A 144179-nucleotide genomic window follows, 5' to 3' on the forward strand; every position below is an offset into this window, starting at 1 on the left:
ACACTCTGGTAGGAATCTTCCCTGTCATGTAATGAAACAGTATAGTGGAATGATATCATCTAATTTAACAAAACCAAACTATACACACATAATATTCTCAACTAATTACCCCTTGTTTTCACGATTGGTCTGCCATGTATTAACTTTCCACGTGATGAACAATAACAAAGGATGGCGCCATCTGTCACCATATTATTCAAGCTATTAGTCATACATATATCCAACGTGGCTTGTAGACTTGCCCAGATGACATTCGGAATCAGGTCGTTAGCAGGTAAATATTCTTAACAGTTTGTTGTATTTCAGTGAAAAGGTCTTACTCACTCTGTCAAAGACATATATTGTTGGCTGGCCAATATTCTGCAACAATACACTAATGGAGCTGTATTTGGAATACAGAACCATGATATCGCGTGATTATACAATTGTACTGATTGTACTTGGAAGTACATGTTGTGTTATACATCATTCATGTATTAAAATAGAATTTACTTTCACATTGTATGGGTGTACGGGAATATTAACAATCATAGAGTGCTAGCTAAACTGTATATAGTTAATGAGGGATATGCAGTTGACTTGTATGTAGTTGATGAGGGATATGCAGTTGACGTGTATGTTCTTGATGAGGGATATGCAGTTGACGTGTATGTAGTTGATGAGGGATATGCAGTTGACGTGTATGTTCTTGATGAGGGATATGCAGTTGACGTGTATGTAGTTGATGAGAGATATGCAGTTGACGTGTATGTTCTTGATGAGGATATGCATATGCAGTGGACGTGTATGTTCTTGATGAGGGATATGCAGTTCACGTGTATGTAGTTGATGGGAGCTATGCACTTGACGTGTATGTTCTTGAGGGGAAATATGCAGTGGACGTGTATGTTCTTGATGAGGGATATGCGGTTGACGTGTATGTAGTTGATGATTGAGAAGGAGTTGACGTGTATGTAGTTGATGAGGGATATGCAGTTGACGTGTATGTTCTTGATGAGGGATATGCAGTTGACGTGTATGTAGTTGATGAGGGATATGCAGTTGACGTGTATGTAGTTGATGAGGGATATGCAGTTGACGTGTATGTTCTTGATGAGGGATATGCAGTTGACGTGTATGTAGTTGATGAGGGATATGCAGTTGACGTGTATGTTCTTGATGAGGGATATGCAGTTGACGTGTATGTAGTTGATGAGGGGAATGCAGCTGACGTGTATGTAGTTGATGTGGGCTGTGCAGGTGACGTGTATGTAGCTGATGAGGGATCTGCAGTTGACGTGTGTGTTCTTGATGAGGAATATGCAGTTGACGTGTATGTTCTTGATGAGGGATATGCAGTTGACGTGTATGTTCTTGATGAGAGATATGCAGTTGACGTGTATGTAGTTGATGAGGGATATGCAGTTGACGTGTATGTAGTTGATGAGGGATATGCAGTTGACGTGTATGTTCTTGATGAGGGCTATGCAGTTGACGTGTATGTTCTTGATGAGGGATATGCAGTTGACGTGTATGTTCTTGATGAGGGCTATGCAGTTGACGTCTATGTTCTTGATGAGGGCTATGCAGTTGACGTGTATGTTCTTGATGAGGGCTATGCAGTTGACGTGTATGTTCTTGATGAGGGCTATGCAGTTGACGTGTATGTTCTTGATGAGGGCTATGCAGTTGACGTGTATGTAGTTGATGAGGGCTATGCAGTTAACGTGTATGTAGTTGATGAGGGCTATGCAGTTGACGGGTATTTTCGTCATGAGGGATGTAAATGGGAGTCCACAGAATAACGTTGTAACAACGAAATTATAGCGTAGTGGCAATATTGTGACAACGTGCAATTGTAAGCTGTGGAAACTGTCGACCTGGCGAGTGTAATTAGAGGCAAAACGTTTATTTCTCCGACGGTAAAAACGCTGTCTTCCATCTCGCCGGTGAAGTAGAAATCGCGATTCATCACTGAAACAGACTCGCCTCCAGCCTCTAAGGTTCCAGTTCTGGACTCTACGACACCACCGCAAGCGATTGTGCTGTTGGAAGTCTCTCAAAACAAGGGCGACAACTCGACTTCATGGTGGAATCCGCACTTCACGCTATGGATTCCTGACAGTTTGGGCGGAAATTCTTCTTAAACCAGGGATGCGTTGGGCAGTCTCCACGGTTGTGGCAAAACGATGTAGCGGTCCTGGGTTACGGTGGTAACTACTGGACGACCGCTTCTAGGGCGATCTTGGGCGGAATTGGTCTGCAATATACGATCCCAAAGACGAGATATGGTGCTCAGATGAACGTTGAAATGTCGGGCAACTGAGAATGCGACTCCCCAGCTTCAAGGCGGCCTATGGCGATGTTTCGATTGGCGGCACTCAGTCTTGCCATGATGATTTCCTCTTTTCCAGGCAAATCAGAATGACAAAATTAAACTCAACGTTGGCTTTTTATAGTGACCGATGCCGCATGCTTTTCCGCTTACTTGCACGTGCATTTTGCTTTGCATGTTTTCTTGGTGACGTTTAGGCGAATATTTCTTCAAACGCTTCTAAAACAAGGGGAAAAGTTAAAATTGCCGCGTTTTGGCGCTGAAGCTGTTTACAATCACACACAGATGACGTTTTGGAAAGAAATAGTATATTTGGATTGTTTTGCCGCAGCTACATGAGTCCAATATTCTCATAATCACCTTTTCGTTTCTTTTGAAGAGTGCATATAACGGCGTCTGTAAATAATCGAGTCTGGAACAGACAATCCAGTGATTGACATCATGAGCATAGGCTTACACAATTGGGATGCGATGACATATATCAACCAAGTCAGCCCGAGTCTGACCACCCGATCCCGTTAGTCACCTCTTACGACAAGAATCTTCACGGACGTTAAGCACATGGAGGGACGATAGGTCTGAAATTAGTATTTGGGCGTACTTTTCAACATTTCGACTAGGCTTTCAAAAGCTTGTGAAGTTGCTAGCGATATCTTGAAGGAATTCCTTGACAGATTGAAAACACTTGACTGGCACAAAATTCTCTAAAGAGAAATTTCATTGTTTGCGACAACGTTTTAGTGTTGTTGTCGACCCTGGTCAAAAGTTACATGTGTTTGTGATATGTTTATTTATGGGAAAAACAGCTCAATCTGAACGTGCCTGCCTGTGATGCTGGGTAAGTGGGACGCATGAGCATGCCTTTGATGTCGGGGACTAGCATTAGAGACAGGGTTACGCCTCCAGTAGAAACGTTCCGCAGGTCATTTCTGATTGCTGTGGCCGTCAAGAAGTGATAACATCTTACTGCAGTCAGAAACATCATGATTTCTGCTGTTTGCTGGAACGCTGTCGACCACCTGTTTTGTCGTTGAGTAGCTTATTCTAATCAGAAAGTGAAACTAAAGACGTTTGTGTGACAAAGTAACATCAGTAGGAAGATGAAAAATAATTATACGATGTATGTTAGTTTGACGCATGATATTAGTATCTAGTGAATCGACTGAGTTGTCAATGTATCCAATCTTGTGTATCGGTGATTATGAGATTTTCATTCGCGGCTGCGTCAACACACAAACGTAACAGAACACTCGGCAAATACTTGTCGGTCACATCCAGGTTCGGTAGCTATTCGCCAAGACCCCACCACAAAGCGACCTCATCATCGTATTCTAGTTGGCTTAGATCGATGCTCGTGCTGTTCATCACTGGATTGTCTGGTCCAGACTCGACCAGGGCCGTAGCTTCCATTATACAAAAAAGCCCTGGCTTACACATGACTTTGGAAATGAAAGGTGGGCACGCTCTCAAAACAATCTAAATATACAGCTTTGCAACCGATCGGGCTTACACGAAAAAAATGACTTGCTACTTGCCTGACGTTTAACTCCAACTGATTAAAAGACAAAAACAATTATGTTTGTCTACGTATAACTCTGCTAACGATGGGGTATCAAACCAACGCTACATGAATGTACAACCACAGAACTTGTTTTGCCAAGACTTTGACATCAACCATTCGGCCCGTGCTGCATAAATGTGCTATTTAAGCATAAGCTTCAAACAATCTAGGTCGCATGCTGGTATGCAGACATGTGAAATTGCACACAAGCGTCTGGAATATCCTGACTGTTTGTGAGTGTAACATCTGGATGTGACTTGTTAAAGACTTTGTAATCTAACATTATTAATTTATTAACAATTATACAGATAAGAGATTATTTTACCAGCATTTGTTTCACAACGAGTTTAGCAAGCGAGTGTCAGAGTTCCATATTTCTCGAGCACGAATGAGTGTGACACTCACTGTCATTTCTAACAGAGTTAATTATCTTTGTGAGATCTCATTGAGAACTGAGTAAATTATTCACGACCACCGTCTTCGAAGAGCGTAACTGTAAAATGACGTCGACAGTCTTCAGCTACGACGGCGTTCGAGTGCGACATCATTCAAACTTTACGTCACGATAACAATTGAATGACGTCAACATTTGGGGACATTGTGGGCGAGCTGGCTAAGGCGCCAGGCTAGTGATCCAGCGAGCTTGAGGTGACGGGATCGAGCCCACCTGTGACCGGGTGTAAAAACCTTGGAGTCAACTCTGCGTGCAGACTCTCTCAGTATTGCCACAACCCCTAGTGTGCAGTACACTGTCCTGTGCACTTAAAAGAACCCACGAATCCGTTGGTATATGACCAGATGGTGGCCACATGAATACGTGCAAACACCTAGTTGCGGGTACAGCAACGTGCAGTAAACTTGGACAAAATACTGTGACTATGTGTCCCAGTCCACCCAGCTGTGAATGGGAACCTCGTAAGGATGGGAAAGCCACATTAACTCAGTGAGCCTAGTGGCTGCAAGAGTTGTATGGTCCCCAGGGTGTTGAGATTGATAATACATTGTGCCGTTTGAGACTGACATCCAATGATCGAGGGAAAAACAATGCACCTTTCAGCAGGTGATCTGGATATTGGCGCTATATAAGTATATATAAAAAATAAATATAATAAATACTAAATATAATAAATATACAGAGGAATGCATTGACCACGACCGCCATCATAGAAAATCATCATTGTCAATATAGAATGTAGGTGTGATGTATGATTCAGATAGAGTTATGTGCCCCTGGTGTGTAGACAGCATGTGAGACGAGGAGCAGACAAAACTTTAATATTTTGTCTACAAAGGCTTTCTGAAGACACATCTTCATGTGAGGAACTATACATTAGTGTATTCATTATATCTGGATCGAAAATGGTGAATATCGATTTGTACCGAGCTCGTATCGGAACTTTCACCCAACTGTGGGTACCCGGCAGACTAGCGAGAGACTGTGAGTACACGCCATTCAAGGTCGGGACCGATATGAACTTCAGGCTTTTTGATTTGTGCTCTATTGTTCACACTTCACCTACAAGCTTCGTTCTGTATTTTGCATCTGTATGAAAAAATGAATTTTGAACAATATATACCAAACGAAAATATATTTCTTTGTGTATCATGTGACGTCACAAGCTTCGTACGTCAGACATTATTATTTTTCTGAGGCGACGTGTCACCAGCCAGGGTCATCACTCAGATACTCATGTGTTCGAATTATATTGAAACTAACCCGGGTCCACTGATGTTTTAATGAATGAACTACGCGAGGTAAAATCAGAAATCTCTTCACTAAAATCCGAAGTGCAATCTATAAATTCGACATGTGGACAACTTGAAAACGCAGTCAAGGAAATACGGTCTGATATCAACAAAATGAAGCAAAACCAGGACTTGATATATTCTGACATCGATGCTGTGAATGATAAGGTAGATGAAATGAGCGAAAAATTATCTAAGTTTGATGAAGAGTTGGATAGACAATAATCGATCAGTCGTCGTGATAATGTAATTATTTACGGTATCCCCGAGTCAGAAGGTGAGAAATATATGGCCTGTAAACAAACCATGCTGTCAATTTTCAACGAACATGTGACGTTTAAGACCTAGCAGTCCACCGACGTCATACGTGCCCACCGTCTAGGGGCGCGACGCGTTAACGCTACAAAACCACGCCCTGTGATGCAAAGTTGCAGGTCTCGGATGACAAGGTCAGACCGCTAAAAGCACGTAACGATCTCAAAGAAGCTGGATATGGGATCTCGAGCGACCCAACTACGCGGCAACGCCGACAACTACAGGAACTGCAAGGAACCGGAAAATACGGATTCTTCAAGAACGGCCAACTGGTAACCAAACAACGCACGGATAATGACGCACCTGCGCAACGTGGAACAGCAAGAAAGCGAACCGTGGCAAGCATTAGACACGACAGACGTGAACGTGAAACGTTCAGTTAGGACACTGGCCGAAGCCCGGATAGTTTACTACTGGGAACAGCCGAAGTTAGCACCGCCGAAACTAAAGTACACGTGAACAGTGTGGAGGAACAATCTTTTTCTGTCTTATGTTGGAATGTCAACGGGCTGTTGAGTAAAATCAGTGACTTTAACTTCATTTAATACCTTCGACAATATAAGGTAATATGTCTTGTTGAAACATTTGTCGTGTCTATCCCGAATAATTGGTTAGTAAACTATGACATTTTTTACAGTCCATTAAAGTATCCGACTACGGTCGTCTATGTGGTGGTGTATGTGTATGCATACACCAGTCCTACAGTAAATTCTGTATACTGATCCCATCCACACAAGATAATTTATTATGATTACACTTGTCAAAAGAATTGTTTAAGTTGGATAGTCATGTGAATTTGATATGTACGTATATTCCACCATCTGGGTCTTCTTACTACGGTGGTTCCAATATTAAGTGTAGCTTAGAATATTAAGAAGAATTAATTTCAGACAATTCACCAATTATTCAGGACTCTCACACTATAATTTGTGGCGACATGAATTCTAGAACCGGAGAAATGAATAACCCAAAAGTTCAAGAAAATGATGATGAAAATGATAATAATCATCTACCCTGGCCAGAGGAAGACGATACCATAGTTAATGATTGTAAATCTCGTGATAAAGTTATCAATAAGTTTGGACAGTACCTGATTGATTTTTGCTACGCGTTTGGCCTATTTCTTGTAAATGGGGGAGTAAATGGGGATAGCGAAGGGGAATTTACCTACTGTGGTCATCAAGGCACAAGTGTAAATGATTACTTCATTTGTTCACCAAATTTCTTCAAGCATATTGATAAGTTCAGTGTAGGAGACATGTTGAATTCTGACCATTTTCCATTGGAGTTAACATGTAAATTGTTGACGAAAAGATCATTTGGAATGATTCTGATCTCTTTCTGAAACATATATTCACAATTTACAGGAACGGCTGTTGACCTATGGCGAGAGTTTAAGCGAGACAATCGAAGTGAACGTGAATCTTGCTATTGATGACTTTGTAAATATTATAATAGACTCCGCGGATTGTATGAAAAAAATTATATTTAAATTGAACTACCTGGAAACGTCAGTCAACAAATCCACAATGCATAAATGCAAAACGAGCAGCGCGCAGAGCCCTAAGGCAGTTTAGAACTAAGCACACTGATTATCACCGCGCAATTTATTGTAGACAGAGGAATGCATATAAGACTTAATTGTTGCAGAAAATATATATCTGATCTCGCTAAAGTACGACTAGATAATCTTTGTAAATCAAAATCTCCTTCAAAATTTTGGAAACAAAAACGATCGCTAGAGAATCGGGAAAAGATAACTTCTCTTATTTCTAAATCTGAATGGCTCGGACACTTCAAAAATCTATTTGCAAATACTGAGATATTCAACAACAATGCCACTACAATTGAAGATGATACCATATACTCCGATTACGACGATAGCGTTGATGAACAAGTGTTAATAACAGAAACGGAAATAAGGGAAGCTATAAGACATTTAAAGAGGGGGAAGGCAGCTGGACCTGATAATGTTATTATAGAAATGTTAAAATCGCAAAATGAAACTATGCCTTTTCTCATAAAATGCTTCCATTATCTTTTTAACAGCGGCACTTTTCCCGCTAGCTGGTCACGTTCTATCATTATTCCACTGCATAAAAGGGAGACCCTAGTAACCCAGATAATTACAGGGGAATATCTCTGATGGGATACAGTGGTGGATTACAAAGACAACTTAACATTCTAGATAATTACACAAAGGAATGGAAACTCTCAGTAAATCTCGACAAAACCAATGTAGTTATTTTTCGGAGGGGCGGTAAAATTTCTCAAAAAGATAAATGGTTTCTTGGTAATCAACTTGTGAAAACAGTTGATTGTTACACGTATCTCGGTGTTCGTTTTTATCATACCTTCAATATGAAAAGAAGTGTTTATGATCTCTCCCTACGCGCTAGAAGAAAGCTCTTTTCCAGTTAACACCGATTATTTACAAGACTGGAATGTTAACACCAGGTCTATTTTTAAACTTTTGATGCCCGATTGCAAATACAACCATTTGTATTATATGGTTCAGAAATATGGGGACTTCAACGTCGACTGTCAGTGTTAGCGAGCAGACGGCACAGGAATCCAGGTGCAGAATGTCACGCGAACATTAAAGTGTATTTGTTGTTCATTAAAGGTTTGGGTATGTCTGGTTATTGAAGGTTTCTGAAGTTCAACACACGTTTGTTGTTATTTTTCAAACGTAAGCTAAGGTTTGTAGACAACAATACGTGCTTTAACATTAAAAAAACTTACTTGGAACTTGATGACTTAAAACGCAGTCAGTTGAGTGATCAGAAGAAAATTGTGTCTCCGAGCGTGTGACGTAACGTATTACTACGCGCATATCTGTGACGTCATAGATATCTGTGCACATTCCACGAAGTTTAGTTTTATGATTTGTCGCAATTGAAATCGCATTTCTTTTTAACTTATAAACTTAGAATGATATTGTATGACAAATAGGTTATCACACGAGTGTCTTTTGGGATGGTTAATGCCCTGCATTAGGAATAAACACTACGTATTTAGTTCGTCAAGGCTCACCAAGGCTTCGCTAAATCAGGGAGACTATATAACGGGGTGTTGAAGATTATCCCTGGCTAAATACAATGTTTATTCCTTATGCAGGATATTAACAATCCCAAACCACTCTCGTGTGATAACCTATATATATTTACGAAAACAACAATACACGACAGTATGATAATCCCCTTCGCGTCAAAAATACACTAATGTAAGTATTTCCTGAGTGCCGTGTACACATGCCGATAGACACAAGGAAAACAACTATACCTCTCAGGTGATTTTCATATTTACTTAAGTTGAAGTTTATGATACTGACATGAACTGTTTCGATCCTTAGTAAGCTGTCAAAGAGTGTAGTATTATCCACATGCCTTTTTCAAAATTCAATCTCGATATATACAGAACTGCAAAAGAAACGTCACACCGACACTCTAATTAACCATCAAAATGGAGGATTGAGTTCAAACTTGACAATCATGGTTAAAACATTTTCGGTGATCACATTTAGAGTTCACACAGCCAAAATCACCAAAAATGGTACCATTAAGATACCCCAAAGTCAGTATCGTGTGTGGCCATCGATGATGGCGTTGCATTGTCTGTACATGGAATGAATCAACCTGTTGATGAAGGCCATAGGCACTTGGGTCCATACTCTGCAAAATGCCTGACCGAGTCCAGCCGCAGTTGTCGGTCTTGGTTGGAGGTCATTCAGTCTTCTTTCAATCTCGTCCCAAAGGTGTTCTATTGGACTTGAATCCGAGCTGATTGCAGGAAATTGTAGGATTTGGATGCCATGTTGTCTTAGGAAGTCCAATGTTGCTCTAGCAGTGTGGGCACGCACGTTGTCTTGCTTGAAGATGTGATTTCTATGACGTCCAAAATATGGTACAACGTGGAGTTTTATGACTTGGTCAATATAGCGAGCAGATGTTATGTCATTTCCTCATCCTGGACCGAGATTCTGGAACACCACAGTGCCAGCTCTCTGGTTCAGACCGATTGCACCCCACACCATGATGCTTGGACCACCCCACCAGTCTCTTTACAAAATACCCTCCTAGGAAAACAGTGCCCCACGCCTTCGCCATATTCTCACTCTGCCATCGGCAGCCGAAACACAATATCGGCTTTCATCAGAAATAGCACAGATCTCCATTGTCGATAACGCTAATTTCGATACTGAGTTGACCATTGCAGTCGGTTTGGGCGGTGACGAGCGGTGAGGACAGGACCACGATATGGTCTGTGACAAAAGAGGTTTCTTTCGCGCAAACATCGACGCACTGTATCGGCATTAATGGGTCTGTTGTGAGTCCCAATGGTCTGGCGTGCTGTTTCTGTCGCTCTGGGGAAGCGATCCTGCAGATGCTTGCGCAACCACAGGGGTTCGAATCAGTGTTTGGACAATAATTTTTAAAATCAAAATCGAAAATCGTGTTTGCGCACAATCTGTGGGTCTTGACGTCGTCTTGTTACTGAAGGGTGCTGGGTGCTGTTAGTGGCCTGATACCGCTCCTGCAGTCGGTAGATTGTCTAACATGAACACTGAAATGATTGGCTAACCTCCGTGCAGTCTGATCAACTTGCAATCGTCCCAAGGCATGGTTTCTCTGATCTCTCTTAAGTCGTGGCATGGCGATTGTGTCAAAACAAGAATGATTTCAGGCGAATTAAGGACTGGTTTTCATTGTTAGGATTGTAAATATATGAGCGTGCATTTTCATTTTCGTGAATGTCATGCGGAACCTTTTACCACGTTTGTCTTTTTATGTGCGTTTGGACGATATGTTTCTTCATCAGAAAACACACTTATGTTGGTAATAACTGTCAATTTGGATTGAAAACATGTTAACAAAACGGTACAATCATAATAAAACACCACCTTGTAAGAGCAAAATTTTGCATTTGGTTTTGAAAGGTGACGTTTCTTTTGAGTTCAGTATATATCGAAGTGACATTCCTTCGCGTAATATACCCCTGTTTGAAGGTGCGTTTATCTTCATTGATTTAGTCAAACATCCTACACGAAGGAAAATAGTTCTGAAAATATAGACAGACAGGCAGATTTTACTTCAGTATAAGGCCACTGGCCAAAAATACATTTATACACATGAAATAGGTGCATGCTTTAATTATGATTAATTTGTAATAAGGATTGTAACGTTAGAAGAAAATAACACAATTTCTGCGAAGTATTTTTTTCCAGTATATTGTAGCAGAGCTTTTAGAATAACATATGTTATATTGGGGATTACACTTTCTCAGTAAAGTACAGATTCTTTAGTACTTTTGTTGGCCGTGGGAGCCGTGCCAATTTACACTGATCAGAGGGGTGCACAAATTCCGTGGTCTAGACTACCAGTTGTCCGACTTCCATTTTTTGTGGAAGTTTCGGTGGCTGAGCGGGTTAGACGGCTGACTCTGTGTGCTGGCGATTAGGTGCCAGATTCTGAGAGTGTGGGCTCTATTCCCGGATTGGACTCAACACAACAAAAGCACTAGTATCTGTACTTTACTGGGAAAGTGTAATTCCGAATATAACATATGTTAATTTGACCACTTTCTAAATGAGATTGTGCATTCAGAGCCTTTAGTATGTTCATCGTTGGATTGTAAACAGAATGGTTCTGAAAAAAAGGCCCCGTGTATCCCCGATCATTCTGTCTGACACCGCTGCACCTTACTAAATTAACAAGCAACAGCTTACACACTGTTGTACAACACTGCCTCTTAACAAAGTACGGTGTACAACCTTTCACAAAAGGGGCGGTGGGGTAGCCTTGTGGTTAAAGCTTTCGCTCATCACGCCGAAAACCCGGGTTTCTTTTTCCAGTGGTTGATGTTGGTGTGTAGAATCTTGGTTTGTTGCCAGGAAATGTGGTGGTCGGGATTTTTGATGAGGTGTTCCGAAAGGGCAGATTTCATGTCAGATTTTTCTACAGCGGTCTTGTGTTCTTTTATCCTGGTGGCTATGGGGCGTGATGTCTCTCCTATGTATTTGTCTCCGTAGTTGCATGCTATTTCGTACACACATTCCCCCCATGGGTACAATGTGTAAAGCCCATTTCTCGACGTGATATTGCTAGAATATTGCTAAAAGCGGCGTAAAACCAAACTCACTCACTCACCTTTCACAAAATGGCGACTTTCTCTGTGGTGATTCAGGGATTTACATTTATAATCAGGTCATATTTGTGAACAGAATTAATCCTGCAATCTGCCTACTGTTATTGTAATAATGTTCACTGGAGCCGAGATACTGTTGATTTGCAGACTCATACTGGACCAACCGAGCGTGATTGTGTGTGAGTCACTGTATCTCGTGGATGTATATTTATCATTCTGTGGAATATAATACTATTAGGAACAATGTTTGATCGGCGTCGCTTTGAATTCAGAAGAGTTCACCATCTTTACAGTCTCCTGCAAAGCTGTTATAAGGTAAACCTGCATCCCTAAATCATCAGAAAATTTATGTTTTCGATTATTCTCACGAGTGCTTTAAGGTTGGGAGAACAAGGGTGACATCATGTTACGAGTTACAAGTAGATCAATAGAGAGATGTGAGCAATGGCTACAGAACGTCCCGTGTTAGAAGGTGAGGTGAGGAGAGGTGAATTTGGGTTAATGAAGCCAATGTTAACACCATGATAGGAAGCCAATTAGATAGGATTAATGTACAAAGATAACAATGTAAGGCTGAAACCAAGAGATTGTAGGACAATAGAATATACACTGGGAAGGTAAATGCCTTGGTCTTGGTTAATGGCTGGCTTCTTTCTCTGGATCTCAATGCTTTCTTCTTCCAGTGGTTGATGTTGGTGTGTAGAATCTTGGTTTATTGCCAGGAAATGTGGTGGTCGGGATGTTGATGAGGTGTTCCGAAAGGGCAGATTTCATGTCAGATGTTTATACAGATGGCTTATGTTCTTTATCCTGGTGACTATGGGCGTGATGTCTCTGCTATGTATTTGTCTCCGTAGTTGCATGCTATTTCGTACACACATCCTCTAGGGTTTGGGGTGGGTTCAGTGGGACCCCTATCCCACTAATTAGCATGTATCATGTTCTTTAGTGCTCTGTCTGAGGTGAAGGTGACGTCTATTTTGGCTGTTTTGGTGAGTAGTCTGCTGATCTGGTGACTTATGGGACCTAGGTATGGGATACTGACGAGGATTGGTGATGGGTCTGGTTTGGACTTGGACTCAGGGTCTTTTTGCTGGGAGGCCAGGGTTTTGCGTATGGTCTTCTCTACTAACTGTTTAGGGTATCCGTTGAGGGCAATGAAAGTGTGCTTGAGGTGATGGATTTCTTGGCTGAGGCTATGGCTCGTCGGGTGAGGGTGGCAATGATGGCTTGTTTGATCTGAGGGTGGCAATGGTGGCTTGTTTGATCTGAGGGTGGCAATGATGGCTTGTTTGATCTGAGGGTGGCAATGATGGCTTGTTTGATCTGAGGGTGGCAATGATGGCTTGTTTGATCTGAGGGTCGTGATTTGACAGGTAGAGAATGTACTAAATGTAATGGATTTCTACCATAGTGCTCAACGGCGCTGAAATCACAATCTGATTATTATTACCCCGAATATCCCTAGCTGCATGTGAGGCGCTAGAAGGTTAATAGTCATATGACTTATCCCACCGGGTACCCATTTTCTGCCTTGTGAACAGAGGCAATTTCACCAAACTCAAGTGCCTAAGGTGAGACCACATGCATTACATGTATAATATGGTCTGAATCTTGTGGCACTGACTGGATTATTGATCGTCCTGTGTTTCAGACTCGCTGATGTGAACATGGAGATGTCGACGTGGAGGAAGTTGGGGTTGACGGGGCTGCTGGTGTACACTGCGGCACTCGAGGTACGTGAGTAAATGTGGGATTTTACGCCAATTTCAGCAATAATCAAGCAACATTACGGCGGGGGACACAGGAATTGGTTTCTCACATTGAACCCAAGAGGGGAATCAAACCCGGCCCTTCGTGACGAGGTAACGATTTGACCACTATGCTACCCCATCTCTCCCTTAAGGTTTATTCCTCGTGTTGGAATTCCAGGTGAGAGCAGGTGCCCGGCAACCCCTTGGTGACAACCAACTGGAACTCTGTGGTCCAGGTGTATTGATCTACTCAGACTTGTTTTGTGTGGGAGCTACGTTGGCTGAGTGGGTTAGATCGCTGACATTGTGTGCTGGCGATCACGTCCCTGCCTCTGAGAGTGTGGTTTCGAATCCCGGATCGGATCGACCTTACGAAAGTGCGAGAATCTGTACTTGACAGAGAAAGTGTAATCCAAAGTATAGCATATGTCACATATGACCACTGTCAAAACGCATTTGTTATAGAATAAACTTTGCTTGTAATAAGAGGCGACTAACGGGATCAGACTTGATGACTTGGTTCACATCGCATCCCAGTTGCGTAGATCGATGCGCATGCTATTTTGTCTCGATTATTTAAAGACCGCCGCCATATAGCTGGAATATTGCAGAGTGCGGCGTTAAAAAACAAACCAAACCAAATCATATAAACGTACACTTTGTTAAATACATACATCGTGCATGTTGTATCGATTATACTCTTTGTCTGAGTAATGTTAATCAGACGCACATGGATTGAGTTGATTATATTTCCACGCTCTGTACACGTGGATCCAGTTTTTGTGGAAGCATGTCATGGCGTCCATCATGCCGTGGTCGTGAGTGTCACCCACACTGTGAATTGTATGATGCTGGCAAGAGCTAGGAATCTGGTGCTCCAAAGGACAGAAGCACTGTGCCAAAACCCTGGTGACCACAGCTTTGCTGAGGCGGGAGTGACAAAAGAAGAAGGATTATTATTTTAACGACAATCGTCGTCTATTTGAGCTTCTGGGCAGTGGGTAGCCTGGTGGTTAAAGCGTTCGCTCGTCACGCCGAAGGCCCGGGTTCGATTCCCACATGGGTACAATGTGTGAAGCCCATTTCTGGTGTCCCCGTCGTAACATTGCCGGAATATTGCTAAAAATGGCATAAGACCAGACTCACTCACTCTTTCATTGTGAAAAGAATACTGTTATGAATTTTCCATGAACGTACAATTGTCTATGAATATATGTAAGGTCATGACACAGAGACGGATGGATGGTTTTACGTGAATTAGGATATTGAAACAGTGAAGAACACCAGATGTTGCACATGCAATTTAAATATACTCAATTCATGTACACTCATCCATGTAGTGTATGTAGTACATACTATGTACATGAGGTGTTTTTAGATTAAACCATTTGTTATATGTAGTTTATGCGTAACAGCACCGCTCCAGCTTTACGACAACCGGTAAAGTCTCGCGAGGCTCTACTTTCGGTACTAAGCTGGTTCCCGGCTCTCATTGCGCGCGCTAGCTTGCATAAGTACCAGCTATATGGCAGCGGTCTGTAAATAATCCAGTCTGGACCAGATAATCCAGTGATCAACAGCATGAGTATCGATCAACGCAACTGGGATACGATGACATGTGTGAACCACGCCAGCGAGCCTTACCACCCGAACCCGTTAGTCGCCTCTTAGGGCAAGCATGGGTTACTGAAGTGCAATTCTAACCCGGATCTTCGCGGGTTCACAGTGTAACAGGTTCACATGATAACGTTGCTATGGTTACCTTGGTCATGGAACCCTCCCGTCGAACTGCCAGGAGAGGTTATATAGTGCACTAGAAGAAGGTTTAATTTACATTATTGCCATGCTTTTAAATGCGTATTTGTCGTTAAACACAATATTCCTTCAATGCAATTGCAGTCTTTATTTTATCGTGTCTGCAACAAGACGCACAGTTATGAGTGAGTGAGTTTAACGCCGGATTTAGCAATATTCCAGCAATATCACGGCGGGGGACACCAGAAATGAGCTTCACACAATGTACCCATGTGGGGATTCGAACCCGGGTCTTTGGCGTGACGAGCGAACGCTTCAACCACTAGGCTACCCCACCGACCCCACAGTTATGAAAATCATGAACATCTGTCAACTCATGCGATCCTTACGTGCATGAATTAGTTGATCATTTCTAACAAACATAATGTGCTGAAGAGTTAGTGAGTGAGTGAGTGAGTGAGTGAGTGAGTGAGTGGGCGAGCGAGCTAGCTTTTACGCCGCTTTTAGGAATATTCCAGCAATATCACGGCGGGGAACACCAGAAATTGGCTTCACACATTGTACCCATATGGGGAATCGAACCCGGGTCTTCAGCGTGAGTCATTAGGGTACCCCACTGCCCCTTTTACATTGTAAAGACAGAAGTGAGAAATATGCCCCCTGAAACTAGTCAGATTTGATAAGCGGTTATGTCACCATACAGGTTGTACACGTCAGTAGCTGATGAGACTAATGTCCTGGTGCCAGTCTCACGGTTATGTCACCATACAGGTTGTACACGTCAGTACCTGATGAGACTAATGTCCTGGTGCCAGTCTCACGGTTATGTCACCATACAGGTTGTACACACCAGTAGCTGATGAGACTAATGTCCTGGTGCCAGTCTCACGGTTATGTCACCATACAGGTTGTACACGTCAGTAGCTGATGAGACTAATGTCCTGGTGCCAGTCTCACGGTTATGTCACCATACAGGTTGTACACACCAGTAGCTGATGAGACTAATGTCCTGGTGCCAGTCTCACGGTTATGTCACCATACAGGTTGTACACGTCAGTACCTGATGAGACTAATGTCCTGGTGCCAGTCTCACGGTTATGTCACCATACAGGTTGTACACACCAGTAGCTGATGAGACTAATGTCCTGGTGCCAGTCTCACGGTTATATCGCCATACAGGTTGTACACACCAGTAGCTGATGAGACTAATGTCCTGGTGCCAGTCTCACGGTTATATCACCATACAGGTTGTACACACCAGTAGCTGATGAGACTAATGTCCTGGTGCCAGTCTCACGGTTATATCACCATACAGGTTGTACACGTCAGTAGCTGATGAGACTAATGTCCTGGTGCCAGTCTCACGGTTATGTCACCATACAGGTTGTACACGTCAGTAGCTGATGAGACTAATGTCCTGGTGCCAGTCTCACGGTTATATCACCATACAGGTTGTACACGTCAGTAGCTGATGAGACTAATGTCCTGGTGCCAGTCTCACGGTTATATCACCATACAGGTTGTACACGTCAGTAGCTGATGAGACTAATGTCCTGGTGCCAGTCTCACGGTTATGTCACCATACAGGTTGTACACGTCAGTAGCTGATGAGACTAATGTCCTGGTGCCAGTCTCACGGTTATATCACCATACAGGTTGTACACGTCAGTAGCTGATGAGACTAATGTCCTGGTGCCAGTCTCACGGTTATATCACCATACAGGTTGTACACGGTTATAATCACCATACAGGTTGTACACACCAGTAGCTGATGAGACTAATGTCCTGGTGCCAGTCTCACGGTTATATCACCATACAGGTTGTACACACCAGTAGCTGATGAGACTAATGTCCTGGTGCCAGTCTCACGGTTATATCACCCATACAGGTTGTACACGTCAGTAGCTGATGAGACTAATGTCCTGGTGCCAGTCTCACGGTTATATCACCATACAGGTTGTACACGTCAGTAGCTGATGAGACTAATGTCCTGGTGCCAGTCTCACGGTTATGTCACCATACAGGTTGTACACGTCAGTAGCTGATGAGACTAATGTCCTGGTGCCAGTCTCACGGTTATATCACCATACAGGTTGTACACGTCAGTAGCTGATGAGACTAATGTCCTGGTGCCAGTCTCACGGTTATATCACCATACAGGTTGTACACGTCCAGTAGCTGATGAGACTAATGTCCTGGTGCCAGTCTCACGGTTATGTCACCATACAGGTTGTACACGTCAGTAGCTGATGAGACTAATGTCCTGGTGCCAGTCTCACGGTTATATCACCATACAGGTTGTACACGTCAGTAGCTGATGAGACTAATGTCCTGGTGCCAGTCTCACGGTTATATCACCATACAGGTTGTACACGTCAGTAGCTGATGAGACTAATGTCCTGGTGCCAGTCTCACGGTTATGTCACCATACAGGTTGTACACACCAGTAGCTGATGAGACTAATGTCCTGGTGCCAGTCTCACGGTTATATCACCATACAGGTTGTACACGTCAGTAGCTGATGAGACTAATGTCCTGGTGCCAGTCTCACGGTTATATCGCCATACAGGTTGTACACGTCAGTAGCTGATGAGACTAATGTCCTGGTGCCAGTCTCACGGTTATATCACCATACAGGTTGTACACGTCAGTAGCTGATGAGACTAATGTCCTGGTGCCAGTCTCACGGTTATGTCACCATACAGGTTGTACACGTCAGTAGCTGATGAGACTAATGTCCTGGTGCCAGTCTCACGGTTATATCGCCATACAGGTTGTACACGTCCAGTAGCTGATGAGACTAATGTCCTGGTGCCAGTCTCACGGTTATATCGCCATACAGGTTGTACACGTCAGTAGCTGATGAGACTAATGTGGTGCCTGGTGCCAGTGTACACGTCACGGTTGTCCTGGTGCCTTATATCAGGTTGTACACGTCAGTAGCTGATGAGACTAATGTCCTGGTGCCAGTCTCACGGTTATATCACCATACAGGTTGTACACGTCAGTAGCTGATGAGACTAATGTCCTGGTGCCAGTCTCACGGTTATATCACCATACAGGTTGTACATCAATTCAGTAGCGTCAGTAGCTGATGAGACTAATGTCCTGGTGCCAGTCTCACGGTTATGTCACCATACAGGTTGTACACACCAGTAGCTGATGAGACTAATGTCCTGGTGCCAGTCTCACGGTTATATCACCATACAGGTTGTACACGTCAGTAGCTGATGAGACTAATGTCCTGGTGCCAGTCTCACGGTTATGTCGCCATACAGGTTGTACACGTCAGTAGCTGATGAGACTAATGTCCTGATGCCAGTCTCACGGTTATATCACCATACAGGTTGTACACGTCAGTAGCTGATGAGACTAATGTCCTGGTGCCAGTCTCACGGTTATATCACCATACAGGTTGTACACGTCAGTAGCTGATGAGACTAATGTCCTGGTGCCAGTCTCACGGTTATATCACCATACAGGTTGTACACGTCAGTAGCTGATGAGACTAATGTCCTGGTGCCAGTCTCACGGTTATATCACCATACAGGTTGTACACACCAGTAGCTGATGAGACTAATGTCCTGGTGCCAGTCTCACGGTTATATCACCATACAGGTTGTACACGTCAGTAGCTGATGAGACTAATGTCCTGGTGCCAGTCTCACGGTTATATCGCCATACAGGTTGTACACGTCAGTAGCTGATGAGACTAATGTCCTGGTGCCAGTCTCACGGTTATATCGCCATACAGGTTGTACACGTCAGTAGCTGATGAGACTAATGTCCTGGTGCCAGTCTCACGGTTATATCACCATACAGGTTGTACACGTCAGTAGCTGATGAGACTAATGTCCTGGTGCCAGTCTCACGGTTATGTCACCATACAGGTTGTACACGTCAGTAGCTGATGAGACTAATGTCCTGGTGCCAGTCTCACGGTTATATCGCCATACAGGTTGTACACGTCAGTAGCTGATGAGACTAATGTCCTGGTGCCAGTCTCACGGTTATATCGCCATACAGGTTGTACACGTCAGTAGCTGATGAGACTAATGTCCTGGTGCCAGTCTCACGGTTATATCACCATACAGGTTGTACACGTCAGTAGCTGATGAGACTAATGTCCTGGTGCCAGTCTCACGGTTATGTCACCATACAGGTTGTACACGTCAGTAGCTGATGAGACTAATGTCCTGGTGCCAGTCTCACGGTTATATCACCATACAGGTTGTACACGTCAGTAGCTGATGAGACTAATGTCCTGGTGCCAGTCTCACGGTTATATCACCATACAGGTTGTACACGTCAGTAGCTGATGAGACTAATGTCCTGGTGCCAGTCTCACGGTTATATCACCATACAGGTTGTACACACCAGTAGCTGATGAGACTAATGTCCTGGTGCCAGTCTCACGGTTATATCACCATACAGGTTGTACACGTCAGTAGCTGATGAGACTAATGTCCTGGTGCCAGTCTCACGGTTATATCACCATACAGGTTGTACACACCAGTAGCTGATGAGACTAATGTCCTGGTGCCAGTCTCACGGTTATGTCACCATACAGGTTGTACACGTCAGTAGCTGATGAGACTAATGTCCTGGTGCCAGTCTCACGGTTATATCACCATACAGGTTGTACACGTCAGTAGCTGATGAGACTAATGTCCTGGTGCCAGTCTCACGGTTATGTCACCATACAGGTTGTACACACCAGTAGCTGATGAGACTAATGTCCTGGTGCCAGTCTCACGGTTATATCACCATACAGGTTGTACACGTCCAGTAGCTGATGAGACTAATGTCCTGGTGCCAGTCTCACGGTTATATCACCATACAGGTTGTACACACCAGTAGCTGATGAGACTAATGTCCTGGTGCCAGTCTCACGGTTATATCGCCATACAGGTTGTACACGTCAGTAGCTGATGAGACTAATGTCCTGGTGCCAGTCTCACGGTTATATCACCATACAGGTTGTACACGTCAGTAGCCGATGAGACTAATGTCCTGGTGCCAGTCTCACGGTTATATCACCATACAGGTTGTACAATCGTCAGTAGCTGATGAGACTAATGTCCTGGTGCCAGTCTCACGGTTATATCACCATACAGGTTGTACACGTCAGTAGCTGATGAGACTAATGTCCTGGTGCCAGTCTCACGGTTATATCGCCATACAGGTTGTACACGTCAGTAGCTGATGAGACTAATGTCCTGGTGCCAGTCTCACGGTTATATCACCATACAGGTTGTACACACCAGTAGCTGCCTAATGTCCTGGTGCCAGTCGGGTTATCACCATACAGGTCACCATACAGGTTGTACACACCAGTAGCTGATGAGACTAATGTCCTGGCCAGTCCAGGTTATATCACCATACACGCTGTTATGTCCTGGTGCATCTCAGGTTGTACACCACAGGTTGTACACTGATGATGAGACTAATGTCCTGGTGCCAGTCTCACGGTTATATCACCATACAGGTTGTACACGTCAGTAGCTGATGAGACTAATGTCCTGGTGCCAGTCTCACGGTTATATCACCATACAGGTTGTACACGTCAGTAGCTGATGAGACTAATGTCCTGGTGCCAGTCTCACGGTTATATCACCATACAGGTTGTACACGTCAGTAGCTGATGAGACTAATGTCCTGGTGCCAGTCTCACGGTTATATCACCATACAGGTTGTACACGTCAGTAGCTGATGAGACTAATGTCCTGGTGCCAGTCTCACGGTTATATCGCCATACAGGTTGTACACGTCAGTAGCTGATGAGACTAATGTCCTGGTGCCAGTCTCACGGTTATATCACCATACAGGTTGTACACACCAGTAGCTGATGAGACTAATGTCCTGGTGCCAGTCTCACGGTTATATCACCATACAGGTTGTACACGTCAGTAGCTGATGAGACTAATGTCCTGGTGCCAGTCTCACGGTTATATCACCATACAGGTTGTACACGTCAGTAGCTGATGAGACTAATGTCCTGGTGCCAGTCTCACGGTTATGTCACCATACAGGTTGTACACGTCAGTAGCTGATGAGACTAATGTCCTGGTGCCAGTCTCACGGTTATATCACCATACAGGTTGTACACACCAGTAGCTGATGAGACTAATGTCCTGGTGCCAGTCTCACGGTTATGTCACCATACAGGTTGTACACGTCAGTAGCTGATGAGACTAATGTCCTGGTGCCAGTCTCACGGTTATGTCACCATACAGGTTGTACACGTCAGTAGCTGATGAGACTAATGTCCTGGTGCCAGTCTCACGGTTATATCACCATACAGGTTGTACACGTCAGTAGCTGATGAGACTAATGTCCTGGTGCCAGTCTCACGGTTATATCACCATACAGGTTGTACACACCAGTAGCTGATGAGACTAATGTCCTGGTGCCAGTCTCACGGTTATATCACCATACAGGTTGTACACGCCAGTAGCTGATGAGACTAATGTCCTGGTGCCAGTCTCACGGTTATGTCACCATACAGGTTGTACACGTCAGTAGCTGATGAGACTAATGTCCTGGTGCCAGTCTCACGGTTATATCGCCATACAGGTTGTACACGTCAGTACCAGTAGCTGATGAGACTAATGTCCTGGTGCCAGTCTCACGGTTATATCGCCATACAGGTTGTACACACCAGTAGCTGATGAGACTAATGTCCTGGTGCCAGTCTCACGGTTATATCGCCATACAGGTTGTACACACCAGTAGCTGATGAGACTAATGTCCTGGTGCCAGTCTCACGGTTATATCACCATACAGGTTGTACACGTCAGTAGCTGATGAGACTAATGTCCTGGTGCCAGTCTCACGGTTATATCACCATACAGGTTGTACACGTCAGTAGCTGATGAGACTAATGTCCTGGTGCCAGTCTCACGGTTATATCACCATACAGGTTGTACACGTCAGTAGCTGATGAGACTAATGTCCTGGTGCCAGTCTCACGGTTATATCACCATACAGGTTGTACACGTCAGTAGCTGATGAGACTAATGTCCTGGTGCCAGTCTCACGGTTATATCACCATACAGGTTGTACACGTCAGTAGCTGATGAGACTAATGTCCTGGTGCCAGTCTCACGGTTATGTCACCATACAGGTTGTACACGTCAGTACCTGATGAGACTAATGTCCTGGTGCCAGTCTCACGGTTATATCACCATACAGGTTGTACACACCCAGTAGCTGATGAGACTAATGTCCTGGTGCCAGTCTCACGGTTATATCACCATACAGGTTGTACACGTCAGTAGCTGATGAGACTAATGTCCTGGTGCCAGTCTCACGGTTATATCACCATACAGGTTGTACACGTCAGTAGCTGATGAGACTAATGTCCTGGTGCCAGTCTCACGGTTATATCACCATACAGGTTGTACACGTCAGTAGCTGATGAGACTAATGTCCTGGTGCCAGTCTCACGGTTATATCGCCATACAGGTTGTACACGTCAGTAGCTGATGAGACTAATGTCCTGGTGCCAGTCTCACGGTTATGTCACCATACAGGTTGTACACGTCCAGTAGCTGATGAGACTAATGTCCTGGTGCCAGTCTCACGGTTATATCGCCATACAGGTTGTACACGTCAGTAGCTGATGAGACTAATGTCCTGGTGCCAGTCTCACGGTTATATCACCATACAGGTTGTACACGTCAGTAGCTGATGAGACTAATGTCCTGGTGCCAGTCTCACGGTTATATCACCATACAGGTTGTACACGTCAGTAGCTGATGAGACTAATGTCCTGGTGCCAGTCTCACGGTTATATCACCATACAGGTTGTACACGTCAGTAGCTGATGAGACTAATGTCCTGGTGCCAGTCTCACGGTTATATCACCATACAGGTTGTACACGTCAGTAGCTGATGAGACTAATGTCCTGGTGCCAGTCTCACGGTTATATCACCATACAGGTTGTACACGTCAGTAGCTGATGAGACTAATGTCCTGGTGCCAGTCTCACGGTTATGTCACCATACAGGTTGTACACGTCAGTAGCTGATGAGACTAATGTCCTGGTGCCAGTCTCACGGTTATATCACCATACAGGTTGTACACGTCAGTAGCTGATGAGACTAATGTCCTGGTGCCAGTCTCACGGTTATATCACCATACAGGTTGTACACGTCAGTAGCTGATGAGACTAATGTCCTGGTGCCAGTCTCACGGTTATATCACCATACAGGTTGTACACGTCAGTAGCTGATGAGACTAATGTCCTGGTGCCAGTCTCACGGTTATATCACCATACAGGTTGTACACGTCAGTAGCTGATGAGACTAATGTCCTGGTGCCAGTCTCACGGTTATATCGCCATACAGGTTGTACACGTCAGTAGCTGATGAGACTAATGTCCTGGTGCCAGTCTCACGGTTATGTCACCATACAGGTTGTACACGTCAGTAGCTGATGAGACTAATGTCCTGGTGCCAGTCTCACGGTTATATCGCCATACAGGTTGTACACGTCAGTAGCTGATGAGACTAATGTCCTGGTGCCAGTCTCACGGTTATATCACCATACAGGTTGTACACGTCAGTAGCGATGAGACTAATGTCCTGGTGCCAGTCTCACGGTTATATCACCATACAGGTTGTACACGTCAGTAGCTGATGAGACTAATGTCCTGGTGCCAGTCTCACGGTTATATCGCCATACAGGTTGTACACGTCAGTAGCTGATGAGACTAATGTCCTGGTGCCAGTCTCACGGTTATATCACCATACAGGTTGTACACGTCAGTAGCTGATGAGACTAATGTCCTGGTGCCAGTCTCACGGTTATATCACCATACAGGTTGTACACGTCAGTAGCTGATGAGACTAATGTCCTGGTGCCAGTCTCACGGTTATATCGCCATACAGGTTGTACACACCAGTAGCTGATGAGACTAATGTCCTGGTGCCAGTCTCACGGTTATATCACCATACAGGTTGTACACGTCAGTAGCTGATGAGACTAATGTCCTGGTGCCAGTCTCACGGTTATATCACCATACAGGTTGTACACGTCAGTAGCTGATGAGACTAATGTCCTGGTGCCAGTCTCACGGTTATATCGCCATACAGGTTGTACACACCAGTAGCTGATGAGACTAATGTCCTGGTGCCAGTCTCACGGTTATATCACCATACAGGTTGTACACGTCAGTAGCTGATGAGACTAATGTCCTGGTGCCAGTCTCACGGTTATATCGCCATACAGGTTGTACACGTCAGTAGCTGATGAGACTAATGTCCTGGTGCCAGTCTCACGGTTATATCACCATACAGGTTGTACACGTCAGTAGCTGATGAGACTAATGTCCTGGTGCCAGTCTCACGGTTATATCACCATACAGGCTGTACACGTCAGTAGCTGATGAGACTAATGTCCTGGTGCCAGTCTCACGGTTATATCACCATACAGGTTGTACACGTCAGTAGCTGATGAGACTAATGTCCTGGTGCCAGTCTCACGGTTATATCGCCATACAGGTTGTACACGTCAGTAGCTGATGAGACTAATGTCCTGGTGCCAGTCTCACGGTTATATCACCATACAGGTTGTACACGTCAGTAGCTGATGAGACTAATGTCCTGGTGCCAGTCTCACGGTTATATCGCCATACAGGTTGTACACACCAGTAGCTGATGAGACTAATGTCCTGGTGCCAGTCTCACGGTTATATCACCATACAGGCTGTACACGCCAGTAGCTGATGAGACTAATGTCCTGGTGCCAGTCTCACGGTTATATCACCATAGAGGCTATACACGTCAGTAGCTGATGAGACTAATGTTCCCCCAAGACACTGAGATACCAGGTCTTTTGGTATTCATGACCCACTTGTGTTATTCCGGAACAAGCCAAGTAGCGACTTCTCTGGACGGATTTCACACTGGTGTTTGAACATCAGAACTACTTCAAACAAGAACAATCACTCTATTTCTGTTTAACACCAACAGTAATAAACATGACAGAAGCACTCGACAGCTGCTGCTTATTAAATTTTAACCTGTTTTAAACAATAATGATGGTGATTTGTTAAAAACATATTCTACGTAGTTATTACCAGCTGTTCACTGTATTTTTCCAAATGTATATTATTAAATAGGCTAAAGAATCACAAATAGGTTTTTTCTTCTTCCTGAAATAAGCAATTCAAATAAACATTTTATTTCACCTGTCCCAAAACAGATGTACAAAAATGACTGTAAAATATCTACAACTGTCTTATCTATGGTGCGAACCTGCTTACCGGCATGCCAAGGTTATATAATTTTATTACCTACGAGGGCGAAAATATCGGGTTCATATTTTACATACGATGCCCTAGGGCAAAATATCACTTTGTCATGTTGGCGTGACGTCATGAACAATGCTATGACGTCACGTTTCTTCTATGACTCGTGCCTAAATATCGGTATATCCCTTGCTCTCGCTCGGGAAATACCAACATTTAGGCACTCGTGTCGTAAACATAGTATGACATGGGCAGTCATATAATATCCTCTCTATATATACGCTCTCCGACATTTTTAGGTGATGTCATAATGGAAGCTGATCAGATGAACAGGACGTAGTCCTATTTTTAGCGGAACCTTCGTTTCAAAACTATTTGATAATGCATATGCGTCACGTTTTATGTACTTGATAGAGTGAGTGAGTGAATATGGTTTTACTCCGCTTATAGCCATATTCCAGCAATATCACGGCGGCGGAGTCCAGAAATGGGCTTCACACATTGTACCCATGTAGGGAATCGAACCCGGGCCTTCGGCGTGACGAGCCAACGCTTTAACCACAAGGCTACCCCACCGCCCCGTAATTGATATAAATTCGCAAAACGTGCTTATGACATCGCTGTTATTGGTTCTAAGAAGATATTCATTGCGTGTGGGTTTTTGCAGGGGAGTTTCACAGGCGTGCTCGGACCGACATTGCCAGCGCTGGAATGTCTCTTCAGTTCCAACCTAAAATCAATCTCGATCATTTTCTTCGTGTTTGGCATGATGAATGCCCTGGGTTCAGTGTTGGGCTGTTTCTTGTTGTCGAGGTTGGAGCTCCATCTTGTGATGTCAGCAGCGACGACAATAGCCCTTGTGTCACAGTGCGTCTTCCCCTTCCTGTACGATGTATACTCAGCCATTGTCATGTCCGCCATTACCGCCCTATGCATAGGGGTACTCTTTAACAGTAAGTACTTGGATTGACATTACATGAACACATGACAAATCAGATATACAGGGGTACTCTTTAACAGTAAGTACCTGGATTGACATTACATGAACTCATGACAAATCAGATATACAGGGATCCTAACAGTAAGTACCTGGACTCATTACATGAACTCAGTAAATCAGATATACAGGATCCTCTTTAACAGTAAGTACCTGGACTGACATTACATGAACAAATCAGATATACAGGGATCCTCTTTAACAGTAAGTACTTGGACTGACATTACATGAACTCATGACAAATCAGGTGTACAGGGATCCTCTTTAACAGTAAGTACTTGGATTGACATTACATGAACTCATGACAAATCAGATATACAGGGATCCTCTTTAACAGTAAGTACTTGGACTGACATTACATGAACTCATGACAAATCAGATATACAGGGATCCTCTTTAACAGTAAGTACTTGGACTGACATTACATGAACACATGACAAATCAGATATACAGGGATCCTCTTTAACAGTAAGTACCTGGACTGACATTACATGAACACATGACAAATCAGGTGTACAGGGATCCTCTTTAACAGTAAGTACTCGGTCTGAAATTACATGAACTCATGACAAATCAGATATACAGGGGTCCTCTTTACCAGTAAGTACTCGGTCTGAAATTACATGAACTCATGACAAATCAGATATACAGGGATCCTCTTTAACAGTAAGTACTTGGGCTGACATTACATGAACTCATGACAAATCAGATATACAGGGGTCCTCTTTAACAGTTAGTACTTGGATTGACATTACATGAACACATGACAAATCAGATATACAGGGGTCCTCTTTAACAGTAAGTACTCGGTCTGAAATTACATGAACTCATGACAAATCAGATATACAGGGATCCTCTTTAACAGTAAGTACTTGGACTGACATTACATGAACACATGACAAATCAGATATACAGGGGTCCTCTTTAACAGTAAGTACTTGGTCTGACATTACATGAACTCATGACAAATCAGATATACAGGGATCCTCTTTAACAGTAAGTACCTGGACTGACATTACCTGAACACATGACAAATCAGATATACAGGGATCCTCTTTACCAGTAAGTACTCGGACTGACATTACCTGAACTCATGACAAATCAGATATACAGGGATCCTCTTTAACAGTAAGTACTTGGATTGACATTACATGAACACATGACAAATCAGATATACAGGGATCACCAGTAAGTACCTGGATTGACATTACAACACATGATCAGGTATACAGGGGTACTCTTTAACAGTAAGTACCTGGATTGACATTACATGAACTCATGACAAATCAGATACATGTATACAGGGGTCTGACAAGCAGGGTTTTCTGACACGGATCTCCACGGGTTATATGATTATATAGACAGCAGGGAGGCATAGATATTATTTCATAACTGCAAGGCATCAATCCAACACGGACCTTTTACGATTGCTTGAACACAAAGTAAAATTACAATTCTGCAACATACAGCATTATTGGCCATGTTTTGCGTGTGATCCTTATTATGCAATATCAAACCATCACAAAAACTAAGTGTATATTTTACTCCCAGGGTTCTGTTACTTGAACATGTTTTCTATGACCTTAACAGATGTTATCTGGTGACGATCCACCTTTGTCTAAAATCATAAATTGGTGTGTGATAGGAGCGAAATATTCTTAAGCACGACGATAAACCCCATTTCACCTCACCTCATCGTTTAGTTTTACGCCACACTCACAATACCCCAGCTATATGGCGGCGGTCTGTAAATAATCAAGTCTGGACCAGACAATCCATGAGAATCAATCTATTGGTATACGATGGCATGTGTCAACCAAGTCAGCGAGCCTGACCACCCGGTCCCGTTAGTCACTTCGTACGACAAGTATGGCTTACTGAAGATCAATTCTAACCCGGATCTTTACGGGTCTAATAGCAATTGCTCTAATGTTCCCCACACGTCAGTGAATAACTGTGAATAACCAATATAAACTAATAACCTACTAAAGTCTATCATCATTCACATGCAACTGTTTACAGGTGCTTGTCATCATAACTTTAAATATCTCCCATGTGTTTGCAGGTCGTATTTTCCGAGCTGATGACCTATGGCCACAACAACCGTTCGCTGTCCATCTGGTCATCGCAGGGTTTGCTCTGGGCCCGATCGTAGCGTCCTTGGTGGCTTCACCCTTCCTGAGCGACCAGGAACTACAACCCAATATGACCTCCCTCAACACAGAAAACGCGTCGCTGTGTCCCAAGAACACCTTTCGTGTTCAATACGTATACATTATCCTGGCGTGTTCTGGAATCCCCTTGTCTGTCACCATGATGGTCCTCTTCGCCTACTTCCGCGAGAGAGCTCCCTGTTATTCCTACATATTTGAGTCGAGCGCTACGGGCGACCGCTCCACCAATCGGCGAGGATACACTCTGTTTCTTGTGTTCTTTTACCTACTGTGTATGCCAGCTGGGGAATATTCGTAACCTATGGCAACCTGCTATCGACGTACGGAGTGAACAGCAAGATGGAGATCAGCCCCAGCTACATGGCGTTGATAACAGCACTGTTCTGGGGAGCCTTTGTGACCGGGCGGATTCTCATGACAATAATCTCCATCTTCGTTCGTCAGATCTGGATTATAATAGTCTGCTATATTGGCTTGTTTTCAGCATCAATACTGCTTATTGTTCTCGGACGAGAAAGTGAGGTTTGTCTCGCAGTTGTCACGGCCTTCTTTGGATTTTTCTGTGCACCTTTCTCCGCTGTGAGCTTCTCGTGGACCAGGGAACATGTGAGGTTGACGGGATTTGTAATAGCACTAGGAAGTGTTGGGGAATACACAGGGGCCATGGTGGGCCCCTACGTGGGTGGTGTGCTTATGGGGACGTACGGTTCGGATGCCTTTCTGTACGTTGTGCTGGGTATTGTGACCTACCAGTTTTCTATATTTTGCTGCTTCTACGTCATAAGTAAATACATCCTGGAGAAAAGGGTAGATGAACGAATGCAGCTGCTTCAATTAAGTTCAAATGACTCATTGAGTGAGTGAGTTTAGTTTTACGCCGCTTTTAGCAATATTCCAGCAATATCACGACGGGGGACACCAGAAATGGGCTTCACACTTTGTACCCATGTTGGGAATCCAACCCGAGTCTTCGGCGTGACGAGCGTATGCCTTAACCACTTGGCTACCCCAATGCCCACTCAAATGACTCAAGTTCTATTTCAGATTAGTACCAGTCATTAGCCTATCATTGACGTGCCTTTGCATGTGTTTGTGACTGGTGCCACTGGCGGGGCAGGATACGTTATGCTGTTCACATATCACTGTTCGTAAAGCACATGCTCATTATACATACTTGTACTCAACTAGTAATTTGCGTCCCCGTGAGGGGTGGCGGGGTAGTCTAGTGGTTAAAGTGTTGGCTCGTCACGCCGAAGACCCGGGTTCGATTCCCCACATGGGTACAATGTGTGAAGACCATTTCTGGTGTCTTATGCCGTGATATTGCTGGAATATTGCTAAAAGCGGCGTAAAAGCATACTCACTCACTCAATTTCCTCCCCGTAAACTTATTTAGATCTAACGTGCTGGGCAAAGAGGGTATACACCAAGTATGAAAGCTTATGAAATGTTACTTAATCTCGATAACCTTGGCTATGAGACACGGGCTTCAAAAATTCGCTAACTTTCCAATCCTCAATATAGCCTTAATATTCCAGCCTTTGGTGTTTGCATTTGACATTTTTCAGGAACTATCGACCATGCTCTTTCCACTAGGATGTCAAAGAGCGCCAAGCCCTCAGATGTTTTGTTTGGTGCTTACTGCATCACTCAACAACTGACGATGGTCTAGTTGACGACAGTCTAGATGACGACAGTCTAGATGACGAGGGTCTAGTTCACGACAGTCTAGATGACGATGGTCTAGTTGACGACAGTCTAGATGACGAGGGTCTAGTTCACGACAGTCTAGATGACGACGGTCTAGTTGACGACGGTCTAGATGACAGTGGTCTAGTTGACGACAGTCTAGATGACGATGGTCTAGTTGACGACAGTCTAGATGACGATGGTCTAGTTGACGACAGTCTAGATGACGAGGGTCTAGTTGACGACAGTCTAGATGACGATGGTCTAGTTGACGACAGTCTAGATGACGACGGTCTAGTTGACGACGGTCTAGATGACAGTGGTCTAGTTGACGACAGTCTAGATGACAATGGTCTAGATGACGATGGTCTAGATGACGACAGTCTAGTTGACGACGGTCTAGATGACAGTGGTCTAGTTGACGAAGGTCTAGATGACAATGGTCTAGTTGACGAAGGTCTAGATGACAATGGTCTGGTTGACGACGGTCGAGATGACAGTGGTCTAGCTCACGACGGTCTAGATGACAATGGTCTGGTTCACGACAGTTTAGATGACAATGGTCTAGATGACGACGGTCTAGTTGACGACGGTCTAGATGACAGTGGTCTAGTTGACGACGGTCTATATGACAGTGGTCTAGTTGACGACGGTCGAGTTGACGACAGTCTAGTTGATGACAGTCTAGATGACAATGGTCTGGTTGATGATGGTCTAGATTACAATGGTCTGGTTGATGATGGTCTAGATGACAATGGTCTGGTTGATGATGGTCTAGATGACAATGGTCTGGTTGATGATGGTCTAGATGACAATGGTCTGGTTGATGATGGACTAGATGACAATGGTCTAGTTGATGATGGTCTAGATGACAATGGTCTGGTTGACGATGGTCTAGATGACAATGGTCTAGTTGACGGTCTAGATGACAATGGTCTGGTTGATGATGGTCTAGATGACAATGGTCTGGTTGACGGTCTAGATGACAATGGTCTAGTTGACGACTGTCTAGATGACGTCGGTCTAGTCGTACAGCTGTAATACTGCTGAAACAAATATCTGCTCATGCTATAGTCACAATTGTACAATCGACTGCTTATTTCTTATCAATGTGGAAAGAGTTGGACTACTAGACCCATTTACACCTTGCCCACCATGAAGGTTTGCTAAGTTTCTAAACTTAGGTACGAGGTAGATTAACATTTAGTCACTGATATGAACATCTGTCATATATTAGAGATAAAAACTGTTCCTAAATTATATTCATAAAGTATAATAAAAATCAGACCAGAAAAAAAATGTCTAAACTTTTATAAAGTAGTAAAGCTGCCACACGCTTTAATATAATCAAGAATGACACTCTGAACTTCATGGCGAACAATCTTCCCTGGGCACAAGAGTCCAGCCAATGCAATGTCAATATAGAGAGCTGTAAGAGATTCCACCATCGCCGTACGTTGATTACATATGTTTGGCAATGCAGTAAATGATGCACCACATTATCCAGCTGATTACACACTGAACAATTCACAGAAATATCTTTATTAATAATACTAAGATATACACCAAGACCACAATGACCAAGACGAAGTCTAGTTAAAAGAACTCCTCCTTCCCGATTGTTTCGAGATGCATGTGATTTCGACAGAAAAGGTTCAATGCCATACAGAAGGCGTCCTTTTAAGGATGATGCCCATCTCTGTTGCTATTTTGTTAGCTGGAGAAGGTAATATAGTCTCATCCTGTTCTGATACATCAACATCTAAAGCAGCTATTACCAATTTATCAGCTTTTTCATTTCCAAGAAGTCCAACATGAACAGGTATCCATGAGAATTCAACATCTAAAAGATCATCAGTTAAATCATTAAAAAGGACGAGTAAAATGGTGATTAAGTCCTGCCTCGCTGAGGGAAAAAACCTGCCCGAATTGCTTGTAAATCGCTGAAAATGACCCCTACAGGTCTTAAAAAATTAATACAACGTAATGCTTCAATGATTGCTGCATGTGCAGCAGAAAATACTGACAAGTGATCGGAAATGTCTCTGTTTTCATTAGCAATGAAGATACCGGCACCAACACGACCGGACACTGGGCACTCAGACTCATCAGTATGAATCTGCATAGCATTGATCCACTGTAAACTTCGCATGTTTCTCGGCTATGGCTTCAACGCGAGATGCTGCCTCAGATTTATTTACCTGTTCCAGTATGTCAAAATAAACCTATGGAAGTTCCAAGAACCATGCTGGCTTCTTAAGCGCAACATAAATATCATCTATGGCAATATCACGTGCAGCATGATGGAAGCAGTTCTCTGAGAACGCATTCTCTAAGGCCCCATACCTTTCCAAGGTTCTAGAAAATATTCAACGCATTCTTCCAACACATTTGACGCATTTTTTAACTCCAAAAGATTACAATTTTAACATATGTATAACTCTAACCAGTTCACGTCTGAGATTTAAAGGCATTTCACCCGGTTCATCTTGTAAAGTCTGAGCAGAGGTTGTTCTGAACGCTCCAAGACATATTCGAAGGGCTTATTACTGGACAACATCTAGTCTTGCTTTTTGTGTGGCACAGCCGAAATCAAGTTGGGGTCTAATGAGGGCACGATATAACAGTAATAAACACTTCCTGTCTGCACCCCATTTGGTACTGGAAATACTTCTCAGAAGGTTCAGGACTTTATTGCACTTCGGAATCAGATAGTCTATGTGAGGTTTCGAGATAAGCCTCTTATCAAACCATAGTCCCCAAAATTTGACTTTATCCATGTGTGGATCTCTGTCTGATCTCCTGGAGAAACATGCATCTGCTGTTTCCAAGACAGTGCGTTGTAGGCCAAGCAATGCTTGGTATTGTGACGAAATACGAACTGCTAAACAATCTCGACGAATTGCGGAACGAAGATGGCGCAAATCAAGGCTTGATGTTCATAGAGAACTCTGCAAGCTGGAGCGCAACATTGTCAAGAATATTATTCGTTCTGCTAAGAAAATGTTTCACGATGAAACTATCTTGTCTGATCTATGCAACCCCAAGCCTCTGTGGTCTCACATGTTGGGACGAGAGAAAGACTATACACTTCCTGATGCTGAAAGGGATGCCGCATTGGCTGATGAGTTCAACATTTGTTTTTAACAGACAGGGTATCATCTGTCGTGAGAAGCTTTACACCGACTACTGACACTCAATTAACCAACGAGCAAGTCCCTGTATGTCCTGAGTTCAGTGAATTTCAACCTTTGACAGATGAACAGGTCCTACATTTGATCAATGACTCTAAGCCCACCACATGTGAACTGGACCCTTTTCCTTGTAGTGGATGTCTTCCTACCATAACCGGGATCATCAACACCAGTCTGGCAAGCGGGTCTGTACCACAGTCTTTTAAGAAAGCATCTGTCACATCCAACTTGGACAAACACATAATGAAACACTATCGACCTGTTTCTAATAATCTTTTTTTGGTCAAAGATACTCGAAAAGGCAGTGAACAAGCAAATTTTGCATCACTTAGAAGAACACAATATCATGGCCAAGTTCCAGTCCGCATATAGGAAAGCCCATAGAACTGAGACTGCTCTCCTCAGAGCACTTAATGACCTCCAACAGGCTGTGGATGCTGGACAAGTTGCTGTGTTAGTTCTCCTGGACCTCTCGTGAGCTTTCGATACGGTTGACCATGGTAAGCTGATGCAAAGGCTGCAGATTGACTATGGAATCAGTGTCAAGGTTTTGTCATGGTTTCTTTCCTGTGTATCAGGGCGGCAATAAACGTGTGTGATCAAGAACTCACACTCCTCTATAGTCTCTGGGGACTACGGTGTCCCTCAAGGTTCTGTTTTGGGACCTCTGTTATTACCATGTACACCAAGTAGTTGGAGGAGGTAATCCAGAGCCACAATGCCCTACAGCATCTATATGCAGATGACACTCAGATGACCGATAGCTTCAAGTTGAACACCAACTCTCCACTGATGAACATGGAGAACTGCTGTGCATCTGTCAAGGCTTGGATGAACACCAATCTCCTCAAACTAAATGAGGGCAAGACAGAGGTGATGTTAGTCGGCCCAGCCTCCCGCCATTGGCAGTATCCGCCACCTTCTGACTGAGGATTCTACAGCAGCACTTTTTCGATCTCTGATACTTTCCCACATTGATTACTGTAACAGCCGCCTGCTCCATATCTCACAGCAACTCATTAATCGACTCCAGAGAATTCAGAATACTGCAGCACGCATTGTCACAAAAAACCCTAAATTTGCAGTATTACTCCTGTCCCGAAACGCCTACACTGGTTACCAATCCGAGCGAGAGTTGACTTCAAGATACTGACTCTAACATACCAGTGTTCACAGAACAGCTCCAGTGTACTTCCAGGAACTCCTCAGGCGGTACATCCCCGGTAGACCACTTCGCTCCAGTCACAGAGACCTTCTGCATGTTTCTCGTTGGCAGCTGAAATCATATGGTTTCCGTTCTTTCCAGGTGGCAGCGGTCAAGAAACGGAACGAATTGCCCAACCATCTGCGAACATCTCCAACTCTGACTCTATTTAGATCTCACCTCAAAACTCACCTTTTCTCAGTATCATATGACTGCAACTAGGACTCTCTGTATAGGCTATGAGCATGCCTTCGGCGTGGAATTTGGAATTTACTTATACTTATTATGTTTTACTGATTAAAGATAGTATGCAGCAGAGAGGGTTCGGGTGATCCTGGCACAGTCAGGCTGGTAAGGCTCATCATCAACTCAGGGCCCTTGCCCCATCTACACGCAGCCCAGACAGCGAATGGAACTTCTCCCAGGAAACGCTGCCTAGTCGAACCCACCAAGAACTTTCCATTATTATTATTATTATTATTATTATTATCCACAGACCTGAACTCACTCACTCCCTTGGTCATAGTGCCACGGCAGGTGGGATGTGGGTGGTATTGTTTGAGGGGGAGTGGGACCCAAAGTAGAGTATATGAGCAACGCATTAACGGCTGTTATGACTATAATCATTATGAATGAATGAATGAATGAATGAATGAATGAGATTATATGTACGATATATATGTACCCCTTGTGTTCAGATATGTTGATGTAATGACAGGATCATGTGCTTCGTGAAATGGATATAAAAACATCAAACAACCAATCATTTTGCTCTGAAAGAAAAAGAAAATAAAACTCACACAAAAATATGATGCTCGTTCAATAATTCAAAAGCAATGCATATATTTGGTTTCGTGTTTCTACTAGACGACATATGGTTAGATTGGCTCTTACTTGCCCAATATTGCAACAGGGAGAGACGGTGGGGTAGCCTAATGGTTGAAGCGCCCGCTCATCACGCTGAAGACCCGGGTTCGATTCACCACATGGGTACAATGTGTGATACCCATTTCTGGTGTCCCCCGTCGTGATATTGCTGGGATATTGCTAAAAGCGGCGTAAAACCATACTCAATTGAACACGGCTTTTTCTAATGTTGACATGACTGGGACACTCCAATCGTACTTGATAGTGGGCAGGTCCAAGATCAGTAAGAATCGAGAACACCCTTAAACATAGTGCGAAATAATGCTTAATGATTCAAAATATGTTTCTCATGAGTAATTGGTATGAACATTGAAGCACTCTTTGACTAAAGCCAGTAATATACTCATGGAAACAAATAAGGGAACGCATGAAAGTACAAGTGTTCCTTTATTCTTTTGAAGGTTTCTTCACAAGGTATGTGTTGCCCTGTGAGTGAAATTCTGGAAATAAATATACGCTTATACTTTCAGGCGTTCCCTTATTTGTTTTTATGAGGCTAAAAACAAACTACGTACATCATCGTCCTAGTTATCTCTCATACATGTTTCAATTATGTTGGAACTGATCATGTAATTGGCTATTTGCAGCGCGGCTATTATCTATTAACACTTATATGAGTTCACAGCCAAAGATTAACTAGTGAGTAAGTGAGTTTAGTTTTTACGCAGCACTCAGCAATATTCCAGCTATACGGCGGCGGTCTGTAAATAATCGAGTCTGGACCAGACAATCTAGTGATCAACAGCATGAACATCGATTTGCGCAATTGGCAACAAATGACAAGTGTCAACCAAGTCAGCGAGCCTGACCACCCGATCCCGTTGGTCGCCTCTCACGACAAGCATGGGTTACTGAAGATCAATTCTAACCTGGATCTTCACGGGTCCAAAGATTAACTAACCTATTTCCTGTTAATAAAGATATTTCTGACAAAACGGAAATTCATTTATTTATGGGTACGCTGAATTGTAAGTAATCTGATATAACCGACAATATATAAGTATCGTAAATGTCCAACAGCTGGCATATTAGTAAAGAAATCAGACCCCACAGAAGATATCTTTTATCAGCACAGTCCATTAGCCTACCTTTGCTGGCACAACTGCTTTCAAGCCCTCGAAAGCACTCGAGAACAAGCTGAACGTGGCCGAAATAAGATAACCTTAGTCCGGTTGTATCCCAAAACTTCCACATCCCAAAACTTCCACATACCAAAACTACCACACATTGTTGAAAAAACAACTCCTCATCAGCCCTTTTTAGGTAATAGGATAGCCCAGGAAGTGCACTGAACTGAAACAACAGATAATGATACATCACCTGACTTCGAGTAGAGGTTTTAGTACAGAAGAGAGTAGTTCGTTAATAAATCTGAAATATACATAATATAAATTCGGCATATTTCATGTGGGCAAAAAACGTAAAAAGAAATCTACCTTGGAATGTTGTTGATTACGTTCATAGTATTCTGAATATACTAAACATAAATTATGCGAGCCTAACGTATATTGAATGTACATGTATATTAAAAAATGTAGTTTTACAAAATAACATGGCTAATGAGTTTTGAAATTTTATATTTAGTGCTTAAAAGAGACCAACAAGCCAAATAATTCCTTTCAATTCTGATCTGCAACTATAAAGTAATATGTAGCAAAAAAATCAAACTGAGAATGTGAATTGTATTATGCTTACTTGAAGCTGTACTACCAAACATACTTGCACTACCAAATACAGGCATAAACACATTTAATATTTAAATAAGGAAATTGATAAATGTTATGGTATGGGCACTGGCATTGATGGTTATAGTAGTGAAACAATAATGGTAGTGACATTTTTAATAGTAGCCAGTTTTATATGTTTACTTTAAAAGATGATTTAATGAAATTTGTCAGGCAGGTATTTCAGAATGTTTAAAGAATATGTAATAGGCAAAAGACTGCATGTTACGGCAGTGACACTGTAGCAGTATATAATGTCACCACCGTAACGGTCCTATCACAGCCGTGTTCTTCTACGCTAGACTGTCAAATGTGAAATCTTGGACAATATAGGACATAAATTCTATATAAATGTTCTACATAGACTGTTATATGTAACTGGAAGAGATAGTATTTTGTTAATAACCCTGCCTTAATAACATATATAATCTATCACTAAGGGATTGTTTGTATTCATTACTGATTAATGGATTAAACCATTACAGACTGAGGTAATCAGTATGCTAAAGTGTGTGCAGTCAACCAGAAATGTTGTTGTTATAAGCTGTGGAAGTTTTGGGATGTGGAAGTTTTGGGATGTGGAAGTTTTGGGGGGATACCCTTTAGTCTGGTCCTACATCCCCATCAATAGTGATCTATGAAAACACCCACCCTGCGGCAGCCCTTGACCGTGGAGGAACAGTGCAGTATCTCAATTCTTGCATCAGCTATACTTTGATTCTGTATCGTTGATGGATATTTTGTCGTCGTCAATTTCTGCTTCCTGTTGAAGAACATGCTACCAGTTCCATCCGATAGTGTCTATTTGTCTCAGTTGCAGCTTTGAGCATGTCAGTTCATTAAGAATACTGTGGATGAAATGGTGTACAATATGTCTATTGTTATTCCATGCCTGTCGACATGTTTGGAGTTATTCTGAGCCATGATACACTTACCTCCTTAATGACAACTGAGTTTGTTTTGTTTTTTAAAAAATGTTTGTTCTATTTTTTAAAATTGAACTCCAGTCATGTTTAAATAGATATTGTAGATTTCAATTCATGCAGAAGTTAAAACATCATTGAGATACAATAGGTGGCAGATCGACCAGAATTTAAGAAATAGTCGATTCTTGAACTTATCATATCAGAATATTTTGTCAGTTCATAATATGTTTAAGCTTCTGTTGTAAAAACTGAAAGGTTGTCATCTGTTTAGAAACAGTTTATGGTTAGAGACGATACTTTTGAAATGGATGAGAATCACGTTGATTGGATCATTATTTGAATGGCCGAATCCGAACAAAATTTAGTGAACTTTAACTTTACATCCAGATTATTGTTAAGCCGGTTTTCAAGATTTTGCCAGATAGGAGTAACCTTGCTACAATCATAAAATGGGTGTGTTGTGCACTCTAAAGAACCAGAACAAAAGCTGTACAAGTCATGATCAATGTTCTGCATCTTAAAAAGTCTGTTATCTGTTGGTAAAAGGTGGTGCAGGAGTTTGTATTGAAACCATTGCAGATTGGTGTCTTTGGAACAACGGAACGGGATATGGTTATATTGTTGGTTAGGTGTTGGTGTTACTGGCAGAGCATGTTCACAAAGCCATGTGGCACGTGGCGTGACGTGGCGTGGCGTCACTTAATCATCCCTTGATGATGAACATGTTACTACAGAGCCATCACTACATATTAACCACACTGACAGTGAGGAGTGAGTGAGTTTAGTTTTACGTCGCTTTCAGCAATATTCCAGCAATATCACGGCGGGGGACACCAGAAATGGGTGTTGATGCAAGAACTACAAATACGAAAAACTCGCACCATTTAACAAAGTTTATTCACTGGAGCATATTCGTCATGTTCATTTATTCACGTTGTGGCATTTGGTTGTACTGGTGACAATTTGGCAATATAACCTTGACGACATTGAAGTCCACATGTCAAGGGACGGTTAGAAACTGTCGGCACAATACTACACAAATCCATGAATTGGTAACATTAAAGCTGGTCTTCAGAAACTAAAAAAGAAACAAAAAATAGCTTACTAAATATGCTTTGACAAACAATACCATAAAACAGTTTCTGAAACAAGTTACTTACAGCAGCATAACTTTAAGGCATAATTACTGCTGTGTTAGTAGTTACATTGGCTGAATAATAATTCAAATGAAACATGAATTGAGAATAGAATTATTTCTGCAATGAAATGCAAACATTACTTTAGAATTCAAATTCCTATTCAATAACCATAAGCATGATAAAATACTATACTCAAAATAAGTCATTACTCAAACACCTTCAGAATTGACAGATAACCTCAAATACATGAAATAAACTTACATTTGTGTTCCAACACTCTTGTCATTCACACCAGAGACCATCTCTGTTAACACATCTGTACACCTTGAGGCCTTCCACTGTTATGCCATGTGGCTGGATTGCATGAACTGCACATGCTTTGGGTCACATGACCACACACTGCCTTGGCTCCCCTCTAGACTTACTGCTAGGCTCTTATTAAATACTGATTACATGGAAAGACCACTGAAATTACTTCTTGCTTTTTGGTAACTTGTTAGAATATAATTGAAATATAATTTAAATGACAGAAAACTACCTTTGGAAAAGAAAATTATAAAAACAATTTGCAATTAGCATTGAAAACAAAATCTGCATTCACAATGGGCTTTACACATTGTACCCATGTGGGGAATCGAACCCAGGTTTTCGGCGTGACGAACCAACGCTTTAACCACTAGGCTACCCCACCGCCCCTGACAGTGAGGAAGGAATTCAAGGAATGGCAGCGCTCTCTGACTGGTTTCCCTGTCAAACCCGAACTGATTAGCTATGGATAATATGTATCGACTGTTGTGTGCGTGCAAGAAGTTCGCGTAAATGTGCAACATCTGGCGTATTAGTTAAACACCGTATCCCACACAAGACTAAACCGCATGCATAATGTTTAACAGCACAATAAATTAGCGTACACTTACTTAAACAAGCCCATATACACTTAACAAGCTGAAGGTGAACTGAGGCAACCGTGATCTGGTCCTACATCACCATCACTAGTAGTTGATGCTCTTCACTGGAAAACTACATCCGTCGCTACTGCAGCCTTGTCCGTAGAGGAACAGAGCAGTGAGTATCTCAATTCATGCATCTTTTGAATTTACAAAAACGTAACAGAAATCAAATTCTCCATCATTAATGGATATTTTACCATCTGCTTCCTGCTGCGGAATATGACACAAGCTCCAGCTTAAACCGGCTATTTGCCTCAGTTGCTTAAATAGCTGCGAGTATGTGCTGTTCATAGACAATACCGGGAAGAAATGGTGTATCTACTGTTATATGTTCAGTGTTACTCCAAGCTATGATACCCCTTCCTCATTGGCACGAGCGGTGAAGAATTAGAATTGATCTTTAGTAATCAATGCTTGTGGTAAGAGGCGACTAACGGGATCCGGGGGGGCAGACTCGCTGACTTGGTTGACCACATGTCATCGTATCCCAGTTGTGTAGATTGATGCTCATGTTGTTGATCACTGGATTGTCTGGTCTAGACTCGATGATTTACAGACCGCCGCCATATGACTGGAATATTGCTGAGTGCGGCGTGAAGCTAAATCTCACTCACTCAAGCTCTACACATTGACACAATTATACCGACCTACTTGTGTTTACGCGTTGCTGGTGTTGCCAGCAGAGCATGCTGACTGAGTTAGTGAACACCTGGTGTCATCATTGATTTACAGTGATCACTGTGTTGTCCGTTGAGTACCATCGTAACTGTTTAGATATATTTTCTCATGTTGGAGTTTCAAGATATAATTAGTAGCGTAATTCTATATTACAGGGACAGATACACAGAGTGTTAATCTGACGTTGGTCTGCTCATTTTGAGAGGTTTCAAGTCAATACAAAGCAAAGATAAATCAAAGACTAAATAGGAAGCTCAGCAACATACAATTGTCTATATATTTCCCATTTGATGATGACGCATGTTACTACTGAGCCGTCACTACATATCCAATACACTGACAGTGATACTGCCAAGCTCAGTGTTCCTAGGAATGCCGATCAAGGTCACAACAATGTTGCTGGGTGGAAGTGGTCAGTGTTTGCAAGGTCGCCAACAGCACGTAAACAGCACTTTGTGGTTTGTTTTTCAGGAACTACCCCTGAAATCTTTCTGAAGTGTTTCGCCGAGTTCATTATTGAATCTCATACAAATTATCTCCTGTCACTGCCATGTTCTAGTTCGACGATGTTTGGAGAACACTTTAAAGTTAGAAAGGCATTTGTTTCCACAACAACAGAGCACCTCCTGCAACAGATGAAAAAGATGTTCCTTCAAATGCAACAGATTCCACATCGCATTAATTCACCAATACCCGTGGTTTATGTTTTTTCTGGAACCGGGTCTGCATGGACTGGGATGTGCAAGCATTTGATTGAAAATAACCACACCTTCAAAGCTGCCATAGAAGACATTGCTGTCTCTTTGAGGAGGTATGTTCCTTGGTCTCTGACAAAGAGATTTGCAGAGAGTTATGACGTTGGGGATTTGATCTTTGATCCTGTTTCCATATTTGCATGCGAGGTGGCACTGGCGCGGCTCTGGCAAGAGCTGGGAGTAGAACCGTCTGCAGTCGTAGGTCAGTCTCTTGGAGAGGTGGCAGCTGCTCATATAGCTGGGATACTTCCTCTTGACGAGGCAGTGAAGGTTGTCTTTCACCGGTCCAAGATACTGTCCCAAACTGAAGAAGGAAAGATGATACTGGTGCGTAACCTGGAAACAACGAAAGTGGAGGCAATGTGTTCAAAGTATAAGGGTAAATTGAATGTAAGTTTGTTCCACAGTCCAGTATCGTGTTCGGTCTCTGGAGATAGGAAGGCTGTTGATGCACTTGCAAATGAAATATCTCTGCATCAATCAGAAATTAAGATAATTGCTCTTGACCGTTCCCGCGCTTACCACAGTCATCATATGGAGGTAGGCCAGCAGCAACTCGTTCAAGAACTGAACCATCTGAAAACAGAAGACCCTTCAGTCAGGATGATTTCTACACTGTCACCAGATTATACCTCACAGGACATCAGGTCAACCAAATACTGGGGTCAACACTTACGACAACCTGTTCAGTATTGTGAAGCGATACGAACAGCTGTGAGCAAACAAAATGCTATCTTACTTGAGATAGCACCGAGGCCAATACTGAGGGCCCATTTGAAAGACATTTTCTTTGATCGGCCTTCAGTCCCTCTGTGTCTGTCGTCTATGTCTTACCCAGGGACGAACGAAGACTTGCTTGAGTCCGCCGCAGTTCTGTATGAGCACAATATAAACATAAAGTGGGAGGCTCTGATTATGGAAAACACGTCATCGCCTGAATGACGGAAACAAATGGATGATGGTCTAATATGTTAATATTACACAGAAGATGATGAACGTCATATGCCAGTTTCTTCGTATGAAAAGCAGGAGTTTCGGCAAGATTTGAGGAAATAAACATCTGAATTCTTTTTGTTCAAAGAACGTGATTCGAATGTTTTATATGTGGGTTTACTTCACCCACATCTTTGACTGACTGATTAGGGGTGACTATTGAGGGGGAAACAACTATAGCGATACCGATAGTCTATTGCGACCAACTATTGCAATAGTTTTAGTTTTCTCTCTTGAATTGTCTCATTTGAAGTCATTTCCCAAATAAAAACAACTTGAAGTAGTTTCAGTCTCTTTTAATAACTCACAAGAAACTTGAAACACAAATCAAGTAAACACTTAAAACATAAACTCAAAGAAGCTGCAAATCTGCACCAATAAAAAACAACAAAACAACATAACTATTGAAAATAAATAACCATCCCAATACCCATTTGGATTGAACATTTTTATTGAAAACTGAAAGTATCTAGGAATTGCACATCTGATACGGTAACTTATGTACATTGTAAGTCCTCAGAACACAACAATGAGATATCACAATAATAAAGTGTCCAGATCAAAGTCAAAGAATATTTTCAAAAGTTACAGATACCAAAGCTTAACCATGTTTCAACATATATTGTCAAACTATGACTATGAATTAAGCAAAGAAAGAACGTTGAATACTCCAGAAAGTGTCTGAATAAACATAGTAACTTTATACCCAAAGTGAAGGAATCTGGTACTTCCTGCATTTATCAACTTTGTCAAACTATGACTATGAATTAAGCAAAGAAAGAACGTTGAATACTTCGGAAAGTGTCTGAATAAACATAGTAACTTTATACCCAAAGTGAAGGAATCTGGTACTTCCTGCATTTATCAACGGAAGTCAATTACTAAGCTAAACAGCCGCACTCGCCCTGGACAAGTATCTGCTGGATGTAGGGGACGCTTATGAGTATGTCCAAGAGCGTTCGTTGTGGTACTCTCAGATGGTAGTTCAAGAGACGGAAGACAAAAGTCAGCAGTATAGTTGAAGACAGCAGCAGCCATGTTTATTACGGTTGGAGAATAATAGTAGAAATGGTACATAAGATGGAAATCACGTGACAGAACGCACATCGGGACCGAGTGGCCAATGTTCCCGATGTGGAGACCCGCTCTGTCACTTACACAGATTCAGAAGTCGGACGGCGATTCTTCATCGTCGACGTAGTCGTTGGTGAGGCGAAGGCCTTGGCCGACGCCCCGACTAGCCGCCCAGTCCGACCGCTTCGGTGGATGATCTGGGCCCGTTTCCTCGCCTCGTCTCTGACTGGTCTCCCTGCTTGGTCTCCCTGACTGACCATGTGAGTCCGGTTTTATGCATAGGGACATTACGCCACGTTGTGCAAGGTCACTGACCTGTGCACATGTACATACGTAAGATCTGCCGACGTAGGGAGATGTTAATTGACATTTACTGATGGCATTGAGAATTAAGGGTCCTGCCCTGAGGGGGGTTTAAGATAAAAGGGCTACACCGAATGATTGCTGAATACATTAAACAGACAAAGTGGATAGAATTTCGGTGCACTTTGGATATATATGTAAACAATTATGTTGTTTGAATATATGAAGTTTTACAGAAACGTATTGAAATGGTTTACTTTATGACAAGTAGTTGTTCTGTCATATAAATGTTAAGAATATGTCTACTATGTATACCACCAATATGGAGTACATATCACACAACGCTTCAGGGCGTGTGTTGGTAGTTAGTGCACGTGTGATATCAGCAACGTGGAAAATTTGGTATGTATCATGTAGTTGAAATCATTGTGCATATACTTCGTAGATTGTTTGGGGTCGGTGGGGTAGCCTAGTAATTAGTGGGGTTTCGTAATTAGACTGTTGGCTGGAAACTATAATCGCTCTGGATCAGTGGCCCTTTAAAGCGTTCGCTAGTCACGCCGAAGACCCAGGTTCGATTTCCCACATGGGTACAATGTGTGAAGCCCATTCCTGGTGTCCCCGCCGTGATGTTGCTGGAACATTGCTAAACGCGGCGTAAAACCCAACTCACTCACTCAGCCACTCACGCACTCACTCACCCACTCGTAGATTGTCTGCCAAGTCCAAGTTGGAAGCGCAAAACCTGGTGTGTACATGTATGTTAAACAGATCAAATAGGACCAAATTTGGAGTATGAAGATTATACATTCAAATGTACGGTAATGTGTTCTGAGGTGAATAAACGGAGAATGCAATAAACTATCTACATTATTTTTCTGACGACTGGGGAGTGAAACAGCTGGATTTGTGATACAGCCGGACCAAGGAGAGGAAGACTGAGGCAGCTTGTCCATGTGATAGGGTTACGGGTTGACTCCCAGGTTGAAACTAGAAACAGGAAGTAGAAGAACTAGAAGTGAAACCACCAAACAACAAAGAGAGACTGAGGGAGTATTGTTTTACGCCGCTTTTAACAATATTCCAGCAATATCACGGCGGAACAACCAACAAAGAAATATGTTGTGATTACCAATCACATTCTAAACATAACTAAGTTCACAAATCCCAACAGAACTCAATAAAGGTATGACTGTTGCAGTACAAAACAGAGTCACAGTACAAATTCAAAGTGTGACAGAATTGCGTTCCAAGCCCGGAATCGCTTAAAGTACGCAAATTAATCACTTATCCCGGACTTGCAACAGCTCGAAGCGTTTTTCACTCTTCCAAAATGGCAGAGCGATTACCGTTTGTTCGCCAGGACCTAATGAAGAACGTAATAAAAGAATCCCGATGACGAGCTGATGAATTTATGATTGTTGATGTCTACATTGGACCTGTGGAACAAACTGAGGAATCTGGGATGTAATCTGCCTCTGTCAAATTCCCACCTGATCAATGCAAACAATTCTTGTTCAGCCGTCGAATTCAAATTTCCCTAAGTCGCCAGTTTGATTTGATAATGAAGCGACCTCATCCAGCGGTTGGTGCGATTGCTAGAGGCTGAAACTTAACACTCGGTTGTCAGGCGAATCGCTGTACATCGCTTAGAAGCGATAGTTGTTTGCGATGCACCCATACTTTCCGGGGGGAGTGAGGAGAACTGACGATGAAGGACAGCTTGTATGAGACTCATTCGCGTCAATTTCACCGCACTTACATACAGTAACAGATAAATGTAACATATTCGCAACGCTTCTGTTTTCTATGCCACATTATGAATTGTCCATGCATTTGGCAACAGATGTTGATTGAGAGTCAATCCCTACACAGAAATAACCGAACTAATTTATGTGTTGAAGCCTAATACTGCCAATTCTGTAGCATAAAATACCTTTTCAGCAAAAATTCTCGCAGCACAATGAAATACGTAGAATGTTTGTTCGGGTTTCTTATGATGCTTGCTAAAACAAATATCGTCCAGCTATACAACATTGTCGGGATGTGGATCAGACAACCAGAGTTAAATATCTCTGAGAGAGATGTGTGACACACGAAATGTGTGTCCCAAATTTCCGCATTTTTTAAGATAATACCTCAAAATGACTGTGTCAGGGGTTATTAATTATAATCGCTACGAGTTTCAAAACAATAATATCGTATTTGTATGTAATTAATGAACCTTAATCTTTAACATCGGGCTTATATTTCATAGCTCTGGGAATATTTTAGTCTGAGTGGTTTTTTGGTCATTCATATTTATTTCAGCGAATCCATTTGAAATTCCACAAGGGGTGTGACAGCAAGGTTTCACGAATGTTCAGTCTGAGAAATATTTTAAAGTCATTTTTGAGTATCTGCTTGGGGATTTAATGTAGCTGATTTTTTTTGGGTGTATATTCAGTAAAACAATTCCCATTTGTGATGATTAAACCCTATTAAGAAAATTAACATAATTGGAAATATAAGGTGAACAGCTGGTAATAATTACATTAGAATATGTCTTTAACAAATATGTTTTTCTCCTTCTTTTAGTTGTATCAAAGTGGTTTAATTCTTTAAAATACATAAGTAAAAAAACCCAAAAACAACAACCTAGCAATGTACATGTGCTTCGGTGATATTAAGAAACATTGGAATCAAACAGGGTTAGAATTATCGTTCTTGTTTAAAGTAGTTCTGATGTTCATACGCCAATGTGAAATCCTTCCAGAGGGGCACGAGTCGCTATTCGGCTTGTCCCGGAATAACACGAGTGGGTCACGAATGGGAAAGTGATTGACCGAGCGCTTCAACCGCCTGTTGAACATCCGCACCTGTTCATCCGCACCTGACGCCACTGCTCTCGTGCCCGCCCGCCGGCCTTCACATGTTTCGCTTGATGCGTCTCAGTCGAACACGCTTGCACAATCAGTGACATTAATGAACAAGACAAATATGTCTTTCTTCAGATTTCGATCATACACTTTTTGCGGGTCCTATCCATGGAGTTGTGTTCAATATCAACGTTGACATTCCATGGAATACATCTAGACTTCATTCGCCCGCAAGAAAAATGCCGTAGAATCCAAAGAATTGCATCCTCAGATGAGGAGGAATTAAATGTCTCTGACAAATTTTATATTCACATCTAGTTTGACTGTTACAATAGTTTTTTGCGATAATATAATCAATTCATATTCGAAAATAACTATTATACTGACAGGATATAAAACTGATACTATATTTCTACGAAGATTGTAAAAATTATATAGAGCACGTCGTGTCTTACATTGGTCAAACCTTATATCATTATTCTGATAGTTCCATACAAAAAGAGCTATGTTTTTGCATCTTTCATTGTACACATAAGAAGAGAAATACTTATGTTCACTATTTGTTGCTGCAGAAACAGAAACTGAAAATCATGCATTCTTCTGATGTGGCAAACATCAGCGGCACAGGGACCATTACTTCAAACAACTACAAAATGTCTACAAAGGCCCACTAACTATGACGCCAATTTTGCAATCCCAAAACCCCCAAGTTATATATTGCACAGCTCTATTTTTACATTATGTTTTTAAAGTAAGATCCCAATATAAATTATGACCACTGTTTCATGAAACTGCCAAATTCTGTGACTGTAGGCCATGAGGCGGATATAACTTCTGTCTGCCACATAATCATAAACAAACAAAAGTCTTTTGAAAAATATTTTCATGTGCATTGAAGTATTCTTTTATTGATGTCAAACAGGTGCGCGTGTTGTTCACATTAAGATACACAACCAAACTATCTAATTGTTTATCTACTCAGGACATTATTTAAATGATAAAATCAGTCATTTTATGTTCTGAAGAGCTTTAAATTCTGACAAAGAAACCGATACCTTTTATTCAATTAATGGGAATATAATTATACTATCAACATACCAATGTCTCATTCTCCGACGTCGCAAAATACATAAACAAGCCATGACGTCAACTAAAATGTTCCAGCATTTTTAGTAATTTAATTACATTTGAACACATGGCTGTTAATTATGGTGCAAAATTAGTAAAAATACGTCATCATTAACACTAGAATATGAGAATCTAAGAACTATTTTACATGTTAGATAGGGCTATCCAATTCGCTAAATAATTCGCATAATACGATGTCATCATTTCTTGAAAATTGTGATATTACCAAAACGTATTACCATTAAAGTGTGGAACTTTGGATTGGAATAGTTTGGTTCACCGTTAACAAGACATCACGAAAGCATAGTGTCAACAGCAAAGTCTCTCCTAATAATCCAAGTTGCAATGATCTAGTATTAAGCATAGCGGAGTTATGTCCCCTTATCTTATACGTGTGTGACGTCTCTGTCGAGGTTTGACGTTACAGAGGAAAATCCATCTTTAACATTTATTGCAAGTTATTTTTAAATTGAGTGTCTAACGTTATACATAAACACACAAAGCAATTTCACATATACTTATGTCGTTCAGATATAGGGCAGTATTTTGTTCGCTTACACTTTCCGTAAAGGTGCTAAAGTATACTACAAACAAAAAATATGGGAACACCCTAAAATTTGATAGTCGTATATAAACTGAAACGTGGTGAGGTCGTTTATACTCTAAGGTATATGCTGCTTTTTGTGTGCTTGAAACGATATGTTGGAACATGCAGTGAAGCAACTGATTCAATATTCGTTGAGTTTGAGTGAAATGAAACATTGTTAAAAACAGCGAAAAACAAGGATGCTTAAACACACCAGCACCATGTTTGATTCAAACGCCCAAACACAACAGCCTAGTGCATGTGGAAGACAGACGTCCCATGCAGCAAAAGTTGCATTTACCTTAGAGTATAAATAACCTCACCTCGTTTCAGTTTATTTTCGACTATCATATTTTAGGCTGTTCCCATATTTCTTGTAGTATATATAAAAGCGGAGAGATTTACTGTTTATTAACAAGATTTCGGACAACATCTAGTAGTGTATTTGCAGGTTTCTGTTTACTCTCACTTCACAGTTCTCTTACCTGATTATGTAAGGATAAAACACACCAAATGACAAAATATCTGAAAATACCTTCAACAAGTTTTGTTCATATTAAGAAAGAAAAACGAATCAATTTTGAATCATGAACGCTGACACACGACAACATGAATGGCACACACCATGTCAGTGTCAGTAACGACATGTACTCCGTCTCTTTCTACACCAACACTGCACTGACTTCACAGAGCACCACGTGACAGTGCACCACGTGACAGAGCACCACGTGACAACAGGAGCTCTGCCACTTTCTGATGTCCCCAGTCTCTGGCCACGTGGGCCGCTGAATCCCCGTAGATGTTCCTTACGTTGATGTCCACCTCGTCCTGTGACAGGATCAGCTTCACGACATCTAGGTGTCCTCCCCGACAGGCGTAGTGAAGGACGCTGTTACCGTCCCGGCCATCAGTGACACATCAGCCCCTTTACCCACAAGGAGCTCCACCACATCTCTGTGTCCATTCTCTGCTGCCCCTGTTTACGTGACCCACTGACAGGATCCGCTTCACAGCCTCAAGGTCACCGCGCCAACTTGCGGAGTAGAGGTCGCGGTGTGCTTGTGATGGAGTCGCTGCAACACAAAGTAAATTGCGTACATCAAACATCTTTATCACACAACTGGGGCGGTGCGGTAGCCTAGTGGTTAAGGCGTTCGCCCGTCACGCCGAAGACCCAGGTTCGATTCCCCACGTGGGTACAATGTGTGAAGCCCATTTCTGGTGTCCCCCGACGGGATTTTGCTGGAATATTGCTAAAAGCGGCGTAAAACATACTCACTCATTTGTCACACATCTACAATGTTTTCATCATGTTGATACTTAACTCGGGCGTTGCTACATCATTTAAATAATTCCATCATGCATGACAACAATGCAACATGCAACATGATGAGAATGCCAACATATAGTTTCTGGAATTTCTGGAATGGTGTGTTTGACGTATAAAATCGTTTTGTTAGAGCCAGATGTTGTAGCAATATCTTGTGTACCGCTTGACAGTGTTCATGCTTTTTTAAAAAACTTTACAAGTTGATAATGTCAGTACAACTGTTGTTTGGTAACTTAGGATTGTAGCTAGCTTCACTGACTTTCAGCTGTGGGTGTTTGAGAGCTGTTTTCGCATTGAATTTGTTGTGCTTCCAGCATAACTTAAGGTTGTTCAACAAAGACGACATTTAGTGTTCTTTACCGTTGAATCAAGGTCAAAATGCGCCCAAACGTTTGACTTTTTCCCTCGATCATCCATGATAGACACGTGGCAGATGTTACGATTAGAGTTTTCTCCCTTTTGGGTACTTGCGTCCTACGAATTGGACTCGAGTCCTGCACGACCCGACTCGGCCTCGAGAACTCGAGTACTCGTGGGAGCCCTAGTAATAAGATATAACGTTGGTTTATGTCAGAGTGTTTTGGTTGTTGTTTAGCGCCACGCCCAGCAGTATTCCAGCTGTCTGATGGCGACATCATCATACATATCTTGTCAATGACATCCTGTGATTGACAATATGAACGTCGATCGATACCATAGAGGAGACTCATCCCTCAAGTCATAATCCCCACGGGTATATAGTAATCTACATCAGTCTGTTAAATGCAGGAAGGATAAAGGACATAGCTTCCTGCCTGCTGGGTTCCCCCACCTACCTTGCAGATCAGAGTATTGTGTCGTCACTGGCACTGGTGGACCCGTCTTGCTCTGGCTCGGATCCTGTCTCGGGTCAGTGGAGGCTGAAACAAGGAATATGTTGTTCAGCTTATAACTAGGACTGCACGATATTACTGTTATAAGGTAAAAATGCATCCCTAAACCCATGAGAGAATTACATCAGATTCAGTATTTACATTTGCAGTTTTGCTCATGAGTCATAATGGTTTGGCACGGTAGGCAAACAGAGATTCGAGAGAATGGCGTTTAGCCGAAGGCTAGGGACAGAGAGACAGAACACATTCGGTGTGAAATACATAACAGATTAATCTTACATTGGTTCAATAACAAATCAATTAAGAGATTTGAGTGACCGAACGGTGCTGCTCAATATTCAGGAGGCACAATATTCATGAGGGCAAGGTCGGATATAGGATTAACGAATCAAAACGATGAGTTGAAACATGAGATCTGGGCAGGCTCGAACCATATATAAGACAGGTTTGGCGCGGGTAGAGTGGTGCGCGGCCCAACATCCTCGGAAGCCAGTCCACGCCACCCAGTTGCCCCGTGCCTGCCCTGTCTTTTGATGAAGTTGTATTTAGAGATGGACTGAGACAGAGTAAAACTATGTGAGTATAACCTTGGTGTTGCGTTTATCTATGAAATGTGTGCCAGTACATGGCACGCGTGGCTAGTTAGGAGTCACGGTCGTCGGACCCCTCACTCCTTGACTTAGTATCCAGCAACGGACCAAGCGAGTGGAGCGCCAGAGCTACCATCTCCCCGAACAATGTGGAACGACCATAATTAGTAGGCAACTGTGGTAGGGTTTACTGAAACCCAATCGCCGGTTACGACATTACCGGTGTACCGGTTTATCGCAATACGCTTTTCAAACCATACGTATTGCAATAGTTTGTATGGGAACCGGTATATTGGGTAAAGAACATATATGAAGTTTTGTGATATGGTTTGAATAAAAATCTCCACGTACTTTCATTCAAAACAAATGTTTTCCTTCGTTATTCAATCATGACAAAAAGAAAATAGAATCTCTGACTATGCAACCTAATTTGAGATTGCTCTTATCAGAACCATAACACATATGTTTAGGGACTGATAATGTAGAAAATAGGATTGACATGCATGATTAGTGTCACTCACTGTCAAACATTTAAGTTCCCAATATATCGCAATAACGGTACCTGAATCGCAATATATCGCAATACGTGTCGCAATAAGGGTACCTGAATCGCAATATATTGCAATACGATTTATTTGCCAATACACATTCCTAATTATAACTACTGGCCACAGAGAGGTTTGAGCCTTTCACAAATGTCTTGCCGCCTTTCAACATTATGTTGGGCTAAATTCCAGATACATCAGCTACAGCAGAGGTATTAAAAATATATTTTTCAATTTGTTTGAAATAACTGTTCAGACGACGTGTCTATGCAGGAAAAGGTAACACTTCCTAAATTCAGTTTTTAAAGTTTTAATCTGTAAATGCAATAAGCTGTGCACTGACAGTGTGTTAACAGCTGAGATGCTCCTCTTTGTTGAACTGTTGCAACTGAATAGACTGTTATATTGTTGTGATATATCAACATGAACGGTGTAACCCCAGGGTTTGTTTTAAGTTAGGGGCGAACATATTTTCAATGGGCACTTCATATCAATATACATGATGATTCACATTACTACACTGAAAGAAAAATAGATAAACAGATGGACGTATACCTGCTCTTAATTCCTCTATAATAATCTATTAGGCTGTACCCACACGCCCAATCAACTCTATGCAGGACATGCACCCTTGGCATGTCCTTGTAACCATATGTTCAAATGCCCAACACAATCTACGTTGAGATACCCAATAACCTATATGTACACATACCCAATAAAATATGAGATCGAGCGACATTATGTCCACTAGCCCAATAAACCCTATGTTGACATGTTATGTGAAGCCTATGTTCACATATTATTTGAACCCTATGTTGAAATGTTATGTGAGCCCTATGTTGACATGTTATGAGAACCTTATGTTGACATGTTATGCGAACCCTATGCTGAAATAAGGGTGGTTTAACATTGTCGTATTCAAAAAATGAAAGGTTTCTACGATACAAACACAAAACATCTACCTCCGAGATATTGTTTCAAAAGCAAAATACACATACTTAATACGTATGCAGTATGACTGTAAAACTATTGGCTAAATTCAAACGAAATAATAATGTTATGCTCATATCTTCCGAATGGAATATCAAGATAGAAGGTTAATTAAGCGTCTAATTACTAAAACTGTTACCTGCTGTAGTTCCAGGATACGTCGTAGTCGAAGTCGTCAATGACACCTGCGACAATGACGATGTTGTCAACGAACTTTCATTAACGTCACTCTCCTTAAACGCTTTCCTCATCCAACAACAACAAGACATATTCAGTGTCACTAAGTCCTCTGTAAGACCAGAGAGTTGTTGCTTTGCATCAAAAAGTTCATAATTGGTGCGATTTAGTTCAGATTTCAGCATCCGTGCATCATGCAGATCAGCTACCGTCTGGTTCAGCTGCAGGTGTAATGCGCGAATGTCTTTGGTCACTTCGCCTCGTAGTTTTCCAAGACTCTCTCTGTAACTGTCGCTGAAGGGGTCTGTATTCTGATTTTGGCTAGGATACATATCTGTATACAGAAACGTACCTGGGGTACACATCTGTAGTACCCGTGCCGACAACGACCCCTTCAGCGTAAGTGTCTCTTTCCCGTTCAACACGTCTCAACTCTTGTGTTATTGCTTTGTGTTTTGCACATTGGCTTTCAGGAGAATATTGAGAATATGTCCGCTGATAATTGCTTGTTTGACGAGAGGCTTTATCAATGGAAGAACGAATGTTCCAGTCAGTTCTTCTTTCAGCGATGACTCCAACACCTTGAACTTGCTAGTCAGTTTTGTCTCAGTATCAACAGCTGTACGTTTCCATGCATTCATCTCCAATTCCACCAGACTCACCCGTGTAGACAAGGCTGCCAAACTGACATCAGCATGCACGTCCTTGACGCCACACGAGACCAGACTGAAGAACATAAGCGTTGACATTTCCATTGCGCAAGTGAACTGTGCACCACGCAGCTAGGAAGACGACCGCCTCGCCTCCGGGTAAACGGCTTTTATGGCCCGACTCAAGTGTTTGGCAGAATGCCAGCCTGGGGAAACACACGCTACACCAGTAGTGTGCGTACACGTGGCGTCATAAAAACTGACATGGCGGATAACTACATGAGAAATGAAATGGATATCCAGTGCCAAGTACTCAGTGGGCACAACGCTGTTCTGTGTATTAATTGTAACACCAAATGTATTAAAGTAACACCAAATATATTGTAACACATGTTATAATTGGGATTACACGGATTCTCGGTGAAGTACAGATTCTAGTATTTTTGTTAGGTTGAGTCCACAGAGGGCCATAGGCGGATCCAGAGGGGTGGGGTGTGGGGTGTTTGGGGGTGCAGGGGTGCGCACCCCCCTTTTTGTGCTGAAAGTTTGTTAAATGACCGTTGAAACTCGGGTGAAAATGAAGTGTGCGCCCTTCCTTTTCTCAATAGTGTGCACCCCCCCTTTCTCAAAAAGCTGTATCCGCCCCTGTGAGGGGTACACTTTGTAATAGTCTTGTCTCACAGTCCCTGAACAACGTTATTTTCCCTACAACCTAGCCCTCCCTGCAGTGCTGAAGCCCTAAATAAAGCAAGTCTACATTTCCCTCGGTTCAGGGTCTGTTAACATCTGCCAGAAAACTAACTCACTTTGGGGATCGGATTACAAAGTAAACATATCTAACTGCCATGGCTGGTCTGACCAACATCCTCACCAGTGGTCTGGAATCTTACCTCACATTTCCATCTGTCAACTCTTAATTAGAAGCACTCGGGGTGACACGAAGCTATAGAGTGGGCCTTATGCACAGTTTCTGGTATTTAGGAGATAAATCAAACAAAATGTTGGGGAAATGTTCCTCCTGAATGTTATGCTATAAAAGGTATTTTTCATTGCCTGGCTTGGGTCCACACACCTGGCAGCTCCATTGTGACTGGTTAATGTTTTAATGATAACTAAAACACAAGGATTCTTTTGATTCCTGGTATAGGAGATTATGGTGTGAACTTCGGTTGTGTTTTGATTATCTCTGTTTATCTACGCTAATTGCTCAACAGTAAAACTCAGTGTCAACATATGGCAGTGACCGATTTGTTCACAAGCCACATGTTTCGCTTAGTCTGTCTCACAGTCCCTGAACCACATTATTGTCCCTACTGCCAAGCTCTCTCTGCAGTGCTAAAGCCCTAAATAAAGCAAGTCTAGATTTCCTCAGGTGAATCTCTGGTCTCCCTAGGGCTCCTTTTCAATTTAAATGGGCTTGTTTGTTACTATCAAAATTATATATATTCAGAGACTAAGCCTTAGTCTAGTTCAGTCTGAATGATTTAATCCAGGGATTGTTATAGGACAAGTATATGGCGCACATATCCACGCAGCTAGCACATGCTCAAGGTGCTGTTATTTCTTTCCCTCGATCATTGGATGTCAATCTCAACGGCACATGGTATTATCAATTTCAACTCTCTGGGGATCATATAACTCTTGCAGCCACTAGACGCACCAAGTTATTGCGGTTTTCCTATCCTTACGAGGTACCCATTCACAGCTGGGACAGCGCAACGAGGTGTTTGTACGTATTCATGTGGCCACCATCTGGATGCGTGGGTTCTTTTAAGTGCACACGGTTCAAGTAGAGTCTGCACACACAGTTGACTCCAAGGTTCATATTCCAGGAATTGTTACAGAAACAGATGGTTTGTTTTGGTTTTTTTTTTGTTTTGTGCAAGCAAACTGAACACAGTGAATATGAACAGAAATGAAGATATGGAGAAAGCCATACAAGTTGGACTTGAAAAACTACGAAAAGAAGAAATACGTCCAAACCAACGGATTGTTATCACCAGAGACCATATAATAGAGGGACGGCCCTCCCCAACAGTTTATCACTAACCATCAGCGCTACGGCCTGGCATGTAACTGATACACATTGACACCCTGCTGCTATCTTCCCTCTACCGGTACACATGCGCAACAAATGCGCAGACATTCGCAAATGAGCGCTCTGGTAACTACGTAAACAATATTGCGTAATATCCGGACCGAGAGTTAATTGCCTTAGCGGGATTTCACCGGCTGCGTTTGACAGTTAAACCAGAGACCATATAATATTCTTCATGGAATGCTCTGCAATAAATATCTTATCTTATTATATGGTCTCTGTTATTACGTCTTACGTCAATGACCTGTAACAGCGGCAGTGTTGGGTTATAAATGTCCACTTTTGTCAATGTAGGTCATGCTAAGAGCAAAGTTGTACATTTCATGTAATCCGACACCTTATAAATCGGTTTGCTACGTTTGCTCTCTTTAAAAAAAAATTAAACACCTTTCTAATTAAACGTTTAGCATCATCTGAATAAGCTTTCATGATGACAGCTAGAAGCAGTCAATGTGAATGATCCAAACGGTCTATCACTGTGCAGTGCACAGGTAACTATCATGAACTGCACGTGCATTTACCTTTATGACCCAACACTGCCGCTGTTACAGGTCATTGGCTCCCTCCCTCTGCGAGCAGTCTGCGTTCTGCTGTGTATTTTGTTGACAGTTACATAGACAGATTCTTTAATACAATTGCATAAAATCGGTGATTTACAATGTGATTAGGTTGTCTGACAAAACATCCACTTGCAAAGTTTGAGATCGATTGGATCACTGGATGAAGAGATATTTACAAAAAAACCGGGTCCACATGCATTTCATGCCAAACTATAGTGTGGATGGTCTGGTATCTAGTGTTGAACTTCTAAAACATTCAGGAGCTCAAAGATGCAGAAGCAAACCTGGGTCCAGTTGTACAAAGCGATCTTAGCGCTAAGGAGACCGTAACTCCGATACCTTAACATAGACGTACGACTAGCGTAGCGCTAAGGTGACCGTAACTCCCATACCTTAACATAGACGTACGACTAGCGTAGCGCTAAGGTTGCCTTGTACAACGGCACCCTCATCTTTACAAATTCCACGATTTGGTGACAAAGTTGGACAAATTTATATATTCAGAGACTAAGCGTTAGTTTAACTTTGTAATTGTATTTGGACCTTTTGGCCGTGGGAATCGTGGCAAATTATACTTGTCAGGGGGGTGCACAAAGTCCAGACAACAAAACACATAAAACACCTCCTACTTTTATTGCGTAACACATATCAGGGTCCTTTATGTATTACTGTACACAAATATAATAATGAGGCATATTTCCATTACTTATTACACACAGCATTACTAGGTTACAACACAGTGTCACTCACTCACTTCTTCAGCACTGCATTACTCACTCAAACACAACATTTCTCACTCAATTCCTTAACGCTTCACTACTCATTTTTTTAAAATTCTTCCACTTTCTGGCCGCTTCATTGCTCGCTTTCTTAAAACACATCATAAGTCACCTACCTGAACCAAATTTTCTCTCTTAACACTGCGTTACTCACTTACTCACTCACTAAAAACTACATAAATCACAGTATCACTCACTCACGCCTTCAACACTGCATTACACACTCACATTTATCAGCAGCCGTCTCACTTTCTTAAAAACAACATTACTCAGTTCGTTAACGCTGCAGTACCCTCACTTAAAGGAGAATACGAGTGAATTGCAATAATTTGCTTGGTGAAAGATAAAGTCATCAGAAACATATTCCCAAATTTTTTAATTAAAAATTATGTATAATTATGTTTTAATCGCGAAAACAGTTTCTGTAAATTTCAGCTTCGGCCATTATGCATATTTCGCTGGAACCCACGTGTCGTTCTTTTAAATGGTACGATGGTGTATTGCGTTGCCTGGGGATGCACGGCATCATCGTACATGGGAAAGAAACACCATTTCTTCCGTTTTCCAAGTGAAATGACAGATTTCGGCAGGAGAAATGCGCCGATCATTCCGAGTCGGACGCATGTGAAAGAGACATGCACGCATGGGGTATGGAAATCCCCAAGCTAGGCCGAAGAAGGAAAAAGTATCCACGAGATTCATTTATACTCCATCATTCCCTGTAACAACTTACTGTCAGTGTATTTTAACATAAATTAAATCAAGTCCGGTTGCCAGTCGAATTGCCCCCGCTACAAAATGACCCAGCAAATTTGGTCAAATTGCCCCAGTGGGGTAGTCAAAATGCCTCAATTTATTTAAAATGAATAAATATAGGCCATAAATGCATAGTTTTGTCAACTTTGATATTATGTTCTTCATATATAAGTATATACATAGTTATGAGTTTACTAATGAAACATTTATCAGAAATATTACTTCCTAATAACTTTTATATGAAGAACATAATATCATAATAAGTTGACAAAAAACTATGCATTTACGGCATATATTCAATCATTATAAATAAATTTGAACAAATTAGAATGAATGACCAAATTTGCTGGGGCATTTTGTAGCTGAGGGAATTCGACTGGTACACATGAGATATATATTATGAAAATCAGTAAGTGATTTCACATGAGCTTGAAAATGTTTCGCTATAACGTTCTTTTCGGTTTGGAGCCCTAAATGATGCAGTCAACTCGAAACATTGCCGAATACAACGGCAAATCATGAAGTACTTGTTGCTTTCATATTTTTCCATTTTGCCAATTACGCACGTCGGCATCAGACTCGCTATTTGTCAGTAGTGTGTGCCGTGAAAGTTGTTCTGTATTCTCATTGGCTGACAAGATGTCATTCTAAGGCTATGACCGAGTACCATAACTATTTCCATAACCAAACAGTGGGGAAACATTCGTTGTCCTGACTATTATTTTATAATTCACCAGTTTTCGGGGAATAACTTATCTGCGTCGCGAATATTATCTCTGCTCGACCAGGCTGGGATCTTGTATCGAGACTTGATACGTTATTAATGAGAACTAGGATCCTAACTTTTTTCAACAAAATAATTCCAGTGTAATTTTTGAAGCAGATAATTTTTATTTTCCCTCGTCTGAAGCATAATTATTTTGTTTTTAAATCCCAGACACCATACAGTCACCCATTTGACACAAAAGGAACTACAATCAAACTTTTTTTAAATTTCTTAGGGACTGGTCATATATTTATAGGGGTGGGTTTGCTGGTTGGAACTGTATCACATTTTGCTGACAAATAGTATTCTTGGTAAATGATATGGTCTATTTTTAAATTTATTTTGACCTCAAGCGGTGCCTCCGTTTCGCTTGATTCTTCTTCTTCATCTTCAGTGGAAGATTGTCTTGCAAGGTGTAAAATCGGATCGTATTGATACGGTCTAACTTCCATTTCAGAAATGACATCAGGGACATCTTTTACTGCTTCAGAATCCACGGACACTGTTAAGTTGTGAGGTAAAATCAAAGAGAAAGCCATCAGCAACAGGCACTTATGACGTCATGTCACGTGATACCCCCTCTGCTCATTATCTGTCGGGTGTTTCCGTAATAGGCAGAAATACGAGTACGTTTTTGTGTTTTTATTGCTATTTTACAAACTTTTTGTGCAATTTTAATCACGGAATGTGACTTTTAGAATATCCTTTACAATATATCAAAAGTTTTGTTTTCGTTCGTATTCTCCTTTAAGACACTGGATTGAACACTCACTCACTCACTCACTCACTCACTCACTCACTCACACAGTCACTCACACACTCACGTCTGCAGTACTCACATATTAGAAACACAACATTAGGGTGCACGCACACTACGTCCTCTTTTCTATGCGATGCGTTACAAAACGCACACCGTGTATTTTACTATGACCGCGCACACTACAACCGATGCATCAAGGCGATGCGATCCGATCGCATGGGATTCCATTTGTGACGTCATTATGTTGCAACAATTAGGGGTATTTCCCAATGATATACGCCTCACAGACAATGTTAGCGTGATTCCGTTTCAGTGACATGGTGCAGTTAATATTCAACAATGCAATCAAAACAATTGTATGTCTTCTTTCCTTTTAGAAAAGTATACGTTTTATATGTTTAACTTCTTCGCCAAAGATACAGATGTAAATAATTGATGTTGATCAATCTGAAGGAGTATTTATATATAAGGAACATTTACATGACACTCAGGAGGGTGCACAATTGCAATAAATAGAGAGGGTGTCAAGCTATTACAGAAAGATCCGTTAATTTCTAGACCCCTCTGCCAAATGGCAAAACCTGATATACTTGCAAAATAATGAAAATGCGAGGGAAAACTTACCATAACTCTTGCGCCACATGTTCTTCTTTCACTGTCCAGCGAGGAAATGGAGTTGCTTTTGGGGCAACTCCACATTTCGCGTGGACAGCGCTTCCACCCCGTGGAATATTAACCGTGCTTCATTCAAACAGAGGAAACAACCACTTCAAGTAAATGCCAAATGTCAAAACGCAAATATCTGTCAGTTATTGGTATTTTACTGCCGTTTCTCAGTCTCAGTCAGTTTAGTTTAACGCCACACTCAGCAATATTCCAGGTATGTGGCTGCGGTCTGTAAATAATCGAGTCTAGACCAGACAATCCAGTGAACAACAACATGAACATATATGCAAGAAGACCCGGGTTCTATATGAAGAGGATGCTATAACGCTTAGTATCATATTTGTAGACTGAATTTATTCATATTACATAAAGTTAAAATATCTTACCATTTAAAACAAATAACCTAAACCAATGAAGAAAATAAAGATTTGATGAAAAATTTGCCTGCCAATCCCAGATAAATAAATATGACCACCTCCAAATAACCTGGACAAGACAACCAAGTGACTGACAATGTGAAGAATGGCATCCAAACAGGCTGTGGCTGTCTGTTGTATGTTCCATGAAAGTAGACCATCCAGTGATCAACACAAAACAAATGGGATACGATGACGTGTCAACCAAGTCAGCGAGCCTGACCACCCGATCCTGTTAGTTGCCTTGAGTGAGTGAGTGAGTTTAGTTTTACGCCGCACTCAGCAATATTCCAGCTACATGGTGGCGGTCTCTTAATAATCGCGTCTGGACCAGACAATCCAGTGATCAACAGCATGAGCATCGATCTGCGCAATTGGGAACCGATGACATGTGTCAACCATGTCAGCGAGCCTGACCACCCGATCCCGTTAGTCGCCTCTTACGAAAAGCATGGGTTGCTGAAGATCAGTTCTAACCCGGATCTACACGGGTCTCACGAAGAGAACGATGGAGCCTGATTTTGAGACATTCACCACCCCGATAGCCTTGTGATGAGAAGTCATGAACCCTTTTAAGCCGTTTAGCATTCTGCAGTGAAGGCTTTTGATGGAGCCCATTTGTGGTACCCTCCGCCTAATATTACAAAAGACAAATTGTTTCACAGGTTGGAATCGGGTTGGGAGAATGGAATTGATATGTACACTTTGATTACGTGGCTTGAGCATTAAATCAAGTCCAATATGGAGAAGAACAGCATGCGGTTCTGTATCAATTGAGTGTTATAGCAATCTTTGTTTCTGTAGTACTTATGTGATAACGTTCCCAAACTAAGTAGATTAGATCTGATTAGACCATAAATTGTCCTTATTGTGTTTTTGGTACACCTAATCCATTCATTTATGAACGAATTTAATATAATGTTCCACGAAATCCTCTCTTCTTCATAAAGTTTTATGTTCTACGTAATTATTATATATACGTATATACACCTAGATAACAGAAAATGTAGAAATATCAGAAATAATCACTTCTCACCTAATAATCCACATCTCTGTCAACTTGCAGCAGGAGGTGTACAGCAGCTGCCAGGGTGTGACTTGGTCCTTCTCCCCATGTGGCAATGCATCAATACACGGGAACGAGAGAAAACTATGCAGATACATTACACATTGTCTATAACGACAGTCTGAATTATAACATGTCGAAGGATTCTTTGGGGCTCAGGAGGTGGAATGAGAGGATATAAGGTATGATGACAAGACATGTGGAGGCAGATGGCAATGTGGAGATAGGAGGTCATAGGGTGGCAATAGGGCCATCAAGTAGGATGGGTGGTCATGGGGAGATAGGAGGTCATATGGTGGCAATGGGGCCATCAAGTAGGATGGGTGGTCATGTGGAGATAGGAGGTCATGGGGTGGCAGGGCCATACATGGCAATGGGTCATAGGGTGGCAATGGGGCCATCAAGTAGGATGGGTGGTCATGTGGAGATAGGAGGTCATAGGGGTGGCAATGGGGCCATCAAGTAGGATGGGTGGTCATGTGGAGATAGGAGGTCATGGGGTGGCAATGGAGGTCATGGGGATGGAGGTCAATGGGGCAATGGGGCCATCAAGTAGGATGGGTGGTCATGTGGAGATAGGAGGTCATGGGGTGGCAATGGGGCCATCAAGTAGGATGGGTGGTCATGTGGAGATAGGAGGTCATGGGGTGGCAATGGGCCATCAAGTAGGATGGGTGGTCATGTGGAGATAGGAGGTCATAGGGTGGCAATGGGGCCATCAAGTAGGATGGGTGGTCATGTGGCACACAAAGATGGCGTTTTGGAAAGGAACAGTATATTTGTATTGTTTTGCCGCAGCACATGAGTCCAATATTATCAACATAATAATATACAAAATTTTTCTTCTTTTTTGTAGAGTGTATGTAGCCGAGGAGGTGGGACACAACAATATAAGCTGAGACATGTGAGAGTTGGGATAGTGGACATAAGGTGAGATATGTGGCCAAGAGGTGGTATAGTGGACGTAAGGTGATATATGTGGCCAAGAGGTGTGATAGTGGACATGAGGTCAAATATGTGGCCAAGAGGTGGTATAGTGGACATAACTGACTGACTGAGTTTGGTTTTACGCCGCTTTTAGCAATATTCCAGCAACATCACGGCGGATAGTGGACATAAGGTGAGATATGTGGCCAAGAGGTGGTATAATGGACATGAGGTCTATATGTGGAAGGTGGATAGCGGACATAAGGTGAGATAATGGCCATGGCCATGGACATAGTGGACATAAGGTGAGATGTGTGTGGCAATGGGTGGAAAAGTGGACATAGGTGAGGCTTGTAGAGGTGGGATGTAGCCAGAGGAGGTGGGATATGTGGTCGGTAGGTGGGGTAGTGGAAATAAAAGGTGGGACAGTGGACATAAGGTGAGATATATGGCCAGTAGGTGGGATGGGACACAGTGGACATAGGAGGTGAGATATATGGCAGTAGGTGGGATAGTGGACATAAGGTAGGACAGTGGACATAAGAGGGCCACAGTAAGGTGGGATGAGTGGACATAAAAAGGTGGGAATGGACTGCCATGAGGAGGTTTGATAGTGGGCAAGGTGAAGAATGAGTGGGACACAAGGGGTGAGATTGTGGGCATAAGGTGGGAGAAGTATGTGGTCAGTAAGCAGGATGAGTGGACATAAGGGGGTGAGATATGTGACCAAGAGGTGGGATAGTGTGGACACAAGGGTGAGATATGTGACCCAAAAGGTGAAGAGAGTGGACATAAAGGTGAGATTTATGGCTGAGGTAAGGTGGGATAGTGGACATAAAGGTGAGATATGTGACCAAGAGGGTGGGATAGTGGACGTAAGGTGAGATATCTGGTCAAGAGGTCAAGGGTGAGTGGACAGGTGAGATGCACATTGGCAAAAGGTGGAGATAGTGGGCATAAGGTGAGATGTATGTGGTCAGTAGGTGAAGCAGTGGACATAAGGAAGTAGAGTCACGTGGCCATGAGGTGTGACAGTGGACATAAAAGTGAGATATGTGGTCAATAGGTGGCATAGTATACATAAGGTGAGATATGTGGGTTAAGGTGAGATAGTGGGCAAAAGGTGAGATATATAGCCAGTAGGTGTGATAGTGGACATAAGGTGAGATACGTGGCCATGTGTGAGTGAGTGAGTGAGTTATAATTTAACGTCACATCGGCAGTATTTCAGCCATATCGTGACGAGAACATTTAACATTGAAATAGAATAGATATAGATATTATAAAAACCTGCCGACGAAGGACAGTAAAACAACTAGAATATCACAGATATACATGTAAAACTAGTAATTGAATCTAAAACATTTTAACTATAGGGGACAACACAATATAAAAATAGGCAATAGATCACCAACAACTGAACAACAAGATCACCATACTAGGGTCCATGGACGTGGCCATGAGGTGTGACAGTGGACATAAAGTGACATATGTGGCCACAAGGTGAAATAGTGGGCATAAGGTGAGATATGTGGCCACAAGGTGAGATAGTGGCTACAAGGTGAGATAGTGGGCACAAGGTGAGATGTCTTGACCACAAGGAATTGAGATAATTGGCCACAAAGGTAAAAATAGTGGAGGCACAAGGTGAGATATGTGGCCACAAGAATTGCTTGAGATGAGTGGCCACAAGGTGGGGAAATAGTGGGCACAAAGGTGAGATGTATGTGGCCTGAAAGGTGATATAAGGTGGCCACAAGGTGAGGATAGTGGGCATAAGGTGGGATATGTGGTCAAGAGGTGGGATAGTGGACACAAGGTGAGATACGTAGCAAAAGGTGAGATAGTGGGCATAAGGTGAGATATGTGGTCAAGAGGTGGGATAGTGGACACAAGGTGAGATACGTAGCCAAAAGGTGAGATAGTGGGCATAAGATGAGATATATGGTCAGTAGGTGGGAATAGTGGACATAAGTTGAGATACGTGGCCAAAGGGGTGGGTTAGTGTTGACATTAGGTGAATGCAGTGGCCAAGAGGTGGGACAGTGAACATAAGGCGAGATGTATGGACAGAGGTGGGATAGTGGACATCATGTGAGATTTGTGGCCAAGAGGTGGGATAGTGGTGCACACATGTATGACCAAAGAGGTGGACGTAAGGACATAAGGTGAGATATGTGGCCAAGAAGGTGGGTTAGTGTACATGGGTGGGAAGTAGTGGATAGTGGACATAAGGTGAGATATATGGCCAGTAGGTGGGATAGTGGACATAAGGTGAGATATATGGCCATGAGGTTGGATAGTGGGCAAAAGGTGAGATATGTGGTCAAGAGTGGGATAGTGGACACAAGGTGAGATAGTGGGCATAAGGTGAGATATGTGACCAAGAGGTGGGATAGTGCACACAAGGTGAGATACGTGGTGCCGAAAGGTGAAAGAGTGGACATAAGATGAGATATATGGCCAGTAGGTGGGATAGTGGACATGAGGTGAGATATGTGCCCAAGAGGTTGGATAGTGGACATAAGGTGAGATATCTGGTCAAGAGGTGGGGTAGTGGACACAAGGTGATATAGTGGGCAAAAGGTGAGATATGTGGCCACAAGGTGATATAGTGGCCACAAGGTGAGATAGTGGGCATAAGGTGGGATATGTGGTCAAGAGGTGGGATAGTGGACACAAGGTGAGATACGTAGCCAAAAGGTGAGATAGTGCACACAAGGTGAGATATGTGGCCGAAAGGTGAAAGAGTGGACTATAGGATGAGATATATATGGCCAGTAGGTGGGATTGGAGTGGACATAGATATGAGGTGAAGTATATACGTGGCCAAGAGGGTTGGATATGTGAAGGACAACATAACATAAGGTGAGATATGTGGCCAAGAGGTGGGTTAGTGGACACAAGGTGAGATAGTGGACATAAGGTGGCCCAAAAGGTGAGATAGTGGGCATAAGGTGAGATATGTGGTCAGTAGAAGTGGCATAGTGGACATAAAGGTATAGAGAACATAAGGTGTAAGAATGTGGCCATGAGGTGTGATAGTGGACAGTGGACATAAGGTGAGATATGTGGTCAGTAGGGGGGATAGTGGACATAAGGTGAGATATGTGGCCACAAGGTGAGATAGTGGGCATAAGGTGGGATATGAGATGGTAGTGGACCAAGGTAGAGGTGAGATAGTGGACATAAGGTGAGATATATTATGACGTCGGCAAATATTTCAGCCATATCGTGAGAACATAACATTGAATAGAATAGATATTATAAAACCTATGACGAAGGACAGTAAAACAACTAGAATATCACAGATATACATGTGTAATTGAATCCAAAACATTTTAACTATAGGGGACAACAGTGGACATAAGGTGAGATCATATGTGGCCATGAGGGTGGGACAGTGGACATAAAGGCAGATATGTGGCCCACAGAGGTGGGCTACAAGGTGAGACAAGAGGGCCATGGGGTGAGAGTGGACATCAGGTGAGATATGTGGCCAAGAGGTGGGATAGTGGACATAAGGTGATATGTGGCCAAGAGGTGGGATAGTGGACATAAGGTGAGATATGTGGCCAAGAGGTGGGTTAGTGAACATTAGGTGAGATATGTGGCCAGTAGGTGGGATAGTGGACATAAGGTGAGATATATGGCCAGTAGGTGGGATAGTGGACATAAGGTGAGATATATGGCCATGAGGTTGGATAGTGGGCAAAAGGTGAGATATGTGGGTCAAGTGGGTGTGGACATAGTGGCCAGACATAAGGTGAGATATGTGGCCAAAGAGGTGGGATAGTGGACATAAGGTGAGATATATGGCCATGGCCATAGAGAGGTGAGATAGTGGACATAAGGTGAGATATGAGATGGCCAAGAAGGTGAGGTGGGACACAAGTGGACATAAAAAAGGTGAGATATGTGGACATAAGATAGAGATATCTGCAAGGGGTGGGGGTCAAGGAGGTAGTGGACACAAGGTGAGATACGTGGCCAAAAGGTGAGATAGTGGGCATAAGGTGAGATATGTGGTCAGTAGGTGGCATAGTGGACATAAAGTGAGATACGTGGCCATGAGGTGTGACAGTGGACATAAGGTGAGATATGTGGTCAGTAGGGGGCATAGTATACATAAGGTGAGATATGTGGCCACAAGGTGAGATAGTGGGCATAAGGTGAGATACGTGGCCATGAGTGAGTGAGTAGCCATGAGTGAGTGAGTGAGTTATTATTTAACGTGACGTCGGCAATATTTCAGCCATATCGTGACGAGAACATTTAACATTGAAATAGAATAGATATAGATATTATAAAAACCTGCCGACGAAGGACAGTAAAACAACTAGAATATCACAGATATACATGTAAAACTAGTAATTGAATCTAAAACATTTTAACTATAGGGGACAACACAATATAAAAATAGGCAATAGATCACCAACAACTGAACAACAAGATCACCATACTAGGGTCCATGGACGTGGCCATGAGGTGTGACAGTGGACATAAAGTGACATATGTGGCCACAAGGTGAAATAGTGGGCATAAGGTGAGATATGTGGCAAAAGGGTGAGTGGATATAGTGGCCACAAGGTGAGATATGTGGCCACAAGGTGAGATAGGGCCTAAAAGTGAGATAGTGGGCATAAGGTGAGATATGTGGCCACAAGGTGAGATAGTGGCCACAAGGTGAAATAGTGGGCACAAGGTGAGATATGTGGCCACAAGGTGAGATAGTGGCCACAAGGTGAGATAGTGGGCATAAGGTGAGATATGTGGTCAAGAGGTGGGATAGTGGACACAAGGTGAGATACGTAGCCAAAAGGTGAGATAGTGGGCATAAGGTGAGATATGTGGTCAGTAGGTGGCATAGTGGACATAAGGTGAGATACGTGGCCAAGGGGTGGGTTAGTGAACATTAGGTGAGATATGTGGCCAAGAGGTGGGACAGTGAACATAAGGCGAGATATGTGGCCAAGAGGTGGGATAGTGGACATCATGTGAGATTTGTGGCCAAGAGGTGGGATAGTGGACATAACATATGTGACCAAGAGGTGGGATAGTAGACATAAGGTGAGATATGTGGCCAAGAGGTGGGTTAGTGAACATTAGGTGAGATATGTGGCCAAGAGGTGTGATCGTGGACAGAAGGTGAGACGTGGCCATGAGGTGGAATAGTGGACATAAGGTGAGATACGTGGCAGAGTTGGTATAGTGGATATGAGGTTAGCTATGTGGCCATGAATTGTGGGATAATGTACAAAAGGTGAGATATGTGGCCAGTGGGTGTGATAGTGGACATAAGATAAGATATGTGGCCAAGAAGTGGGATAGTGGACATAAGGTGAGATATGTAGTCAGTAGGTGGGATAGTGGACAAAAGATTAGACATGTGGTGAAGAGCTGAAATAATGGACATAACGGGAGATATATGGCTAAGAGGTGAAGTAGTGGACATGAGGTTAGATGTGTGATTAAGAGCTGGATTAATGGACATAAGGTGAGATATGTGGGTGAGATATGTCGTCAAGAGGTTGGATAGTGGACATTAGATTAGACATATGGCGAAGAGCTGGAATAATGAACATAAGGTTAGATATGTGGCCAAGAGGTTGGACATGTGAACATGGCCCGTGATATGTGAACTCTTTTTTTATAACTTTATTTCTTTTCACCGGTGCATGTTTATCAATAAATGGATAGTTCATAGTTCAATACATATAGTATCTAATCAAAATGGGTATGACAATTCAGTAGCTGATAGTTATGGCTTTTACAGGAGATGTATTGTTCAGGTAAATAGGCAATGACATATTGAAGAGTATTTCATGAATTTGGTGTAGCCACAAATTTATGATGATATATATCTGTCTATTGGATATATCTCTTTTGATATATTGGAAATGGTCGTTTCGATAGTTTGCATTTACAAATCTTGAATTTACTTGTATTTATGATCAGATTTACAACATCATTTGACTTTTCATAATAGCCAAATAGGATATCTCGTTTGGTAAAATCTAGCTTTATTTCTGTTTTATGTCTAGTTTTATCTCTCCTCGATCGAATCTTCTATTTCTCTCCAGTTATGGCTAACTTTTGCACATTCGTAAAAGAGGTCTGTTATTGATTCAAAATCAGTTTTGCATAAGTCACATTAATTATTGTTCATATATTTCATTTTATGTTGGAGGTCGTTCGTGGGTAGTATTCTGTAAACGATGCTGTGTTGAAACCATTGTAGTTTGCTGTTTGTATTTGTGCGGAAGGGTATATCATGTATGGTTTTCCATTCTTGTTCTGTCAGGGTTCATCTGAGATTGTCCTCCCATTTCCGAATGTGCTTACTGGTGTTTATGTCGAAAAGGTTTGTGTTTAATGTGTCATAGAATATTCTACAACCTTTTTGCGTTTCACATACATCATTGATGAAATATGACAGAATTGGTGTTTAGAGTTTTTATTTGAGTTTAATGCGTTTGCTTTTAACATAAGAGCCAACTGATTTGATTATGCCATGATATTCAAGGAAGTTTGTTTTTATTTGATATTTTTTCTGAAGGGAAGAAAGGTTGAGATAATTTCCGTCTTTATCAACTAGATCATTAATGTAGTAGATACCTTTATCAGAGTAGCGTTTATAGAAGAAGGTGCTTCCTCCTATTCTAATGTTCTTTGTGTGCCATACGGTTTGGGGAAGGATATCGTGTTCGTATTGGCATTTTCATCTTTAGTGTTTAAGTATAACTCCAAGCATTTCAGGACATCCCACCAGAAGGGATTGGTTCTTCGATTTGTTAGTTTACATGTGAGGTTATCATCAGTATTTATGAGGTGGTCCAGTGATGATTGCGAGGTATTGATAAGAAATGATTCAAGTTTTTAAAAAAATTAGGTTTTGCTTCCAATAGTCGTCTAATTCATGATATGTTTTAGAAGATATTATCCGCCTTATGTTTGGAGCTGGTAGTCCTCCTTCATCATATGGTTTTGTAATTATGTTTCTACTAATGTTATCGTGTTTGTTTTTCTATATAAATCTGAAACAGAGTGATTCAATGATTCAAATTCTTTGATTAGTTTATCGTTAGGATCTTGAAGCCACGTGAATAGCTGGTTGAGTTTTGGTAGGATTAAGCTTTTTAATATAGCATTTCTTCCTAATGAAGTTAGATCACATTGTAACAATAAATTCATAATTGACTAAATGCCTTTTAGTTTGTCCTCGTAATTGTTTTCGACCATTTCCGCCAGGTTGTGTGTAAAGGTGATGCCTAAAAGGGTGAAACATTTCTTTTCCCAGTCTAATTTCCTTTATTTACATAATATTACATCTGACGAGCGTTGTGAGCCTATCCAAAATAGTTGTGTTTTACTCCTAGAAGGGTTACCATGACATGAAATATTGGCAACCAGAGGCAAATTTTCCTGGGTTGAACAGGAAGTAATCAGTCATCAATGTAACGATAATCGATAATCGTCCTACTGGCATAAAACGTTATTATTGTAGTTGACAAACTGTATACTTCATTAGAAAGAGGCTGACGGATGAGATTCCGCCTCTATATTACATGATTTTCAAGTTCATGGACATACATACATACATTACAAAATACATCAATGAGGAATTATTGTCCGATATTATCAAAATAATTGTAAAAAATTGGCATATTATGTATATTCTAAATGATTCTGGAAACTGAACAAATGGAATTGTGAGCAGTTAACTTTGCCTGTGTGACGTGGACTTTTCTAGGCATTAAAAATACATAGCTTTAATTACTCATTCTCCCCAGGCATCGCCAGAAGGCGTATAACATCTGGCAACTCTTCCACTACATCAGTACAATATACATTCACATTTACAGTAAACGTTCAGTTTTAAATCAAATTCAGAGCTATTATTATTTCGTGATATACCTCTAATGTTCCAACACAGTATGTTTACCTTCTAATTATTCTATAGAAAGCTGTTTTCTATTTTCTCCAACTTTATAAGGCATAATTGTAAAAACATGTTGCCAGTGGCTCAAGAATTATGTTTCTTCATAGAGTTACAGAAAGCAACGTATCTGTCAAATTTTCAAATCAACATAAACAGTCTGTGTTTTGAAGAAAACACACTTTTATTTTCCACGATGTGTCAGCATATGTTCTCAGTTAACATAACAGTCAATGTTTCTTCATCTAACACAGCAGTCAATGTTTTCAAACAAATATTCACTTGAGGATATATTCGCTGAAAATAACAGCTTCCATTGTGACGTAACTGTTACTAGTTTGGTTCTTTGATAGCAAATCAAGCATTGAAATACTAAATGGTTTTGAAAAATAACTGACCTAATAATATTTTTAATGTAGTGTACAGACTGCTTTCTTCATGAGAAAGGAAGCTGGCGAATGAAATCCCGCCTCTATATTACATAATGTTTAAGGTGATGGACATACGCACATCCATCACAAAATACATCAATGATGAATTATTGTCCGATATCATCAAAACGAATGTAAAGAATTGACACCTTGGGTATATTCTAAAAGATTCTGGAAACTGAATATATGGCATTGTGAGCAGTTAACATTGCATGATTGATGATGTATTTTCTGGACATTTAGAAGATGTAGCTTTCATTACGTATTCATCCCAGGTATCACCAAAAGAAGTATAACATATGGCCACTGTTCCGCCACATCAATAAATTATAAATTCATACTTCATAATGGAATTGTTAATTCTGTGTCTATCAGTTTCAAGTAAGTATGGAAGAACCGAGTATTCATCGTTATCTAGGTGATATTTAATTAGACCTACGTAGATGATAAATATACATTTATGAAATTATAATGTACGATTTATCGATGGTTCTCCGGTAACTGACAATATTTTTCTGGGTCAGTTTTTGTTACATTTCGTCAAAATGACAGATGTGTTGACATTTACTTGACATGGCACCATCTCTTTTTGAGAAGGTATCCACACATTAAATTAAGTGAATCTTCGTGTAATTGTGTTGAAACTTTGTTGATTGAATTTACTAAATTTTAGCACTAATAATTTGGAAAGATTCCAGTTACAAATGCAGTGTAAATATCGAAAAGGCAACGAAAGACGTTTGAAATCAACTATGACTTCGTCTTCGTCAACGCACATTTCATCTTAATGATGAGCTAGTTCCCCAGTCGAACGTATCTACGCGTTGACATCTGGTGTTAGAATCCAGCTGGAGTAACTTTTTAGTTTACTCCCGATCTTGAAAACCTCTATATGTGCCTACAATTAACATTGTGTATCAAGGATGATTCCTTAAGTTCTACGTCTACCTGAAGAGACTACAAGCGTCTTGATCAACATACCTCAACATCTTGAATGGAGCATCATACAGCAACCACCTAATTGACAACCTACAAGTTAAGGATGAAACAGCGAGATACCACAGACCAAGCAAGTATACACGTCTCTCCCACAGAGATCTGATGACAGCCATCAATATGGAGATCCTGTATTCATACAGAAAATACCACATGGATATCTACAAGATGGACAAGTAGTATAGGTAATGATAGTCCGAAACCAATTCCCCCCAAATCCTTAATGAGGTTTAACAAAGGCTCCACCAATGATGAATAAATGAGTGTGATCGACTGAGACGATGATTGATATGCATAAGCATCATTGATATAAACAGCAAAATGTCTGCTGTGGTCGCAATCCCACAAGGGAGAATGAATTTGAAGATAGATGCGATGCGCAAGCTTCCTCCCTCGTGGGATTGCATCCAACTGCGTACTCTTGACGAGAGCTGCCCCGTTCTAGATAACCTTATAACCTTACTATCGAAAGTTTCAACAATTTGCAAGGAAATCATAGAGGCCAGATAGGATACGAACTCACTATCGCACGGCTGTGCGGCTGCACGAAGCAAGCTGTATTTGTCCCCAGCCACCACAACTCCTATGGTATGAGGCATTGATTTTCCTGGTCTATCCTGCGAGTGATAGGTCAGAGTTCACCGGAACGTAAAAATGGAGCAAGCTGGCTGACTGACAGCTTGGCTAATTGATTTTCCTGATCTAAAAAGTAGAGTGCTGGCTGACTGCCGGGTTGCTTGCTGAGATGGATGACTCAGTGCTAGTTCGGCTATGTTATGTGTGAATGTATTAGAGTTAAGATGTACTCAGGAGTATACATTAACAAATGGATGAGGATGAAAAAAAGTACTATCAGTATTTAGTTGAACAGTGACTCAAGGACGTGGATGAAACATAGAATGATAGTGGGTGTATTCAGAAAATATCATCCCTATCAGGAAGAACGGCTCGTTTATATGTTTGAATGAAGTGTGCAGGTCGCTGTACAGTTGTGTTAAAAATGGGATTATCTTGGCAAAAAGAAGTCTTGAGGGAGCATTAAAGGCTAATCCCAAGTACGTGATAACAAGGGGATTTACAAGTATTGTGGCGAGGGAAGATTGCGATGGTTACTGTTGGACAGCCGAAAAGGTTGTAGATTAATAACTTGGTATCCAACCACTTTTTAAGGTCTTGCCTAAACCGTCTGTTTATTACGACGTTAACACCTTGTCATGAGGTACGATCATCAACTCTTCCTTGACAAATGGTCTACTCGGTCCGTCTTTTAAGTTGTACAAGTTCGGTTCGCCGTCTTTGATGTTGACTAGGTCGACGTTGTAAGTTTTCATGGACCATATCGGTTTTGGTGGCACGTTTTCTGCTGTCTCCCTCGTATTCACCCAGCTGGTACAAGTACGTAATGCTGACCCGGTCTGGTAATTTTCTTTTTGTTTTAGCGCAACATGCTGCTGCTGACGAATCGGCAGTGATAGATTTCATTTTGATGTCTTCGACGGGTCTCTTGCCCACGAGTCTGGTGACTTCGCTGCTGATGGAAGCCACCGCTCGCGGCAAGCGTACGACCCATTCCGTATTTCTGTTTCCGGGATTGATTAAATCCTGTGAGTACTTTTGTGAGAATAGGCGTTCGGTTGAGGTGCGATTGAATCTCTCGGCGATGGCTTGGCTGCTTTGAGCTCCCGCTACACCTCATCTCAGCTTATTTTTCCCGAGCAACGTTTGTTGATATTCGGACATGCAGTCTGGGTTCTCTGTTAATCGCTCGGGAGCGAGCGGGTAGCTGTTGTTCAATTCTTGTAATTCTGTGGGATAGTGTAAGTCCACTTCGAGTATGTAGCCTTTGTTTGAATCCGGTGTGATGCTTTCGACATCGATATTGGAGGACGAGACCCATTCGAATCCCCTGGTGGGGAGATTTCGACTCATGGCCCAGCCGTACAGATTGTTGGCATCGAGATAAAGAATGTGTTTGGTTGTTTTGGTCGGGTCGTGTCCTTCCACATACTTGTTGTTGGCCTTCGCGTACCATTTGACGGCCATGAAAATCCGGCCTCGCAAGCCTTTCTCTATGAATAAGTGCGTGTCGTAATCCGTCAGAAGTTTCAGTTCCACACCAGTCTTTTTCAACAAGGCGTCCATAGTGAGACCGGGGGAGGAGAAAAAACACGTAGGATCTAGGCCGTACTGTTTCAAGAGAGAGTGAGTTAAAATATAAAGTCACTTTGGCAATATTTCAGACATATCGTGACTAAAACAACATATATATTAACAATAATTAAAGATACAGTATAATATCCTGTCAACGAAGGACAGTAAAACAACTAGAATATCACAGATATAAATGTAAAACTAGTAATTAAATCTCAAACATTTTAACTATAGAGGACAACACAATATACAAAAAGGCTATAGATCACCAACAACTGAAGGTAGTTCACCATACTAGAGACCATCGGGATAGGCTTACAGTACCTTTGCTACCTGCATGGACCCTAGCTGGATTTACACCATCCCTTCAGCCGCTGGCGATTGTAGGAAAATTTAGCCGGCAGTTAAAAGAACAAAAATACTACGATTAAAATCTGGTAAATTTACATTTTACTTTGAAAGTTTTGGGATTTACGTACCCTCTCAGGAGGACAATAATTTTACAGTACTTTAACCCCCTTTGAGGGTACAGCCACTAACAATCTAAGTTACTCATCTAAACTACCAGTAATAAAATATATATCTATTTACAAACTATTCATCAAAATTTATCTAGCAATTCTATTTCTTTTAAAAATTCAATGATTAAATGATAATTAACACTAAAAAGATCCTTCACTGTTTTGACATTAAAATATTTATCCCGTGTGATGGCAAAATCAATACAGTCTGTGATTCTTTCATCACAAGGGATACAAAACGGAGGAGCGTCACCTTTTAACAGGTATTCATGAGTATACCTTGAATGGCAAATGCGACATCGTCGCATGATGACCTCTTCAAATCTGGACTGACAACCCAAGTAGGTGTAACCAATATAGGGTTTTATTTCATGTAATTTATTAATACCTACTTGGGAGTCCCACTTCTTTTGCGTCTGATCACGGATGTAAGTTCTAATGCTAGCTTTGTAATCAGAGTATGGAATAAGAAGTGGTGTCACAGATTTGTTGAGTGCTGCCTTAGCAGCAAGATCGGCCATTGTGTTCCCAGAAATACCAACGTAACCAACAAAAGACAATGTCGCATTGGCCAGTAGCAAGCTCATTATACAATTCAATAATTTCTAATAAAAGTGGATGTTTACAAGAAAGATTTTTAATAGCCTGAAGACAAGAAAGAGAATCGGAAAAGATGATGTATTGTTTATATTTACGGTGTTTATTAATATATTGAAGAGCTGTTAATATGGCGTTAGCTTCTGCTGTGAAAATAGAGCTGTTATTTGGAAGTCGAGAAGATATTGTTCAGGATCCAATGCACATGCCACCGCGCCACCATCCTTGGGCCCATCTGTAAATAAGGATTTGTATGTATTATATTTATTTTTTAATTGATTATGTTCTTGTTTATATTGTAATTCATTAGTTTCATTGTTCTTAAACTTTGTCAGAGTTAGGTCAACTTCTGTTGCCAAGGAGGAGAAAAAAGCAAGCGGGAAGGAGATATATTTCCCAGCTCAATGCTGGCAGCAGAAATGAATGGTTTAATTCTTAGACCAAGAGGCGGAACAAGAGAAGACTTTTTCTTGTATAAATCCTCATAATGAGAGTTGAAAACACAGTTAAATGCAGGATTAGACTCATTAGAATAGAGTTTTGTTATATACTGTAATAATAATTTGATACGACGATGGTTAAGGGATGGCTCATCAGCCTCAACATAGAGACTATCAATAGGAGAGGTTCTAAAGGACCCAAGATAAAGTCTTAGACCTTGGTGATGGACAGAATCAAGTAGTTTTAGGTTGCTATTGCAAGCTCCACCATAGACGATGGAGCCATAATCAAGTTTCGAGCAGACCAATGGTCGATATAGGTGGAGGAGGGTAGCTTGATCCCCTCCCCACTTTGAGTTGGAAACAACTTTCAACAAATCAAGGGCCTTCAGGCATTTGGCTTTAAGGGATTTAATATGCGGCAAAAAAGTTAAATGGGAGTCGAAAATAAGACCCAAGAACTTGGCCTCCTTTACAACTTTGATGGGCGTGCCATTTAAAGATAGTTCAGGGTCTTTATGCGGCTTATATTTTCTACAAAAGTGTAGACAATTAGTTTTGGACTTGGAAAATTTAAAGCCGTTTTTAAGACACCATTTATTTATTTTATTTAAACACAACTGCAATTGCCGTTCAATAGTATGCATATTTTTACCACGACAAGAAATATTAAAATCATCCACAAAAAGTGATCCATTTAAAACCTTGGATAAACTGTTGATCTTGATACTAAATAAAGTGACAGACAAAATACTGCCTTGTGGGACACCCTGATCCTGATTATAATTGTCAGACAGGGTTTAATCCACTCGGACTTGAAATTGCCTGTTTCTTAAAAACTGTGATATAAAAAGAGGTAAACGACCCCTCAAACCAAAGTAAATCCTTCAAAATGCCATGCTTCCAGGTCGTATCATAAGCTTTCTCAAGATCAAAGAAAATTTATACTGCATGTTGTTTAGTTAGTAATACTATGGCATTTTTAACAAAGGATTCTAAACGTACCAAATGATCAATGGTACTACGATTTTTCCTGAAGCCACATTGGATATCTGATATCAGGTTATTGGTTTCAAGATACCAAGTTAATCTATTATTCACCATTCTTTCCATGGTATTACAGACACAACTCGTAAAAGAGATTGGTCTATAATTAGACGGATCAGTATGATCCCGGCCAGGTTTTGGAATAGGGACTACAATGGCATTACGCCGGGAAGTTGGGAAATTCCCTGAAGTCCATATTGAATCAAACATATTTAGAAGTGTTTCCAAACATGATTCCGGTAAATGCTTCAAGAGCTGATAGTGTATGTTATCAGCTCCTGTTGCTGTATCATGAGCTTGCTCAAGGGCAGTGTGTAGCTCATGTAATGAAAATAATTCATTATAGTCTTCGCCATTGTCTGAGTTAAAAATTATTCTCTTCTTCTCCTGTCGTTTCTGGTATTGTTGAAATTCTGGGACGTAATTTGACGAAGAAGAATGTTTTGCGAGAGTTTTACCAATCTTATTGGCAATATCAGACTTTTCAGTTAATAAATTATCACCATCCTTCAGATGGTGAACAGTAGATTTGGAACCTTTGCCATTAATTCTTTGTATCATATTCCACACCTTTGACATATGTGTACAGGAATTAATTTTGGAAACATAGTTCCTCCAAGACTGACGCTTAGTCTGTTTAAAAGTGCGTCGAGCCTTGGCATTTAAATTTTTTACTTTATCTAAATTATGAACTGTAGGATGTCGGCGAAAATACTTTTCAGCTTTCTTTCTACTCTTTCTGGCCTGTTTACAGTCATTAGTAAACCATGGTTTACAAATATGTGGAATTGCAGAGGACTTGGGTATACTTTGATCAGCAATGTCATTGAGGATATCAGAAAACAATTGTATAGGATCTTCGATGTTCGCAAATACGTCATGTTTTAATGTTCAACACACAAAGCCTCATATAATGACCAATCAGCCCTGGCGAAGTTCCTTCTTGATGAAGGTGAGAAGTTGAAAGAAGAATACCTAGATATCTATATGAATCAACTGCTAAAACACGTTCACCTTCACAATCTGAGTTTTTCTCTAGATTAACTGATCTTTCCACTTATACCAGTTGCATAAAGACTTTCCCATACTTTTTATACGGCCGATAGAATCAAAGGCCTTTTGGAAGTCAACAAAGGCGACATATAATTTCTTTTTCTTCCTCAGTAAAGTTTTTTGAATGATAGTATATAGCGTGAAAATGTGATCAACTGCTGAATATCTATTTCTAAAGCCAGCCTGGGTTTCTGTAAATTTGTCTCTTAGAGTAGCCCAATTTGTCAATCTTGCGTTAAGTATACAAGTATAAATTTTACTCAAAGTACAAAGTATAGATATTCCTCTATAACTATCGGGATTAACTTTATTACCCTTTTATGAAGAGGGATGATAATTGCCTTTGACCACTGGTCCGGAAATAAAGCATCGCTGAACAGCTTGTTAAATAATTGGCTCAAAAACGGGATAATGACTGCTTCTGAACATTTTATCATTTTAATTATGATATGATCATTTCCTGGGGATTAACCATTCTTTAAGTGTTGGCTTGCAACATGAATTTTAGAATCAGTTATAGGTGATTCAAGAATATCTAGATCAGGATCTTCAAGTAGTTTATCCTATTGGACGGTTGTATCATTATTAGTGGCTGGTACATCTATGCTTTGGAATACATTCTGAAAATGATCCAACCAACTATCCAGTTGAATGTTAGCGCTTCTGTTGTCACGTCTAGAAATATTCCTCAATTCTTTCCAAAATCTAGGGGAATTTTTAACGGTATCTTTAAGAATAATTATTTTTCTGTATTGGTAATCATACTTTGATATTCGACAAACATTTCTATATTTGTTTCTCATCTAGCAGTAGGCACGTTTACTTTCACATGATTCATGACGTTTAAATCGTCTCAAATGCTGTCGTGCTTCTTGCTTAGCTTTTTTACATTTCAGATTATAAAGGATTATAAAAGACCCACTTATAAAGGATTTTTTCATACCTTCAGATGCGGAGAGAACTGCTTTCACAAACACATCTAAACCCTTATTGAGGTTATCGTCAACTCCATCAATCATATCTTGTAATGAAGGATATGAGTTACTAAGTGAAGTAAAAACATCCGAGGCCATATTATCGTTCCACTTGTCAAGTAAGTAATACAGTCATAAACTGTATATATACGCTCACGTCTATATTGTCAAGCAGTCCGGTATTCTGACTGCCGGTGTAGGGACGACCACGAGCAGGATAATGCCGCATATAGGAAACGCCCTGGGGTTGAGCTGGAGCTTCGCTCACCTCATTCATGTATACTTGTTTACATCATGTATTGTATAACCAACGAAAGACGTTTGAACTCAACTATGCCTTCGTCTTCGTCCACGCACATGTCATCTTAAATATGAGCTAGTTCCCTAGTTGATCGTAGCTACGCGTTGACATTATTATGGTTTACAGTAATATGGAGCAGTGAGAGGTCAGGCGGTCCTCGGACAGTCAGTCAGGCTGGTATGGCTCATCAGCTCAGGCGCCCTTGACCCCTCTACGCGCAGCCCATACAGCGAGCGCTGCAGCCTTCTGCATTACTCAGACTGTTAGAAGGGCTGTGCTCCCGGTGGAGAACCCGAGCACTTTTCCAGTCTGCGCCAAGAGATCAGGAGGTACCAAATCAAGGGCACAGAGAACAATGACCAGTCTGACGACTGTGTACTTGGGATGCAAGTGAGACATTTCAAAAGTGAGGTCCGCATTTTTAGCTGCTTTTCCTCAATCTTGACAATCACATTGCTGCCAAGAGGGCCAGAATCTTCGACAGCTTAGATATTGCATTGGCTATGTCGAAAAGGACAAGATCAGGTTTATTGGCAGGAGTTTTTCTTAGGCCGTATATGTGCCCATTTCAAAGAAGTTTAAAAACATCTATTTAATGATGCCCTGGACATGCTCTGGGTCGTAGCATGGATGGACCTTCGAGGCACAGATATGGCGAAGACTAGTAGAATCAATGCGCTATGCCATTATCTTGGTTTAGAAACGTTGTTTGTGACAAGGAAGTGCACCTACTGACAAGGTGTTGGGTAGTTTCTGTGAGTTCATTGCACAATCAACATTTCATATTAATATTTTCTCAAGAGAATCACATTTTGGCGATTGCGAGTGAAAATGGACATGGACATGGGTTCATGAAATGAGAAGGAGGTTATGAGGAAGAATGAGTTTTCACTGCACTGGATAGTATCATTGAGAGCGGATATTAGATATTGGTGTTGGACAGTTTCTGTGAATTCATTGCACAATCGACATTTCATGTAAACATCTCCTTTAAGAATGGGAAGTGACTGCTCTTGGGCAGCACAATTAAGCCCTCTGTTTCACTTTTAAGACCAGCGAACGAGTGGATTGGACTGCTATTCTGTTCTACACACTGTCTATATATACAAGGGCCCATGGAATGAGAAAAGAGGCCATGAGGTAGTGTGACTTCTCAATAAACTGGGTAGTATCACTGAGGGTGGATCCTGGACAAAAGGAAATAGGAGTCCATTTAATGAGAAAAAGGCCATGAGGTAGGATGATCTCTTCAGACAACGTGTTCATCGTCGAAGAGGAGAACGTACTGCCCGTTGTTGCGTACAAGAGGTCGTACCCTTTGTGGGTGTGAGTGTGGGGTAGTATTTGTGGTGACGAGAGGACGCCATTACTCATCAGGAGCTCTCAAGGTCTTGAAGTGGGATGGTAGAAATCAGTTGAGACGAATGATCATGACGTTTGATAGAGGCTATGACGTGTGATTGTGGCGATGAGATGCCATGAGATGAGCGGCTGTGTGATTATGGCGATGAGATGAAATGTGTGGCTCTGTGACTGTGGCGATGAGATTAGATGAGATGAGAGGTTGTGTGACTGTGGCAATGAGATGAGATGAGTGACTGTGTGATTGTGGCTATGAGATGAGATGAGTGGCTGTGTGATTGTGGCGATGAGATGATATAGTTGCTGTGTGATTGTGGCGATGAAATGAGAAGAGTGTCTGTGTGATTGTGGTGATGAGATGAGATGAGTGACTGTGTGATTGTGGCGATGAGATGTATGGCTGCGTGATTGTGGCGATTAGATGAGATGTGTGGCTGTGTGATTGTGGCGATGGGATGAGATGAGTGACTGTGTGATTGTGGCAATGAGATGAGATGATGTGGTTGTGTGATTGAGGCGATGAGATGAATGGCTGTGTGACTGTGGCGATGAGATGAGATGGGTGGCTGTGTGATTGTGGTGATGAGATGACATGGGTGGCTGTGTGATTGTGGCGATGAGACAAGATGAGTGACTGTGTGATTGTGGCGATGAGATGAGATGAGTGACTGTGTGATTGTGGCGACGAGATGAGATGGGTGGCTGTGTGATTGTGGTGATGAGATGAGATGAGTGACTGTGTGATGGTGGCGATGATATGAGATGAGCGGCTTTGTGATTGTGGTGATGATAAGAGTGGCTGTGTGATTGTGGCGATGAGATGAGATGAGTGACTGTGTGATTGTGGCGATGAGATGAGATGAGTGACTGTGTTATTGTGGCAATGAGATGAGATGGGTGGCTGTAAGATAAATGTGATGACATGAGAGGCTGTGTGATTGTGGAGATGACATGAAATGACTGCCTGTCTGATTGTGGTGATGAAATGAGATTGCTGGCTGTCTGATTGTGGCGATAAGATGAGTGGCCGTGTGATTGTGGCAATGACATTCATGTGAGATATGTGGTCAGTAGTTGGGATAGTGCACATAAGATGTGATATGTGTCCATTAGGTGATATAGTGGATATGAGGTGAGATATGTGGTCAAGAAGTGGGATAGTCTGCATAAGGTGGATGAGAGGTGGGATAGTGGACATAGGGTGATAAACTAGATAAACTAGCGTTGAAAAGAAACCACACCAAAATAAAATTATCATAAATTGTCAAAATAATTGCCAATCTGTTGAAAAACGGCTGAAAACACATTCCTCGAATACAACCTGTGAACAAGTGCACGAGATTTTGATGATTGTTGAGTTAAATGAATTCGCACAGAAAAAATGGAAATTGTGCACAAGGTTACCCGTATGACATGAGGGTATAAACCTGACTAGATGTGTTCTCTCTCATCATGTGACACGATTGAAAGCAGCCAACATGCCTCGATTGACCAAAGAACAGAGGGAAAGAGTAATTGGTATGCTTCAGATGGGCGCAACACAGGACCACGTGGCCACGATCATGGGATGCTGCAAGTCCACCATCGCCAGACTTGCCACACGGTCACAAACAGACTGGCAGTACTGCTGACAGACCCAGGAGTGGCAGACCCAAGGTCACGACCCCACAGGAAGATCGATTTTTACTGGTGCTTCATCTGAGAAACCGCTACCTCACTGTGACGTCATCAAGCGCCAATAGCCTTGGGCATGCAGTCAGCAGACAGACCGTAGCAAGACGACTCCGTCAGCATGGTATTCGTGCCTATCGACCTTTCAAGGGCATGACGTTAACGCTCCGACACCGACGTGCCAGATCGAGGTGGACCAAGACCGTAATGCAGTGGCAGCAGCGAAACTGGCGAAGAGGTCCGCATAATTAGCATGCTTTTCTTGCCAATCACCATGGTCTCAAAAGTGACGGAATACTCAACAGCATAAATGTTTCATTGCCTTTCTCAACATGGAAGCAGGATTATTGGAAGGAATTCTTCATAGACGGTATATTGGTGTATTCCAAAGAAGCTTGAAAGCAGCATTTTCCATTATACTCAGGATCACTTCGTTGATGGCATTTTAGAAGTAGGCTAGTAATATTTAGACAAACTTTATGGATAACAACTTTTTTAATTCGTGAGTGCGACGTTTAGATACAGATTCTTGTATCGTTGTCAGGTATTCCTGCTTGACTCACGAAATATAGAAGATTTTATCCATAAAGTTTTCCAATAATGATCAGAGTCCTTCCATGGATTGGCCTCGTAGTCAAAGCCACAGGCATGCCATAGCACCAACGATACATACCATCATGTCGTTTAAGATATGCGGTTTGTTAAGGAATTATGACAATGTGTTGGAAAGTCTCTGTGAATTCATTGCACAATCGACATTTCATATTAATATTTCCTCAGTACTTGGGATGCAAACAAGACATACAAAAGACGAGGTCCGCATGTTGCCCACCTTTCCTTCTTAACCTCTTTGTTTCAAAAGGAACAGAAAATTCATTTATACATATAAATGTTTTTCTCCAAAAAAGCAAGATCGGGTTTGTTGATAGTGGCTTTTAGGTAGGTCAATTCCAAACACATTTAAAAACATGATTCTCCATGACGCCAGGGACGTGTTTAGGGTCGTACCATTGGTGGTCGTCGGGGGTCAGATCCACAGCCATGGTGAGGATGGTAGTTACAACAACAAGCCATGCCATAGTGTCGTTAGAGATACGTTGTCTATGCCTGGGATCAATTGACAGTCCTTTCCATTTAAACAATCTCAGCGATTCATTGCACAATCGACATTTCATATTAATATTTCCTCAGTACTTGGGATTCAAAGAAGACATACAAAAGACGAGGTCCAGATATTGTCCTCTTTTCCTTCTTAACCTCTTTGTTTGAAAAGGAACAGAAAATTCATCTGTGTACACACCTATGTCCATATAGGTATCAGTCTCAAATATCTATGGATTTATACAAACCTATGCCGGGTGTAAATATTAACACATTGAAGTCATTATCAATCAGTATGCTCATGAAATGAATAGACACGTGACATATACAACTAGATGTGATTTCTGTAGATCTACTATCTACAATGAGCTGTACTACATAACATGTGTCCTTTCATTAAATTTGCAGTAATGACTGTTATCACGTGTAATTTCTATCTTACAGTATAATAGGTACAAGAGAATGAGATATTTGGTAAAAACCTTCTCAAGCTTAAAAATCAATACGAACATGTGTTATATTCACAATCTATTTCGCTGTTTAGAAAATGGCCTGGGGTTTGCAAGTATTTTTACTGAAATGTGTTAAATGATCAATACAATATTCGACACATGTCAGTATTTTCATTGGTCCACCTAACTGCCAATAATAACTCGTGAAGATGGTGTGATAAGTCACTCGGAATCAATATGACGATGTTCGACGGCAGACTCTTCCTGGTTCACCTGGTTGTTCTTGTGCGTCCCTGGGATCTGACCTTGACCTGATGAGTTTCAGGAGGTCTTTGAACTCCTGCAAGCAGCTAAGTAAGTTAATACGCAATTAATGATGATTTTTCTTAATTCCTTTTTCATACCGTTTCCGAATATGTGTGGAAACATTTTCTGATCTGTTGGGGAAAAGCTTTAACTTGAATATTGCTCTACACTGCAACAGCTGCATGTTTAAGAAAACGCTATGGTTATACCTAACCTGGGTAAAGACACACACACACACACACACACACACACACACACGCACGCACGCACGCACGCACGCACGCACGCACACACACACACACGACAAAGTCTGAAGATCCTGATTGTGGCGATGAGATGAGATGAGTGGCTGTGTGATTGTGGCGATGAGATGAAATTAGTGGCTGTGTTATTGTGACGAGGAAATGAATGGCTGTGTGATTGTGGCGATCAGATGAGCGGCTGTGTGATTGTGGAGATGAGATGAGATGAGTGACTGTGTGATTGTGGCGATGAGATGAGATGAGTGACTGTGTGATTGTGGCAATGAGATGAGATGGGTGGCTGTAAGATAAATGTGATGACATGAGAGGCTGTGTGATTGTGGAGATGACATGAAATGACTGCCTGTCTGATTGTGGTGATGAAATGAGATTGCTGGCTGTCTGATTGTGGCGATAAGATGAGTGGCCGTGTGATTGTGGCAATGACATTCATGTGAGATATGTGGTCAGTAGTTGGGATAGTGCACATAAGATGTGATATGTGTCCATTAGGTGATATAGTGGATATGAGGTGAGATATGTGGTCAAGAAGTGGGATAGTCTGCATAAGGTGGATGAGAGGTGGGATAGTGGACATAAGGTGATAAACTAGATAAACTAGCGTTGAAAAGAAACCACACCAAAATAAAAATTATCATAAATTGTCAAAATAATTGCCAATCTGTTGAAAAACGGCTGAAAACACATTCCTCGAATACAACCTGTGAACAAGTGCACGAGATTTTGATGATTGTTGAGTTAAATGAATTCGCACAGAAAAAATGGAAATTGTGCACAAGGTTACCCGTATGACATGAGGGTATAAACCTGACTAGATGTGTTCTCTCTCATCATGTGACACGATTGAAAGCAGCCAACATGCCTCGATTGACCAAAGAACAGAGGGAAAGAGTAATTGGTATGCTTCAGATGGGCGCAACACAGGACCACGTGGCCACGATCATGGGATGCTGCAAGTCCACCATCGCCAGACTTGTCACACGGTCACAAACAGACTGGCAGTAGTGTGATGAAAGTGGGCTAAGGTGAGATATATGTCGTCGGTGGTGTGATAGTGGACATAAGCTGACAGACCCAGGAGTGGCAGACCCAAGGTCACGACCCCACAGGAAGATCGATTTTACTGGTGCTTCATCTGAGAAACCGCTACCTCACTGTGACGTCATCAAGCGCCAATAGCCTTGGGCATGCAGTCAGCAGACAGACCAGTGGCAAGACGACTCCGTCAGCATGGTATTCGTGCCTATCGACCTTCAAGGGGGCATGACGTTAACGCTCCGACACCGACGTGCCAGATCGAGGTGGACCAAGACCGTAATGCAGTGGCAGCAGCGAAACTGGCGAAGAGGTCCGCATAATTAGCATGCTTTTCTTGCCAATCACCATGGTCTCAAAAGTGACGGAATACTCAACAGCATAAATGTTTCATTGCCTTTCTCAACATGGAAGCAGGATTATTGGAAGGAATTCTTCTTAGACGGTATATTGGTGTATTCCAAAGAAGCTTGAAAGCAGCATTTTCCATTATACTCAGGATCACTTCGTTGATGGCATTTTAGAAGTAGGCTAGTAATATTTAGACAAACTTTATGGATAACAACTTTTTTAATTCGTGAGTGCGACGTTTAGATACAGATTCTTGTATCGTTGTCAGGTATTCCTGCTTGACTCACGAAATATAGAAGATTTTATCCATAAAGTTTTCCAATAATGATCAGAGTCCTTCCATGGATTGGCCTCGTAGTCAAAGCCACAGGCATGCCATAGTAGCACCAACGATACATACCATCATGTCGTTTAAGATATGCGGTTTGTGCCAAGGAATTATGACAATGTGTTGGAAAGTCTCTGTGAATTCATTGCACAATCGACATTTCATATTAATATTTCCTCAGTACTTGGGATGCAAACAAGACATACAAAAGACGAGGTCCGCATGTTGCCCACCTTTCCTTCTTAACCTCTTTGTTTCAAAAGGAACAGAAAATTCATTTATACATATAAATGTTTTTCTCCAAAAAAGCAAGATCGGGTTTGTTGATAGTGGCTTTTAGGTAGGTCAATTCCAAACACATTTAAAAACATGATTCTCCATGACGCCAGGGACGTGTTTAGGGTCGTACCATTGGTGGTCGTCGGGGTCAGATCCACAGCCATGGTGAGGATGGTAGTTACAACAACAAGCCATGCCATAGTGTCGTTAGAGATACGTTGTCTATGCCTGGGATCAATTGACAGTCCTTTCCATTTAAACAATCTCAGCGATTCATTGCACAATCGACATTTCATATTAATATTTCCTCAGTACTTGGGATTCAAAGAAGACATACAAAAGACGAGGTCCGCATATTGTCCTCTTTTCCTTCTTAACCTCTTTGTTTGAAAAGGAACAGAAAATTCATCTGTGTACACACCTATGTCCATATAGGTATCAGTCTCAAATATCTATGGATTTATACAAACCTATGCCGGGTGTAAATATTAACACATTGAAGTCATTATCAATCAGTATGCTCATGAAATGAATAGACACGTGACATATACAACTAGATGTGATTTCTGTAGATCTACTATCTACAATGAGCTGTACTACATAACATGTGTCCTTTCATTAAATTTGCAGTAATGACTTTTATCACGTGTAATTTCTATCTTACAGTATAATAGGTACAAGAGAATGAGATATTTGGTAAAAACCTTCTCAAGCTTAAAAATCAATACGAACATGTGTTATATTCACAATCTATTTCGCTGTTTAGAAAATGGCCTGGGGTTTGCAAGTATTTTTACTGAAATGTGTTAAATGATCAATACAATATTCGACACATGTCAGTATTTTCATTGGTCCACCTAACTGCCAATAATAACTCGTGAAGATGGTGTGATAAGTCACTCGGAATCAATATGACGATGTTCGACGGCAGACTCTTCCTGGTTCACCTGGTTGTTCTTGTGCCATCCCTGGGATCTGACCTTGACCTGATGAGTTTCAGGAGGTCTTTGAACTCCTGCAAGCAGCTAAGTAAGTTAATACGCAATTAATGATGATTTTTCTTAATTCCTTTTTCATACCGTTTCCGAATATGTGTGGAAACATTTTCTGATCTGTTGGGGAAAAGCTTTAACTTGAATATTGCTCTACACTGCAACAGCTGCATGTTTAAGAAAACGCTATGGTTATACCTAATCTGGGTAAAGACACACACACACACACACACACACACGCACGCACGCACGCACGCACACACACACACACGACAAAAGTCTGAAGATCCTGATTGTGATTATGGTGATGAGATGAGATAAGTGGCTGTGTGATTGTACCGATGAGATGAATCGAGGGACTGTGTGATTGTGGCAATAAGATGAGATGAGCGGCTGTGTCATTGTGGAGATGAGATGGGATATGTGGCTGTGTGATTGTGGCGATGAGATGAGATGAGTGGCTGTGTGATTGTGGCGATGAGATGAAATTAGTGGCTGTGTTATTGTGACGAGGAAATGAATGGCTGTGTGATTGTGGCGATCAGATGAGCGGCTGTGTGATTGTGGAGATGTGATGAGATGGGAGGTTGTGTGATTGTGACGAGGAGATGAGTACTGTGTGATTTTAGCGATGAGATGAGATAAGTGGCTGTGTGATTTTGGCGATGAGATGAAATGAGAGGTTGTGTGATTGTGACGATGAAATGAGGTAAGTGGCTGTGTGATTGTGGTCATGAGATGAGATAAGTGTCTGTGTGATTGTGGTGATGAGAAGAGATGACTGGCTGTGAGATTGTGACGATGATATGAGATGAGTGGCTGTGTGATTGTGGTGATGATAAGAGTGGCTGTGTGATTGTGGCGATGAGATGAGATGAATGGCTGTGTGATTGTCGTGATGAGATGAGATGAGATGGGTGGCTGTGTGATTGTGGCGATGAGATGAGATGAGTGGTTGTGTGATTGTGACGATGAGATGAGATGGGTGGCTGTGTGATTGTGGTGATGAGATGAGATAAGTGGTTGTGTTATTGTGGTGATGAGATGAGATAAGTGGCTGTGTTATTGTGGTGATGAGATGAGATAAGTGGCGGTGTTATTGTGGTGATGCGATGAGATAAGCGGCTGTGTGATTGTGGTGATGAAATGTGATGAGTGTATGTGTGATTTTACCGATGAGATGGGATGAGTGCCTATGTGATTATGACGATGAGATGAGATGAGTGGCTGTGAGAATTTGGTGATGAAAAGAGTGGCTGTGAGATTTTGGTGATGAAAAGAGTTGCTGTGTGATTGTGGTTATGAGATGAGAGGGGATGTGTGATTGTGACGATGAGATGAAGTGAGTGGCTGTGTGATTGTGGTGATGAGATGGGATGAGTGGCTGTGTGATTGTGGCGATGAGACGAGATGAGTTGCTGTGTGATTGTGGCGGTGAGATGAGATGACTGGCTGTGAGATTTTGGTGATGAAAAGAGCGGCTGTGTGATTGTGAAGATGAGATGAGGTGAGTGGCTGTTTGATTGTGGTGATGAGATGAGATGAGATGAGAGGCTGTGTGATTGTGGCGATGAGACGAGATAAGTGGGTATGTGATTGTGGCGATGAGATGAGGTGAGTGGCTGTGTGACTGTGGCAATGAGATGAGTTGAGATGAGTGGCTCTGTGATTGTGGTGATGAGATGAAATGACTGCCTGTCTGATTGAGGCGATGAGATAAATGGCCGTGTGATTGTGGCAATGAAATTCATGTGAAATATGTGGTCAGTTGTTGGGATAGTGCACATAAAATGTGATATGTGTCCATTAGGTGTTATAGTGGATATGAAGTGAGATATGGGGAAAGAAGGTGGGATAGTGGACATAAGATGAGATATGTGGTCAGTAGGTGTGATAGTGGACATAAGGTCAGATACGTGGCCAAGAAGTGAGATAGTGGACATAAGGTGAGATATGTCGTCAGTAGGTGTGATAGTGGACATAAAATGAGATACATGGCCAAGAAGTGGGATAGTGGACATAAGGTGAGATACGTGGCCAAGAAGTGGGATATTCTGCATAAGGTGGATGAGAGGTGGGATAGTGGACATAAGGTGAAATATGTCGTCAGTAGGTGTGATAGTGGACATAAGGTGAGATATGTCGTCAGTAGGTGGGATAGTGGACATAAGGTGAGATATGTGGCCAAGAAGTGGGATAGAGGACATAATGAGAGATACGTGACCAAGAAGTGGGATAGAGGACATAAGGTGAGATACGTGGCCAAGAAGTGGGATAGTGGACATAAGGTAAGAGATACGTGGCCAAGAAGTGGATAGTTGACATAAGGTGAGATATGTGGCCAGTAGAAGTGGACATAAGGTGATAGTGGTTAGCATAAGGTAAAGAGATACGTGGCCAAGAAGTGAGATAGAAGTGGGATGGGACATAAGGTGAGATACCAAGAAGAGGCCAAGAAGTGTGATAGTGGGCATAAGGTGAGATATGAGGCCAAGAAGTCTGATAGTGGGCATAAGGTGAGATATGTCGTCAGTAGGTGTGATAGTGGACATAAGGTGAGATATGTGGTCAGTAGGTGTGATAGTGGACATAAGGTGAGATATGTCGTCAGTAGGTGGGACAGTGGACATAAGACGAGATATGTGGCCAAGAAGTGGGATAGTGGACATAATGTGAGATACGTGGCCAAGAAGTGGGATAGTGGACATAAGGTGAGATACGTGGCCAAGAAGTGGGATAGTGGACATAAGGTGAGATATGTGGCCATGAAGTGGGATAGTGTGGGATAGTGTACATAAGGTGAGATACGTGGCCAAGAAGTGGGATAGTCTGCATAAGGTGGATGACAGGTGGGATAGTGGACATAAGGTGAGATATGTCGTCAGTAGGTGTGATAGTGGACATAAGGTGAGATATGTTGCCATGAGGTGTAATAGTGGACATAAGGTGAGATATGTGGCCATGAGGTGTAATAGTGGACATAAAGTGAGATATGTGGCCATGAGGTGTAATAGTGGACATAAGGTGAGATATGTGGCCATGAGGTGTAATAGTGGACATAAGTTGAGATATGTGGCAATGATGTGTAATAATGGACATAAGGTGACATTAACGATACGAGGGGCGTTCATTAAAGAGCGAGTGAGTGAGTTAACATTTATCGTTACATCGGCAATATTTCAGACATATCATGACGAGGACAGTTTATAAAATAAAGATGAATATAGTTTGAAGATTAAAACCTGATTAATTCTACCTTACCCTGACTGTCAGAAGGGCTGCTCCTGGTGGAGAACCTAGGCACTCTCATTGCCTGCGCCAAGGATCAGGAGGTAATGGCAAAAGGGCTTCAAAATAATTTAGATTTAGATATTTGCGCCAAGAGATCAAGAGGCACTAAACACAGGGAGTCTATTGACAGTGTACTCGGGATGCATGCGAGACATTTCAAAGAGGAGGTCCGCATAATTAGCATGCTTTTCTTGCCAATCACCATGGTCTCAAAAGTGACGGAATACTCTATAGCATAAATGTTTCATTGCCTTTCTCAACATGGAAGCAGGATTATTGGAAGGAATTCTTCTTAGACTGTATATTGGCCTATTCCAAAGAAGCTTGAAAGCAGCATTTTCCATTATGCTCAGGATCACTTCGTTGATGGCATTTTAGAAGTAGGCTAGTAATATATAGACAAACTTTATGGACAACAACTTTTTTAATTCGTGAGTGCGACGTTTAGATACAGATTCTTGTATCGTTGTCAGGTATTCCTGCTTGACTAGCACATAAAGAAGATTTTATCCATAAAGTTTGCCTATAATGATCAGAGTCCTTCCATGGATTGGCCTCGTAGTCAAAGACACAGGCATACCATAGTAGCACCAACGATACATGCCATCATGTCGTTAAGGATATGTTGTTTGTGCCAAGGAATTCTTAACCTCTTTGTTTGAAAAGGAACAGAAAATTCATCTGTGTACGCACCTATGTCCATAAAGGTATCAGTCTCAAATATCTATGGATTTATACAAACCTATGCCGGGTGTAAATATTAACACATTGAAGTCATTATCAATCAGTATGCTCATGAAATGAATAGACACGTGGCATATACAACTAGATGTGATTTCTGTAGATCTACTATCTACAATGAGCTGTATTACATAACACGTGTCCTTTCATTAAATTTGCAGTAATGACTTTTATTGCGTGTAATTTCAATCTTAAAGTATAATAAGTACAAGAGAATGAGATATTTGGTAAAAACCTTCTCAAGCTTAAAAATCAATACGAACATGTGTTATATTAAATGATCAATACAATATTCGACACATGTCAGTATTTTCATTGGTCCACCTAACTTTCCACTGGCAATAATAACTCGTGAAGATGATCTGATAAGTCATTCGGAATCAATATGACGATGTTCGACAGCAGACACTTCTTGGTTCTTCTGGTTGTTCTTGTGCCATCCCTGGGATCTGACCCTGGACCTGATGAGCTTCCTAACAAGATTCAGGAGCTCCTGGACCTCCTGGTAGACGCTAAGGCTGATTTCCAGCGTATCTTTAATATCACCGACGAGCAATGCCCATGTCTGAGTAAGTTAAAACACAATTAATGATGATCTTTCTCAATTCCATGTTCATACCGTTTCCGAATATGTGTGGAAACATTTTCTGATCTGTTGGGCAGGCAAAAGTTTTGACTTGAATATTGATCTACACTGTAACATTGAAGTCATTATCAATCAGTATTGCTCAATGGGGTCTACAAGTGTGTGTGTGTGTGTGTGTGTGTGTGTGTGTGTGTGTGTGTGTGTGTGTGTGTGTGTGTGCGTGCGTGCATGCGTGCTTGTGTGTAATGGCTTCAGAAACCATGGCTGGAAGAAAGCATCATACGAACTTAGACGTAAAAGTCTTACCGTCATGTGACCAGACGCGAGTTATTCTAACTTATTTATTCAAGAATAACATAGGGTTTGAGTAACCATAAGCAGGTAGTACTGATTAAAAATAGTCTCGTCTTTAACACTTAGCGGAGTCTGAACTATGAATGGCCATTCGCCGAGGTTTTATGTTTTCTGGAACAGTGATGTTTGAAGCTTGTGTCTTTTATTTTTAACTGAATGTATGGAAAATATTTCTCTCTCAAATCATAATAAATGGGACATTTAAACATCTACACTGACATTATTATGTAAAATATCAAACAATACGCTCACTTCCACCAATATTTTTCATTACTAAAGTCTCTTTGACCGTTATTACCTCCTAAACGAGCCTCAGAAAATGGTATGAATGATATGCCTTTATTGTTATTCACAGATGAGGTCACTCTCATTGGTGACACATTAATGTGTTTACGAAACAAATTGGATACGTTGAAATGATTCTATATCAAATGGGGTCTACAAGTTAACTTACATAAATCCTGCATTATTAATTTGAGGAATAATGGCTATCTTCGAAATAACGAAAAACGGCTTTATATTCGTACAAACATGAATGTTTCATCTGATTATAAATAACTTGACATTGTTTTCACATAAAAACTGTCCTGGTCTAAAGCATGTGAAACGTTAGCTTTACAAGCCAGGAAGGCTTCATTTCCTATATTTTCTCTTTTCAAAACTTATCAAAATATAACTTTGAATGTGTCATCTACCATATTTGATAGCAAAATTGCACCGATTTCGCCTTATGGTGCAGAAATATGGGGGTTTATCTATCGTGCAAATATTGAAAAAATGAAAAGTTATTATTTCAAAAGATATCTTCATGTTAGCAAAAATGTATCTTCAAATATTGTACTCGGTGAAACGGGTAGAAGCCATCTTTGTGTACAGTATTTCACCCGTTGTATCAAGTACTGGTGTAGACTCCTGCATATGGAAAGTTATCGTATTCCAAAGGCATGCTTTGAAATGTTAAAAACATACGACGACAAAGGTGGTTGCAATCGATGTACGTATACTTTTATTTCACTTTGAATTTTCTTTTGTGTGGTTATCAGAAGGCAAGTTTTAACAAGTTTTATAAGTGTTTTTAAACAGATATGTAAAGATACAGATATCCAGAATTGGTATGCAAAAATTACTTCTTCGTCATTCTTAAATCATTACTCGTCATATAAATCTGTACTTGAACCTGAAAAATATAGATCAGAGTTTTGTTTGTGATAAAGATCTCTTACGTGTTTTATTCAAATTCAGATGCATGAGTTATAAACTTAAAATTCAACATTATAATAAGGTAAATGCTGATTCCATGAAATGTGATAAATGTAATTGAAATTTGATGCAAGATGAATGTCATTTCTTGCTCGTATGTCGATTGTATTCACAACGGCGCTCTTGATACATTCCTGATTTGTATATTATATCTCCAACCAGATCAAAGTTTAATTAGTTGCTTGCAATATAGAATGTAAAACCCCTAAAATATATTGCAGTTTATCTTAAACTATATTTACCTGTATAAATTGTAAATGTTGCACCTGTCCATGTGCTTTATTTTGTTTATTGAATTGTACTCTTGGTCATGTGGCCATAAATACTGAATAAAGCTCTTCTTCTTCTAAGCACCCGTGAAGAGCCACCTTCTCCATGTATTTATGGTGAATTCTAAACTTGTTTTCGTCACGATATGGCTGAAATATTGCCGATGTGACTTTAAATTTTAACTCACTCACTCACTCTTCTTCTGCTATATGTGAAAGCAACAAACAACAAAGAAGTGCGATGTAATCAAAAGTTGTAACTTCACAAAAATCATTACAAATCACAATGGCAGTACAAGACAACGTGGCAGTACGTCTGCCAAGGTAATAAATAACAAGAACACCGAATGCAACTATATTCCTATGCAGGGCATAATCTACTACTCACACTTTGCTAAGGATCACAAAAGTTCACAACTTTAAACGTAGATTCATAATTTGAAATTGTATCCATTTAAAACTGGATAAGTTATAATATGGTAACCCTCTTTAGGCAAACAGTCACTTTAATCCAACCTTATGCACCTGATACATGAGTAACCATAAAAATGGTTTTCATGGCACCAGTCAGCCATTTTGCAAATTTTGGAATGAGCCACTGACAAGTACAGAACACCTGTCAATAGCAGGTTTCGGGTCCATAAGATGAAATGACATACTTAAACCTAGGATCCATGCTTACAATAAGCTTAGATATTTAATGCAATGTGAAATGAGAGCCTAGTGTTAACTACCCTAATAGAAAGATGCTAGAAGATGCTATAGGTTCTCTTGCAGCTTATCGGATTGTAGTACCCTGTAGCAGCTCCAGCTTGTCTTTTGTGAATATAGTTCAAGTCTAAATATAGCGCACCACTGTTCCTTATTGACTATTCACATATACAATGTATTACAAATGGAACATTAATACACAATGAACACCGCCACGTGACACAGTTCACACAGTACAAATGATGATTGTTTAAATGTGAGCGAGTGAGTTTATTTTTACGCCAGATTTAGTAATGTCCTAGCAATATCACAATGGGGACACCAGAAATGGGCTTCACACATTGTTCCGATGTTGGGAATCGAACCCGGGTCTTCGGGATGACGAACGAACGCTTTAAGCACTAAGCCACCACAATCCCTAATGTTTCAATGTGCTGATATGCTGTTTTGGTGTTGTTTGCTATCACACTTGTCTCACCTGGACGAATTTGCTTCGTTTCTTTCGATTGATTATTGTTTAACGCCGCACCCAGCAATATTCGAGTTCTATGGCGGCGGCCTTTACATAATCAAGTCTGGAACAGACAATCCAGTGATCAACAGCACGAGCATCGCTCTACGAAACTGGGATATGTCAACCAAGTCAGCAAGCCTGACCACCCGATCCCGTTAGTCACCTCTTACGACAAGCATGAGTTGCTGAAGACCAATTCTAACCCTGAACTTTTTAAGATGAGATGGAATGAAAGATACAAAAGACGAATTAAAATGTTGATCATCTTTATAGGTTAATAAGGCGATGCATGCAGGCGGTGTTTCTTTCTGTCACTTTAGCCTCAAGCTTGAGCTTCGTTTTAACAAAACAACAAACATGTACATGCAGGTATATTACACAACTTGGTATATATACCCATCAATCCATACAGACAAACCGACAGACAGACAGACAGACAGACAGACAGACAGACAGACAGACAGACAGACAGACAGACAAACCGACAGACAGACAGACAGATACACTAACAGTTGTACTCAGATTACTTACAAGCACTATTGTGTTGTGTATTGTTGACTTACAAGAATATTTGTTTGAAAGTAATGTTTGCCCGAATAATATAAAATCAATGATGAGCGAATACAACAGACGCAAGGGTAACCTCTGCTTCATGTAAGAGATTTAGACCTTAAGCATACAATCATTTCTGAAACATGAAATACTCATTCAGTTAAAAAGTAGCAGATCAATATGACAGAACGTTACAGTGATTTAAAATCATAGAACTAAATCTGTCAAAGCCTTATGAGAGCCTATCTAAATTACAACATATTTTCTAGATGACGAGACAAAATCTACATGTACCACGGACCTGTACATGACACTGGGGCGCAATACTGTTACTAAAGAAAATGTATCATCAACTACACTTATAGCACTTAACAGATTTTGACTGATGTTGTTATGTCCAGGGCATGTAATTTAATAGTGTTTAATATTTGGGGGCGTCTTCATATTTTATGGCCACATTTAGACGATACCGTCTTATCAGTGACACTCCTGTAGGCATTTAGCTCTCAGTGTACGAAGTGGCGTCAACCTCATCATGACGATGGATTTTAGGACCAGATTTTGAAGATGGTCCAAGTTTGTACATATGTCGGCCGGTAGTACCAACACCCCACAACTGTTGCCATCTCCTTGAAAGTGATTTCGAAAAGACAGCTTCAAAATTCTACATCAACTTCAGGATATTGTAATATCTTATAAACAATTTCATTTCTGGATCTATTTACACCAGCTTCTACAGCTTTAAATGTTGCCATGGTATCTGCAAAAATAACTGCTTCATAGCCATGTCCATCTACCATTGCAGGGCTTGCGAAATGGACAAAAGTTGAACTGCAAAATAATCAGGATTCTTGACACCTCATCGATCGAGTAATCGGCTATTCATCAAGACCCAGTAGAACGTTCATGAGGCTATTTTTTGGTTGCACCTGTTTATATATGTTACAGGGAATGTGTGAAGCCAGGGATTTCACATAATCCCTTAAAGAGTCAGTGATTTCGTGAAATCACTGTGATCCCCAGCGATTTTAGGTATTCCCTAAAATTTCAAGGGATTTCATGAAATTACTGATGTTCATGGCGTTCCATTACACACATTCCCTGTTAGGATATCAGTGAATGTGTGAAATTTATGTTTGTAGCTTAAAACTTTAGTGTTGAGTCTCATTTCATCCCTCAGTTCTAAATTTTAGGGAATACATGAAATCCCTAGGGGGTCTCAGTGATTTCACGAAATCACTGACTGTTTTAGGAATTACGTGAAATCCCTGGTTTCACACATTCCCTGTAATATACATGTGTGAAATCTGAATAACGTTAACCTTAGGGCAGAAAGTTTAGATATTACATTTTATTACGGTATGTTCAGAACACAGAAAAGAAAAAGGTGCTTAATTAGCCTTCTTCGATTTCCACCGAGGGATATTATCACAAGAAACACGAAGTGGTTGGACCTGAATTTCAATAAATACGGGAAAATGGTCACTACCTAACGCATCTTTCTGTAAAACATTCCAGTTACATTTACTAGATATTTATGGTATTGTTAAGAGATCTAAAGGAGAAAAATCCATTCGCCAAGATCCATGCATCACTTTACCATCATTTATAAGGGCATGGTCTGCGTCATCCTAATAAGTGTTCAACAATTTGACCTTTGCAATCCGTCTTATCACTTCCCCAAAACATATTGTTATAGTCACTAATTCAGGGCAGGCACCGTCCAAATATTTCTAAAGACCAAAAACTATGTAGCCAAGCCATGTAAGACTTAATTGTAATTATTCAATCTGCAATCTAATCCTTATCACTACCTCAGTGTACAGTGTCTTGTCAGCCACCCTGTACCACTCTGTCATTAATTATTGTATATGACATTTATTGCCTTAATTGGTCATCCCCCCTTGGCCTTGTCTGCCATCGCATCAACTGGTCAAGGAAGTGCTATTGTTTTTCTATCTGTCCATTGTTGAGTCGTCACCTGTCCATTATTGTCAAAAACTGTATACATATGCACACATCTACGTGTATACTGAAAAAAAACCAGAGTACGAGTCCGGTATTCCGACTGTCTGTGTTGGGACGACCACGAGCAGGATAATGCCGCTCAAATGAAACCCCCCTTGGGTTAAGCAGGTACTCCGCTCACCTCATTTATGTCAACTAGGCCTTCGTCTTCGTCAACGTATTGTACGTACACCTCATCTTAAACAAGAGCTAATTATCCAGTCGACCATACACCTCGCGTTGACAATCTTGTGACTTGAGTTGTAGGATGAGGATTTAATATATGGTTTGAATCTGCGACTTGTGATTGACATTTACAAACACAGATTAGTTTAGACCCAGATCTATAGGTAACAGGAACATGACGGGGTTCTACTGCTGTTTCAGTTCCGAGCGGCAACAGAACAGCGTAAGATGGAGTTAGTTAGCGGGTTAGGCGGCTAAATGACAAAATAATCTCTTTTTTTTCTTTTCTACGCATAAGTCGTTCGGCACGTGTGACGTTTTGACCTTTCAATTACTCAAATTTCTCATCTATGCATCACAACACACTTAGAGTCACTAAGATTATTAGGGACATATCACTGGACACGAAAATCACAGATGTGTGCTAAATTCTTTGCAAGGGTAAGTTGGCCTGCTGTCCTGCAGTGCATCACCCAATCTCCCTTTTGTAACTTTTTCATATGCTCCACATCGCCGATGGGGTTTTTAAACATCATGCACCAAGGCAATTGGACTTCAGTTTGTCAAACGTAATAACGGATCAACATAAGTGAAAATAACAACAACTATCATTGGTAATGACTCTACACATCATAAATAATTCGGCAATTCTCAATGACACATTCTAAAAAATTAAATATGTACAAAGTAAGTGACACCCCTGCATGCCATGTACAAAATACACTAATCACCCTCCTCCCCCTCCCACACACACACACACATCTAGTATATGAGTACAAAATGTATGCCCCTACCTCCTGAAATTACATTAATAATAACAGGATTTTCTACGTTTTAGCTCCTGGGGATCAAGATTGCTTTGAAACAAGTGTACTCGACATCAACAGCACCTTATGTGACCTGATTAGCGACCTCAATGATCTGATAGAAGACCAACCAGATGATTGTCCGGCACGTAAGTATAGTCCAGTAATATAAGAAACGGTTGGTCTCACTTGGCTGGCTGGAACCAAAACAGACTAAATCGGTACAGGAAATATATGATTTGATCGGTTAGTTTTTGGAACATTATGATGATGTACGTGAATGGTCGTACTTACTGCTTGTATGTCTGACTCTGTTCACGTTCTATATAACTGGTGTGACAAGTGTTTAGATTATATTAATGTTGTCCATTATCATGTAGAATGACACTGGGTAAAATAATCTGAAGAACAAATTTTCAATATCTGCCTTTTATGTAAAACAGTGGAGGGATGTGCTGTGTTGGTGGCTGGATGCACCTCCTCTGACATTGCTGTGGTTGACCCGGTCGGAACGATCCTGCCAAGTATCGATGTGGATGGCAATGTCACCGCTTTTACAGTTGCATCTGAGAACAATCGTCACTACATCTTGTACACTATCAACAACCCTCTCAGGTTGTTTGAGTTCACTTTACCAATGGCAGGACAACGACATTTTTTCAGTAAGTTATGGCACCTTTTATACCTGCTTCTTGTCTACGCCAAACATATGACAGTTTAAACAACAATACAGGCATCTATTAAGCTTCTAGTGGAGTACATGTATACTATGAAAACGCCAGTGTTAAACTAGGAATATAATTCGCAGTTATGTGTTTTTCTGATCAAACCAAATCTATGTAACAACAAACAGCTCATGTACTGTGTCAATCTCAGGCGAGAAAATATAACAGCAAGTTCACCCATATTGCATTGAAATCTTCAAACTTTATTCCTTAGAGCGGGTAAAAAACTGCAAAACAATACAAAATTTGTAAATAGCTTCCATATAACAAATCTGTTACATGACAAAGGACATATTCCTCATGAACTGAATAATAGATTAAACCACCTTTGAGTGCTTAAATCTATATGTAATAGCCATTTTTATGGACGCTTCAAACTAGTATTTCGAACATGTGGCGTGCATGCCAATTAACAAATTACTCAGTTGCATTAAATATTACATGTCCTTGTTACTAATGCATTTGCTACTGTTTACACCAACCTGATAAATTTGTTTACATACCATTGCTATGAAACTGAAATGCGATTTCAACCCATGCCTAAATCAAGACAAGCGATGGTGACGGTCTCACAAAAGCAAACAGATAATGAGCATATTTGGATGGGTAAATTGCATTTCATACATTCATACATTATCAAGAAACATCAGTGATCATTCGAACGTACTACTTACTCTATGCAAGCCATAAGTTGTGCCTCTTGTACACGCATTTGGGAGATAGGCACCCAAACCGAAACCAAATAAGATCATACGGTCTGGCCCATCACATTTTATTTCTCTCATGGAGAGTTTCAAAACTAACATACGGAAAAGAAAAGAAGCGTAAGTAAAATGTGAAAAAGCACAGCTTACTTGTGATGGAAGGATAATCTTCAGAAAACATCTTGATAGCCTTCTGACATGAGGGCTTCCAGATTAAACCCTTGAGTACCTATAATGTCCACATAATATGTAGGTCTTGAAACCTTAATATTTAAGGTATGTGTGCTTGTGCGCGTGCGTGTGTAGCATTGTACAGCAGTACATTTGCAACGTGCAAAGCAATGGCAACATGTCACTGTGCACGCAAATGTAACATAAATATTCCACATCATTGTTTTGTGAACTTACACGCAATTATTTTCTATTGGCATGAAGTCGTTATTCTATATTATTCTGTTTTGGTTCTCTCTAGTCCCCATTGATGGTGAAGCGACTGGGGTCGGATCTTCTCGTGATCAGGCGAACCCCATCGCCATGGTAGATTCTGATGGAAACAATATCATTTATCGCTTTAGTGTAAGAGGTAGCTCAATATTGGTCAATATCTCATGTGCCGGGACAGTCAGAGTTTATAATGGGTTAGTATCAAAGTTTTGTATATATCATTTACGTATATTTTTCCATAACGCACAAGTTGCATCATTTATTACTCATAATTAGATTTTATGTAATTCTGTTGCTTTTTGATATGTCAGTTTCTACCAAACTCTACTTTTAAGACAAATGGGTTTATCCCAGAGTTTAGGTATATTGTTAGAACGTCAGACTTTAATTCAGTGTTCATTGGTCTGTAAAAGCTCCATGATCTCTTACAATTAACATTAAACAGATGGTAGCGACGATTATTTAATCATAATACCTGCCTCTGCTTGTGAACTTAGCTCATCTTGATCTTTGAGTCTGTAAACTGTGTAACCAAACACGTGACGTGAATTCATTCTGATCCCACCGAATTGAGTGAGTGAGTGTGGTTCTATTCCGCTTTTGGCAATGTTACAGCAAAATCAAGCCAGTGGAATCAACATCTGCTGAACCCACTTAGAAAGTAGATCCAGGGTCTAGATATTCGAAGCTGTCTTAGCGCAAAGATTGTCGTAAGTTAATTTATAATGTATGGCACTTACGACTATCTTAGCGCTAAGAGAGCTTCGAAAATCAAAGCCCAGGCCTTCAGTGTGACAGGCACACATACATATTAGACAGCATATAGTTTGTCAGGTTATTAAGTGTAACCACATGACAAACAACTGGTATCTCAGGCAGAAAAAGATGTCACTAAACTCATTGTGGGTGGACATTAAAAGCGATCCCACTTAACATTAATTCGGCGTAAGATTGTCGAGCAAATAACAGTAATTAGTTTTCACTGTAATTATTTACCTTCTCTTTCCTTTTAGGCTGGTGTATTTCAGCAACTGCAACGAAATTCAGTGCGCCAACGAAACAGATGGACATGTGGAGACCAAAATGAAGTTTCCGATAAACATTAAGTCTTTTGATAACATTGACAATGGTGTGTATATGAATTCTATTCCGAAACTTGTTTAACAATTCTGAAGACGTTTTCAAAATATTTGTCATTTATCGAGTTGATGCCACAGGGGGCGAAACTATAGTCAATATTTCGTGTGTCTGGGGGAATTCACAGTCCATAAAGGGTTAGTATCAGAGATTTTTTATGTATTTTACACATATGTTTTGTCCATAACGCACATGTTGCACGATTATTTATTTACAATGAAGTTATCTGTAGTCCATTCTCTGTAATTCCATGACATTATCATTGTTATCTTTATTTTTGTGTGATTTTCATTTTTAAATCATATTTTGGAATCTTAAAGTAGGTGTAAACGAAAAAGCGGATACTAGGGTAATTAACATCTTACTCAATTTTCTAATAAACTCTTTAAAACATTTAACTATCGATACTAACGATTATTCACTTATTATTATAAACACATTATCTTTATAAAAAAAACAAAAAAACAAGAAATATCAAGGAAGAAAGTTTAGACCATGTTGTTAATAAACAAAAAGCTGCTGTCATCATGATTCCTTGAGATAACCGATTCCAAGATGTACTGTCATTGTCTGTTATAGTTCTTAAGAGCTCAGATCTTGATATTTTTTTCTTCAAAAGATACCATAGTGTTTTGTGATGTTGCTGGCGGTCTGTGGACATACAACCTCGACACCGAATGTTTCAAACTGCTGGACTGTAATGTGGACGAACCGTGCTGTGACGTCAAGATCAACCGCTGTTCGTCGCTCATCTACGTGGTCTACCCTGATAATCCGTAAGTTGTGAAATCACATTTTACAGATGATTTTGCCGTATAACATCAATGTAAACTTGCATGAATTTAACAAATCGTACTGCAGTATTGTAGATTATATGGCACTTAAATCATGGTCTTACAATAAGTTGACGAAAGCAAAACAAAATTCTCTATATTTCTTTGAGCACTTCAATACCGTCTTACCTTCCCCTCACTTCCCATTGTTAGAGCTACACATACCGCCCAAAGAGTCATCACCTCTAACGTGATAACGATGGCCACAACATCTCCTTTTTTCTCTCCTCCAGGGTTCTTGACGTTTTCAACCACACGACCTGTGAAATTGAAGGAACGTTGAACTACACTACGTCCATCCCCAAGGAATGTCCGATGCTCGACTTCATGCCACCCAAGTATGTTAAATCCCGACTGTATAGTTGCTAACTTGTTATTTAACTTGACAGACTTCCTATGCAGCTTGTGGCAACTGGACACTGGCAGTTGTGAATTGGTTCCGAAGAGGTTGGAGTACAACATGTCGGTCATCTGCTCTTGATGTTTTTCTGGGTCTTCCAGACCGAGGTCTGTCCTGTACTCTACCAATGGCCTGGAACCTGTCCCTGAGTCTGTGAATCACAGAGGGAGACACCTAGAGAGCAACACATTTTATGGATTCACCATCCTGTAACCATGCAATGGCCCTGATTCTGTCGTGGGCGCTTAACGGTTTGCGCTGTGGCATGGTGAAGATGTTGTGAGACTTCAATGCTGTCTGAAGCTTCTTTTAAAGGAATCGTTGCCACAAGCTGCATGGGAAGTCTGTCTTCTACATGCACTAGGCTTTCGTGTTTGGGGTTTGAATCAAACATGGTGCTGGTGTTTCATCACCCTTGTTTTTCACTGTTTTTGACAATGTTTCATTTCACTCAAACTCAACGAATAATGAATCAGTTCCTTCACTGCAAGTGCCCATTAAGCAAACAAAAGGTTGCATTTACCTTAGAGTGTAAATGACCTCACCACGTTTAAGTTTATATATAACTATCAAATTTCAGGGTGTTCCTGTTTGTATAACAGTGGAAGCCCTCTAAACCGGCAGCCCTCTAATCCGGCATACCCTCAATATCGGCACTAGAATTTGGTCCCGACAGATGCTGTTTAATTTATGATCATTCTCTAAACCGGCACGCCCTCTATACCCGCCTTCTTTGTCGGTATAGAGGGCTTCCACTACATATTCATACAGGCGTATTAAGGAGAGCAATTTTTATATATAAATATCCTTTAGAGAAGACGAGAAGGTATTTTGCTTGCTTGGTGATTATTGTTGCATCCATCAGTATTGCAACTCTCTGACGGCGGAGTGTAAACAGAGTCAATGTACACAAATTTGATATGAAGATAAGTATCCGCCAAGTCAGTAAGCCCAGAGACCATATAATAGATTATATGGTCTCTGGTATCCGTTATTGAAAATCAAAATCGGGACTTTCGCCGATTTTACACCTCCGCCATTGTTCTCACAGAACAACGAGCACACATGACAGTATTCATCAAATACAAAGACAAATATATGCTTTAGCACCCCTAATACACCTCTAATGCACTGTTGCAAATGTAAGTATATGCATGAGAATACATGAAAAAAATCAAATCTTACCTTTGCAATGAAAATACGCGAAATCGATGACTGAAGTCAACACACGTTTTTGCCAGCTTCCGGATAGGCTGCGCAGTACATGCCGTAGCGCTGATGGTTTTGCGCACTGGCTAGAGGGCCGTCCCTCTATTATATGATCTCTGGTAAGCCTGAACACCCTATCCTATCAGTCGCCTCTCACAAACACTGGTTGCTGAGGACAAATTCTAACGGGATCTCCTAGAGAAGGCAAGACGCAATTAACACCTAAATGGAATTTAGATTGTACCATACCATGGCGCTGTTAAACCTACATCTGAGGGTATTTAATCAGTTGCCTTTTTCCTTTACTACAGTGTCTAGAGAGTACCGGACACAAACCAGGGACCATCTCCGTCACCAGGTGAGATCATAATACTAGTTATGCCCGGGTAGCGTTAATATGACCGAGTGAGCTAGATAAAAAAGTTATTGCAGTCGTAATCCAACTAATCCGTAATCCAAGACTGCTCTTGTAACTTCTGTTTTATCTGCTCGTTGATACTCTGGAGATTATAGTTCGGTCATATGTATGATTGTTTGTTGTTTAACTCCGCACTCAGCAATAATCCAGCTAGAAGGCGACTGTCAGTAAATATAGGAGTCTGAACCATCAATCCGGTGATCAACAGCATGAGCATCGATCTACGCGCCAACCAAGTCAGCGAACCTGACTACCCGATCCCTTACGTCGCCTCTTACGACCAGCATGGGTTGCTGACGACTAATTCTAACCTTGATCTTCACGGGTTCCATATGCACGACTTTAATATACTCATGCCTAAATCATATCCTTGTCTTTTATAGGAACACCATAAAACAGAACCATGGACTTTGAAAGAAAGCAAGCAAGATTCGTAGAACTCTTTGTTCTGTAATCAATAAAAAACATTCTGAACATGAATAATGTTTATTTTTCATACAAGTGAATCGCGCAAGACTTTAGTGAATAAACTGACTTGCGATATGACTCGTAAGTTACAGTCCAGACACTTTTCAAAATATTTACGTTACCTATTTAGCAAGAAAGTCAAAGCTACACCGTAAGAAAATTAAAAAAGATTTAAAAAGGTTGATCTCATTCCTCTTTCAATCGTTTTAGTATTCTTTTGTCGTTCTTAATATTTACGCATAGATCTGAGCAATCACGTAATCTGAAACAAAAGGACATTATGAATCAGTATTTCATTTTCATTTAAAATTTGATATGAATGTCAGTAATTTGAAACTGGCATCAAGCCTGGGCATCATCACGACACTATACCTCGGAATGTTTCTTTATTATTGGGGACGGTAGGGTAGCCTAGTGATAAAGGCGTTCGCTCGTCACGCCGAAGGCCCGGGTTCAATTCCCCACATTGTGTGAAGGCCATTTCGCGTGTCCCCTGTTGTGATGTTTTTGCTAAAAGCGGTGTAAAACCATACTCACTTGACCCGTGAAGGTCCGGGTTAGAATTGGCCTTTAGTAACTCATGCTTGTCGAAAGAGGCGATCGGGTCAGGCTTGCTGACTTTGTTGACACGTGTCATCGGTTCCCAATTGCGCAGATCGATGCTCATGCTGTTGAGCACTGGATTGTCTTGTCTAGACTTGGATTATTTACAGACCGCCGCCATATAGCTGGAATATTGCCAAGCGCGGCGTAAAACTAAACTCACTCACTCACTCCCATACTCACATACTCATTCTTTATCACTGAGAAGTGAGGTATCCTGGGAAACTCTTAAATCAAACTCTGTATTACTATGTCACACTTATAAGTGTTCGACTCTTACAAAATAAAAAGATCCGTGAAGATCCGGGTTAGAATTGGCCTGTAGTAATATTACTAATCACGCATTAGGTAAGGTAATATTACTAATCACACAAGTACACCAGGTTAGGTATTATTACTAATCACACATGTACACCAGGTTAGGTATTATTACTAATCACACAAGTACACCAGGTTAGGTATTATTACTAATCACACAAGTACACCAGGTTAGGTATTATTACTAATCACACAAGTACACCAGGTTAGGTATTATTACTAATCACACAAGTACACCAGGTTAGGTATTATTACTAATCACACAAGTACACCAGGTTAGGTATTATTACCAATCACACAAGTACACCAGGTTAGGTTTTATTACTAATCATACACGTAGACCAGGTTAGGTATTATTACTAATCACACAAGTACACCAGGTTAGGTATTATTACTAATCACACTAGTACACCAGGTTAGGTATTATTACTAATCACACAAGTACACCAGGTTAGATATTATTACTAATCACACAAGTACACCAGGTTAGGTATTATTACTAATCACACAAGTAAACCAGGTTAGGTATTATTACTAATCACACAAGTACACCAGGTTAGGTATTATTACTAATCACACAAGTACACCAGGTTAGGTATTATTACTAATCACACAAGTACACCAGGTTAGGTATTATTACTAATCACACATGTACGCCAGGTTAGGTATTATTACTAATGCGATATCGATAGACTATTGCATGCTACTATTGCGATAACTATTGCGAAAGTTCAGACAAAATTCAAATTTCAGATAAATTGCCATTTTCTACCAACTTCTTTTACATTAAACTACTTAAACAGTAAAATGTGTTCAGTTGTTTAGTCCTTACAACTTTCAGGTCAGCATTGGTCAAGTTGTCATGATGACTTCTTCATAAACATGACTTAGTATGAACATTCCACAAGAAGCCAACACACTCACACAGGATTTAATACTATTTATTACAAAACTGTGGTTTGCAGACTCTTTGATCCCAACAAATTTGTATGTAAAATAACATACAAAATAGAGAATAAATACTGGCTCTGTGGCTCTGTCACATTTTTGACAAATGGTCACCTTTCAGTTTCAATAGAAAACACTTACTGTGTGTAAAGGTTGAACATTTAACAGTTCAAAGGTAGATATGTTTTAGTTTTAACAACACGAAGATGAAAAAATATATCCAATGCACTGAACAGTCAACAGACTCAACAGATTTAAAGAAGATAATACTTTTTTGTCACTATGAAAGTATCAAGAAATCCCACAAATAAACCTGTCAGCAGATAACTTGGTGACTCAAGTTGAAAGATAGGTAAACATAATTGGCAAATGGCAATATTTCACATTAACACTGATTTTACTCAGTGTGATGAAGGCAGATAATAGTTCATTTTTTATTTTTGTTTCCAACTTTCCAATTCTTCTTTAGAAACAAGAGTCTGTCCACATGTGCAGATTTAAGAGTCTGCTAGTCCATCCATCAGTTGTGAGTGAAACATTCTCAGCACATTAAAGGTCATTCCTGACCTCAGTTTTAACAGTCTCATACAACATGGGCAAGGCAGAATCTGAGAAATATTGTCGCAAGGGGATTGTGTAACGTGATTAAAAAACTCTCAACATGTTCCTAAACCCATCATTTTGGACAATACTGAATGGCCGCAAATCTTTCAAAATAAATTCAAGAATGGCTGCCGAAATGTCTCTTGCTCGTTTTGACGACGAAAGTAGAGTAGTGTTGTCATTTAGCACTGTCAGGGTGTTTGTCGCTTAGGCCTATACCTTGGTTGGGGCAAGCGCATCAAGAGACAAGACCGTGCCTCCGGCGCACATGATCAGTCAAATTGGTTGTGTTTCCACAATACTTCAATATCAGCTTACACTTCCGACATGCAACTCGCTTCTTGTCCACTTTATCTGTTTTTACAAACCAAAGTGTTCCCATACAGCTGACTTGGCTGACGTATTGTTTACGATTTTAAAATTCGTAAAATCACCGCTGTCTGCTTGAGCTGCCATTTTGGCAAGGGGGGTAGCTCTACATCCCCCTTATATCACAGCAAATAGAGATTAATCCCAATCGGGGATAGGACTGTAGGACAGAACATGTTTTCAAGTTACCGTTATCTATAAAACAAATTAAAGCGATAGTATCTATAGTTGATGCAACTATCGATGCATTGGATCGTCATTATAAACTCTGTCAAAAGAAACGCAACCCCTGTCCTCAGATATGAAAAATTCGTTTGAATGAAGTTATTGCTTCAAACTAAATTTTATTCGAATGTATTGAAATGATACACGTAATTAATGAAGATTACCATCAAACAACTGCATTTGTACGCATAAGTGTATTTTATTGCTTATTCCGTCACAACGCATGAAATGACCCTCATGGTGACTTCGCACAAAAACACATGCAAATCATGAAAATGGCAGTTAATGTAGGGGTGTATAAAAGCCCATGTGCTTCCGTATTATATTCATTCATTTGTCGCCGAAAAGCTGTGTTAAAATGCCACGATTGAGTGCTGCCGACCGAAATATCGCCATTGGTCGTGTTCAAGCCGGAGAAAGTTTTGGAACTGTTGCACGGCACCTAAATGTTCACAAAACAACGATATCCCGACTTTGGAGCCGCTACAACAACTTCAATTTGACCAACGATCGCCCGAGAAGTGGAAGGCCAAGAATCACGACCCCCCTTCAAGATCGGTACATCCGGGTCCATCACCTGCGTAATCGGCATGCCCTACCAACCGTGACTGCCACACAAATACCAGGTTTGAGGAGAGTGTCAGCTCAAACGATTAGGAACCGTCTGAAAGAAGCGGGTTTACGTGCCTGTAGACCAGTTGTTGGACCTGTACTACGCCCCTACATCGACGCCGACGACTCAGGTGGTGCAACAACGTAAGGATACGGACTTTACAAAACTGGAGGCGAATCTGGTTTTCTGATGAATCACGTTTTCTTTTGCAACGTCACGACGGAAGACAGCGTCTGTATAGGAGACGTCATAAACGTTTTGCGCCCATCTGCGTCCGACAGGTGGACAGATTTGGCGGAGAAAGCGTCATGGTTTGGGGAACCATCTCATACAACCAGAAATCAGACTTGGTGATCGTTCAGGGAACCTGACAGCCCAACGTTACATCAACCACGTGTTAGAGCTTCACCTTCTCCCGATTATTGACCAACAGACACAGATTTTCAACGGGACAACGCCCGGCCTCATACTGCACGTGCAACAATGAACTTTCTGCAGAATTCCAACGTCAATGTCTTGCCGCTGACCCTCTAAATCACCAGACCTCAACCCTATTGAACACCTGTAGGATACTCTGGATCGACGCGTACGTCAACGTCAGCCGCCGCCACAGACGCTGCAACAGCTCGCCGTTGCACTGCAGGAAGAGTGGAGAGCCATTCCCCAGGAAAGAATCCGGCGTCTTATCCGTTCTTGTCCAGGGAGATGCCGTGCAGTGATTGCAGCGCGTGGTGCTCATACGAGATACTGAAAAGACGCCCCCTGGTGACAAACTGGTGTCTGTGAGATGACTTTTGAAATGACAATTTTAAACATGCCCATCTGGGTTATTATTCTGCCAAATTTCAGACTTCTGTCTTAAATAATAAAAATGCCGTGTCGTCCTAAAACTTCAGATCAAAATCTCTAAAATACAGGGGTTGCGTTTCTTTTTGACAGAGTTTATCCGAAACCAGGCCTGTGAATGCTTCGAATGATGTTTTGGGTCGTTGTCCTGCTGGAAAATCAAAACATTTACATAGAACACGTGAGCAGATGGAATATCTGTGTACTGCTCACTGTTCATATTCCCTTCAAATGCACAGAGGGGCGTTGCCCCTAACACAGATATGCCACCCCACACGGTAAATTTCGGACTGTACTTTGGGCGCTGATACAAAGGTTTTCAGTTTGTTTGGTCCAAAATGTCAGTGTATTAGGAAACAGCCACACAGAACTTTCATCTGAGAAAATCACATTGTCCAAGTTAAAAATTTTATGCTGTAAGCACCAGTTCAACCTTCGCTCCTTTTGTTCAGGTTTCATGATCGGTGATGGAATTCCTCGACTTTTCTGCCAACCCATTGCATGCAGCTCAGTTCTAATTGTCTCCTTACAGACAGCCACAGTTCCTCTATCAAATCATATCCAGCCTTACATTTCTAAACTCCTTCATTTGTTTTTTAGAAACAAGAATACCAAGCCGCCTCCTGTCACCGACAGTCAATTTGCTGGGCCTACCTGCGCCTCCCTGGTGCTCAGTGCCATATCCATTTGCAATATTTTTCAAAACACGATAAACAGTGGACAAAGGGATGCCTGTTCTACTTGAAATCACTTTAGCTGATCTGATGTCCTTGTTATAATACTCCTCTAAAATCAACTTCCTCTTCTAAATCATCCATACTGAGGATCACTGAACATTTCGTCTGCTAGCAAGTAAACAAAGGGGGATAACTCTTCACAAACTAATGAAATAGGATTAACGCACCAGGTTAGGTGATATTACTAATTACACACTGGGTGAGGTAATATTACTAATCACACACCAGGTTAGGTGTACAATGTTACTATAATCACACACCAGGTTAGATGATATTACTATTCACAGACCGGGAAGACAGACTTCCCATACCGCTTGTGGCAACGTTTTCTTTAAAACAACCTACACACAGTATTGAAGCCTCACAACTTCTTCACTATTCCACAACGCAGACCGTTTTACGTTAAGCGCCAACGACAGGAGCAAGTCCATTGTATGGTTATAGATGATGAATTCATAAGAAGTACTAGTGTTGCTCGCCGCCTTCGGGTGTCTCCCTCTGTCATTCACAGACTGACGGACAGGTTCCAGGCCGCTGGTAGAGTACAGGACAGACCTCGCACTGGAAGACCCAGAAAAAACATCAAGGGCAGATGACCGATATGTTGTGCTCCAAGCCCTTCGGAACCGATTCAAAACTGCCAGTGCCCAGTTGCCACACGCTGCATAGGAAGTCTGTCTTCCACATGCACTAGGCTGTTGTGTCTTCAAGAACAATAAACGTCAATCTTGGCCAAACTATGTTTTAGAAATTAATTCACGAACACCTATGTGCAAAATCTGGAATATGGTGCAAAGTATAAAGGGTAAAGGATCACAATCTGGTGTTCATCATCATAAGAATGGAAACACTATACTAACTGATCAATCTGACATAGCTAATAAATTCGGAGAAACATTAGCTCAACATTGCTCCTCATCAAATTATACACCAACATTTCAAACCTTAAAACAACCAGCTGAAACATTTAAAATCCATTTTGCATCTGATAATGGTGAGAAGTACAATGAGATTTTCTCCATTCATGAGCTACACACTGCCAAGCTCATGATACTGCTACGGGTGCTGATAGTGTTCAGTATCAGTTACTTAAACAGTTACCTGATTCCTGTTTAGTGACCCTGTTATATATTTTGATCAAATATGGACAACGGATAATTTTCCTTTATCGTGGCAGAATGCTGTCATTATTCCAATTCCAAAACCAGGCCATGATCATACTGATCCTTCCAACTATAGGCCAATATCGCTTACTAGTTGTGTTTGTAAGACCATGGAAAGAATGGTCAATAACAGACTAATATGGTACTTAGAAACAAATAATCTTATTACGAATATCCAGTGTGGGTTTAAGAAAATCAGATGATTGATCATTTAGTTAGATTAGAAACGTTTGTTAAGAATGCTATCGTCAATAAACAACACGCTGTATCTATATTTGTTATCTAAAAATGCATATGATACAACCTGGAATTTTAAAAGATCTTAAAGAAATGAAACTGAGAGGCCTTTTGCCTAATTTCATATCACAGTTTTTAAAAGATCGACATTTCCAGGTGTGTGTGGGTTCCACCTTGTCTAAATTTTACCAACAAGATCAAGGTGCCCAACAAGGTAGCATATTATCTGTAACGTCGCTCAGTATCAAAATAAATAGTTTATCGAAAGTGTTAAATGACTCTGTTAATGGGTCATTATTTCTTGATGACTTAAACGTATCATGTCGAGGTAAAGAAATGCACACGATTGAGAAATAGTTGCAGCTCTGTCTCAATAAAATTAATGATTGGTCCGAACGAAATGTCTTTAAGTTTTCTAAATCTAAAACTAACTGCATCCATTTCTGTCGTAAATATAAACCACATAAGGACCCCGATTTACATCTATCGGGTATTCCCATTAAAGTAGTTAAGGAAGCTAAATGTTTGGGTATCATATTTGACCATCATCTTACGTTTCTACTTCATATCAAATATCTTAAGGCAAAATGCCTGACGGCATTAGATCTCTTAAAAGTCGTCGCCAATGCTAAGTGGGGAGGTGATCAGTCGACCTTCCTTCACTTGTATAGAGCACTAATTCGTTCTAAACTCGATTATGGTTCGATCGTTTATGGTAAAGCCTGCAAAAGCAACCTTAAACTTTGAGATTCTGTCCACTGTCAAGGTCTTAGACTTTGTCTTGATTCATTCAGAACATCACCTATTGACAGTCTGTATGTGGAGGCCGATGAGCCATCTCTCAAACACCGCAGAATAAACATATCTTTACAATACATCACACAACTATATTCAAATGAGTCCAACCCTGCCTTGAACTGCGTTTTTGATCCTCTTCATGAGAATCTGCTCAATAAGAAGTCTTCTTTGATTCCGCCTCTAGAAATAAAAATTTTATCTTTCATTTCTGCTGCTAATATCGACCATGAAAATATATATCCTTTTCGCCAGCTTCCCTCCCCATTCTTCTTACATTAACAAAACTCCAAGAGCCATTCTCCAAAGAAGAAACGTCAGGAGCTTTCTCCAATAGCACATCCTAAATGACTGATACCTTAATATGATGGCACTGAACTCATCCAGATCTCCTATTGAACCTCAATGCGTTCTCAAAATATAATTCAATGGAACTGTAGAGAAATAAGGACTAATTTTAATGATTTACAACTTTTAGTTCAAGCTTTGAAACCAAAAGCAAAAGCAGAAAACGACTTCCCCCACCCTTTCCAGTTTGGATTTAGGAAGGGTGCGGGGGCGGAAACGGCAGCGCTTACTCTAACTGAAAGTACTGCCTACTATGTCGAAAGAAATTCACCAGTTTATTGTGCCTTCCTTGATAATGAGAAAGCATTTGACAGAGTTTGGTTGAATGGACTTTTCCATAAGCTTTACAATTTCGGAATTCGAGGTAAACTGTGGCGACTTATATACACTATATATGTACACATCAATGAAATCATGTGTTAGCACTGGTGGCTGTATTTCTAAAGTATTCGATGTAAACCAGGGTGTAGGTCAGGGTCGTGTCTTATCAGCTTGGCTCTTCACTCTATATATAACCACTTACTTCACAGTATCGTTGTCTCTGGGCATGGCATATGTTTACCATGAGGTAAAACACCAGGGGCGCTGTTAGCCGACGACTTGTCTTTGCTAAGTGCATACCCAGGTGGACTTCAAAGTTTGCTTGATGTTGTACATAAGTATGCGAACACGTGGCACTTGCGTTTTAATGCATCAAAGAGTCTATTTCTTGTATTTGGAGATACAAAAAGAAATGTCCATCCTAAAATATACATTGGTGAGAAGGAAATACCGTCCAATACACATGTAAAATTTGCTGGTCTCGAAATCTATTCACCCGGTAAAACCACAGAACGTACGCAGCTTGTATGTGAAAGGCTTAGGAGATACTCTTTAACGCCAATAAGAACCACGGCCTGTGTTTTGGTGGCCTTAACCCACTCTGTTGTATCCGTATTTGGGAATGAGTTATTCCGCCATGCGGTTTGTACTCTTCTGATGTATGGGCCCGTTTACCTGAAAAGAAATATGATATGCTCGAAACTACAAAACCAGTTTTGTAAGAGTATCCAAGGCCTTTCAAAACGTGGATCCTCCACAATAGACAGAGACAGTCTCGCCCTGGTCACACTATGAAGATATGTGCACCAGAAACTATGTAACAGCGATACTGAATTTGTCTTTAAGAAAGTGCTTGTGCATAGACTCTGTCAGTACAGACAGACCTCATCACTGGAGAAAGAGCGATATAGCAAGTCATCGCCAATCTTCCACATGCTCAATCTTGTCACAATGTATGACCTAGATATGCATTTATACAACTATGTAAACCAATCTTCCTTCTTAACGAAGGCTGAGTGGTCTGTACTGGTTAAAGAAAGAATACTTAAAGCTGAGGATTCCTATGTTGCTTCTGTAACGAGGTTGAGACTTAACCTTGAAAGATATCAGACTATAAGATATCCTAAAAATGTTCACAGACTATGGTCTGCATGCTATAAGTGAGTGAGTGAGTTATTATTTAACGTCACATCGGCAATATTTCAGCCATATCGTGACGACTGCATGCTATAAAATGCCAGAGTGTTTCAATAATATTGCTGCTCTTTTACGTATCAGCACACTGAGCATTCAATCTCTTGGTGTGAATGTGGCATAGTTGCCTATGATATTGTAAAACATGAATTTCTACACTGTACTCTCATACAAAGTAGTAGAAACGCTTTGATTGAGTCACTAGTTGACATGCTAGATGTTGACACTTTTGTCAGTTTATGGAATGATGAAGACCTATTTGTCTCATTTATGCTCGGTGGTCTACCAAATGTATATGCTCAAGAGCTTGAACAAGAAATGTGGTTTAAATGTACAAAACTAATCGCAAGCTCTGTAAAACCCTGGCTACATAGACTGAAATATCTATTCTAATTTTGATTATCACACTCTGTAACCTGTAAATACATATACATTTACAGGTTACAGAGTGTGATAATCAAAATAAGAATAGATCTATCTATTATCTTTTCTCCCCTCCAGGTCATAAATCTACTGGAGGATTTTCAATTGCTGTGAAGCAGGGTATAATCCATAGTCCTGTCTCACTGAAAGGAGAATATTCGACAATTGCAATAATCTGCTGGGTAAAGTCATAAGAAAGATGTACTCTTTCACTTTTATTTCAAAAATATGGTTATTATGTTTTTATCGCGAAAACAGTTTCTTTTATCTGAGCTTCGGCCATTATGCATATTCCGCTGGAAATCACGTGACCTTTCCGCTCGTGACGTCATATGCGACAAAGCGTCCGTCATATTGCCAAAGAACAAGCGCTACAGTAATACAAATCGTATTGTTTCTGTCGTTTTTGTAAATTGAGCGATGGTGTATTCCGTTGCCTGGGGATGCACGGAATCATCGAACAATGGAAAGAGCCACCATTTCTTCCGTTTTCCAAGTAAAGAGACAGATTTAGGCACGATAAATGCTACGATTATTCCGAGTCGGACGCGCATGAAAATCCCATAGCTAGGCTGAAGAAGGAAGAAGTACCCAAGAGATTCATTTATGCTCCATCATTCCCTGTTACAACTTACTGTCAGTGGTATTTTTAACATAAATTAGATTAAAGTCCGATTGCCAGTCGAATTGCCCCCTCTACAAATTGCCCAAGAAAATTTAGTCAAATTGCCCCGAAGTTTTGGTCAAATTGCCGCAGTGGGGGTAATCAAAATGACCCAATTTATTTAAATTGATTAAATATACTCCATAAATGCATAGTTTTGTCAACTTTGACATTATGTTCTTCATATAAAAGTAAATACATAGTTATGAGCTTACTAAAGGAACGTTTTTCAGAAATATTACTGCCTAATAACTATTATATGAAGAACATAATATCAAAGTTGACAAAAACTATGCATTTACGGCACATATTTAATCAATTTAAATAAATTGGGGCATTTTGACCAAATTAGAATGCTGGGGCATTTTGTACTGGTACCCAGTTCGACTGGTACCCATGAGAAATATCAAAATCAGTAAAAGATTTCACATGAGTTTGAAAATGTTTCGCTGTAACGTCCTTTTCGGTTTGGAGTCCTAAATGCTGCAGTCTACTCGAAATATTGCCGAATACAACGGCAAATCATGAAGTACCTGTTGCTTTCATTGTTTTCCATTGTGTCCAATTACGCACGTTGGCATCAGACTCGCTATTTGTCAGTAGTGTGTGCCGTGAAAGTTGTTCTGTATTCTCATTGGATGACAAGATGTCATTCTAAGGCTATGACCGAGTACCAAAACTATTTCCATAAACAAAAAAACTAGGGAAACATACATTGTCCTGACTAGTATTTATAATTCACCAGTTTTGGGAAATAACTTATCTGCGTCGCGAATATTATCTCTGCTCGACCAGCTAGGCTGGGATCTTGCATGGATACTTGATACGTTATTAATGAGAACTAGGATCCTAAATTTTTCAACAAAATAATTCCAGTGTAATTTTTGTAGAGATAATTTCCCCCGTTTGAAGCATAATTATTTTGTTTTTAAATCCCAGACACCCTAGAGTCACTCATTTGACACAAAAGGAACTGCAATCACATTTCAAAAAATATAATTCTTAGGGACTGGTCATATATTTATAGGGGTGAGTTTGCTGGTTGGAACTGTATCACATTTTGCTGACAAATAGTATTCTTATTAAATTATATGGTCTATTTTCAAATTTATTTTGACCTCAAGCGGTGCCTCCGTTTCGCTTGATTCTTCTTCTTCATCTTCACTGGAACATTGTCTTGCAAGGTGTAAAATCGGATCGTATTGATACAGTCTAACATCCATTTCAAAAATGACATCAGGAACATCTTTTACTGCTTCAGAATCCACGGACACTATTAAGTTGTGAGGTAAAATCGAAGAGGAAGCCATCAGCAACAGGCACATATGACGTCATTTCACGTGATACCCCCTCTGCTCATTAATTGTCGGGTGTTTCCGTAATAGGCAGAAAAACGAGTACGAGTTTTGTGCTTTTATTGCTATTTTACAAACTTTTTCTTCAATTTTAATCACGTAATGTGACTTTTAGAATATCCTTAACAATATATCAAAAGTTTGTTTTCGTTTGTATTCCCCTTTAATAACCCTCTTCAAGCAGTTGCAGTCAGGCTTACTTTGAATTTTGTTTTATGTCAACAAACGCAAGTGCGTGTATTTGAATCTCTCACCGTCAATCGCATGATTCTTATTAAAAACTTCATAAGAGGCAGCAAAATCCTTTTAGCTACGTTCTTTGTACTTTCAATATGACGATATATATTTTTCATGTTTCTTTAGACAATAACATAATGCCATAAACGATTTAAGTACTCGGGATTATTTTTATCGAAGCACCGCGCTCATTTACGCGCGTTCTGATTGGTTTGTCGTATTTTCGCACATAACCAGTATCGTGTGGGGGACGAGCCTCCTTGGAGGTTACGGAAAGGGGCGAGTGGTGACGAATGTTTATTGCTCTTTTACAAACTTTTTCATCAATTTTAATCATGTAATGTGACTTTTAGAATATCCTTAATAATATATCAAAAGTTTTGTTTTCGTTTGTATTCCCCCTTTAATAACCCTCTTCAAGCAGTTGCAGTCAGGCTTACTTTGAATCTTGTCTTTACTTTATGTTCTCTTTACATTCCACCCTCTTCATGTTTTCAGCAATTAGATGTTCAAGAGTTGTGTGATCAACTCCCTAAACCCTGTATTATTGCAGGTGACTTGAACGGCTACAACCCACTTTGGGATGGTACAGCTATAAATACTAAAGGAAAAATACTTGAGGATTTCATCTCCAATAATGATTTATGTATATTCAACGATAATTCCCATAGTTATCTGCATCCTGGAACTGGAAGTTATTCTTCAATAGATCTTTCCCTTACAGACTCAAACTTATTAAATGAATTTGTATGGTCGGTTCATGATGACCTTTGTGGCAGCGACCATTTCCCCACTGTTCCAGCAACTGTACATCCAAGTGACACTCCACCATCATCAAGGTGGAACTTTACAAAAGCCGATTGGTCTTTATTTCATACATTATGCACTGAAGATTGCAACCCAACTTATTCCTAAATGTTATTGATCCTATTCAAACTTTTCTGATGAACTAAATATCATTTCTGATGAATGTATTCCAAAATCCTCTACAGTCCCACACATTCGTAAACCATGGTTTAACATGGTTTATCAAACAAGCTAGAAGGGATAGAAAAAAGGCGGGACAATATTTCCGTCGCCATCCAACTGTCCATAATTTGAATCAATTTAAAATTTCTTATGGCAAGGCTCGTCGCACATTTAAGCAACATAAACGACAGTCAAGGCAAAAATTATGATTCTAAAATTGACTGACAAACACCAATTTCTAAGGTTTGGAATATGGTACAGAAAATTAAAGGTAAAGGATCAAAGTGTACTGTTCACCATCTCAAGGAAGGTGACACTTTTCTAACTGAAACATCTGATATTGCCAATAAAATTGGTGAAACGTTTGCTAAACATTCCTCTTCGTCTAATTATTTACCAGCCTTTACGAAATTTAAAGACCAACAAGAAAAAAAGAAAATTAATTTTAATTCAGACAACGGGGAGGACTATAATGATTTTTTTTCATTCATGGGTTCTATACTGCCCTTGGGCAAGCTCATGACACTGCTTCAGGGCTTGATAAAATACATTATCAGCTCCTTAAACATTTACCAGAATCGTCTTTAGAAGCATTGTTGAATATCTTTGATAATATATGGACATTTGGTCATTTCCACTGATCATGGCGAAATGCTATTGTCATTCCTGTCCCTAAACCTAGTTGGGATCATACTGATCCTTCTAACTACCGACCAATATCACTTACTAGCTGCGTTTGTAAGACTATGGAACGTATGGTTAATAATCGTTTTGTTTGATACCTGGAAACCAACAACCTCCTCACTAACATCCAATGTGGTTTCCGCAAAAATCGAAGTACCATCGACTTTTTGGTACATTTAGAAGCTTTTATTAAAATTCCATGTTAAATAAACAACATGCTGTATCAATTTTCTTCGACCTTGAAAAGGCATATGGTACGACATGGAAGTATGGAATTCTGAAAGATCTCCATGACTTTGGTTTGAGGGGCCGTTTACCCCAATTTGTATCTCAGTTTTTAGAAGACAGACAATTTCAAGTCCGAGTGGGTTCTACCCTGTCGTTAAAAAATCAACAGTCAAAGGTTTTCAATGATTCGATTGATGGATCACTTTTTGTGGATGATTTATATATTTCTGGTAAAAACATTAATACTACTGAAAGGCAGTTGCAGTTGTGTCTAGATAAGATTAATAAATGGTGTCTTGAAAATGGTTTTAAATTTTCAAAAGCCAAGACCAACTGCATTCATTTTGCAGAAGATATAAGCCATATAAGGACCCAGATTTAGTACTGGATGGAGCTCCTATCAAAGTTGTAAAAGAGGCCAAGTTTCTTGGTATTGTTTTTGATCAACACTTGACCTTTCAACCGCACATAAAACAGTTAAAGACTAAATGCCTGAAGGCACTGGATTTACTAAAAGTAGTTTGTTTCAAATTCCAAATAGGGAGGGGATCAGAAGACCTTCCTCCAACTGTACAGATCACTCATCCTATGATAACTTGATTATGGCTCCATGGTATATGGTGGAGCCTGCAAAAGCAACCTAAAACTATTAGATTCAGTCCACCACCAAGGTCTAAGACTTTGTCTTGGATCTTTTAGAACTTCTCCTGTTGACAGTCTCTACGTCGAGGCACATGAGCCTTCTCGTACACAACGTCGTATAAAAGTAACTTTACAATATATTACAAAACTTTCCTCTAACGAATCAACCCTTCATATAACTGTGTCTTTAATCCCACATATGAGGATTTATACTGCAAGAAATCTTCTCTTGTTCCGCCACTTGGGCTCAGAATTAAACCATTCATTTTTGCAGCCGGCATTCAGTTGAAAATATATCTCCTTCCCGTTTTCTTTCTTCTCCTCCTTGGCAGCTGGTGAGGCCACAAGTCGACATAACACTGACAACATTTGAAAATCAGAAACTAATGAATTACAATATAAACAAGAATATAATCAATTAAAAAGTAAATATAATACATACAAATCCTTATTTACAGATGGACCCAATGATGGTGGCGCAGTTGCTTGTGCCACTGTCATTGGGATCCAGAACAATCTCGTCCAGATTGCCAGGCGATAGTTCTATTTTCACAGCATTGGCAAATGCCATATTAACAGCGCATAACTATATGAAAATCATCCTAAATATAAGCAATATATCATATTTTCATATTCTTTCTCTTGCCTTCAGGCTATTAAAAATCTCTCTTGCAAACATCCACTTTTAATCGATATAATTGAATTATATAATGATCTTGCTACTGGCCAATGCGATATCGTCTTGTGTTGGTTGCCCAGCCATGTTGGCATTTCAGGGAACACAATGGCCGATCTTGGTGCCAAGGCAGCTCTCGACAAATCTGTGACAACACTTCTTATTCCATACTATGATTACAAAGGTAGCATTAGAACCTACATCCGTGATCTGATGCAGAAGAAGTGGGACACCTAAGTAGGTATCAATAAATTACAAGCATACTTGCTACTTTTGAGACTGTAATGAGGATTTTGTTACAAAAGGTAATGTTCATATTGTTGATAGGTATCATCCTGTTATTTCTAATAGTTTGTTTCCAGGATATAGGCAAGACGTGTATAACATAATTGGAATCCAACATTGTTCCTCTTATATCATACATATGTTTCAATGTTTCAAAAGACATTAATCCAGAATTATCTCATATATATTTAATAGCTAAGATTCCTTTATCAACCCAATGTTTTATGAAGTGATGAGTATATTTTGATCTGTGATTACCATAAAAGCTCTGCGAGAATATCCTCAATGTTACCTGCATCAACTTCAGTCTTTTTGCAATATTTAGTTCATGGCTTTAGAACATCAATCCAATAAGGGTTTTGGATATCAAAGATATTTGAAGCATTAGCCCCAAACTTGAATATATCATTGAAGGGTATATTACATGGATTATTTGCCGTGATATTTCTACAATGTAATCTCAAAGTGGAGATTTTAAAGCTTCAATAAAAGTTTGTATATCAATCATCCGTAGCCCACCCTCGGCCTCCTTTTTTTAATCTTTTCATAGTTTCTCTTTTAATTTTATCGTTTGTGTCATTCCAAATAAATTTGAAGAATATTCTTTCAAGTGAAGTAATAAAAGTGTTGGGTGCATTTGGTAAAGTGTTACAAATATGGACTAATATCTTTCAACATTTACTAAAGTTTTAAACTCCTTGTAAAATGTACATTTATGAGATATTGTTTTAAGTTATATCCTCGCCTTATCTTGAATAGATGCACAAAATATTCCACATTTCCAATTTCTTGGCTTAGCCAAGCATACCCAAATTCATATTGAAACAAGATGTGTCTAACTTTTGTTACCCAGGATTATAGCCTAAGCTATCTAGTGATCTTAACATTAGATAACATTGATGTGGGAGTCTATTTTGTGTATAAGTCTACACCAGAATTTGATCACTCTTGACATGTACAAATGCTGTAACTGGAGTCGGCGACAGTCGCCAAGAACCATACCATTTAATGTAGTTTTCACCCTTAAGTATTGTTTACAAAATTTAATTTGCACAGCCTCTATTATTTTAGAGTGACATGTTCCCCAAATTTTAAAGCCATAACAAAGAATATACATTAAGTAGATCAGTGGAAACTATGTTACCAATTTTCCTCTGGAAACTATTTACAGACATTACAGCTTTAGAGGTGTGAGATGCAAGACATATCTGGGCTTTCCTCCAGACAAACTTGGGTGTGAAAACTAATCCTAAATACCTATAAAAGGAAACCGTTTCAACAGGTGTACCATTATAGAACCATTTCTCATAATGACGAAGATGCCCCCCATTCCTAAAGACCATAATCTTGGTTTTCTTTAAGTTAACTTTCATCCCTGTACTATTACAAAAGCTTTCCAAAACATTTAATTTCTTTTAAAACAAATTGCACGTGCCAGATAGTGACGAAATGACATCTGCAAACTAAAGTGCATATAAATTTGAGAAAAACGGATTAATAAAGATCCCTTTACCTCCATCCACTTCTAATTTCGTATATTGATTATCAATAAATATAAGAAAATTTTGTGGACTTAGGATACATCCCTGCCTTGTACCTACAAAACAATTAAAACAAGATGAAAGGCCATGTTTAGTTCTGACACAGTTTGAAATATTGGAATACATTGATGCAATAATATTATAAAACTTGCCCGATACTCCAGCCCTATGTAAAGAGGCTAAAAGAACATCATGTCTGAGTGTATCGAATGCCTTCGAAAAATCTACGAAGAGAATAGTAGAATCTTCCCTTCTTTTTGCAGCAATAATTTTGAATAACAGCTTGGAGAACAAACATTTGATCCACAGTAGAGTAACCAGCTCTAAACCCTGCCTGGGCCTCATTTAATATGTTATTTCCATCACACCAAATTTGTACCACTATAGCCTACGTTAGTGACATAGTTTAGGGTCGTCCATTAACAAAATAGAGAAACGAATGTTCTCAAGTGTTCGAAACCTCATAATACGAGAATGTGTGTGTGTGAGGGTTCATGTACAACCTGGTATGTGTTGAACGTCTTTTCCCCGAAAATGTATGATAGGCGCTGGGTGGCCTTGGGCCTGTAATCCTGTAAGCCGTCGAATCCGTGGATGCTACCAGTAGGACAAGGAGTGCTTACTCCTTTCACGAACACTTTGTGTCATCTAAGAGTAGGGTTTACTCCAGACCAAGTTAGAGAAAGTATTTGTTTCACCCTCTTCGCGGGATAAGGGAGACTGCATATTCCATGTTGTAGTGAAGCATTTGATAGGAATCCATTTGTGGTCACAGCACCAATGACGAACTGTTCTCTGTATTGTGTAATTATACTGTGAGGTTGTTCCTGGTATTGGACAGCATCGCCCATGAATATACATATATATATATACGTATATACACTCATATAATAGAAAATTTGAAATATCAGAAATATTCATTGTGCACCTAATAATCCACATCTCTGTCAACATGCAGCAGGAGGTGTACAGCAGCTGCTAGGTGTGGCTTGGTCCTTCTCCCCATGTGGCAATGCATCAATACAATTGAACAAAGGAAAAATATATGCAGACACATTACATGTTGTCTATAGGGGACAAACTGTATTCTTCATTAGAAAGGAAGCTGACGGATGAGATTCCGCCTCTATATTACATCATTTTCAAGGTGATGGACATACACACATACATCACAAATACATCAATGATGAATTATTGTTCGATAATATTAAAACGAATGTAAAGAATTGGCAAATAAGGTATATTCTAAAAGATTCAGGAAACAGAACATATAGAATAGTGAGCAGTTAACATGGCATGTGTGACGAGGTAATTTCTCAACATTAAAAATACATCACTTTAATTACGCATTCTCCCAAGGTATCACCCACTGAAGTATAACATATGGCAACTGTGCCAACACATCAATAAATTATAAATTCACATTTACATTAAGTGTTCCGTTTTAAATCAAATTCAGAGCTAATATAATTTCGTTATATACCTCTGACTTTCCAACACGGTGTGTTTATCTTCTAATTATTCTAGAGTGAGTGAGTGAGTTTAGTTTAACTCCGCACTCAGCAATATTTCAGCTATATGGCGGCGGTCTGTAAATAATTGAGTCTGGACCAGACAATAGAGGGATCAACAGCATGAACATTGATCTGCGCAATTGGGATACGATGAGCGAGCCTGACCACCCGATCCAGTTAGTCGCCTCTTACGACAAGCATGGGTTACTGAAGATCAATTCTAACCCGGACCTCCACGGGTAATTATTGTAGAGAAAGCTGCTTTATTTTCTCCAAATTTATAATCCATAATTGTAATGATATGTTGCCAGTGACTCAAGAATTATGTTTCTTGATAGAGCTGCAGAAAGCAACGTATCTGTCATATTTTCAAATCAACATATACAGTATGTATTTTGAAGAAAACACACTTTTATTTTCCACGATGTGTCAATCTTTCTTTACTTAACACAGCTGTCAATGTTTTCAGACAAATATTCACTTGAGGATATTTTCGCTGATCAGCAACCATTGTGACGTAAGTGTTACTGGTTTGGGTCTTTGATTGCAAATCAACCATTGAAATACTAAATGGTTTTGTCAAATAACTGAACAAATAATATTTTCATTGTCACAAACAAATTATTACGCGTCTCATTTCGCTCAGGACAAATGTGCAGTGACGTATCTGTACCGAAAACAGTCAAGGTTTCAGTGCCGGTGTATGTCAAATTATGACAAACTAAACCATGTGCAAAGAGCAAGCATAACAATTTTAGAATTAACAACGTAGCTTCAAATTTACCTTAAAACAACTTGGCAGGCTTCGTGTTTGTTACTTTGCACATGAAAGTGCTTGGCGAAGTTATCCTGAACTTTCATGCCACACTCACTGGATAACCGGTAGGACGTTCTGGAGGGACCTACTGGGCTGGGTTCCACTAAACAGAAACTGTTCTTAAATGGTACCAAAATCTCACCACGTTCATCAGGCCATTTGAATTGTTTGGAACCACTCCATCCACTTCCAGAACATGTCTAACGTACCACACTACGTACCGCCATCGTACACTGCAACAATGAATGATTCTACATCTGGTACCTGTCTTGGACTGAAAGAACTGGGAGCATCCTGTGATGTCCCCAGGAGCTGGATGATTCTCATTTACAGATCCTTTATCACCAAAGCCCAGTCATGAGAACTTAATTTTGATTTATAGCATCAAAACAAAACTTTGTAGTCACATGAAATCGACAGACCAACTCTGATGATTTGTCTCATAATTTTGGACACCCGAATAAAAGAGTTGGGGGGGGGGGGTGTTTCCGAGAGAACTTGCTGGTAGAACGGCCAGGTAATGTACAAGCGTGTGCAGTGAATTTTCAACTTTCCTACTGACATCTTACAAAGGCAAACACAACCATATTGTAGACAACAGACAGATTGCCATCTACAAGTTTGTCATCAGTTTGAAGGACATGGTCCGTCAACAATCGAAGCCGATACCTTCCATTTTTTCACCATCCCAACCTTTACCAGCATCAGACCTGCACATATACCGATTTATATAATATGGATATAAGGCGATGTAAATTATTAACATGTGTCATGTAAAACTCAACGTGTTAGATCAATATTCTGGCACAGTCATTCCTTTACTTAAAAGGTTTCAGAGTTTACAGGATCATACAACACAGCGACTAAATATCGCAGGTGACCAAATACCACAGGGAACAAAATATAAAGCGCACCTTTTGTTGTAGGGGATTATCTCGCTCCAGTGATCTGGGACCCTAAAACAAAAGGTGTTGGGTAAGTGAGAATGACCCGAACAACTCGCACACCTGTCTGTTCTACCAGCAAGTGGTCCTCCCTCGTTAGAGATAGCGTAAAAATGGCAACAAAATAATGATCGTTTGTTAAACAACTTTTTTATTCGGGTGTCCAAAATTATGAGACAAATCATCAGAGTTGGTCTGTCGATTGCATGTGACTGTGCAAAATTTGGTTTTGTTGCAATTATTAGATTTTGTGCTAGTAAGCAATTCATCGGTCTAAAGTGAAGTCAAACGGACTATAGTGCGTTATCACTGAAGAGTTATTATGACCTGAAATAATGGCCACCAGATGAGACACCTGGCATATAGCGTTATTAATGTAGTGTACAAACTGCATTCTTCAGGAAGGAAGCTGCCTGATGAAATTCCGCCCCTATAGTACATAATTTTCAAGGTAATGGACATACGCACATCCATCACAAAATACATCAATGATGAATAATTGTCCGATATTATCAAAACGAATGTATAGATAATGAGAATTGACACCTTGGGTATATTCTAAAAGATTCTGGAAGCGGAACGTATGGAATTGTGAACAGTTAACATTGCATGTGTGACGAGGTATTTTCTGGACATTGAAAATATGTAGCTTTCATTACGTATTCACCCCAGGTATCACCAAAAGAAGAATAACATATGGCATCTGCTCCACTACATCAATAAATTATAAATTCACACTTTATAATAAATAATAATAATAATAATAATGTAGTTTTGTATAGCGCTAGATTCCATAAAAACATATGCTCAAAGCGCAACAGGGAATAGAATAAAGTACATTATAAAAGACTGGATATTAGAGGGAAAATGTCAACACTAATTAAACGTGTACAGATTAGGATTCAGGCATAGTAGATGGTGAAGAGGTGAGTTTTCAGCTGTGTCTTAAAATTGTCAAAGGATTTGATTCCTCTCATTTTTAAGGGAAGGTCATTCCACAGCATCGTTGCAGCAGTTCTGAATGCCCTTAGTCCATATCCCTTCATAATTATTTCTGTGTCTATCAGTTTCAAGTAAGTATGGAAGAACCGAGTATTCATCGTTATGTAGATATTTAATTACACCTACGTAGATGATAAATCTACATTTATGAAATTATAATGTACGATTTATCGATGTTTCTCCGGTAACTGACAATATTTTTCTGGGTCAGTTTTTGTTACATTTCGTCAATATGACAGATTTGTTTAACTTGAAATTTGCTTGACATGGCACCTTGTCTTTATGTGATTGTATCCAAACATTAAATTAAGTGACTCTTCGTGTAATTGTGTTGAAACTTTGTTGATTGAATTTACTAAATTTTAGCACTAATAATTTGGAAAGATTTCAGTTACAAATGCAGTGAAAATATCGAAAAGGCAACTTGGACATATACGATCCACATGCTGCAAACATTGAAATATTATCATTGTTATAGTGGCTAATTCAGGCAGTCTGTCTGTGTAGGGATGACCGGAGCAGGATAATGCCGCTCGTAGGAAACGTCCTGTGGTTGAGTTGGAGCTCCGCTCACCTCTTTCATGTATACTTGTTTATATCATGTATTGTATAACCAACTAAAGAAGTTTGAAATCAACTATGACTTCGTCTTCGTCAACGCACACTTCATCTTAATTATGAGCCAGTTCCCCAGTCGACCGTATCTACGCGTTGACAACTGGTGTTAGATTCCGGGTAGGGTAACTTTTTAGTTTACTCCCGATCTTGAAAACCTCTCTATGCGCCTACCATTACCATTGTGTATCAAGTATGATTCCCCAAGTTCTACGTCTACTTGAAGAGATTACAAGCGTTTTGATCAACATGGACCCTTTTGAGTTTGAACTCAACTATGCTATCGTCTTCGTCAACGCACACTTCATCTTCAATATGAGCTAGTTCCCTAGTCGACCGTATCTAGGTGTTGAGGTCGGGTGGTCCTGGGACAGTCAGTCAGGCTGGTAAGGCTCATCATGAGATCAGGAAGTACCAAATCAAGGGCACAGTGTACTTGGGATGCAAGAGAGACATTTCAAAAGTGAGTTCCGCATTTTTAGCTGCTTTTCCTCAATCTTGACAATTACATTGCTCCCAAGAAGGCCAGACAATTCGACAGCATAGATATTGCATTGGCTATATCGAAAAGGACATGATCAGGTTCAGTGGCAGGAGTTTTTCTTAGGCCGTATATGTGCCCATTTCAAAGAGTTTAAAAGCATCTATTTAATGATGCCCTGGACATGCTCTGAAATAAAATCTCTCCTTGAACAGAACGGTTTTGGATATATATGGTTAAACCAAACTCTAACTACCACTAGCGAGTTCATCCCAGGGTTCAGACGAAGACTAGAAGATAACTATATTACACTTTAGCAGTCCAACTTGGAAAACTCATCATCGCTTTACCTATATAAAGAATATAAATCCACTTTTAAATTTGAAGATTACCTCCAGAAGATAAATATTCACAATCACAGAAAAGCTCTATGCAAACTGCGACTCTTATCCCACATACTCAACATAGAGACTGGACGGTACGGTAGTTCCGGGTACCACGCACTGAACGTTTGTTCACAATGTGTAATCTAATGGAAGTCGAAGACGAGTTCCACTTGATGCTCCTATGCCCAAAATATGCTGAACTAAGAACTATCTTTTTTAAGAATTATTACACCACTAGACCAACGTACTATAAATTCTTTTTATTAATGCAAACAAAAAATGTTAACGAAATGAAAATGCTAGCAAAATATTGTTTTCAAGCTTTTAAAGCCCGTCAACAATTCCTTTCTGTTTGTCAGTACATCCTCGCCAAGCCTCCTGTACTTAATTTCATAATGTATATGTAAATGGCCAGAGGCCAACATGGCCTGTGCTAATAAAAGGTGTCTGTCTGTCTGTCTCACCACAAGGGATACAAAACGGAGGATCCTTACTTTTAACAGGTATTCATGAGTATATCTAGTATGGCCAATGCGACATCGTGACATGATGACCTCTTCAAATCTTGACTGGCAACCCAAAAGGTATAACCAATATAGGGAGTTATTTCATGTTATTTATTAATACCTAATTGGGTGTCCAACTTCTTCTGCATCAGATCACGGATATAAGATCTAATAACAGCTTTGTAATCAGAGCATGGGATCGGAAGTGGTGTCACAGATTTGTTGAGTGCTGCCTTAGCAGCAAGATCGGCCATTGTATTCCAAGAAATGCCAACGTAATGACGCATTGGCCAGTAGCAAGCTCATTTACAATTCAATAATTTCTATTAAAAGTGGATGTTTACAAGAAAGATTTTGAATAGCCTGAAGACACGAAAAAGAATCGGAAAAGATGATGTTTTGTTTATATTTACGGTGTTTATTAATATATTTAAGAGCTGTGAATATGGCGTTAGCTTCAGCTGTGAAAATAGAGCTGTTATGTGGTAGTCGAGAAGATATTGTTCGGGATCCAATGACAGTGGCACAAGCAACTGCGCCACCATCCTTGGATCCATCTGTAAATAAGGATTTGTATGTATTTTTTTAAATTTTTAATTGATTATATTCTTGTTTATATTGTCATTCATTAGTTTCTGCTTTCTTAAACTTTGTCAGTGTGAGGTCAACTTGTGGTCTCACTAATTGCCAAGGAGGAGAAGAAAGAAGACGGGAAGGAGCTATATCGTCCAGCTCAATGCCAGCAGCAGAAATGAATGGTTGAATTCTTAGCCCAAGAGGCGGAACAAGAGAAGACTTTTTGTTGTACAAATCCTCATAGAGAGGATTAAAGACACAATTAAAAGCAGGGTTAAACTCGTTAGAATATAGTTTGGTAATATATTGTAAAGATAATAGATAATTTTATGCGGCGTTGGGTAAGAGAAGGCTCATCTGCCTCAACATAGAGACTGTCAACAGGAGATGTTCTGAATGACCCAAGACAAAGTCTCAGACCTTGGTGGTGGTCAGAATCAAAAAGTTTTAAGTTGCTTTTGAAGTCTCCTCTACAATTCCATTGGAATTCACATTAGTGGAGCAAGTCATGGTGGTTCAATGGGAGATGGATTATCGAGTAGCTGGGTCCTCTTCATCATCTGATTCAAGCGATGGGTGGGCCTCCAATGTCCAGAGATTTGAAGGTGTTGTGAACCTCTATAGGGACGGATAAAGGAGGAGCCACTTCTAAGTGTTTAAGTGCCCTGATTTCTTTCTTTATGAGTTGTTTCCTGTTCTTGTTCGTGAGACGTTTAGTCGCTATTACCGCAGCCGTCTGGGTTTCAGGTCTGAAAGGACTTGAGGTGCTGGCAAATTCTGGGTCTGATGGAGTCAGACAATGCTGGAAGCGGATGGTCTGCTTCACTATCAGTATCTGTCTGAGTGGCACCATTTCTGGTATCAGAAACACTGTACAAAAACAGTTTGGTCGTCTGAGACCCAGGTGATTGCAGTTTGACATTCTGGATCAACTCCTTTGGGCAAGGAGTACAAACAGCTGCTGCGTACGTTTTTGTAGAAGACATGCGACTATTCACTAGTAATAATTTCTTTCGTTTCCATTGAAGGATATTATATTGTTGGTGTGCTTCAATTTCAAAATTTGTGTTTGTTCCTTCATATGCTGGACATTATTTGAAATGACATATATCACCGTTGCAGTTTGCACATTTGATTTCATTTGTGCAGTGGACGTTTTCTGCGTCCCACCTACCAACGGGAACAAACTGGGGAGCTGCGACATGACTTAGCCTGTGTCCAAACTCTTGATATCGAAACATCGAAGCGGGATTTGGGATATACACTCTACATCGATGTTAAAATATCCAGCTTTTATTGATTTTGGTAGTGGCGTGAGACAGAAAGTAAACAGGGTACGTATTGGTCTTAATGATATCATCACCGTTTTCCTAGTGAATCTCTTTACAGAGGTGAAAAAACCTTAAATCTTCAGTTCAGCAATTTCTTCCTGACATGTCAGCGAGATTTAGCTCGATCACGGATTATGCCTCTGCAGGAATTAAGTGCTTCATGTATTGAGACAGTAATCCCAGTATTCGCTGCAAACTGACGAGCTTCGAGCAAAATTGACAGATTGCTGTCTCTTGAACATTCAACTAACAGAGAACCTGTCCTGAGACGTGTGACATTTTTCACTTCACCACAGATTCCAGCAATGGCTTTTGATATGGCAAAGGGTTAGCTTCAAAGGTTATCCATCACCCTCTCCACAACCAGAAAGCGTGGCGAGGAATCAATACTGACTGCGGTAAAATCATCATCAGAAGACATAAAGCATCAGTTTCAACATGTCGCTCTTTGCCTTGGATCGAGAACCAGCGATAGATTTTGGGTAGCCATAATGAAAAACGGAGATTCCAGGAAGTGGAAACCGACCCGAAACACCAGGGCTACAGGGTTGTTATACTCGAGCAATACAGACAGGTAGCTAAAATTGTCAAACAGAATAAAGGTCAGGGCTGGTTCCGCCCATGCATATCTGTGAATGACGCCTGCTTCACCATAACAGAAGATCCTCCAGAAGCTTTATCACCTGGAGGAGAGAAGTGATGGTATGAGTAATAATATCTCAAGTAAAATTATCTGTAACTTTAAGGAAAGTTTCCTGTAAGCAAAAGGCTGATGGTTTTAGATCTTGTATTAATAGCTGAAGATCATTAAAGTTATTACGAAGTCCTCTACAATTCCATTGAATTAAATTAGTGGAGGAAGTCATGGTGGTTCATTGGGAGATGGAGCACGGGGAGAAGGTCCTCTTCGCTGATCTGGCAGCAATGGAGTGGCCTCCATGTCCAGAGGTTCAAAGGTGTTGTGAACCTCTATAGGGACGGATAAAGGAGGAGCCACTTCTAAGTGTTTAAGTGCCCTGATTTCTTTCTTTATGAGTTGTTTCCGTTCTTTGTTCGTGAGACGTTTAGGTTTGGTTACCGCAGCTGTCTGGGTTTCAGGGTCTGAAAGGACTTGAGGTGCTGGCAAATTCTTGGGGTCTGATGGAGTGTCAGACAATGCTGGAAGCGGATGGTCTGCTTCACTATCAGTATCTGTCTGAGTGGCAGCACCATTTCTGGTATCAGAAACACTGTACAAAACAGTTTGGTCGTCTGAGACCCAGGTGATTGCAGTTTGACAGCCCTGATCAACCTTTGGGCAAGGAGCACAAACAGCTGCTGCGTACGTTTTTGTAGAAGACATGCGACTATTCACTAGTAATAATTTCTTTGCTTCATTGAAGGATATATTGTGGGTGTGCTTCAATTTCAAAATTTGTGTTTGTCTTTCATATGCTGGACATTATTTGGAAAATGACATATGGTCACCGTTGCAGTTTGCACATTTGATTTCATTTGTGCAGTGGACGTTTTCATGTGTCCCACCACAACGGGAACAAACTGGGGAGCTGCGACATGACTTAGCTCCGTGTCCAAACTCTTGACATTTGAAACATCGAAGCGGATTTGGGATATACACTTCCACATCGATGTTAAAATATCCAGCTTTTATTGATTTTGGTAGTGGCGTGAGACAGAAAGTAAAAAGGTACGTATTGGTCTTAATGATATCATCACCGTTTTTCCTAGTGAATCTCTTTACAGAGGTGAAACCTTGGGTCTTCAGTTCAGAAGCAATTTCTTCCTCTGACATGTCAGCGAGACATTTAGCTCGATCACGGATTATGCCTCTGCAGGAATTAAGTGTTTTATGTATTGAGACAGTAATCCCAGTATTCGCAAACTGACGAGCTTCGAGCAAAATTGACAGATTGCTGTCTCTTTGAACATTCAACTTACAGAGAACCTGTCCTGAGACGTGTGACATTTTTCACTTCACCACAGATTCCAGCAATGGCTTTTGATATGGCAAAGGGGTTAAGTTTCAAAGGTTGTCCATCAATTCTCTCCACAACCAGAAAGCGTGTCGAGGAATCAATACTGACTGCGGTAGAATCATCATCAGAAGATGATAAAGCATCAATTTCAACATGTCGCCTTTTAGTTTTTGATCGAGAACCAGATAGATTTTGGGTAGCCATAATGAAAAACGGAGATTCCAGGAAGTGGAAACCGACTCCGAAACACCAGGGCTACGGGGTTGTTATACTCGAGCAATACAGACACAGGTAGCTAAAATTGTCAAACAGAATAAAGGTCAGGCTGGTTCCGCCCATGGCTATTATCTGAAGACACTTAGAACCTGGAGGTCAGTAATGCCAGATTGGCACATGAGCCACCGCCTGCTGGCATGGGACTCTAGGCAGAGTAACAATTTTCCAACGTGAGAGGATCACAACATTATTTCGAGGAAAAGATACAGAGATATACATAATCCAAATGTGAAGTTGACCATGCACAAGGCATGACATGACCAGCCGATTGGTAGAACCGGGCCCGTTCTACCTCCCGTCTAGGTGAAGTAAGGGTCGAAGTGGTGTGTTGGGCAAAAGGAACCCTGTTCCCGGCTCCTGTGCCCTCAACCACCAGAATCCCGTCCTCCACCGATACCAGGGGCGCAACCCACGACAAACAGGTTGCCCAATTCGGTCCGAGGTCCAGCAATGGGGTGCTGTGGACCAAACATACCCCCGGGTCCACAACGGGGGTTTGAAGAGCTCTTAGCTCTACTCAGCACCCACCACGAGGAGGTGGCCTTTCACGGGTGCCCTAAGGTGAGATATGTGGCCATGAGGTGTGATAGTGGACATAAGGTGAGATATGTGGCCAAGAGGTGTGATAGTGGATATAAGGTAAGGTGAGATATGTGGCCATGAGGTGTGATAGTGGACATAAGGTGAGATATGTGGCCAAGAGGTGTGATAGTGGACATAAGGTGCGATATGTGGCCATGAGGTGTGATAGTGGACATAAGGTGAGATATGTGGCCAAGAGTTGTGATAGTGGATATAAGGTGAGATATGTGGCCATGAGGTGTGATAGTGGACATAAGGTGAGATATGTGGCCAAGAGGTGTGATAGTGGATATAAGGTGAGATATGTGGCCATGAGGTGTGATAGTGGACATAAGGTGAGATATGTGGGACATGAGGTGTGATAGTGGGCATAAGGTGAGACATGTGGCCATGAGGTGTGAAAGAGGACATAAGGTGAGATATGTGGGACATGAGGTGTGATAGTGGACATAAGGTGAGATATGTGGGACATGAGGTGTAATAGAGGACATAAGGTGAGATGTGTGGCCGAGAGGTGGGATAGAGGACATAAGGTGAGATATGTGGCCGAGAGGTGTGACAGTGGACATAAGGTGAGATATGTGGGACATGAGGTGGGATAGAGGACATAAGGTGAGATATGTGGCCGAGAGGTGTGATAGTGGACATAAGATGAGATATGTGGGACATGAGATGGGATAGAGGACATAAGGTGAGATATGTGGCCGAGAGGTGTGATAGAGGACATAAGGTGAGATATGTGGGACATGAGGTGGGATAGAGGACATAAGGTGAGATATGTGGGACATGAGGTGGGAGAGAGGACATAAGGTGAGATATGTGGGACATGAGGTGGGATAGAGGACATAAGGTGAGATATGTGGGACATGAGGTGTAATAGAGGACATAAGGTGACATTAACAATACATGGCTTTCATTATGCATTCTCGCCAGGTATCACCAGAAGAATTACAACATGTGGCAACTTTAATGAGTGAGTGAGTGAGTAAATATGTATTGTCACATCGGCAATATTTCAGCCATATCGTGACGAGGACAGTTTATAAAATAAACATGAATATATTTTGAAGATTAAAACCTGTCGACGATGAACAGTAAAAGTTCTAGAGTATCACAGATATTAAGGTAAAACAATACGATCTAAAAAAGGGCGAGTGATTTCCAACAACGGATATGGTAACTGCTCCATCACACACATCAATCTATCATAAATTCATATTTAGTAATGACACTGTCAGTTCTGCGTCCACCAGTCTTAAGTAAGTATGGAAACGCAGAGTTCTCATCGTTACGTAGATGATATTTAATTAGATCTTCTAGAATGGTTGATCTACATATATGAAATTATAATCTACGAATTATCGATTTTGGAAACAATATTTTCTCAGGTAACCGACAATAGTTCCGAGGCAGTTCACATCTCTTCAAAATGACTTTTTCAGCATTTTTATGTCTATATGAGATGCTATCCAAACATCAAATAAAGTATGGAATTGTGTCGAAATTTTGTTGATTTATTTGAGTGTTTAAATTTTAGCACTAATAACTGGAAAAGATTATAAGTTACGAATGCAGTGGAAATATCGAAAAGGCACCATACACGATCAACATGCTGCAGGCATTACGATATTAATATTACCGTTTACAGATTTCAAATAATCTGCAGCAAAGTGAGGTCCTGGCACAGTCAGGCTGGTAAGGCTGATCATCATCTCATGTACCCTTGATCCCTTTACATGCAGCCGGAACAGCGAATGGGACTTCTCCCAGGAACCGCTACCTAGTCAAACCCACCAAGAAACAACCTTTCGGAGAATATGGATACTCCCCAACACTGCAGCCTTTTGCCTTACCCTGACTGTCAGAAGGGCTGTGCTCCTGGTGGAGATCCTGGGCACTCTCATTGTCTGCGCCAAGGATCAGGAGGCAATGGCAAAATTTAGATTTAGATATTTGCGCCAAGAGATCATGCGGTACTAAACAGTACTGTACTAGGGATGCATGCGAGACATTTCAAAGAGGAGGTCAGCATATTTAGCATGCTTTTCTTGCCAATCACTTGGTGTCGAAACGGACGGAATACTCAATAACATAAATGTTTCATTGCCTTTATCAAAATGGACAAGATCAGGTTTATTGGAATAAATTCTTCTTACACTGTATATTGGCCTATTCCAAAGAAGCTTGAAAGCATCATTTTCTATGATGCTCAGGTTCACTTCTTTGATGGCATTTTAGAAGTAGGGAAGTAGAATATAGACAACTTTATGGATAACAACTTTTTTAATTCGTGAGTGCAACGTTTAAATACAGATTCTTGTATCGTTGTCAGGTATTCCTGCTTGACTCACGAAATAAAGATGTCATCCATAAAGTTTGCCTATAATGATCAGGGTCGTTCCATGGATGGGCCTCGTAGTCAAAGCCACAGGCATGCCGAAGACCGTAGTAGCACCAACGATACATGCCATCATGTCGTTTAAGATATGTTGTTTGTGCCAAGAAAGGATATCCAGTGACAAGGTGATGGACAGTCTCTGTGAATTCATTGCACAATCGACATTTCATGTTAATATTTCCTTGGTACTTGGGATGCAAGCAAGACATACAGAAGACGAGGTCTGCATATTGTCCTGTTTTCCTTCTTAACCTCTTTGTTTCAATAGGAACAGAACATTCAGTTATACATGTAGTTGTTTTTCTCCAAAAAAGGCCAGATCGGGTTTGTTCCCGATGCCACAATTCTGATGCCTTACCAGATGTTTTCCTGGACTATTTCACAGATAAGATCTCCAAAGTTCGCTCCTCTATGTCTGATGCAAGCAACACAATGGATCGGCACGTTGCTCAACGTGATACCAAACAACAGGAAGACTCAATCCCCTCTCGTATCCCCTCTCGTAAATCCGAGTGACCTCTGTGAGAACCTCATTACTTTCAGGGAGTTCATTAGAAACTCAAAGCTAACTTCATGTGTACTCGATCCCATACCAACATCATTGGTGTTGATGTCCCCCCTCCCAGTTATGACGGACATAGTTAATTTCAGCCTCAGACACGGAGTGATACCGTCAGTCTACAAATCATCCTGACATGCTGGACGGGTGAAATAATAACCGCCAAGCAAGTGGTTCGCTGTGATAACCACCTCGAGGGAACCGATACATTTATAACAAGAAGCCATGCCATAGTGTCGATTGAGATACGTTGTCTATACCTGGGATCAATTGACAGTCCTTTCTATTTTAACAATCTCAGCGATCCATTGCAAAGTCGGCATTTCATGTAAGAACACTCTTTGAGAATCACATTTTTGCAATTGCGTGTAGGAAGTGACTGGTCCTGAGTAGCAAGAAGAAAGCTCTTTGTTTCAGAAATGTCCATTTATATCGATAACGGCTGTGGAGTACCGCTACAAACACGTACAAAGACGAGTGTCACACTGTTCCCATTTTGTACACACCTATGTCCATTTATGTATCAGTCACAAATATCTATGGATTTATACAAACCTATGCCGGGTGTAAATATTAACACATTGAAATCATTCTCAATCAGTGTGCTCATGAAATGAATAGACACGTGACATATACAACTAGATGTGATTTCTGTAGATCTACTATCTACAATAAGCTGTACTACATAACATGTGTCCTTTCATTAAATTTGCAGTAATGACTTTTATCGCGTGTAATTTCAATCTTAAAGTTTAATAGGCACAAGAGAATGAGATATTTGGTAAAAACCTTCCCAAGCTTGAAAATCAATATGAACATGCGATATTCACCATCTGTTTTGCTGTTTAAAAATGGCTGAGGTTTGCAAGTATTTTTACTGAATTGTTTTAAATGACCAATAGAAAGCAGCATGGCAAGGGTGTAATATTATTCGACATATGTCAGTATTTTCATTGGTCCACCTAACTTTCCACTGGCAATAATAACTCGTGAAGATGATCTGATAAGTCACTCGGAATCAACATGACGATGTTCGACAGCAGACTCTTCTTGGTTCTCCTGGCTGTTCTTGTGCCATCCCTGGGATCTGTTCCTGGGCCTAATGAGCTTCCCGACAAGCTTCAGGAGCTCCTGGACCTCCTGGTAGTCGCTAAGGCTGATTTCCAGTGTATCTTTGACATCATCGACGAGCAATGCCCATGTCTGAGTAAGTTAAAACACAACTAATGATGATCTTTCTCAATTCCATGTTCATAACCGTTTCCGAATATGTGTGGAAACATTTTCTGATCTTTTGAGGAAAAGCTTTAACTTGAATATTGCTCTACACTGCAACAGCTGCATGTCTCCATATCAACATTCGTCTGAAGATGCTTGGTACAGATACAATTTCTTCAATTCTAACCGGTTTCACACTATCTGTATGATCACGAGAATGTATGTGTGTGTGTGTGTGTGTGTGTGTGTGTGTGTGCGTACGTGCGTGCGTGCGTGTAATAGCTTCAGGAACCATGGAAGAAAGCATCATACGAACTTAGATGTAAAGGTCTTACCGCCATGTGACCAGACGCGAGTTAATCTAACTTATTTATTCAAGAATAACATAGGGTTTGAGTAACCATAAGCAGGACTGGTAGTACTGATTATGAATAGTCTTGTCTCTAACACTTAGTGGAGTCTATGAATGGCCATTCGCCGAGGTTTTATCTTTTCTGGAATAGTGAAGTGTGAAGCTTGTGTCTTTTATTTTTTACTGTATGTATTAAAAATATTTCTCTCTCAAATCATAATAAATAGGACATTTATACATCTACAATGACATTATTGTGGGAAAATTCTAAAATTTCTAACAATACGCTCACTTCCACTAATATTTTTCATTACTAAGGTCTCTTTGATCACCGTTATTACCTCCTAAACGTGCCTTAAAAATGGTATGAATGATATGCCTTTATTGTTATTCGCAGATGAGGTCACTCTCATTTACAAAACAAATTGGATATGTTAAAATAATTGTGTATCAAATGGGGTCTACAAGTTAACTTAGATTCATCCTGCATTATTATTTTCAGGAATGGTAGCCTTCTTCGACATAACGAAAAATGGCTTTATGTTGGTACAAACAGGAATGTTTTGTCTCATTATAAATAACTTGGGATTGTTTTCACATAAAAATTGTACTGGTCTAAAGCATGTGAAACAAGCCAGGAATACTTCATTTCCTATATTTTCAAAATATACTCTCCAAAAAAAGAAACGCATCATGAAAATAGCAATTTCATGTAGCAATGAATTTAAACGTGATTAATTTTACAAAAGGTTTTGCTCTGTTCATGAGTCCTATCGTGTTTATGTTTTGAAACATCACAACAAAAAGCACCATCCGTAAAATACCCGTAGTTAACAGCATTTTCAATTTCGGCGTGTAGTGTCACAGAACACACAATTCACATGCAATGCACGTGAAAGTTGGGGATCAGATAGTCTCAATGATGGGTATAAACGGTTGATCGCTGTCTGTCGATTATTCACTGTATTTGGAATATTGTTGACGAACGCAAAATGCTACGTCTAAGTGAAGCCAACCGTCATATCGCCAGTGGTTTGCTTGAAGCTGGCCAGTCTCAACGTGCAGTTGCCCGACGCATGAATGTTCACCAAAGCACCATTTCACGGCTCTGGGAGAGATATCGCCGGCAGAATGCGGTAGCAGATGCCCCTCGTAGTGGGCGACCTCGAGCGACCACTGCGGCGCAGGATCGCTACATCCGGGTACATTACCTGCGTCATCGAACAGCTACGGCGACCAGTACCGCTCGACAAATACCCGGATTGAGGAGGCTTTCTGCACAGACCGTCAGGAACAGGTTGAGAGAGGCTGGTTTACGTGCCAGAAGACCTTATTTTGGCCCTGTGCTTCGACAACAACATCGTCGACATCGAGTTCAATGGTGCACCAACGTTCAGGCCTGGAACCTACCGAATTGGCGTAGAATCTGGTTCAATGATGAATCACGATTTCTATTGGAACGACGCGATGGAAGAATGCGGGTGTACAGACGTCGACGTGAACGTTTCGCCGACGCTTGCGTTCCCGAGGTGGATAGATTCGGCCGGGGAAGTGTTATGATGTGGGGAGCGATCACCTGCCGTAGGAGAAGTGATTTGGTGATGATCCAGGGCAACCTGACAGCTCAACGGTACTGTGACGATATCCTACGCCCACACCTCCTTCCAATCATTGATCGTCAGAGAGAGTTGTTTCAACAGGACAATGCCAGGCCCCACACAGCACGTCACACTAGAGACTTCCTCCAGAACCACAACATCAATGTGCTCCCCTGACCTCAAGATCACCGAACTTAAACCCGATCGAACATCTGTGGGATGCCCTGGACAGACGGGTGCGACGCCGTAACCCTCAGCCCCAGACACTTCAGCAACTCGCACAGGCACTACAGGTAGAGTGGGCTGCGATTGGGCAACACGAGCTTCTGACACTTATTCGTTCGATGCCGAGGCGATGCCGTGCAGTTCTGGATGCCCACGGTGGTCACACGAGGTATTGACTTCAGCGCCACCACACGTCTCCATGTGACCCTCAAACTGACTTTCCTCGAGTTGGTGCCAAAGACGGAAAAGTCTGCATTCCCAGTGTGCAATTTCGCTATATTTCATTGACTCATAAAGCCTACAAGATGTTTCAAAATAAAATAAAAATACAGTTGAAATTCCTATATACGTTTCTTTTTTGGGAGAGTATATATCTTTGAATGTGGCATCTACCATATTTGATAGCAAAATTGCACCAATGACGCTTTATGGTGCAGACATATTGGGTTTTATCTATCGTGCAAATATTGAAACAATGCAAAGTTTTTATTTCAAAAGATAGGTGTTAGCAAAACTGTATCTTCAAATATTGTACTCAGTGAAACGGGTAGAAGCCATTTTTTTTTGCGTTCAGTATTTCACCCGTTGTATAAAGTACTGGTGTAGACTCCTGAATATGGAAAATTATCGTATTCCAAAGGCATATTATGTACGTTTACTTTATTTCACTCTGAATTTTCTTTTGTGTGGTTATCACAAGGCGATTTAACAAGTTTTATAAGTATTTTTAAACAGATATGTAAAGATACAGATATCCAGAATTGGTATGCAAAAATCACTTCTTCATCATTCTTAAATCATTACTCGTCATATAAATCTGTACTTGAACCTGAAAAATATATAGATCAGAGTTTTGTTTGTGATAAAGATCTCTTACGTGTTTTATTCAAATTCAGATGCATGAGTCATAAACTTAAAATTCAACATAACCGTTATAATAAGGTAAATGCTGATTCCATTAAATGTGATAAATGTAATTGTAATTTGATGCAAGATGAGTATCATTTCTTGCTCGTATGTCCATTTTATTCACAACGGCGCTCTTTATACATTCCTGATTTGTATATTATATCTCCAACCAGATCAAAGTTTAATCAGTTGCTTGCAACAAAGAATGTAAAACTCCTAAAATATATTGCAATTTATCTTAAACTATATTTACCTGTATAAATTGTAAAGTCTTCACCTGTCCATGTGCTATATTTTGTTTATTGAATTGTACTCTTGGTCATGTGGCCATAAATACTGAATAAAGCTCTTCTTCTTCTAACAACCAACAAACAACAAAGAAATGTGATGTAATCAACAGTTGTATTCTAAAACTGAGTAACTTCACAAAATCAGTACAAATCACAATGGCAGTACAAGACGTGTGCCAAGGTAATAAATAACAAGAAGAGCGATTGAAAATATAGGCCTTGGCAGGTAATGATATGATCATCACTCACAATGCTGGCCTTCTGGTAACTTGAGATGCTATGTGAAATGAGAGCCTAAAGTTAACTACCCTAATAAAACGATGCTAGAAGATGCTGTTGGTTCTCTAGCAGTTTACCGGGTTGTAGTACCCTGTAGTAGCTTCCAGAACGTCTTCTGTAAATCTAGTGTGTGTAGACTCGTCTTGTGACAGATCTCAGTGTCAATGATCTTTATGATCCTTTTCAGTCTGCTTATAGATCAAACCATAGCACAGAGACAGCACTGCTCAGTGTCATGGAGCAGCAGACGCGGGGCAAGTTACACACTCCGGCGCAGTGATGACTTATCATAACATCACTGTCCCAGGCTAATTTGCATATCACGTGACCGGACCTTTCTCTTGCTTGTAAACGAACGCGCATATTCATAATCAGAGGAGACTTGCCTTACGCAAGCTTTTCGGCGCGCTCTTCACAATGTTTTACATTGTTACATATGTATTCTTCAACAACTGAGACAGTAAGGTTTATGACAGTACATATTTAGATATCAAACTCCCTGCATCGTTTGCTCTCCGTCGGCTTCGATGACAGCACGTGGAGCCGTACAACCTATGTAAACAAAGGATCGCTACGCAAATCGAAATAGTGTTACATGTTTTAGGATATTTTCTCAGTGAAACTAAACCATTCTATCAAAGATGTTTAATTAGATGTGTAGACTCATCAAAAATAAAAGAGTTAAGAAATATGTACATTATATCGAATGGACGGTGCAAGATGTGACGAATCGTCACATTTTCCTGGCCTGTGGCAGAGGTACTATGCTGGCTTGCCGCATGGAACTCTGGGTAGGAGAGTGGGTAAGTTAGTGTGCTTGTTCTTCTCGACTTGTCTGCGGCCTTTGACACTTTAGACCACAACGAGCTCCTTGTGTGTTTACGGGACCGTTTTGGGCTAAGTGGTAACGTGTTAAAGTGGTGTTCGTCATATCTGGGAAACAGAACACAGTTCGTACTTATCGATGACGTCCGATCAAGTTTACATGAAGTTATTTATGGAGTTCCACAAGGATCAGTCCTTGGACCCTGGATGTTTACTCTTTACACACGTAGCCTTGGTGAGCTGATTAGTCAGCACTCTGTGAATCACCACTGCTATGCTGATGACACTCAGCTTCGGAGACCATTTTTCCCTCAACAGTCCGAAACACAGATCTCTCATTTTTCACAGTGCATTTCTGATGTGAAATCCTGGATGTCAGTCAATAAACTAAAATTGAATGACAACAAAACTGACTTCTTGCTGACCGGTTCAACCATGAATCGGGACAAAGGTCAAGTAGACTCGATCACATTTGGTAACTCCGTCCTACCTTTCAGTACAACAGTATAAAATCTTGGGGTCATCATGGACTCAAACCTTTCTATGGAGGACCATGTCAATAACGTCTGTCGTACATGCTATTTCCATGTGAGGAACATTGCCAACATCCGTCACTTGTTGATATGTGATGCATCACACCATTTGGTCAGATCCATGATCCTCTCATGGTTGGATTGCTCCAACAGTCTACTGGGTAATGTGCGGCAGGATCTTGTCACCAAATTACAGCGCGTTCAGAATGCAGCTGCACGGGCCATCACCAGAAGCAGGGACATACATCACACCAGTCCTTGTCAAGCTCCACTGGCTGCCGATCAAAGCAAGGATCGAATACAAGATCTTGTGCATCACATACCGCTGTATCAAAGGCTCAGCTCCATCCTACCTGACCAACTTGGTGAAAGAGTATGTTCCACCTCGATGCCTCAGATCAGCTAACAACTCACTGCTCACAATTCCCCACAGCCAAACTGAAAACCTTTGGACACAGACGCTTCTCTTTCACATCCGCCTCTCTCTGGAATGATCTGGCCTTCTTCATTAAAAACTCTGGAACACTGTCTACCTTCCACTCAAACTTACCTCTTCCGAAAATGTCACCCTGATGCCTAGTATAGCTGTGTTAACAAAAGCGCCGCGAGCAATCACTGGGTGTTTGGAAACTGTGCGCTATGCAAGATGACTTATTATTACTTATTATTAGTACAGGTCTAAATATATCGCACCACTGTTCCTCATTGACTATCCATATATACAATGTATTACAATTGGAACGCTGTTACACAAAAAATAACACCGCCACAAGACACAGTTCATACTGTACAAATGACGATTGTTTAAAAGTGGGTGAGTGAGTTTTGTTTAACGTCACTTTTAGCAATATCCCAGCAATATCACAATGGGGACACACATTCACACATTGTTCCGATGTTGAGAATCGAACCCGGGTCTTCGGGATGACTAGTGAACGCCTTAAGCACTAGGCTACCCCGCCACTCCTAATGTGTCTGACTGACTGACTGACTGAGTTTGGTTTTACGCCGCTTTTAGCAATATTCCAGCAACATCACGGCGGGGACACCAGAAATGGGCTTCACACATTGTACCCATGTGGGGATTCGAACCCGGGTCTTCGGCGTGACTTCCCAATGTGTCAATGTGCTGATATACTGTTTTCATGTTATTTAGTATTACACTTGTCTCACCTGGACGAATTTGTTTCTTTTCATTCGAGTGATTATTGTTTAACGTCGCACCCAGCAATATTCCAGCTCTAGGGCGGCGGCCTTTACATAATCAAGTGTGGAACAGACAATCCAGTGATCAACAGCACGAGCATCGCTCTACGAAAATGGGATATGTCAACCAAGTCAGCAAGCCCGACCACCCGATCCCGTTAGTCACCTCTTACGACAAGCATGAGTTGCTGAAGACGAATTCTAACCCTGAACTTTTCAAGATGAGATGGAATGAAAGATACAAAATGCGAATTAAAACGTTGATCATCTTTATGGGTTAATAAAGCGATGCATGCAGGCGGTGTTTCCTTCTGTCACTTTAGCCTCAAGTTTGAGCTTCGTTTTAACCAAACAACAAACATGTACATGCAGGTAAATTACGCAACTTGGTATATATACCCATCAATCCATCCATACAAACAAACAGACCGATATCATAAACGTTATCTATCTATCT

General features: G+C 40.9%; 5 protein-coding genes and 1 long non-coding RNA gene across 7 annotated transcripts in view; 5 read left to right on the top strand and 1 right to left on the bottom strand.

The window, feature by feature from the left end:
• Positions 1-227: 227 nt before the first annotated feature.
• On the top strand, positions 228-30556 carry LOC124277651 (major facilitator superfamily domain-containing protein 4A-like). Of its 2 annotated transcripts, none has more exons than XM_046713378.1 (4): positions 228-274; positions 13738-13819; positions 26516-26801; positions 28911-30556. In XM_046713378.1, exons 2-4 carry the CDS (start codon positions 13754-13756, stop codon positions 29315-29317), a joined length of 759 nt encoding a protein of 252 aa, XP_046569334.1. In that variant the 5' UTR covers positions 228-274; positions 13738-13753; the 3' UTR covers positions 29318-30556. The 2 variants fall into 2 exon arrangements, with proteins under 2 accessions (XP_046569334.1, XP_046569333.1); XM_046713377.1 differs by lacking the exon at positions 228-274 and adding an exon at positions 12276-12398.
• On the top strand, positions 29359-34190 carry LOC124277672 (glutamine-rich protein 2-like). The gene is made up of 4 exons (XM_046713404.1): positions 29359-29826; positions 30616-30685; positions 30761-31581; positions 31624-34190. The coding sequence occupies exons 1-4, from the start codon at positions 29359-29361 to the stop codon at positions 31747-31749; spliced, it is 1485 nt and encodes a 494-aa protein (XP_046569360.1). The 3' UTR covers positions 31750-34190.
• A 6294-nt stretch (positions 34191-40484) lies between these two features.
• On the top strand, positions 40485-43350 carry LOC124277631 (narbonolide/10-deoxymethynolide synthase PikA2, modules 3 and 4-like). Its single transcript, XM_046713352.1, has 2 exons — positions 40485-40887; positions 41606-43350. The coding sequence occupies exon 2, from the start codon at positions 41741-41743 to the stop codon at positions 43145-43147; it is 1407 nt and encodes a 468-aa protein (XP_046569308.1). The 5' UTR covers positions 40485-40887; positions 41606-41740; the 3' UTR covers positions 43148-43350.
• Positions 43351-49831: 6481 nt separating this feature from the next.
• Positions 49832-54148, bottom strand: LOC124277673 (BRCA1-associated RING domain protein 1-like). Its single transcript, XM_046713405.1, has 4 exons — positions 53614-54148; positions 51293-51376; positions 50079-50220; positions 49832-50036 (listed from the first exon to the last, which is right to left on the bottom strand). Exons 1-4 carry the CDS (start codon positions 54014-54016, stop codon positions 49832-49834), a joined length of 834 nt encoding a protein of 277 aa, XP_046569361.1. The 5' UTR covers positions 54017-54148.
• A 16816-nt stretch (positions 54149-70964) lies between these two features.
• Positions 70965-92298, top strand: LOC124277632. The gene is made up of 3 exons (XR_006898878.1): positions 70965-71034; positions 91596-91603; positions 92288-92298. It is a non-coding gene; the product is annotated as an uncharacterized LOC124277632 (long non-coding RNA).
• A 45012-nt stretch (positions 92299-137310) lies between these two features.
• The window catches only part of LOC124277674, an 18378-nt gene continuing 11509 nt past the window's right edge, over positions 137311-144179 (top strand). The window contains exon 1 of the mRNA XM_046713407.1: positions 137311-137494. Within this exon, the coding sequence (XP_046569363.1) occupies positions 137311-137494 (184 nt within the window). The remainder of the gene's footprint in view (positions 137495-144179) is intronic.

The sequence above is a fragment of the Haliotis rubra genome, unplaced genomic scaffold, assembly GCF_003918875.1.
Source record: "Haliotis rubra isolate DU_JTF1 unplaced genomic scaffold, ASM391887v1 Scf225, whole genome shotgun sequence".
NCBI lineage: Eukaryota > Metazoa > Mollusca > Gastropoda > Lepetellida > Haliotidae > Haliotis > Haliotis rubra.

Coding starts and splice junctions, on each gene's coding strand:
- LOC124277631 (XM_046713352.1), top strand. CDS start 41,741: ATGATGACGCATGTTACTACTGAGCCGTCACTACATATCCAATACACT.
- LOC124277672 (XM_046713404.1), top strand. CDS start 29,359: ATGGAGATCAGCCCCAGCTACATGGCGTTGATAACAGCACTGTTCTGG. Junction 29,827..30,615: donor AATACATCCTGGAGAAAAGG/GTAGATGAACGA, acceptor TCTTTCCACTAG/GATGTCAAAGAGCGCCAAGC. Junction 30,686..30,760: donor TCACTCAACAACTGACGATG/GTCTAGTTGACG, acceptor TAGATGACGATG/GTCTAGTTGACGACAGTCTA.
- LOC124277673 (XM_046713405.1), bottom strand. CDS start 54,016: ATGTGTACCCCAGGTACGTTTCTGTATACAGATATGTATCCTAGCCAA. Junction 51,377..53,613: donor GTATCCTGGAACTACAGCAG/GTAACAGTTTTA, acceptor TCCTTGTTTCAG/CCTCCACTGACCCGAGACAG. Junction 50,221..51,292: donor ACAATACTCTGATCTGCAAG/GTAGGTGGGGGA, acceptor TTTGTGTTGCAG/CGACTCCATCACAAGCACAC.
- LOC124277651 (XM_046713378.1), top strand. CDS start 13,754: ATGGAGATGTCGACGTGGAGGAAGTTGGGGTTGACGGGGCTGCTGGTG. Junction 13,820..26,515: donor TGTACACTGCGGCACTCGAG/GTACGTGAGTAA, acceptor GGGTTTTTGCAG/GGGAGTTTCACAGGCGTGCT. Junction 26,802..28,910: donor CATAGGGGTACTCTTTAACA/GTAAGTACTTGG, acceptor ATGTGTTTGCAG/GTCGTATTTTCCGAGCTGAT.